Source organism: Gymnodraco acuticeps, unplaced genomic scaffold (assembly GCF_902827175.1).
Source record: "Gymnodraco acuticeps unplaced genomic scaffold, fGymAcu1.1, whole genome shotgun sequence".
Classification (NCBI taxonomy): Eukaryota; Metazoa; Chordata; class Actinopteri; order Perciformes; family Bathydraconidae; genus Gymnodraco; species Gymnodraco acuticeps.
The window spans coordinates 94,239-217,153 of record NW_022991932.1 but is presented as its reverse complement, the minus strand read 5'-3'; the positions used below and the strand labels follow the sequence as shown (position 1 = coordinate 217,153).

General features: G+C 41.5%; 5 protein-coding genes across 9 annotated transcripts in view; 3 read left to right on the top strand and 2 right to left on the bottom strand.

Moving 5' to 3' along the window:
- Positions 1 to 12,919: 12,919 nt before the first annotated feature.
- Positions 12,920 to 17,220, top strand: LOC117535722 (B-cell receptor CD22-like). Of its 3 annotated transcripts, XM_034200246.1 has the most exons (9): positions 12,920 to 13,144; positions 14,106 to 14,453; positions 14,552 to 14,761; positions 15,276 to 15,545; positions 15,900 to 16,160; positions 16,302 to 16,389; positions 16,488 to 16,536; positions 16,772 to 16,866; positions 16,964 to 17,220. In XM_034200246.1, exons 1-8 carry the CDS (start codon positions 13,054 to 13,056, stop codon positions 16,853 to 16,855), a joined length of 1,401 nt encoding a protein of 466 aa, XP_034056137.1. In that variant the 5' UTR covers positions 12,920 to 13,053; the 3' UTR covers positions 16,856 to 16,866; positions 16,964 to 17,220. The 3 variants fall into 3 exon arrangements, with proteins under 3 accessions (XP_034056137.1, XP_034056136.1, XP_034056138.1); XM_034200245.1 differs by having other exon boundaries at positions 16,772 to 17,220; XM_034200247.1 differs by lacking the exon at positions 15,276 to 15,545 and having other exon boundaries at positions 16,772 to 17,220.
- Positions 17,221 to 36,601: 19,381 nt separating this feature from the next.
- mrpl4 (mitochondrial ribosomal protein L4) lies at positions 36,602 to 53,053 on the top strand. Its single transcript, XM_034200256.1, has 9 exons — positions 36,602 to 36,786; positions 38,081 to 38,162; positions 39,802 to 39,973; positions 40,232 to 40,283; positions 40,377 to 40,494; positions 51,197 to 51,303; positions 51,831 to 51,940; positions 52,011 to 52,084; positions 52,808 to 53,053. The coding sequence occupies exons 1-9, from the start codon at positions 36,739 to 36,741 to the stop codon at positions 52,951 to 52,953; spliced, it is 909 nt and encodes a 302-aa protein (XP_034056147.1). The 5' UTR covers positions 36,602 to 36,738; the 3' UTR covers positions 52,954 to 53,053.
- On the bottom strand, positions 52,974 to 65,550 carry si:dkey-23f9.4 (hydrolethalus syndrome protein 1). Its single transcript, XM_034200255.1, has 12 exons — positions 65,415 to 65,550; positions 64,412 to 64,549; positions 64,092 to 64,199; positions 63,481 to 63,554; positions 62,524 to 62,741; positions 62,079 to 62,134; positions 57,638 to 57,798; positions 57,490 to 57,535; positions 57,350 to 57,404; positions 56,767 to 56,848; positions 54,125 to 54,151; positions 52,974 to 53,197 (listed from the first exon to the last, which is right to left on the bottom strand). Exons 2-12 carry the CDS (start codon positions 64,509 to 64,511, stop codon positions 53,066 to 53,068), a joined length of 1,059 nt encoding a protein of 352 aa, XP_034056146.1. The 5' UTR covers positions 64,512 to 64,549; positions 65,415 to 65,550; the 3' UTR covers positions 52,974 to 53,065.
- A 558-nt stretch (positions 65,551 to 66,108) lies between these two features.
- On the top strand, positions 66,109 to 98,866 carry col9a1a (collagen, type IX, alpha 1a). The gene is given in 33 exon segments (XM_034200242.1): positions 66,109 to 66,150; positions 66,153 to 66,185; positions 67,143 to 67,217; positions 68,053 to 68,091; positions 68,254 to 68,316; positions 73,715 to 73,768; positions 73,977 to 74,012; positions 74,495 to 74,518; positions 74,773 to 74,826; positions 75,054 to 75,107; positions 75,820 to 75,852; positions 77,499 to 77,555; positions 77,681 to 77,734; positions 78,182 to 78,235; positions 78,353 to 78,406; positions 79,492 to 79,545; positions 79,623 to 79,676; positions 80,542 to 80,595; positions 80,967 to 81,020; positions 81,171 to 81,224; positions 81,310 to 81,354; positions 81,442 to 81,495; positions 81,905 to 81,958; positions 82,778 to 82,831; positions 85,371 to 85,442; positions 86,740 to 86,775; positions 88,097 to 88,141; positions 88,358 to 88,390; positions 89,154 to 89,300; positions 92,109 to 92,163; positions 93,680 to 93,868; positions 96,722 to 96,799; positions 98,116 to 98,866. Coding segments are annotated over 33 exon segments (2,064 nt in total). The 3' UTR covers positions 98,322 to 98,866.
- A 7,909-nt stretch (positions 98,867 to 106,775) lies between these two features.
- Positions 106,776 to 122,915, bottom strand: part of ptp4a1 (protein tyrosine phosphatase 4A1) — an 18,070-nt gene continuing 1,930 nt past the window's right edge. Inside the window, exons 2-6 of one of the 3 annotated variants that reach the window (XM_034200252.1) lie at positions 120,878 to 121,527; positions 120,501 to 120,593; positions 118,408 to 118,538; positions 114,055 to 114,129; positions 106,776 to 107,920 (exon numbers count right to left, since the gene is read on the bottom strand). In XM_034200252.1, coding sequence (XP_034056143.1) covers positions 107,803 to 107,920; positions 114,055 to 114,129; positions 118,408 to 118,538; positions 120,501 to 120,593; positions 120,878 to 120,982 — 522 coding nt within the window. In that variant the 5' untranslated portion in view covers positions 120,983 to 121,527 and the 3' untranslated portion in view covers positions 106,776 to 107,802. Of the gene's footprint in view, positions 107,921 to 114,054; positions 114,130 to 118,407; positions 118,539 to 119,115; positions 119,295 to 120,500; positions 120,594 to 120,877; positions 121,528 to 122,915 lie in introns of those variants that run through there. The other 2 variants (XM_034200253.1, XR_004567451.1) reach the window with 2 other exon arrangements.

The window sequence follows — 122,915 nt, the reverse complement described above, 5'->3', positions numbered from 1 at the left end:
CGTGCTGGAGAGGGGGCGGGGCTTATCTTCTCCATGTAAATACTGTGGTGGAAACGACTATGTCAAAATTAACTATTTGACCGTGATTTAATAGTAATACACGTTTCAAAATAATAATAATAATAATGCCGAAGTAACAACATACTGAAAACTGTTAGTAAAACCATGTTTTAATGCTTTACAATTTACATACCTAGATGCACGTGTGTTGTGTTTATGCAGTGCAACTCCCACCCAGTGGGTGGCTATGTAGAGTGATAGAACAGAGCAGGCACGCCCCCGAGAGAAGGAAAGCAAGTCACGTCACAAATTAGCATTTCTAAAATGTTAGCGTGGATTAATAAAAGTGCAAAAAGACAGCGGTTGTCGCCGGAAGAAACTTCAAATACAGAGAATGCTGTGCCTGTGTTGGAAATTGTGTCTGATGGGGAGCTTTCTTTGGTTGATCCTCCTGCTCCAAGTTCTAGTGCATTAGCATTAGCACTAGCTCCGCCGCCTCCTCCAGAGCCTCTAAAGTTAGCTGCTGCTGGCGCAACTGCCACCACCAACACCGGGCAAAGCGATGCACCTGACTGCTGGACAACGGACCAGGTGCAATATTTTTGCAAGACCAATGCATGGCTCCTTCTTAAAGATAAGAAGCTAGGATGTCGGATATGCAGAGATGTCAAATCTTTGGGAATACACACTGGACAAGGACTGAAACTGTCAACTGAATGGGGTGAGTGTGCAGTGTCTCATTTCGGTGTTGACAAGGGCAAACAACAAGCTAGCCTGAGAAAAAAAATCAAAGAACATAAAGAATCACAAGCCCATGTAAAAGCTGCTGACATCCTTACATCTGCTTCACGTGAAACTATTCAACATCAAGTGCAGTCTATGCATAAATCTGAATTAGACACCACTATCAGAGTTTTTCGAACGGCATATACAATTGGCAAACATAGCCGGCCATTCACAGACATGCCAATTGATTTGAATGTACAGAAACTGAATGGGCTGAACGTGGGCAGGGTTTTGCACTCCAATAAAACCTGTGGCGAAATCATCGACCACATAGCTCATGAGCTGAAGAAAAAAATGGCAAAAGACATTACAGAAAACCAAAGAAAACTCTGTGTTTTGGTCGATGAATCTACCACTATTAGTGGTAAAACGGTGCTTGTTGTGTGTCTACGCTCAGCATTAGCTGATGCTGAGCCCGAAACGTTTTTTTGGGAGCTGATCGAGTTGGATGGAACAACGGCTGATGACATCACAAAGGCGTTAATGGAGTGTCTTGGAAGAGATTTTAACGAGGACTTTTTAGGTCAGTGTTTCGTTTATTTTGCATGTGATGGGGCTTCAGTCATGCTAGGGAAGAGAACAGGCGTTGCTACCCAGTTGTGTAGTAAATTCCCAAGCCTGTTTGTGTGGCACTGCTCCAATCATCGTCAAGAGCTGGCAGTTGGGGATGTGGTCAAGGAGGTCTCAGGGCTCAATCATTTCCAGATCTTTTTTGACAAACTCTATTCCTTGTTCCATGCCTCCCCCAAAAATCAGAGGCAGTTAGCGCAGTGTGCGCAAGCAGTCGGACAGCGTCTCCTGGTGATAGGGCGTGTTTTGTCCATCCGCTGGGTGGCTTCAAGTGAAAGGAGCGTCAGAGCAGTCTGGGAAAACTACCGAGTGCTTCATGATCACTTCACAAATGCTGCAAACGACACGAGCAGGGATTCCAGAGACAGAGCAAAGTACAAGGGCCTGGATGATGTGCTCACATCTGCAACGTTTGTCAGCAATCTGGGACTGATGTACGATGCGCTCACAGAGCTCAGCGACCTCTCTCGGCAACTCCAAAAAAGAGAGATGACACTGCCTACAGCAGATAGGCTCTTAACTCGAGAAATACGAGTTTTTTAATCCATGGTCACCATGCTTGGCCCACACATGACTACAGTTCATACAGCTCTAGCTGAGAAGTCCTTCAAGGGTGTTGCCCTGCGTGAGAATGGCAGGCTTGTACAGATTCATGCAGGTCAGTTTTTCCGCAGTATGGTAGAGAATCTGAGACACAGAATGACTTCCACAACCTCCTCTCATGTCAGCACAAGAGAAATCCCATTACATGGCCGGGAGGCCCGGGACAATCGGCTAATCCAGGACATGAAAGTTATCCATCCTGGAAGTTGGCCTGAAGAGGAGTTAGACGTACAGTATGGGGACGTAGAGGTGCTACGTTTGTGCGAAGTGCTGAAAGTGGACAGAAGAGAGACTGTTCAGGGCTTTCGCGAATACAAGGAAACCAGGGCATCCCGTACACCTGCTGCCATGGAGCCTCTACTGAAAGCAGTCCGAACCATCGCTGTCTCCACTAGTGAGTGTGAGCGGGCATTCAGCTGCATGAACGATATCCTTACTGCAAAAAGGAATGCTCTCTCTGTCAGCCGACTGTCCAGCCTGGTTTTCATTAAATGTAATGGACCATCACTAGGACAGTTCAATCCGGAACAGTATGTGAGGTCCTGGCTGGCAAAGGGAAGGAGAAGTGCTGATGAAAGAGCCTGTCCAGCTCCAGCCCCTGATACTGATGTCCCCAAGGCCTTCTGGAGCCTTTTCTAACAATGTGAAGTATATTGCAAAGCAGCTCACCCAGTGAGAAGACTTTTGGCATAATGTGCCGATTTGTACAGATCCTGGAGATAGAAGGACTTCAGACCAACTAGGGAGTTATCTGATCAGCTTGGTGTTCAATGTAACTCTTTACCATGGCTCATTTTAGATTGTGCAAATTTTGCATTTGTTTTTACATGTTCTTTGTTCATGCTCTTTATCATTTTTCTGAGTTGGAAAGTTAGATTGCATCATAGTTTACTTTATACATATTTGTATTCTTCAGTGGTGAAGTATATTGCAAAGCAGCTCAGCCATGTGAGAAGACTTTTGGCACTTTTTCGTTTTCTGAGTTGGAAAGTTAGATTGCATTCAAAATGTACAGAAATACTTAATTTTGTTAAAGCTTTTTATAAAAAATGCTTCTGACCAGAGCTTTGTTTCCTTGTCATTAATGTTGAACACCACCAGAGGGGCTCTCATCTGAAAGGTCTCTGCTTCATGTGTCTTCAGCAGAAGATCTAGACTTTGATTGCTATATTTTCAGTTAATATTGACCTTACTGAGCTTTAGCCATATCCGCTGCCTATCATAAAAAATGTTAAGTACAGTGAACCTTTCTAAAATATACAGTAGTAAAGAGACAAACCCACCAGCATTATAGTAGCCAAATTCTTGTTTGTGGGCTGTATATATAAAATTGACTTGAAAAAGTTGCTGATTTTAGAGTACTGGCACCTTTTTCATTCCAATTCAAGCACTGATTACAGCTCCGTGGGATGGCAGTAAGACGATATGGATCCGTTCTTATTGTGCATCCATGGGTAAAGATAAACGCAACTCACATTGGTTTCTCATACAGCATCTCTGTAAACTACGTGTATTCACTGAATTTCACTCTCTGCCTTTAACGGGATCGTTGTAGCTCCAATAGCTTCAGCCCCCACCCTCCCTGTGAGCACAGTGTGCTCTGATTGGTCGGGACACGTAACATGAACGTGCCGAGCGGCGCGGTCCCGTGGGCTAGATGCGAGGGGGACCCAAGTTCCCAACGGCGAAAACACGTGGGTTTGCTGTCCTGGCTCCAGGATGGTGGAATGAGCTCCCCATTGACATCAGGACGGCAGATAGCTTGCACATCTTCCGGCGCAAACTGAAAACTCATCTCTTTCGACTCCACTTCGAGCGATAGAACTATTAACGAAGAACTTTTATACTAATAAAGGACTGGCTTTTCTAAAGCCAGTTAAGTAGCACTTGAAATGTTTTTGCTCTATGAAACCTGATGTACTTTTATGATTCTGTTTTCTTCAAGTTGTATTTTGTTGGACGAACGCACTTATTGTAAGTCGCTTTGGATAAAAGCGTCAGCTAAATGCAATGTAATGTAATGTAATGTAATGCGTGTTCATAATGCAGAGGGAAATAACTCTCAGAATAACGTTATTAGCACATTATTACAACTTGAGGAACGAATGTTTTTAATAAGGGCTATACAAGTGTTCATACTGGGTAGTTTATTTAGTTTAAAAAAAAGTATCCAACGAGTTACAGACCACTCTTTCCCCATGTAAGTCAATGGGAAAAAGTGTTTCCGGGCCTGGCAACCAAACGGAAGTGTAGTACCGCCGTTTGGCCAGCACGAATCTTTTCATCTGAGTCCGGCGCACTTCCTGGGGGCTTGGGCGGATGGCTCCGTTTGCCGTTGTCGGGCACTTACGGGTCCGGTCCATAGAGGTCCACCGCCCTAGGTGATGACCATGGCGGCGGAGCGCAGCTGCTCCCAGCGGGCAGCAGGCTGGGCAGGGAGCTGAAAACAGCTCTGCCACGCTACCGCGTGACAGGGCGACTGCAAATAAACACGGGTGTGTTGGCATCTCGCTCATTGCTGGAGATGCCCCCACCTCATCAGATCAGAGCGATTATTTGTAGCTTGATCGTGGCCGCCGCCGTTGTCTGCCGTGTGATATCCCGGTGAGGGATCACGCCGCATGGCACTTTCCAAAAGGACCGTGCAACATGTTGATCTCTCGGGCCGGGAGCTCCCGTGTTTACGGAAGGGCTCTTTGGATCGATCTCATTGGTTACGTGGGTCAGGAGTAGTCGCAGCGTGGCTGCTTCTCGCTCATCCCCAGAGGAAATAACACTGTCCTACACTCCCCGCCCCTTCTGTAAACTCCAGTGAGACAGCATGGGCGCGTGGAATAAACCGAAGTGCTGTCAAAACACTGCGGGTTCAAGAGAGAGTGATGTGTGTGTGAGAAACGCATTCAGTGAAAACGATTGCATTTATCCCAGAGTAAGAGTCATCTCTCTCCACATTTCCACTTTTCACCATAATGTCCGTTTCAAAGAGACGGCATTAGGACAGAGCCGCGGCCCCACGGGAGCGTGCCGCGGTGCGTCAAGGACCTCAGTAGAAAATCGGCCCTTTTCTGTGTCAGCCCCCATGCCAAAACTCCCTTCTTATGGAAAGGTGTGGCAGCAGAGTAGGCCACCAGAGAATACTACAGCTTCTTAGCTTTGGCTCCACAGCTGCTGGCATGTCCCCTGAACACAGTTTTGTGGGGAATGGAAGCCCCACAAAAGCTGTGTACTGACAGAGTAGAGGGGCAGGACACTGAGACTGGGTTACTCACTCAAGCTTTGCAGCGTCCCTCCTCCATTCAGGGGCAATAGAGAGTCAAATCTATCATCCTGGGAGGAGATAGGTTTCCTTTCAACAGGAAGTCGAAAAGAGGCCCTGTTGCATGAACGGTGGGTTACGTATTGTAACCCTAGTTCTAGAGGTGTGTGTGTGTGAAATGCATTTAGGAAAAACTATGGCATTTATCCCAGAGTAAGAGTCATCTCTCTCCACAATTCCACATTTTCCCATAATGTCTCGTTGAGATCGGCAAGGCCGTTTTCATACGATGTTAATTGGACACCCATTATGAGGCGCGGCCCCCGTGAGAGTGGCCGCGGTGCGTTCAGGGACCTCCACAGAAGAACAGTGGGTTACGTAGTGTAACTCTAGTTCTAGAGCAGGGATGGGCAACTTTGATGGTGGTGGGGGCCACATCATTGATGTACTGGCCACCAGGGGGCCGCAGATTCACTTGGAACACACACACACAAATTCCATGTGTTGTATGTAATTATTAACAAATATACTAAGTCTGACATCTTCATTGACATTTTACAATCAAAGGGAACATCCCCCAAAAAAGGGAACATCCTCTAATAAGCTCACTAAACAAATATCAGTTCACAGAAATGTTATTTCATTTTTACAAGTGACATGTTTGTATTGAACAGGTTATTAAACAGTGGAATAAAACTATTTTAAACTATTGGAAAGCACGGAAAATGTGTGTGTATTGAGATTAACCATTAAGATGACATACACATTAAGTCATGAACACTAACCCAGACATTAGTTGTCTAACTTGAACCTAAAACACTTGTAGCGAGTCTCTGCATTCCCCTTATTCCACAATAAGGGGAATGTCAACACAGACACCTGTCAGCCCGCACTCTGCTGTTCCTCAGCGCCACTCTCCCTCCCTTCCGCTGAAATTATGAATGAAAAGCGTAGTAATCATAGATAACACGGCAGGGTCCGTGACAGTTTGTTTTCATCTGATTTCAAATAAACAAAGTCTTTGTTTTAAGAATATTAAACTTGTTTCGCCAAATTCAGATGATAAAAACAACTTTTAAGCTTGTAAAGGCATAATTACAAGAGGCAACTTAACGTCACAGCAGGCATAACAACAGCCGGTGTTTCTTGTGAGGGTTTCCACGGGAAACAAACACAATACACACAAATGCGTCACAGATTATTTCGCGGTATTTGAAATCATCTACGCAGCTCGCGACGTAACTAGGAGTCTAGTGGACGGTATCAGTACTACAAGTAAACATTTTTTAAAATGTTTTATTAATTAATTACGTTTTTTATAAATTAATCTGAGGGCCGCAAAAAGAGGAGGTCGGGGCCGCATGCGGGCCGCGGGCCGCCATTTGCCCATCCCTGATCTAGAGTGATATGTGTGTGTAAAATGCATTCCACATTTCCCCATAATGTAAACCCCCATAATGTCCGTTTCAAAGAGACGGCATTATGACGACCCCCCCCCCCCCCCCCGAGTGCGCTCCTAGGTGCGTTCATGGACAGAAGAAGATCAGATTAATGCCTCTTTCTCTCTGAGAAAACAGCATTATGGCGGAGCGCGCTCTCACGGTGCTGCCGTGGTGTGTTCAGGGACTTCAGTGAAAAATCGGCCGTTTTGTTCTCTGAGTGGAAACTGCATAATAGACAAACGGCCCTTTCTGTGTCAGCCCCCCATGGGTCAAACTTCCTTTTATGGAGGGTTTGACGGCGGAGTGGGCCACCAGAGAGTGCCACAGCCTCATAGCTGCGGCTCCGCAGCTAATTGCACATCCCCTAACACAATGTTATGGGGAATGGAAAATCAGTGGTGAATTAACAGGGCGGACGGACAGGACACTGACTGGGTTATTCACTCCAGTTTTGCAGCATCCCTCCTCCATTCAGAGGCATGAGAGAGGCAAATCTGTCATCCCAAGAGGAGATAGGTTTCCTCTCGGCATGTGCACTCTCAAGTCAGAGAGAAGGGGCACTATTCCCTGTACTTCCTGGTTCCCAAGAGGAGAATTCAGGCCCATTCTGGACCTTCAAATGCCTGCACCAATACATTGCATGCAAGAAGTTCCATATGTTAACTATGAAACAGTTACTGGGACTGGTACAGCCAGGCGATTGGTTCACAACCATCGACCTGGAGAACGCTTACTTTCATGGCGAAATTGCTCCAAAACACAGAAAGTATTTGCGTTTTGCCTTCCAGGGGGTAGCCTACGAGTACAACAGACTGACGTTCGGCTACTCCCTATCCCCACGCACGCTACGGCGCTGCAACCGCTGCGGGACCATGACATGAGGGTGTTCTTTAATCTGGGCGACCTCATAGTCATGGCCAGGTCCAGGGAATGGGCAATGTTTCACAGCCCAATTGATCCTACACCTAACCAAGTTGGGTTGAAAAAGAGTTGCGGTCAATTGGAAGAAGAGCTCCCCCATACCTCACCAGCAGGTAGAATATCTGGGGGTGATGCTCGATGCAGGCAGACTACGTGCCACCCTGACAGAAAGCAGACAGGCATCCCTGCTGCGGGCAGTCTGCAGGCTGTGTCAGGGGGCGACGGTGACAGCTTTGATCATCATGTAGACTTTGGGTCTCATGACGGCTGCTCACTCCGTAGTGCCACTCGGACTCCTGCATGCACGTCGCATACAGAGGTGGCTTACCGGCCTTCGTTTAGATCTCAAGACACAAACGACGTCTGGTGATCATCCCCCCCTCAGTAGAGAGCAACCTCCGATTCTGTGGGTCCCCAGAGAATCTGCGGAGGGGAGCTCCACTGGGGCAAGTGACCTCCTATATCACAGTCTTTACAGACGCTTCAGTGACGGGATGGGGGGGACGTGCCTAGAGAGAGCTGTAGGTGGTTGCTGGCCTCTGACAGAGGCTCGGCACAGCAACCTCCTGGAGCTGCAAGCAGTGATGCTGGTCCTACAGCACTTCAAACCCTTAATACAGGGCAAACATGTGCTAGTGAGGAGCGACAACCGCACCACAGTGGCGTACATCAACAGGCAAGGCGGAGTCCGCTCAAGGTTCTCTGCCGCGGTCAACAAGCAGAGAACCTGTGGTTGTGGGTTTCACAGATTGTGTTGTCTCTAAGGGCCCTGCACATCCCGGGACGGGAGAACGGGGGGGGCCGACCTCATGTCAAGAGGCGGACCCCTGCCAGACGAGTGGAGGCTTCACCCGGAGGTGGTGAAGCAGTTCTGGACTCAGTTCGGGAGAGCAGAGGTGGACCTGTTCGCCAATCAGCGCAACAGCCACTGTGCCCTGTGGTTCTCCCTGGCCCAGTGGGACAATCCGCCCTTGGGGGCGGACGCATTTGCACACGAGCCATGGCCAAGGAAGCTGCTTTACGCCTTTACACCGCTGCACCTTATCCCCCCCCTTCTGGATAGGGTGAGGCGGGAGCAGCTGTCAGTCATCCTAGTGGCCCGAGATTGCCGCCTGGCGCCGTGGTACGCGGGATAACACAGATGATGGTGGGCCAGCCCTGGGCTATTCCTCAGGTCTGGGGAGCGCTGTCTCAGGAAGCAGGGGCAATAGGGGCGTTACCCACTCTGGGCCAACCTCTCCAGGCTTGGGACAGGCCTGAGACAGGCAGCAGGAGCAGAATCCACCACAGCCTGTTGCAGGCCAAAGTGGGCGGGATTCCGGCGATGGTATGAAGGAAGGAGTATAGAGCCTCTGTCATGCATGCTGGGCTCTATTCTTACCTACTTACAGATACTGGTGGACAGGGGGCTGGCTCATTCCACAATTAAGGTGTATGCAGCAGCCATTTCGTCTTGCCATGAGGGATTTGGAGGCAGGTCAGCCTTCAGTCAGCCGCTTATGTCGCGGTTTTTGCAGGGGGTCAGGAGGCAGCGCCCAGTAGTGCACGCCTCCGCCCCACAGTGGGACCTGCCGTTGGTGCTCGAGGCTCTGGTCACAGAACCATTTGAGCCCCTGGAGCTCTCCTCCCTGAAAGCACTGTCATGGAAGACAGCATTGCTACTTGCCTTGACTTCGGCCAAAAGAGTGTCCGAGCTGACCGCTCTGTCGGTGCACCCAAGCTGCCTTTTGATCCGGGGTGACCGTAGCGGGGCGACACTCAGACCGAACCCCTCCTTTACTCCTAAGAACCTAAGGAGTTCGTTCAGGTCAAGGGCTATTCAGTTAGGTGGCTTTAATCTTCCACCCCATATTGAGGCCAGGGAGGCTAAATTGCACCTCCTCTGCCCAGTAGGGCTGTACCCGAATATTCGACTATTCGAATATTCGTTCGTTGGTCAACTATTCGGGTTTCAATTTCATTATTCGAATATTCGTTTTTTTATTTTTTTTCAAAACATTTTTTTTTTTTTTTCTAAATCTATGCTATCAATAAAGGCGAATTGCCATATTCTTATACTATATTTATACTTTTGAATTGCACTGTTAAAATGCGGAAATATATACAATCTCAGCGTGTGCTCCTGACATCACGTTCACTCAGTTATGAACGCAAACGGCACGCTTCACCTCGCTTCACCTCGCTTCACCTCGTTTCACACACCTGAACACAAAATGCCGAAGACTTCAGCTGTGTGGGACCATTTTAAATTGGACGACGGTAAGAAGAAGGCGGTGTGCCAAATATGCGACAAGAAACTGGCTGGTGGCACAACAACTCTGAAAAGTCACCGGATGCTGTAAGTACTAGCTTAGCTTAGCTGTTGTCAAATTGCCGTGATGAAGCTGCTTTATCCGCCGTTTAAACAGTAACGTTACACATGATAAAATCGTGCTCTTACTTTGCTTGGAAAATAGTTGCAAGCAAGCAACCGAATTGTTTTTTATATTAGTTTTTCAATTTGATCCGAATAGTGAAAATAATAGGAGCAATGTGGGAACATCTGGGGCTAAGGCAATTATTGGCATACAGTTCGTTCATTTATTTTTCGTTCTTCAGTTATTTAAATACTGTTTACTGTATCGGTAACAAGTGTTACCCTGTTAGGCCTACTGTTACGGCTATGTTATTCAAAGTATTGTTGTTATAACAGAAATATGTGTTTTGTATCTTCAGGTTGTAAAACGTTATAGACGGAATTTGGAACCAGATTTGGTCCCCGGGCGCTGCACTGCGGCTGGATTAAATGCAGAGGACACATTTCGTTTTAATGTAGGCTATGCGAGTACTGAGACAATAAATACATATAAATCGTAATAGTATGCTCTTTCTGCGCTTCTGCTTAACATCGTGTTGTCAGGTGTCTCGGAGCGTGTTATGAAACATTTTTGAAAACACATTTTTATTAAAAAAATAAATAAATCTCTCCGCACCGAATATTCGAATATTCGCTGCGGATTACTACCGAATATCCGGAGCCCGAAAAATGGTATTCGGGACAGCCCTACTGCCCAGTGCGTGCGCTAGCATGTTATGTAGAGCGCACGGCTGCCATTAGACGCACTGAACAGCTGTTTTGTGTGCTTTGGGGATGGTGTGGCTAGAAAAGCTCTCTCCAAGAAGCACCTAACAGGATGGCTATGCGGGTGCATTACACATGCCTATGGACGGGCGGGGAGAGCCCTCCCCACTGGGGTCCGTGCGCATTCTACACGGGCTGTGTCAAACAGCTTTATTCAGCAGCGTGAGTGTAGAAGATTATGCACGTCGGCGTCTTGGTCTACGCCAGGCTCCTTCATAAAATGTTATCTCCTGGACATGTCTGGCTCCTTCTCGTCGTCTGTGCTTGCCGAGGCAACGCATGACTGATGAGAGGGGGGGTGGCTGTGGGTCAGCAGGTGTCTGACCCCCCCCCCCCCCCCTGGACATAAAGCACTTGTGTTTTCCCATGCTCTCGAGGGACTCAGGAGACACGGTGCGCAATCAGCCCCATACAGTGCTGGAGGCAGGCTGGGAGAGCCTTCCTCACTATTGTCCATGCCCACTCTTCACGGAGCGTGTGGGGGACGTGGTGCACTTATGTTTTCCCATGCTCCTGAGGGACCTGGGGAACATGGTGCGCGGTAGGCTGCAGACAGAGTCTCCGCACAGATCTTTTCCATGCACACTCTACACGACTGCAAGGAATCTGGGTGTGACCCTAGATAACAACCTGTCCTTCACTGCAAACATCGCTGCTACAACCCGTTGCTGCAGATACACGCTTTACAACATCAGGAAGATACGTCCCCAGCTGACACAGAAAGCGACTCAGGTTCTGGTCCAGGCTCTCGTCATCTCACGCCTAGACTACTGCAACTCCCTCCTGGCTGGTCTACCTGCATGTGCCATCCGACCTCTACAGCTCATCCAGAATGCAGCGGCTCGTCTGGTCTTCAACCTTCCTAAATGTTCCCACACCACTCCGCTCCTCCGCTCCCTTCACTGGCTTCCGGTAACTGCTAGAATCCACTTCAAGACACTGGTACTTGCTTACCATGCTGCGAATGGATCTGGCCCTTCGTACATCCAGGACATGGTTAAACCGTACACCCCAGCGCGTGCACTACGCTCTGCATCAGCCAAACGACTCGCTGCACCCTCGCTGCGAGGGGGAACCAAGTTCCCATCGGCGAAAACACGTGGGTTTGCTGTCCTGGCTCCAGGATGGTGGAATGAGCTCCCCATTGACATCAGGACGGCAGATAGCTTGCACATCTTCCGGCGCAAACTGAAAACTCATCTCTTTCGACTCCACTTCGAGCGATAGAACTATTAACGAAGCACTTTTATACTAATAAAGGACTGGCTTATCTAAAGCCAGTTGAGTAGCACTTGAAATGTTTGGCTCTATGAAACCTGATGTACTTATATGATTCTGTTTTCTTCAAGTTTGTATTTTGTTGGTCGAACGCACTTATTGTAAGTCGCTTTGGATAAAAGCGTCAGCTAAATGCAATGTAATGTAATGTAATGTAACGAGGTAAGCGTGTGTGAGTGTGCCTTATCCAGAGTGCGGCCCCAACTTCTCTACGGTTACAACCGGATGGGAGGAAGTGGGGATGCAATGGATGTTAGCCAAAAGCCGGTCAGGGACGGTGTGGTGGGTCGATGTTGTTGGATGACAGGGCGTGTATCCATCGGGGCTCCGCCCACTGTACCCATAGAGTCCTGTAGAGGGCGGAGCCTGTGTGAAATATAACAGGGGGTTACGTATTGTAACCCTAGTTATATAAGCACAGGCGGAGCCCTCTACCTGGGGGCCCTGTCTTTCCTAGTCCGCTCGCAGAAGAGTGTATAGGATAGTGGGCGGCGGGTGTAGCCGCCTTTATATACTGTGGGCCTGCGCGCGCATTCAGGTAGGCTCGCCCCGATTGGCCGGCTACGTTTACGTAAACTCAGTAGGTGAAAGCACGCACAGCATGATAGAGAGTAGTACCCATAGAGTCCAGTAGAGGGCGGAGCCTGTGTTTATATAACTAGGGTTACAATACGTAACCCCCTGTTCTTTCACTACACCTGCAGACTGTGTGACATCCTCAGTGCTCATAGAGATGAACTATTTTTCTCTTCTTCATTTGAATGCTCTTTTCTGGTGTCAGTGGTATATTGGCAGCCAAACAAGTTAAAGCCATAGTTTATTTTGTTAAGAAAAGTTCAGTTTTTGACAACAAAGAATTACTGTGTAGTGGGTGTTACTGCGGTTTTGCTCATCATGCATATTAATAATCTAAACAGGAAGGAAATCTAGTCTCTTAACAGCCTGATATCCGTATTCTGCTCATTGCTTCAAAGGAAAGTTATCTTTAAACACATCGTTCCTCTTTCACTGTGAGTAGAAACAGTTTATTGATGTAATGATTCTGTAAACCTCCTGTGAACATTATTTAATCTGACATGTTTTATAGTCTCACAGAGATGAGAGGAGCAGCTATGAGTTTAACTGCAGCAGCGAGTGGATTAGTTGTCTTCCTGCTCTCTGTGTCAGGTACTGTACATCTACACTTACATTCATCACATGAACAGAGGGGATTCTGGGAAATGTGGGAATAAGTGGGATGGATTTGTGTAAAAGGCAAACCTAGCAGAAACATTTTAAATGTATTTGTGTGTAGAATTGTAGAAACTTGAGACGTTACTAGTTTTTTTGATGGATTTTCTGAATATCTTGTCGTGCGTTGCTGCTGTCCTTTGCTCCAATCATCTGCATACAATATCAGTTTGCTTATCACTTTTACAAGCGTTAAAATATAGTGTCTGCATAACTGTTCCATCCTCTCTGTGAAAACATTTTGCTTTGTTTTTTCTTAAGATGACTTCAATAATCTCCAGCTCTGTTTTTATTAAGTTTAAGTGATTTAGAGAGATATTCTTATTCTAAGTCATAACATATTGACTCAACTCTTATGTCGCCATACCTCTGCACCAAACCCTTCCAGTTCCTTCTCTCCTCTCTGACCTCAGTGTTATATTCACGCTCTGAGTTAAAAGCAGTCTTCTTCTTTTTCTTATCTGTATATCAGACAGAAGCTGCTCACGCCTCAGTGCTCTGCATGTATTGTTATTGTTCACACTGACCTCAGCAGCAACCTGACCACAGAGCGAACAGAGAGGAAACTGTTCAGAGAGTCTCACACTATTCTAATTAATGTGATCGCTAATCATTCACTGTTCATTTCTATGAAGGCATTTTCCAATCTTGTGTCAAACTGAACCCTTTTTGCGTAGACTTCTGTTCTACCTGCTTTGATTAAGAAACAACAAAGTCAAAGAGTATCATTGGTTTTAAAATGCCTAAGAAGGAATTCACATGTGTTTTTCTGCTCTATCCCAGTGAAGTTTGTAAAATGTTTATTTTTACATTCTTTGTTGAAAGTACTGATCAGGCAATTTCTCAACAATGTATAGATTAACTTTGATGATAGTTTCTGATGTGCTCTGTGTTTCAGTGGTTCAGGGTCAGGATGGCTGGAGAGTGAGTTGCTCTTCTACTGAGATCTGTGCAGTGAAAGGATCAACAGTGGAGATAAGATGCAGCTACACATACCCATCTAGCTGGAATAATCGTGTTAACACATTAGAGAAAACATTGTGGTTAACTAAACAGAAAGGTGGTAAACATGTAGATCTGAACACAGTCTCAGAGTATGCAGGTCGTGTAGAGGATCTCTGTGGAAACAACATCTGCACTCTGAGAATCAGAAACCTGAGAGAGAGCGACTCAGCTGAGTACAGGTTCATGTTCAAAACAAACCAAGCTACATACTGGGCTAATCCAGTCACTTTGTCCGTCACAGGTATCTGAAATATTACTCTTAAAACATTTAACATGTTATTTTAATTTTGATACATGAACATTATTGATCTTTATTTTTATGTTTGTACCTTTATTCAGATCTCCAGGTGCAGGTGAGCAGATCAGGATCGTCTACTCTCCTTCGGTGTCTCAGCAGTTGTTCACCTGGTCAAACTTCCTACATCTGGTTTAAGAACAGAGAGGAAGTGAAGGAAGACACATCTTCTTATGCATACTTCAGATATGAGTCAGCAGACAGTTATTCCTGTGCTTTGAAGGGATATGAGGACTTCCCCTCTCCTTCAGTGTGTGAGTTCACTCAAAGTCTTCCACTAACATAATAACATTAACATGCAGTATAACATATATCATCATTGCACTCATGTATCTATTTACCCACCAGAGGTCGCCAGCAGACATGGCAGAGTCCAAAGACACTGAACCAGGGCTCTAGGTTTTCTGTTTGATTTTAAAATAGGATAAATATACTCTTGCTACGAAGGATGCTACTAGAAAGAAGAATACACAAGAATTATGAAGGAAACTTCTTCCATGACATAAAGATTAACTCTTTCCCTCAAATGTTTAGATTTCTGATAAAGGATGGAATCAAGTGAACCACCACTCTGTGTTTTATTATACTATTATTCATTAAAATATCTTCCACCGTGGAATTAAATGTGAAATGTGTTCATGTTATCTCCTCCAGATGCTTGATGCTTGTGTTTGTGAAAAATGTTTTCTGCTTTGTATCTCTGGACATTTGCAAGTTGCCATTATATCTACCCTTTAATGTTAATAACTTTAAACACTTCTCCTCCAGATGCTCCAAAGCTCCCCTCTGTGTCAGTGAGTCCCTTTGGTGAGATAGAGCAGGGCAGTTCAGTGACTCTGACCTGTAGCAGTGATGCTAACCCAGCAGCTAACTACACCTGGTACAAGAGGAATGGAAGTGCAAACCTTTCTTCTGTCAAAGTAGGACCACGTCTCGTCCTCAGCTCCATCCAGTCCTCTGACTCTGGACAGTATTACTGCAGAACTGAGAATCTGCTTGGGAGGAGAAGATCTGAATCCATCTCTATTGATGTGAAATGTGAGTAAAACCCAGATGATTTAAAAAGCATCATGCAACCAATGACTACTTTGTTCACAGTCTGCTGCTGTAGGTCAATGAGATGGAGAGCAGCTAAAGTAGATGATGAACATGAAGTTTTATCTACTATTGGCTCTCAAATCTGCACGTATGTTCAGGGTATTCAAGCCAGCAGTCATACAGAAAACGATATACTGTATATACAGAACATAATTGTTTTCTTCAGCTCTGTACCTGTGAACAAAACACTTCCATATTTCAGATGCACCCACACAAATAACTACGTCTCATTTCAATACTCAATTCAACATGATGTATTTGTAACCTTTTGTTGATTTATTGTATTTCCTCCAGATGCTCCAAAGCTCCCCTCTGTGTCAGTGAGTCCCTCTGCTGAGATAGAGGAGGGCAGTTCAGTGACTCTGACCTGTAGCAGTGATGCTAACCCAGCAGCTAACTACACCTGGTACAAGAGGAATGAAGACTCTCCAAAAGCTTCAGGACAGATCTTCAACATCACTGACTTCAGAGCTGAACACAGTGGGAGTTATTCCTGTGGAGCTCAGAACAAGTTAGGGCGTAGTAACTCCACCTTTCATCTGATTGTTGTGGCATGTAAGTTCTCTACATTCACCAGACCTGATTCACTTGTCAGTGTTCAGGGAGGAACCTCCATGGTGTCAGAGGTGGATCACACTGACAATGTGATTTATCAATCTATAGTTAGAAGTATCACATATGTGTTCATGTTTCTAGGGAGTTCAACAATGATAGTGAATATCATCAGGACGACTCTGGGGGTCTTGATTCTGATTCTTGCGCTTCTCCTGAGTCTTTGGATGAGGTACAACAATATACATTCATCAGTTTAAACATCCTTCTAACATCTTTTAGTTTACTGCTATGAAATAAAATCTGTCTTTGTTGTTGTCCTTAATCCAGGAAGAAGAAAGCTCTGCGCTCCACCACTGAAGCACCTGAAGAGATAGAGGTGAGAGAGAGCGGACCTATTGACAACATTTCCCCTTCCTCAAAGCTATACTGTGGCTCATACATGCAATGTGAAGAGAACTTGTGATTAAAGACAACTTCCGGAGTTGAAACCAGTTATGAATTTAGCCAAGAAATAATTGGCATCAACTTTAATATAATGAAAAAAAAATAATAAAATCTATAGGCAGGTTTCATGAACGAGGGTCTAATTGTGTCTTCTCTCACTTCATCAGTTGGACTCTGATCCTGAGTATGAGAACAACTCACACACTGCAGCACAGACAGAAGACACAGAGGAGCAGGAAGACATGGTGTGAAGTCCAGTCAGGTTAGAGCCTCCTGCATCAGATCAAACAGGCCCACTCCACATGTAGAGTCACAGTTCCAGCTGTAACTTTACACAAAGTCTCTGTGATTTTCTTCAGACGCTCACCTGATGGAAACAAAGAAGAAGGACGTTGAAATGTCCCTGTGGAGAGCGAGGCTGTGCAGGATGTGTGCAAAGTGGATATATTCACGTTCAACTCTTAAAGCTTTTATTGTCAGTTTTCAGTAGCAGCAGCTTGAAGGTTCAACTATGTGTACATGTTTATTTGTTATATGCAGAGTTGTTGATATTAAAAAAGTCTACTCAAATTGTTTTTTTAAATTCCACATAATAAATAACTTTGAAAAATCCTCATCAGTGTCTTGGTTAAGTGCTTATAGAAAATGTATCTGACATAGAAGGACCTCTTGCTGCTCTTTTTACATCCTTCTATAAAAAGTTAATTTCTATCACAATCTCTTTGATTCTCCTCTTAAACATGAGAACATTTCAAGTACATCCAGAGGGTTTCCTATCTATTATCCTTTAATCTTTTCTGTCATACAGCAGCATGTTGATAAAGCAGGGATATTGTTCCATCATTACCACAGCTGCTGTTCATTTGGCCTTTTCTGTCCTGGGTCCATTCCTCTGTAAATTAAATATCTATAAATGTGAAAATGTGTACCTGAAAGTGTTTTCATCCCTGCAGTGTGTACCTGATCAGCCGGAGCAGCAGGAGGACCTTCAGTATGCCAGCGTTCACTTCTCCAACAACCGGGCAGATCCTCTTTACTCCAACATGAGAGCAGCTCAGCCCCTCAGACACACGGAGCAACAGGAAGTCCCGGAGTACGCTGCCGTCAAGTTCAGCAGTGCTGCCCCGAGGTGAGCAGATCCTCACAGGAACATTGTTCACATATCATTTAATTCCTTTTGCTTTATTATTACCACTAAGAAATACATCATTTATCTCTCAGGACCAGAGGTCAGGACTCTGAAGAGAATCCAGCTGCATTGTACAGCACGGTCAACAAATCCAGATAAACACAGCAGGCGTTGCTTTTGAAGGATGATACTTCTGTTTTTATACAATCACATTCTATTTATAAACAAATGTATAAACAAAAAATGTCTCTTTCATACACTCCGCCCCCTGGTATACCCCCGAACTCCGCCAAATGAAATCAAGGAAACGTCAACTTGAACGCCAACACAAGAAAACCACACTAACAGTCCATCTTCAAATCTACAAAGACTATCTCCAGCAGTACAGTAACGCACTCAAAGCAGCCCGGTCTAATTACTACTCGCAACTCATTCAGTCTGGCTCCAGCAACCCCAAGCGTCTGTTCTCCACCATCAGCAAACTTCTCAAACCCTGTGACAACGCCACCTCGTCCTTCACCACCGAACAGTGCAACTCCTTCCTCTCGTTTTTCCAAACCAAAATCAGCAACATTTACTAGGGGTGCACCGAATGGGAAATTCTTGGCCGAAACCGATACCGAAAATAGGAAACAGTTGGCCGAAAACCGAATGCCGAAAGGCCGAAAATGATTAATAGAAATATATATATATAATGTATACATTTTTTACCAATGTTGTTCAGCTACCTGATTATGGAAATAGACATGATTATGGCAAAACTTAACTTAAATAATAATCACTATTATGGGTCCATAAAACATTTATTCAGCACTTTTGAATGCATACAGTACATTTATATATGTCATGTATTATTGCTAAAAAACATGATATCGCAGTCTTAGTGTCGCCAACTCGTTTCTAATATGCAAAGACAACAAATGCGTCTATGATGTATTTTCGATCAGACGAGATCTCTCTCCCCCGTCTGTGTGCGAGGGGGCGGGGCAGTTTACACACACGCAGCTGCTACATGCAGCGGAGCACACTGCGGAGATGGCGGAGAGAACGCGCTTCGAGGTGTGGTCAGTGCTTGAATTGGAATGAAAAAGGTGCCAGTACTCTAAAATCAGCAACTTTTTCAAGTCAATTTTATATATACAGCCCACAAACAAGAATTTGGCTACTATAATGCTGGTGGGTTTGTCTCTTTACTACTGTATATTTTAGAAAGGTTCACTGTACTTAACATTTTTTATGATAGGCAGCGGATATGGCTAAAGCTCAGTAAGGTCAATATTAACTGAAAATATAGCAATCAAAGTCTAGATCTTCTGCTGAAGACACATGAAGCAGAGACCTTTCAGGTGAGAGCCCCTCTGGTGGTGTTCAACATTAATGACAAGGAAACAAAGCTCTGGTCAGAAGCATTTTTTATAAAAAGCTTTAACAAAATTAAGTATTTCTGTACATTTTGAATGCAATCTAACTTTCCAACTCAGAAAACGAAAAAGTGCCAAAAGTCTTCTCACATGGCTGAGCTGCTTTGCAATATACTTCACCACTGAAGAATACAAATATGTATAAAGTAAACTATGATGCAATCTAACTTTCCAACTCAGAAAAATGATAAAGAGCATGAACAAAGAACATGTAAAAACAAATGCAAAATTTGCACAATCTAAAATGAGAAACTGTAACTGCAAGTAACAAAGTCTGAGCCATGGTAAAGAGTTACATTGAACACCAAGCTGATCAGATAACTCCCTAGTTGGTCTGAAGTCCTTCTATCTCCAGGATCTGTACAAATCGGCACATTATGCCAAAAGTCTTCTCACTGGGTGAGCTGCTTTGCAATATACTTCACATTGTTAGAAAAGGCTCCAGAAGGCCTTGGGGACATCAGTATCAGGGGCTGGAGCTGGACAGGCTCTTTCATCAGCACTTCTCCTTCCCTTTGCCAGCCAGCACCTCACATACTGTTCCGGATTGAACTGTCCTAGTGATGGTCCATTACATTTAATGAAAACCAGGCTGGACAGTCGGCTGACAGAGAGAGCATTCCTTTTTGCAGTAAGGATATCGTTCATGCAGCTGAATGCCCGCTCACACTCACTAGTGGAGACAGCGATGGTTCGGACTGCTTTCAGTAGAGGCTCCATGGCAGCAGGTGTACGGGATGCCCTGGTTTCCTTGTATTCGCGAAAGCCCTGAACAGTCTCTCTTCTGTCCACTTTCAGCACTTCGCACAAACGTAGCACCTCTACGTCCCCATACTGTACGTCTAACTCCTCTTCAGGCCAACTTCCAGGATGGATAACTTTCATGTCCTGGATTAGCTGATTGTCCCGGGCCTCCCGGCCATGTAATGGGATTTCTCTTGTGCTGACATGAGAGGAGGTTGTGGAAGTCATTCTGTGTCTCAGATTCTCTACCATACTGCGGAAAAACTGACCTGCATGAATCTGTACAAGCCTGCCATTCTCACGCAGGGCAACACCCTTGAAGGACTTCTCAGCTAGAGCTGTATGAACTGTAGTCATGTGTGGGCCAGGCATGGTGACCATGGATTCAAAAACTCGTATTTCTCGAGTTAAGAGCCTATCTGCTGTAGGCAGTGTCATCTCTCTTTTTTGGAGTTGCCGAGAGAGGTCGCTGAGCTCTGTGAGCGCATCGTACATCAGTCCCAGATTGCTGACAAACGTTGCAGATGTGAGCACATCATCCAGGCCCTTGTACTTTGCTCTGTCTCTGGAATCCCTGCTCGTGTCGTTTGCAGCATTTGTGAAGTGATCATGAAGCACTCGGTAGTTTTCCCAGACTGCTCTGACGCTCCTTTCACTTGAAGCCACCCAGCGGATGGACAAAACACGCCCTATCACCAGGAGACGCTGTCCGACTGCTTGCGCACACTGCGCTAACTGCCTCTGATTTTTGGGGGAGGCATGGAACAAGGAATAGAGTTTGTCAAAAAAGATCTGGAAATGATTGAGCCCTGAGACCTCCTTGACCACATCCCCAACTGCCAGCTCTTGACGATGATTGGAGCAGTGCCACACAAACAGGCTTGGGAATTTACTACACAACTGGGTAGCAACGCCTGTTCTCTTCCCTAGCATGACTGAAGCCCCATCACATGCAAAAGAAACGAAACACTGACCTAAAAAGTCCTCGTTAAAATCTCTTCCAAGACACTCCATTAACGCCTTTGTGATGTCATCAGCCGTTGTTCCATCCAACTCGATCAGCTCCCAAAAAAACGTTTCGGGCTCAGCATCAGCTAATGCTGAGCGTAGACACACAACAAGCACCGTTTTACCACTAATAGTGGTAGATTCATCGACCAAAACACAGAGTTTTCTTTGGTTTTCTGTAATGTCTTTTGCCATTTTTTTCTTCAGCTCATGAGCTATGTGGTCGATGATTTCGCCACAGGTTTTATTGGAGTGCAAAACCCTGCCCACGTTCAGCCCATTCAGTTTCTGTACATTCAAATCAATTGGCATGTCTGTGAATGGCCGGCTATGTTTGCCAATTGTATATGCCGTTCGAAAAACTCTGATAGTGGTGTCTAATTCAGATTTATGCATAGACTGCACTTGATGTTGAATAGTTTCACGTGAAGCAGATGTAAGGATGTCAGCAGCTTTTACATGGGCTTGTGATTCTTTATGTTCTTTGATTTTTTTTCTCAGGCTAGCTTGTTGTTTGCCCTTGTCAACACCGAAATGAGACACTGCACACTCACCCCATTCAGTTGACAGTTTCAGTCCTTGTCCAGTGTGTATTCCCAAAGATTTGACATCTCTGCATATCCGACATCCTAGCTTCTTATCTTTAAGAAGGAGCCATGCATTGGTCTTGCAAAAATATTGCACCTGGTCCGTTGTCCAGCAGTCAGGTGCATCGCTTTGCCCGGTGTTGGTGGTGGCAGTTGCGCCAGCAGCAGCTAACTTTAGAGGCTCTGGAGGAGGCGGCGGAGCTAGTGCTAATGCTAATGCACTAGAACTTGGAGCAGGAGGATCAACCAAAGAAAGCTCCCCATCAGACACAATTTCCAACACAGGCACAGCATTCTCTGTATTTGAAGTTTCTTCCGGCGACAACCGCTGTCTTTTTGCACTTTTATTAATCCACGCTAACATTTTAGAAATGCTAATTTGTGACGTGACTTGCTTTCCTTCTCTCGGGGGCGTGCCTGCTCTGTTCTATCACTCTACATAGCCACCCACTGGGTGGGAGTTGCACTGCATAAACACAACACACGTGCATCTAGGTATGTAAATTGTAAAGCATTAAAACATGGTTTTACTACAGTTTTCAGTATGTTGTTACTTCGGCATTATTATTATTATTATTTTGAAACGTGTATTACTATTAAATCACGGTCAAATAGGTTAATTTTGACATAGTCGTTTCCACCACAGTATTTACATGGAGAAGATAAGCCCCGCCCCCTCTCCAGCACGTTCTGTTTGAATGACAGGAGTAAACAGCTGACAGCCGCTGTGAAACTCCAGCGGTTAGAGCGATGAGAATGTCCGTTCGGCACCTCATGACGCATCTACTGAGTACCGGGCGGCTGTATATATATATATGGATGTATAATAAGAACGGCGGGAGAGTGTTGAGTACTGGCACGGTGCATGAGTACCGGAGTACCGCCAGCATGCCGGTACTGAGCAAGAAGTGCCGGTACTCCATGGGTCAGAACCAGAAGTGCCGGTACTGCGTACCGGTGAGTACCGGCCCAATTCCAGCACTGGGTGTGGTTAAACTTTACCCGTCTCGATGTGGAGAATACTTGTTACCATAAGTGCAAAAAGAGTTTAGCATGTAAGCACGAGCAATTTGTCTAAACATTTAGCAAAAGTGCACCGCATGCAGACGGAGGAATGTACCGGGCTCGACCGTCTTTCTAGCAGCTCTGTAGCCCCATCCACGAGTAACGTTTCCACGTCAGGTGTTATGTATGCTAGCAGCAACACACGGAGTTAACTCCATGATACAAACATGGGTTAATGATTAGAGGTAACTGAGTTATTTAGTTTGTTAAAATTTCAGCTATTCTGTTTACAGTCTGTCATCAGATTATTTAATACGATTTGTTAAAGGCTCAGGGCAATCTCGATGACAAAGGTCAATCTCCCCCTCCCCTGTGAGCCAGCCGCGAGCATGGTCGCCGCGTCTTTATTACGTCATCACAACAACACGTTAGGTTACCAACGTAAGCCTGTTCTGACATTCGGTGATATTTTTTCGGTGCTAAACCCCTTTCGGCCGAAAGCCGAAAGGGCCTTTTTAACCATTTTCGGCCGATAATTTTCGGTGGCCGAATATTCGGTGCATCCCTAACATTTACAGCAATCTGACACCCTCATCAGCACCCCCCACCTCCCCTCCTGGCTCCCCCCCCTTCACCTCACAGCCCCTGTCCCACTTCTCCCCTGTGACCCCCATGCAACTGTCCGACTTCATGACTGGAATTAACTCCACCTGCACACTTGACCCAATGCCCTCCAAATTTTTTAAAGAGAGCCTCCCTGCCATCTCCCAACTCATCGCCACCATCATTAACTCCTCCCTCAGATCTGGATCAGTTCCCCCCTCTCTCAAACTGGCTGCTGTCACACCCATTCTCAAAAGACCTGGACTCACACCTGACATCATGTCCAACTTCTGGCCCATCTCAAATCTCACCTTTCTGTCAAAAATACTTGAACTTGTCGTTGCCTCACAACTTAAAGCCCACCTCAGCTCCAATGATCTCTTTGAGCCATTTCAATCCAGTTTCCGATCAAAACACAGCACCGAAACAGCTCTTCTCAAAATCACAAACGACCTCCTCCTCTCCTCTGACTCCGGCAACCTTAACATCCTTATCCTCCTCGACCTCACCGCAGCATTCGACACCATCAACCACGCCATCCTGCTGTCCCTCTTCGAATCATCACTCAACATCACCGACACTGCACTCTCCTGGCTGAAATCCTACCTCACCGACAGACATCAGTTTATCAACATCAACAACTGCAACTCCTCCACTGCTCCTCTGTCCCAAGGCGTCCCCCATGGTCCGGTGCTTGGCCCCCTCCTCTTCATCCTCTACATGCTCCCCCTTGGCAAAATAATTAGTCGCCACAACCTTCAATTTCACTGCTACGCTGATGACATCCAACTTTATATCTCAACAAAAACCATCACCCCCACAACACACTCCACTCTCACCAACTGTCTCTCAGAAATAAAAGCATGGATGCAAACAAACTATCTCCAACTGAACAGTGCCAAATCAGACATCATCATCATCGGCCCCCCATCCCGTATCAAAGACATCCAGAATATCAACTTCACCATTGACATCCACACTCTACCGCCCCCCCCCCCCCCCCCTCACATCCGCAACCTCAGAGTTATCTTCGACAGTCAGCTCAAATTCAACCACCACATCAATCACATCGCCAGGACCGCCTTTTTCCACCTCAAAAACATTGCCTGTCTCCGCCCATCACTCTCCTCCTCTGCTGCTGAAACCCTGATTCATGCATTCATCACTTCACAACTCGACTACTGCAATAGCATCCTCTAGGGCAGTGCTTCTCAAACTTTTTTCAGTAATGTACCCCCTTTGAAACATTTTCTCAGCCGAGTACCCCCTGACCGACCCCGAACATCTTTGATAGAAAAAGCCTATATACATAACAAAATGATATATTATGAAAAACTATAAAATACAATACACATATTTGACATGTTTATATGAGGACCCCCTTGGTGGTTCTAGAAATATTTTATATAAAATTGTGTTTTCTATTTCACTTATTGTACTAAAATTATTTTTGTAATCATGCATGGTATTTTTTTTAATTAAACTTTTTTTTTCTTTTTTCTTTTAAATCTCACGTACCCCCTGCAGTACCCCAACGTACCCCTAGGGGTCCGCGTACCCCCATTTGAGAATCACTGCTCTACGGCATACCATCCAACCTCCTCAATAAACTCCAACATATCCAGAACTCTGCTGCCCGCCTCCTCACCCACACCCGCTCCCGAGACCACATCACTCCCGTCCTCCAGAACCTCCACTGGCTCCCCGTCCGTCAAAGAATGGCTGCACAATCTCACATTACAGCAACAAAATCCTGCGGTTTTTGGCAAACCGAGTACCAGAAAATATACATTTAAAAAAAACAAAAAAAAACCGTTTCATTGTTAGGGGGGCCACAGGGGGTCAGAGGTCAGTGTTAGGGGGGCACTGCCCCCCCCTGGCCCCCCCTAGAACCGCCCATGAATTCAAGCACAACCTGAGGAGCTTCTTCAGGAGGTACATGAATGCTTCCACCCCTATAGGAAATATGGCAGTCAGGTGGTTAACTCGTCCCTTGCTTTGAGCAAGCGCATCAACTTCTCTATTTCCCTGATAGTCGAAATCGATCTTATCTGTATGGCTACGAACATGATTCCACTCTAGGTAGATGCCCGCCCTTAACTCTGCAATAAGACTCCATTGATGGGCATGTGTCAGCGCTTCACCTTTCACATTGGTGAACTGCCTTTGTTCCCAATAATTAAGCTCTTCTTTACCTGCTTTGTAACAATAATCACTATCAGTAACAATACGGATGTGTGTTATTTTACCTTTTTTAGCAAAAAGAAGTCCCTCAACTGTGCTGTACCCGGAATCACACATTTTAGTTTGCAAAGTAATTCACCTGAATTCGTTTTCATTATAAAAGCCCAAGTAACTGCTTGGTCACCTTTTCGCAGACTCCCATCTGTAAACAGAGTTATTTTTGGAGCAGCGGTTTTCTGTAAGGGTCTCATTGTTTCCCTTTGTAATAAAAGGATCACTTTTTGAATCTCCCTATTTTCTTAACAACTGGAGCTATGGCTATCTGACAACCACATTGCCTTCTGACAGTTTAATAGTCCTTATCATATTATTGCTCTGCATGTTTTAGCTCCATATTAGCTGGGTTCACTAACATGGTTGGTTGATCCAGTTTAAGATTTTCAATATCTGTCATTATTATTTCCAACATTCCTTTTCCCTGAATATCATGTCTAACAATGTGCTTTCTTCTAGGAGTAGTAGATGGGATACTCATAAGTGGCGTTTGTGAGCTATCATCTCCGTAGGGTGGAGGTAGGGTCTCAGACATTATACCACCTGCTTGTTGCTCTCTGGCTAAACGGTAGTCTAACAGGAACGTATTTAGTTTGCGGTACACCCGTGGGTCTGGGCTAAGCTGACCGGGGGGCAGAAGGTCCGGATCTAGCTTCTGTGTATCCCTCCCAATCTGTTGTTGGCTCTGGTCATGAAACTGCGTTCTAACCTCATCTGCCATTTTTTAAGGGCAGTAATTCTACTAACCTGAATAAATGAATACTTTTACGCGATCTGGGTACAGGGCATATATATATATATATATATATATATATATATATAGTGCTGGAAGCTCTGATTTAAAATAAGCCTTGTAGCGTAGTGCGAGACTACACGTTCACATATTAATAATTGTAAACACTTCCCTTTAGCTAGTAGCTACGAGGCTTCTGGGTTTAGCTACTGGGCTTCTGGGTTTCGGCTGTTAGCTTGGTTGAAAGGTATCCTAGAGCAGTATTTATGTATCTCGAGTATATTACCCCCGCACAAAAAATAAAAGGAAAGAAAGAGTACGTCCCCACAGGTTACCGTGGGATTGATGTTCTTTGTTAGCAGTTGTTGGCTATCTTATTGAGTTATGAGGAACAGAGGTAAATGAGAATGCACCATGCGTGTGTTGAACAAATCACTAACCTAAGACCACCCAAATGTACACATCTTGTCCATTAACAGGGAGCGTTATCAGCAGGTAGAAGAGCATGTAAAGAAAGAACAGCATTATGCTTTGTATGCAGAACGCGTGTCCATTTATCAGGAATCCACTCGCCGTGCCCGCGTGAACCAATGTGTCTGTGAGACAGGATCCAGACTGTTACAGGAGTGCTGAGAAGCTGGGACCCCCTCCCCCAAAGTCCGCTGAATCTGGTAATGTATTGTCACACACACACACACACACACACACACACACACACACACACACACACACACACACACACACACACACACACACACACACACACACACACACACACACACACACACACACACACACACACACACACACACACACACACACCAAGCATAGAACAAAGAAAGCAACTAAAGATCACACTAACCCAAAAACCAAATGACTCACAATTAAAATAATGCCTAGCTATAATCAGCCTCCTCACTTGCTATGTCAACAGTAACTCACTTACACTTCCATTCTAATAGTAATACTAACCAACTGAAATAGTTAATTGTACATTGGAGACCTCTTGTAAGTATCACTACTAGCGTAGCTATCTGCCAATAGGACAGAATCATTCCTGTGCAAATGCAGTTTGAGTAATTCACCTGTTGCAGTCAAGTAGTCTGCTTATAATGTTCACTTTGGGTCCTTTTACACACGCAATCTGTCAAACGCAGGCCGATGAAAGTCAATGTGAAACTCTGTGCTATTATAACAGAGGAGAGAAAGGAGTTTAGAGGTTTGAGCTAAGGTTTTGCTCTTTGAGTGTGAGGTTAAATAATTATGCTTCTTTAATTATGAGTTTGTGGTGTCTTAGCAACTGACATAAAACTACTAGTTGTACAACTGGTAATTCCGTTCTGTGTCGTCCCCAGTGAACACCGCAGACCTGCTGGATCGCAATAGAGAGACGAGCAGGACAGATGGCCGTAGAAGAAGCTGGGAGCTGGGAGCTTGAGCTGGATAAGAGTTGATGACCCTACACGGTTCAAAAGCTATCTGAGGTCCTTACCACCAGCCACTCTTGTATTAATAAGTAGTGCACTTTTCTCTCTGTCCCAAATGTGCACAATGTAGTGACTGCTTTTTGTCTTTCTGTTTACTTAGTTGTGTTCTCTGTATTTTATATGTCTGTGTTATGTGTAATAATGTGTAACGTAGCTGCCTTCTTCTTCCAGGTCAGCATTGTAAATGAGATTGTATCTCAATGCTTATATCAGGTTAAATACAGGTTAAAATCAAATATATAAATATATGTGTGTAGCACTGTTTCCCACCTTTTCCACGTTTGACCTATGTTATGTAAACGTTTACACATTACGGACAGCTGCACGAGAGTCGATGTTGCTGCTTGTACCCACGGGGATGAATAAAGTTCCATCTTATCTTATTTTATGTAATGACCGGAAGAAACGAGAGCCAGGGTCAGTGTTGGGGCATGGGATTTTACACTGTGAGTTATCAAGGGTCTCGAGGTTATGTCAACATGGTGTGTACCCACCTGTCCCATCGCAGAACCTAGGGGCAGCGCCTTAGTTCTTGACTGTATAAATGAGCTCAGGGTTTGTGTGGCACTTCCTCACCGGCAGAGACAAGGAGCTGCTTCTGACTCCAGGAGGACGAGAGACCGCTGCAGCTCATATTAATTAAGGTAAGAGCCATACAATATGTATTATATAATACTGCTGATATTCTCTTTAGATTGTTCTTGTCCTGCTTTGTGAACAGTGGTCGGGTGAAAGATATTAAGGCTGCAACAAACGGCTAATTTGATAATCGATTAATCCATCGCCTAATGACACGACTAGTCGATTAATTAGTTGGCAACTACTTTGGTCATCGATTTCAATCGATGAAGTCGATAAGTTATTGCACCCGTGAATAATAATAATAAGTGTTTTTAACCGGCATTATACAATATGTTTCTTAATGCGGTTCATGTCTTTACTTTTCGTAAACCACCTTGAATTGACGTCTAAACGGTCCAGCGTCTAGCTGTTAAGTAATAACAACTTTAATAACTTTATTTGTATAGCACCTTTCATACAGGGGATTGCAGTTGTGCTTTACATCAGTAAGAAATAAGACAAGCAGCACGAGCAAAGCATAATGTGGGATAAAACAATTAAACATAAAAACATGGGGAATAAAACATAGAGAAATAGTGCAGTATAATAGTGTAAAGTCCGTCAAATGCTTTGGTCAAGAGATAAGTCTAATGTATTACCATGTCGGTGAGTTGCATTTATTACATGCTGTGTTAGATCAAAGCTGATGGCTGTGTCGTTATTAAGCCATGTCTCCACTAAGCAGATGCAATCTAAGTTATTTTCTTTAATCAGATCATTAACTAAAGGTTTTATTATTCAGAGATCTGACATTTAGGAAGGCTAATTCTATTTGTTGGACTTCTATGTCATGAGAGGAGATGATCTTTGGCTGGACTTTGATAACCTTGAGGTTAACGGCACGTGCAGGCCTAATAGATGGTGCATAGCTTGTACCATGCCATTGGCTGGTTAAGATTACCGGTATGTTGGAGATGGCATGGCGTCTGTAATGATATTATTCATATTAACTCTATTGTGTAATTAAAGACGAACGGTCAAATTAAATGCAGTTCCCGTGTCTATTCTCTCTAGATATTCAATCTTTATTTCAGACTCAAGGTCCATATCACACAGAATGACAAGATACACATCAATAAATAAGATTAAAAAGCTAAACACAAAACAACAACAATAAAAAAGATAAAATCAGTCTACAGCTATCCACACATGCTCACTGTCTGTGGAGGCTGTTGCGCCAATGTCTCCAAATAATGGAAGAGAACCGAGTAGATCTCTTCACAGGGTTAATTAAAATCGAGAAAACATGATTGTCAGAGTCTTCTAGGCGACACATGAATTTTAGTTTCTTCTTTCCAATGTTGTAAATAGTTGTCTTTACATTGTGTTATTCTCTCTCTCTCTCTCTCTCTCTCTCTCTCTCTCTCTCTCTCTCTCTCTCTCTCTCTCTCTCTCTCTCTCTCTCTCTCTCTCTCTCTCTCTCTGAACAATGGAGTACTTGATGATGGTTGTGAGATGGACCAATCCTCCGCTGGAGCACATAAACTTCCCCTCAGAGTCCTTGACACACTGGCACCTGGGCAAATGGAAGCTGAAGCACCAGACACGTCCAGATATCACAGTACTCTGTGCACAATGTTGCTGAATGTAGCGCCCGCATGCTAGACACACTGAAACATTTATGGGTGGATGTGGATTCTAATGTTATGCGAAAGGAAGTGCTCAGTAAAATGCTGAGTGTCAAATGTGTTCCCCTACGGGAACCTGTACAGTGTCACACACTCGGACATACAACCAGGACTCAGCTTCTTCGATCATCTAGCGGAGACCGGGAAAGCACTGAGTGTGCGCGGTTGGGAACAGCTCAAGTCTCTTTGTGTTTCAGACCCGAGTACAAGCTTTAAGATACAATGCAAACACGTAAGTCCCTACACCACACCTGGTTTATACCTAAAGCGCGTTTACGCTCTTCCTAATAACCTTCTTCACCTTTCGCCCTTAGGAACCTCACAGCGTGCTGGTGTTACCGCCGGGCTCTAGGTGATGATAACGGTGCGATGTAGCGAGCCGCAGAGAATACACGAGCTGATGAAGAAGTACGGCCTGACGTGCTCCGGTGTTTTCGATTCCACGGTATGCGTGTCAGCCAGGTCTCCTTGTACCGCGCTGAGGGACTACAAGATGACGGTAGTTAACGTAACCATCATACCATCGGACGACCCCTTTTGCGACGAGCCCGATCTGTCAAACTTCTACCACAACATGAAACACGTGCAGATACGCGCACGGCCCCGTGCGATGAGACACAAACCCTACCCTTCCCGGTGGACCGGTGCCGGCTGCGGTTCCGATGGGGCTACGGACACGAATGTACCGGTCGCCCTGTACTACTCTCCACGTACGAGCGACTCGATCAAGGTTATCAAGGACGATGGGCGATTCCTGGATGACGCTAACTGTGACACCCCCGGTCGTGAACGGATTCCGTATCGGTTGGAGGAGTGGGGACCCGTATGCCGGATGATCATCCGTAAGAACCTCATTACATACACATATCGTACCTTCATGCAATTGATGTTTATGTGCAACGGTTTTGTTTGCGAAACCTGTCTACCCAAAATGACAAAAGACGGTGCCGTGAACGGCGGGTTGTGCAGATGTGTATCAACGTCCCAGACCAACATCCACACACCCGGGACCTTCAACGTGGAATGCCGATCCTGCAAAGTGTTCAAGGGATGGCTGGCGGATTGCGGACATCTAACATGTCGTAAATGCAAAAGTACTAGATGCGCTGTCTGTGACGGGTCCATCCTTAACCTTAAAAGGGTATTTTCCTCAGGGCCACAAATGGTCAAGGAGACGCATTTCGAAGCATAAAAGTATGTTATTGTGTTACAACAGAATTCACTCTACCCGCATAACGGTTATCGTGTACATCGTCCATGTGTTACAACAGCATTCACTGTACAATTCACCCTGAGAAAAGAACAACAAAATAAAACCACAAAAATCAACTCTGTCTCACGTGCTGCATTTATTCATCATCGGCCACAATGTAATACGATGTGACCTGTTTCGATAGCATCTAGACTACGCATCCGAAAGCCTCGAACCTCGGGACCTGGACACGCGCCGTGTGGTTCGTGCACGGAACACGTGTTGGGTGTCCAGAACCGCACTTCAGGTAGTATCTACGAAAGGTCGTATGTGTACGAGCTCCCCGAATAGGTAGATAACAGGTAATACAATCTCACGTTACCCTTGTGTTCTATGATAGTGTACAAAGAGCTGTTCTTGTGTTCATCCCGTATACCTCGTGTCCACCCCCTGGAGTCCAACACACAAACATTGCAACCTTGAGGAGCTCGGAGACCCATTTCATCTGTGCGCAATGACAGGTGCTTTGTCTAATCTCATAACATCCGGTGATATCACACTCGCTCGCTTGTAACACACCCTGTAGGGCAGGGGTGCCCAACCTTTTTTGAACCGAGAGCTACTTTTAAAGTTGCCAGTCTGCCGAGATCTACCAGTCCAAATAGAGAGACGTAGCCATTACTGACAGCCTACTACCAGGTAAATACACACTTCTACTTGTATAAAACTGACCTTTGTACGATTAATACTCCATAAAATACTGCCGATCCTTTATCTTACCTCTTTCTAATCTACACACATACAAGTATTTAACTGAAGTTACACAACAGTGTTGTTGATACAGAGTTGGTGTTTATTCACACGTCACTACAGTGGGTCATGTTTTCAAGAAACATTGAACAGTGCTGCCACATATGACACAGGGAAAAAAGAAAAGACTCTGAACCCTTTCTTTGTCATTATATAAAAATAGTGTTGCTACAAAAGTATAAATTAGGCTTACTAATAAGACAACTCAGATCTGAAGCTACTCAGGAATCTGCTGCCAACGTGCAATAAAAAAGACAACATTAATAGAATCAAACCCTTTTTTGTTGCATTTTAGTAGAGAATAAAAATAAATGCCTTTTAAAATAGGATGCAAGCAACGCTAGTTTCTTAACCTAAATTGATAATAGACTATAATAATAATATAATATATAATAATATAATATACAAATTCTCCCACACCACGCCGCTCCTCCGGCTTCCGGTAACTGCTAGAATCCACTTCAAGACAATGGTACTTGCGTACCATGCTGGGAATGGATCTGGCCCTTCCTACATCCAGGACATGGTTAAACCGTACACCCCAGCGCGTGCACTACGCTCTGCATCAGCCAAACAGCTCGCTGCACCCTCGCTGCGAGGGGGACCCAAGTTCCCATCAGCAAAAACACGTGGGTTTGCTATCCTGGCTCCAAAATGGAGGAATGAGCTCCCCATTGACATCAGGACAGCAGAAAGCTTACACACCTTCCGGCGCAGACTGAAAACTCATCTCTTTCGACTCCACTTCGAGCGATAGAACTATTAACAAAGCACTTATATACTAATAAAGGACTGGCTTATCGAAAGCCTGTTGAGTAGCACTTGAAATGTTTGGCTCTATGAAACCTGATGTACTTATATGATTCTGTTTTCTTCAAGTTTCCTATCCACTATTCCTTAACCCCTTGATGTTTCACACAGAAGTCCAGGAATCGTGGTTAGGGGAAAACGAGAGGAGTCACATTTGAACACTTACTAAGTCCGCCTATATTGCCTGAAGAATATAATTAGGATTAAAGGACTAATGTCACAGCAGGATTTGGAAAAACTTGTCCATGCTTTTATCTTCAGTCGACTGGATAATGGTGTCTTTACAGGTCTCACTCACTTTTATATAACTATTCATATCTCACACTGCACTGGAGCTTTTATTCATGTATTTTATACCTGTTATTTTTATTATCTTTGCTTTTTAAATGCCATTTTTGCCATGTGTTTCCGCTGCACTAATTCTTGATGTCTTTTCATTGTTGTAAAGCACATTGAATGGCCTTGTGTTGAAAGGTGCTATATATTAATAAACTTGCCTTGCCTTACAAAGCTTTATATAAACTGTTTGAAAAGATTGAGGAAGAGACTCTGCAAAGGACAAACTCAATTTACAGTGACATTAATATATTTGAGTTTATCATATGCAGGAAGATACACCAAAACAGAAACAAAATGGTGAGCTTGTTGAAGGACTCATAATAACATTTAAATATTGTCTTTGAGCTCGAATAACATGTGTTTTGAGCAAATGGATTATCCAAAAATCTTAAACTGCAACATCAACTACGCGACGACAACAGAGACCGTGGAGACAGCGGACACCAAGGAATAAACGGAGACTTCGAGATTCCCCCGGGGACGCCTCGGCAGACAGACACGCATGAGGCAGTGACGAGAGGAAGAGAACCGAGATCCGAGGGAACAAATATCCGCCATGTTGTTAGCCACCCTGCTAGCATATCAACAGCTAAAGCTACAACGGAGCCTCCCTCCCCCCCACCACCACCACAACAAGTCTAGCAAGGGTAACAACAGCAGAGGTACTCATTAAACTGAGCGCCCTCCAACCTAACAAGGCCACTGGCCACGACAATATCCCCTCCAAATTCCTCAGAGACTCAGCAACCGCCATCTCACCAGTCATAGCTCACATAATTAACCTCTCCATAAAACAGGGAAAAGTACCCAAAGACTTCAAAATTGCAAGAGTAACCCCCCTGCACAAAAAGGGCAGCAAATTGGACCCAGGCAACTACCGCCCTGTTTCTATACTTACCTCCATCTCGAAAGTCATGGAAAAAATAGTATATGAACAGGTCGAAAAGTACCTCGCGGAAAAGAAACTAATCTATGAATTTCAATCTGGCTTTAGAACATCCCACTCCACTGACACATGCCTTCTTTATTTGAGCGACCACATCAAACAAGAGGTGGACGAGGGCAAGTACTGCGGCATGGTGATGCTGGACCTACAAAAGGCTTTCGACACTGTCAATCACCCCATTCTGATTGACAAGCTAAAAGCTATTGGTTTTGATAAACTATCGGTGAGCTGGATGCAATCCTACCTGGAGGGGAGAGAACAGATGGTGGAGGTAAACGGTACTCTGTCCCCTCCCCTCCCAGTGAGCTGTGGTGTTCCACAAGGAAGCATATTAGGTCCGTTACTGTTCCTAATTTATGTAAATGACATGTCATCAGCATGTGACTGCAACTTGTTCCTGTTCGCGGACGACTCAGCCCTGCTGGTCTCTGACAGGAACAGGTTGCAGGTTGGAAAAAACCCTCAGCTTCGAGCTCGGCAGAATCTGCACCTGGCTCGCCGATAATAAATTATCATTACACCTGGGTAAAACAGAGTCCATTCTCTTCGGTTCGAAACATAATCTCAGCAAATCCGACGACTTCTCAGTTGCAGTGGGCGACATTATTGTCACAAGTAAGAAGGAAATTACATACCTAGGATCTATTCTTGAGGCAAACCTCTCCTGTGACAAAATGGCATCCAATGTAATAAAAAAAGTCAATCAAAGAACTAGATTCCTATACCGGATCTCCTCTCTGGTAAACAAAAACACCCTGAAAACTCTGGCAGGAGCACTCATTCAAGGGTACTATGACTATGCTTGCACGTCATGGTACCATAGCACCTCCAAGGCGCTAAAAATAAAACTTCAAACATCGCAAAATAAACTGGTCAGACTACTGCTTGACCTTTCATCTAGAACCCACCTCACCTCTGCCCACTTTGACAACCTAGGATGGCTTAGAGTAGACGACAGAGTACAGCTACTTGCAATGGGCCTGGTCTACAAGATCCACTACACCTCTATGGTACCCATGTACATGTCAAAATTCTTCCCAAAGGTCAAGGAATACCATGATCATAACACCAGAGGGAGCTCCACAAATCATGTGAAACCCAGATTTGGCACAAAAAAGGGGGAATACACGTTTCGCAATTATGCCACATCAAGGTGGAACGCTCTTCCCACAACTGCAAAGGAAAGTAAAACTATACTTACCTTCAAAACCTCTCTTAAAGAGCACCTTCGGGGGAGAGCATTGCAGAACTGGCCCCGGTAATGGTACAAATCTCAACCTGTCGTTCAATGGACAGCTTCCCCCCCCCCCCCCCCCCCCCCCATCTATGTATATACTCACATTTTAGACTCTGTTACTAACTGTATATCTGTAGACTTGGTATGTCTTAAATGTCCGGTTAGGATGTATTAGAACGAAATCTAAAATGAAAATTGTAAACAAGCAATCTGTATGTAAAACAACCACCTGTATGTAAATTGTAAATAAGCCATCTGTATGTCAAATATGTCTTATATGTCTTAAATGATATGATGAATTGGAAATGGGGGACCCTGATGTAAACAAGACGAAAGTCTTTCTCTGGTCTGCATCCCCTTAACAATTGTATGTTTTGAGCTGTACTGTACTGTACCCAATATACAAGCTGTTAATAAACTTTTCAATCAATCAATCAATCAATCAAGCCTGGTAATATTTTTTATTTCAATCTGGAAGTCCTTTAGTTACTTCACAGATGTGGATGAATGATGTGAAATCTAATCAAGTGTTGAATCAGACTTTAGTTCCACCTGGAGTAAATCCACCAGCTACCCTGCAGTATACAAAGTCATTCAAACTAGCTGCTCCTTTACCAGCTTTGAGAACACTTTCATGATCAATCATTATAAAACATATCATAGATATTATTCTGAAATGGACCAATCTGCACAACGACTACTTTTACTGTCGCTACTTTCACTATATTTTGATGATAATACTTTTATACTTTCACTTGAGGAACATTTTGAATGCAGGACTTTTACTGAAACAGAGTATTCCTACACTCTGGTACTTCTACTTTTACTCAAGTACAAGATCTGAGTACTTCTACTTTGACTTGAGTACAAGATCTGAATACTTCTACTTTGACTCATGTACAAGATCTGATTATTTCTACTTTTACTACAAGATCTGAGTACTTCTACTTTTACTCAAGTACAAGATATGAGTACTTCTACTTTTACTCAAGTACATGACCTGAGTACTACTACTTTTACTCAAGTACAAGATCTGAGTACTTCTACTTTTACTCAAGTACAAGATCTGAGTACTTCTACTTTTACTCAAGTACAAGATCTGAGTACTTCTACGTTTACTCAAGTACAAGACCTGGGTACTTTTACTTTTACTCAAGTACAAGATCTGAGTACTTCTACGTTTACTCAAGTACAAGACCTGGGTACTTTTACTTTTACTCAAGTAAGACCTGGGTACTTCTACATTTACTCAAGTACAAGATCGGAGTACTTCTGCTTTTACTCAAGCACAAGACCTGAGTACTTCTACATTTACTCAAGTACAAGATCGGAGTACTTCTCCCGACTCAGCAAAAATAAATGATGTTCAAACGTTCTTGAATAAATACAAAATACAACTCCCCCCTCCAGCCGCTAGGTGTCGCATCTGTGCCTGAGCTACATGGATCTACGTCATCAATAAGCGCCAACACACTCACGGAAAGCACCACGACCTTTCATGCTGCTAACAGCCGGATTCTGTTTATCTAATGTGTATTTAAAATGCTTTAAGAGTAACTAAGGTGTGTTTGTGTGACAGTGAACAACAGAGCGGACATGTTTCGGTGCTCGGTGGTGTTTTGTGGAAGAGGAGCCGCTAAAAGGGTGAGCTTAACATTTAACCTGCAACACTGAGACGGTTTACATCCAGTCTGTGTACATCTGATGCACCTGCACTGCCTTCCAAGCACATGCAATCAGCTTTATATTATTGCTTTTATTCTGTCCTTCAGAAAATAGTTATTTGAACCGAGCTAAACAACAGTATAACTACTATTGCTGTCATCTGCACAGCGCTTCACTTAGAAATATAATACACTGTAGGCTACCAGAGAAGTATTCAGATTTTGTACTTGAGTACTTCTCTGGTACAGTGTATTATATTTTTCATATCTATGAATGTAGTGGAGAAAAGGTACACCATTTACCTCTGAATTGTAGTGGAGTAGAAATACAAAGTAGCAAGAAATAGAAATGAAGTACAGTACTTGTATGTGTACTAAGTTACTTTACACTTCTGCTGTATTTAGTAATATATTGTCATATATTCATTGTCCTAAGTTTGTTAATTTAAAAAAATATATATATATTATATCGGTTTGTTTTACCTTCTCTTACAAGTTATGTTCTTAGTATGTTTATTTTTGCACCACCATAAACAACACATTCCTTTTTTGTGTGTGCTTCTCAAAGTGTGGTCCGCGGACCACTGGTGGTCCGTGAGCGCCCCCTAGTGGTCCGCGAGTATATTGGTAACATTTCACATTTGAAATAAATAAATACATTTGAGTTTTCCGCACTCTCGCGGGAATATCTCCGCAATGGAGCGAGGTTAAGTTTCACTTTCGATGGCATGATATAGCCCAGCGCAACACCTTCATCACACATGTCGCCACTTGTTTGTACCATTTTCAGGCGATTTGTAATCTGTTCTAGAAAAACGATGCGATTTTGGATATTTGTGGAGTTAGGTGGTCCGCGAGTGTTATTTTATTGGTTAAGTGTCCTTGGTATGAAAAAGTTTGAGAAACACTAAACGTACCTGGCCAAACACTTGATTCTGATTCCGATCTATCACTTAACTAAATGGTTGCAGATTTCTTTGTAAACTAACCACTTGATTATTTATATTCAGGTTATTTATAAAGGCATTTATTAAATATGGCATCAGCTTATTAAATGTTCCATTTTATCGTTAATTAAATATTATGTCAAACTTTATCAAATATATTGGTGTCTTAAATACTTATTCAGATGTAAGTGCTGACTGACACGAGGTCTTACCTTTGTTGTGAAACATGTATATAGGAAGGTTACATTACCTGCTAAATGTTAACAGATCAGCCTTTTACGTACGTGTGTTATTAAAGTCACTAACTCTGAGTTTTCTGGTCCTCAGTTCGCCTCGTCGTTCTCCAGTGAGAGCGCTCTGCCTCCCAACCTGCTGCTGCCCACCAACCTGGTGGATCCTGCCAGGCTAAGTAAGTCAGACTTCTGTGAATACAACGAACTACTAAGAATATTTATAGTCAGGGACAGCCCTAACCAATAGACATAGCACATCCATTACTCTCTAAAGCAAGGGTCTCAAACTCAAGGCCCGGGGGCCAAATCCGGCCCGCGACTTCATTTTATGTGGCCCCGCAAGAGCTTGCAAAGAATATAATAAGTTTATTATACCGGTTACATGCCACTTTACAGAAGCAGGTTGCCCATAAACTACATGTCCCACAATGCATCTCGTTTTGTGACATGCGCACTGAAGAGACTTGCAATTATTTGCCCTGGACTTCTGCTTTCAGACGTAGTTAATTACTAAGTTATTATCCTATCCGATAATAATCCAATTCAGAGGCAATAATGTAATATAATACATTATTTTATATATATTATATATTTATATAGTTACAACCGGCCCTTTGAGTGCAACCTTTATGCGAATGTGGTCCGTGATGAAATTGAGTTTGACACCCCAGCTCTAAAGCAAGGACATGTCATTTATATGGCTCATTTGCACACATAAGCCAGTGCTGAGAAGATTCAGATCACACATCGTGCAAAAGGAACACATTACACAACTAAATGCATGTAAAGAAAAGTAGGTGACATGCTTTCCATGTTAAGATCTGACTCAGCAGACCCGTCACAGACGACCTGAGAGATCTGGACGGTTCATCATGGAGCAGAAGACCAGACATGTATTTTGGTCCTGAACCATTCAGTGCTTTATAAACCAGCGGCAGTATTTTAAAGTCAATTCGTTGACAAACAGGAAACCAGTGGAAAGACTTAACAACTGGAGGGATGTGATCTATCACTAGAATAACAGTATAAACAACGGAACAATAATAGACACATTATAGGACAACAACAACAACAAGGAAATGCACACACGTTTCCCTTTCATCTTTAAGCCACAAGCAAACTGCAGGACTCACACACTTAAGTTGAACTCCTTCACAGCACCCTGATGTCTCTGCTTCATCTTGTTATAATAGACTGTCTGTGTGCACGAGCAAACTGCAGGACTCACACACTTGAAAAACTCCTTGACACCACCCTGATTTCTCTGCTCCTAAATCTCATTTTATTATTATTGACTGTCTGCGTCTCGTGTTAAGGCAAGACAAGTTTATTTATACAGCACCTTTCAACACAAGGCAATTCAAAGTGCTTTGCAAAAATGAGACATTAAGGAACATATTATGAAATGACATTTAAAAACACTCATTTAAAAGCAAAGGAACATGAGTAAAAGCCACAGAGCAGTGTGAGATACACACATCTGAAATGTTGAGCTCTGACTCTCAATCAATAGTTTTCTTTGACCTCACTTTCTTTCTACTTTCTTTCTTAACTTCTCCTTTAGTTATTTCAAGTGTTTGATGCTAAACGAACCCCCCTTTGGGAAATTCTAATCTGACCCAGGTACCTTTTAGTCTTCGCCAAAACTATCCCTCTTTCTTAAAATGCACATTAGTTAAGTTTATATTGTCTTTTCTAGGAGGTCTTTATCGCTCTGACTCAATCATCGCTAACTTTTTAGGAGTTTTCTTTGAGCTCACTTTCTTTCTACTTTCTGTTGATGTGTTTCTCTGACGGTGTTGTTTCCTCCTGCAGGGCGCGCCCCCCCCCCCTCAGACTCGCCCCTCCCTCTCCTCAGCAGGTGTGATGCTGTGGTCCCTGCTCACCTGAGGCCCCTGCAGACGTGGGTGGAGACCCTGGAGCGTCTAGACGCCGAGCCGCTGGGTCTCACTGAGCTCCACCCCGACGTCTTCGCCGTGCATCCCAGGTAGAACTCACCTATTATTGCTTTAAAGGCTTTGAAATCCAACGTTTCCTCAGGAGGGAATGTTCAGCTCCTTCCCTTAGTTCCCTGTCAGACATGTGTCCTCATTAGTTTCCTGTGTCAAGTAAAAAGAACTCTGTACGCTTTATTGTAATTAAAAGGCATATTATCACAGTCATTTATCATTACACATTTAGTTATTACTGTCCTCCACAGATTTTCATTATTATACAGACATTGAGTTTGTTTTTCTCTCCTCAGGCTCGATATTCTCTATCAGGTTGAAACATGGCAGAAAAACTTTAAAAGAGTCGTAAGTCACAGATTCACTTGTTTTGATTGTTCATTTTGAATGAGAACAGACCTCACACAGAGCCTCTCACTAACAGCTGTTCTGTTCCCTCAGAGCCACGCACACACTAAGGTGAGGGGGGAGGTCAGAGGCGGAGGAAAGAAGCCGTGGAACCAGAAGGGAAGTGGAAGAGCTCGACATGGAAGCATCCGGTCGCCATTATGGAGAGGAGGTGACCGTCTTGGATTTATTAATCTGCTCTAATATGTAATGTTTTCAAATACTGTGCAAACATCTTCATATCATGTTTAGGTGACATCACTATGTAACACTCGTGCTCCTATTGGCTAGCGCTCCAACACATTGTACATGATAGGCTAAAGGGGCGGGAAATCTCTAAGCGGTTGACCAATCACAACAGAGCCGGCCACCTAACCAATCAGAGCAGACTGGGCTCTGGTTTCAGACAGAGGGTGAAAAGAGTTGCTGCAGCACAGACAGTATGAGAGAAATAAAGAGCTTTTTGAACATTAAAGCATGGAGACATGTCGAGACACTACATACTGATATACACCTGAACATCAGCAGGAGAGGACTCTTTAAAGTAGAGACACTACATACTGATATACACCTGAACACCAGCAGGAGAGGACTCTTTAAAGTAGAGGCACTACATACTGATATACACCTGAACATCAGCAGGAGAGGACTCTTTAAAGTAGAGACACTACATACTGATATACACCTGAATATCAGCAGGAGAGGACTCTTTAAAGTAGAGACACTACATACTGATATACACCTGAACATCCAGCAGGAGAGGACTCTTTAAAGTAGAGACACTACATACTGATATACACCTGAACATCAGCAGGAGAGGACTCTTTAAAGTAGAGACACTACATACTGATATACACCTGAACATCAGCAGGAGAGGACTCTTTAAAGTAGAGACACTACATACTGATATACACCTGAACATCAGCAGGAGAGGACTCTTTAAAGTAGAGAGCACTACATACTGATATACACCTGAACATCAGCAGGAGAGGACTCTTTAAAGTAGAGACACTACATACTGATATACACCTGAACATCAGCAGGAGAGGACTCTTTAAAGTAGAGACACTACATACTGATATACACCTGAACATCAGCAGGAGAGGACTCTTTAAAGTAGAGACACTACATACTGATATACACCTGAACATCAGCAGGAGAGGACTCTTTAAAGTAGAGACACTACATACTGATATACACCTGAACATCAGCAGGAGAGGACTCTTTAAAGTAGAGACACTACATACTGATATACACCTGAACATCAGCAGGAGAGGACTCTTTAAAGTAGAGACACTACATACTGATATACACCTGAACATCAGCAGGAGAGGACTCTTTAAAGTAGAGACACTACATACTGATATACACCTGAACATCAGCAGGAGAGGACTCTTTAAAGTAGAGACACTACATACTGATATACACCTGAACATCAGCAGGAGAGGACTCTTTAAAGTAGAGACACTACATACTGATATACACCTGAACATCCAGCAGGAGAGGACTCTTTAAAGTAGAGACACTACATACTGATATACACCTGAACATCCAGCAGGAGAGGACTCTTTAAAGTAGAGACACTACATACTGATATACACCTGAACATCAGCAGGAGAGGACTCTTTAAAGTAGAGACACTACATACTGATATACACCTGAACATCAGCAGGAGAGGACTCTTTAAAGTAGAGACACTACATACTGATATACACCTGAACATCAGCAGGAGAGGACTCTTTAAAGTAGAGACACTACATACTGATATACACCTGAACATCAGCAGGAGAGGACTCTTTAAAGTAGAGACACTACATACTGATATACACCTGAACATCAGCAGGAGAGGACTCTTTAAAGTAGAGACACTACATACTGATATACACTGAACATCAGCAGGAGAGGACTCTTTAAAGTAGAGACACTACATACTGATATACACCTGAACATCAGCAGGAGAGGACTCTTTAAAGTAGAGACACTACATACTGATATACACCTGAACATCAGCAGGAGAGGACTCTTTAAAGTAGAGACACTACATACTGATATACACCTGAACATCAGCAGGAGAGGACTCTTTAAAGTAGAGACACTACATACTGATATACACCTGAACATCAGCAGGAGAGGACTCTTTAAAGTAGAGACACTACATACTGATATACACCTGAACATCAGCAGGAGAGGACTCTTTAAAGTAGAGACACTACATACTGATATACACCTGAACATCAGCAGGAGAGGACTCTTTAAAGTAGAGACACTACATACTGATATACACCTGAACATCAGCAGGAGAGGACTCTTTAAAGTAGAGACACTACATACTGATATACACCTGAACACAGCAGGAGAGGACTCTTTAAAGTAGAGACACTACATACTGATATACACCTGAACATCAGCAGGAGAGGACTCTTTAAAGTAGAGACACTACATACTGATATACACCTGAACATCAGCAGGAGAGGACTCTTTAAAGTAGAGACACTACATACTGATATACACCTGAACATCAGCAGGAGAGGACTCTTTAAAGTAGAGACACTACATACTGATATACACCTGAACATCCAGCAGGAGAGGACTCTTTAAAGTAGAGACACTACATACTGATATACACCTGAACACCAGCAGGAGAGGACTCTTTAAAGTAGAGACACTACATACTGATATACACCTGAACATCAGCAGGAGAGGACTCTTTAAAGTAGAGACACTACATACTGATATACACCTGAACATCCAGCAGGAGAGGACTCTTTAAAGTAGAGACACTACATACTGATATACACCTGAACATCAGCAGGAGAGGACTCTTTAAAGTAGAGACACTACATACTGATATACACCTGAACATCAGCAGGAGAGGACTCTTTAAAGTAGAGACACTACATACTGATATACACCTGAACACCAGCAGGAGAGGACTCTTTAAAGTAGAGACACTACATACTGATATACACCTGAACATCAGCAGGAGAGGACTCTTTAAAGTAGAGACACTACATACTGATATACACCTGAACATCAGCAGGAGAGGACTCTTTAAAGTAGAGACACTACATACTTGATATACACCTGAACATCAGCAGGAGAGGACTCTTTAAAGTAGAGACACTACATACTGATATACACCTGAACACCAGCAGGAGAGGACTCTTTAAAGTAGAGACACTACATACTGATATACACCTGAACATCAGCAGGAGAGGACTCTTTAAAGTAGAGACACTACATACTGATATACACCTGAACATCAGCAGGAGAGGACTCTTTAAAGTAGAGACACTACATACTGATATACACCTGAACATCAGCAGGAGAGGACTCTTTAAAGTAGAGACACTACATACTGATATACACCTGAACATCAGCAGGAGAGGACTCTTTAAAGTAGAGACACTACATGCTGATATACACCTGAACATCAGCAGGAGAGGACTCTTTAAAGTAGAGACACTACATACTGATATACACCTGAACATCAGCAGGAGAGGACTCTTTAAAGTAGAGACACTACATACTGATATACACCTGAACACCAGCAGGAGAGGACTCTTTAAAGTAGAGACACTACATACTGATATACACCTGAACATCAGCAGGAGAGGACTCTTTAAAGTAGAGACACTACATACTGATATACACCTGAACATCCAGCAGGAGAGGACTCTTTAAAGTAGAGACACTACATACTGATATACACCTGAACATCAGCAGGAGAGGACTCTTTAAAGTAGAGACACTACATACTGATATACACCTGAACATCAGCAGGAGAGGACTCTTTAAAGTAGAGACACTACATACTGATATACACCTGAACACCAGCAGGAGAGGACTCTTTAAAGTAGAGACACTACATACTGATATACACCTGAACACCAGCAGGAGAGGACTCTTTAAAGTAGAGACACTACATACTGATATACACCTGAACATCAGCAGGAGAGGACTCTTTAAAGTAGAGACACTACATACTGATATACACCTGAACACCAGCAGGAGAGGACTCTTTAAAGTAGAGACACTACATACTGATATACACCTGAACATCAGCAGGAGAGGACTCTTTAAAGTAGAGACACTACATACTGATATACACCTGAACATCAGCAGGAGAGGACTCTTTAAAGTAGAGACACTACATACTGATATACACCTGAACACCAGCAGGAGAGGACTCTTTAAAGTAGAGACACTACATACTGATATACACCTGAACATCAGCAGGAGAGGACTCTTTAAAGTAGAGACACTACATACTGATATACACCTGAACATCAGCAGGAGAGGACTCTTTAAAGTAGAGACACTACATACTGATATACACCTGAACATCAGCAGGAGAGGACTCTTTAAAGTAGAGACACTACATACTGATATACACCTGAACATCCAGCAGGAGAGGACTCTTTAAAGTAGAGACACTACATACTGATATACACCTGAACATCAGCAGGAGAGGACTCTTTAAAGTAGAGACACTACATACTGATATACACCTGAACATCAGCAGGAGAGGACTCTTTAAAGTAGAGACACTACATACTGATATACACCTGAACATCAGCAGGAGAGGACTCTTTAAAGTAGAGACACTACATACTGATACATACACCTGAAACATCAGCAGGAGAGGACTCTTTAAAGTAGAGACACTACATACTGATATACACCTGAACATCAGCAGGAGAGGACTCTTAAAGTAGAGGACATTCACATACTGATATACACCTTAACATCAGCAGGAGGAGGACTCTTTAAAGTAGAGACACTACATACTGATATACACCTGAACATCAGCAGGAGAGGACTCTTTAAAGTAGAGACACTACATACTGATATACACCTGAACATCAGCAGGAGAGACTCTTTAAAGTAGAGACACTACATACTGATATACACCTGAACATCAGCAGAGAGGACTCTTTAAAGTAGAGACACTACATACTGATATACCACCTGACATCAGCAGGAGAGGACTCCTTTAAAGTAGAGACACTACATACTGATAATAGCACCTGAACATCAGCAGGAGAGGACTCTTTAAGTAGAGACACTACATACTGATATACACCTGAACATCAGCAGGAGAGGACTCTTTAAAGTAGAGACACTACATACTGATATACACCTGACATCATCAGGAGAAGGACTCTTTAAAGGTTAAGAAGACACTACATACTGATATACACCTGAACATCAGCAGGAGAGGACTCTTTAAAGTAGAGGACACTACATCTGATATACACCTGAACATCAGCAGGAGAGGACTCTTTAAAGTAGAGACACTACATACTGATATACACCTGAACCTCAGCAGGAAGAGGACTCTTTAAAGTAGAGACACTACATACTGATATACACCTGAACATCAGCAGGAGAGGACTCTTTTAAAGTAGAGACACTACATACTGATATACACCTGAACATCAGCAGGAGAGGACTCTTTAAAGTAGAGACACTACATACTGATATACACCTGAACATCAGCAGGAGAGGACTCTTTAAAGTAGAGACACTACATACTGATATACACCTGAACATCAGCAGGAGAGGACTCTTTAAAGTAGAGACACTACATACTGATATACACCTGAACATCAGCAGGAGAGGACTCTTTAAAGTAGAGACACTACATACTGATATACACCTGAACATCAGCAGGAGAGGACTCTTAAAGTAGAGACACTACATACTGATATACACCTGAACATCAGCAGGAGAGGACTCTTTAAAGTAGAGACACTACATACTGATATACACCTGAACATCAGCAGGAGAGGACTCTTTAAAGTAGAGACACTACATACTGATATACACCTGAACATCAGCAGGAGAGGACTCTTTAAAGTAGAGACACTACATACTGATATACACCTGAACATCAGCAGGAGAGGACTCTTTAAAGTAGAGGACACTACATACTGATATACACCTGAACATCAGCAGGAGAGGACTCTTTAAAGTAGAGACACTACATACTGATATACACCTGAACATCAGCAGGAGAGGACTCTTTAAAGTAGAGACACTACATACTGATATACACCTGAACATCAGCAGGAGAGGACTCTTTAAAGTAGAGACACTACATACTGATATACACCTGAACATCCAGCAGGAGAGGACTCTTTAAAGTAGAGACACTACATACTGATATACACCTGAACATCCAGCAGGAGAGGACTCTTTAAAGTAGAGACACTACATACTGATATACACCTGAACATCAGCAGGAGAGGACTCTTTAAAGTAGAGACACTACATACTGATATACACCTGAACATCCAGCAGGAGAGGACTCTTTAAAGTAGAGACACTACATACTGATATACACCTGAACATCAGCAGGAGAGGGACTCTTTAAAGTAGAGACACTACATACTGATATACACCTGAACATCAGCAGGAGAGGACTCTTTAAAGTAGAGACACTACATACTGATATACACCTGAACATCAGCAGGAGAGGACTCTTTAAAGTAGAGACACTACATACTGATATACACCTGAACATCAGCAGGAGAGGACTCTTTAAAGTAGAGACACTACATACTGATATACACCTGAACATCAGCAGGAGAGGACTCTTTAAAGTAGAGACACTACATACTGATATACACCTGAACATCAGCAGGAGAGGACTCTTTAAAGTAGAGACACTACATACTGATATACACCTGAACATCAGCAGGAGAGGACTCTTTAAAGTAGAGACACTACATACTGATATACACCTGAACATCAGCAGGAGAGGACTCTTTAAAGTAGAGACACTACATACTGATATACACCTGAACATCAGCAGGAGAGGACTCTTTAAAGTAGAGACACTACATACTGATATACACCTGAACATCAGCAGGAGAGGACTCTTTAAAGTAGAGACACTACATACTGATATACACCTGAACATCAGCAGGAGAGGACTCTTTAAAGTAGAGACACTACATACTGATATACACCTGAACATCAGCAGGAGAGGACTCTTTAAAGTAGAGACACTACATACTGATATACACCTGAACATCAGCAGGAGAGGACTCTTTAAAGTAGAGACACTACATACTGATATACACCTGAACATCAGCAGGAGAGGACTCTTTAAAGTAGAGACACTACATACTGATATACACCTGAACATCAGCAGGAGAGGACTCTTTAAAGTAGAGACACTACATACTGATATACACCTGAACATCAGCAGGAGAGGACTCTTTTAAAGTAGAGACACTACATACTGATATACACCTGAACATCAGCAGGAGAGGACTCTTTAAAGTAGAGACACTACATACTGATATACACCTGAACATCAGCAGGAGAGGACTCTTTAAAGTAGAGACACTACATACTGATATACACCTGAACATCAGCAGGAGAGGACTCTTTAAAGTAGAGACACTACATACTGATATACACCTGAACATCAGCAGGAGAGGACTCTTTAAAGTAGAGACACTACATACTGATATACACCTGAACATCAGCAGGAGAGGACTCTTTAAAGTAGAGACACTACATACTGATATACACCTGAACATCAGCAGGAGAGGACTCTTTAAAGTAGAGACACTACATACTGATATACACCTGAACATCAGCAGGAGAGGACTCTTTAAAGTAGAGACACTACATACTGATATACACCTGAACATCAGCAGGAGAGGACTCTTTAAAGTAGAGACACTACATACTGATATACACCTGAACATCAGCAGGAGAGGACTCTTTAAAGTAGAGACACTACATACTGATATACACCTGAACATCAGCAGGAGAGGACTCTTTAAAGTAGAGACACTACATACTGATATACACCTGAACATCAGCAGGAGAGGACTCTTTAAAGTAGAGACACTACATACTGATATACACCTGAACATCAGCAGGAGAGGACTCTTTAAAGTAGAGACACTACATACTGATATACACCTGAACATCAGCAGGAGAGGACTCTTTAAAGTAGAGACACTACATACTGATATACACCTGAACATCAGCAGGAGAGGACTCTTTAAAGTAGAGACACTACATACTGATATACACCTGAACATCAGCAGGAGAGGACTCTTTAAAGTAGAGACACTACATACTGATATACACCTGAACACTCAGCAGGAGAGGACTCTTTAAAGTAGAGACACTACATACTGATATACACCTGAACATCAGCTGGAGAGGACTCTTTAAAGTAGAGACACTACATGCTGATATACACCTGAACATCAGCAGGAGAGGACTCTTTAAAGTAGAGACACTACATACTGATATACACCTGAACATCAGCAGGAGAGGACTCTTTAAAGTAGAGACACTACATACTGATATACACCTGAACATCAGCAGGAGAGGACTCTTTAAAGTAGAGACACTACATACTGATATACACCTGAACATCAGCAGGAGAGGACTCTTTAAAGTAGAGACACTACATACTGATATACACCTGAACATCAGCAGGAGAGGACTCTTTAAAGTAGAGACACTACATACTGATATACACCTGAACATCAGCAGGAGAGGACTCTTTAAGTAGAGACACTACATACTGATATACACCTGAACATCAGCAGGAGAGGACTCTTTAAAGTAGAGACACTACATACTGATATACACCTGAACATCAGCAGGAGAGGACTCTTTAAAGTAGAGACACTACATACTGATATACACCTGAACATCAGCAGGAGAGGACTCTTTAAAGTAGAGACACTACATACTGATATACACCTGAACATCAGCAGGAGAGGACTCTTTAAAGTAGAGACACTACATACTGATATACACCTGAACATCAGCAGGAGAGGACTCTTTAAAGTAGAGACACTACATACTGATATACACCTGAACATCAGCAGGAGAGGACTCTTTAAAGTAGAGACACTACATACTGATATACACCTGAACATCAGCAGGAGAGGACTCTTTAAAGTAGAGACACTACATACTGATATACACCTGAACATCAGCAGGAGAGGACTCTTTAAAGTAGAGACACTACATACTGATATACACCTGAACATCAGCAGGAGAGGACTCTTTAAAGTAGAGACACTACATACTGATATACACCTGAACATCAGCAGGAGAGGACTCTTTAAAGTAGAGACACTACATACTGATATACACCTGAACATCAGCAGGAGAGGACTCTTTAAAGTAGAGACACTACATACTGATATACACCTGAACATCAGCAGGAGAGGACTCTTTAAAGTAGAGACACTACATACTGATATACACCTGAACATCAGCAGGAGAGGACTCTTTAAAGTAGAGACACTACATACTGATATACACCTGAACATCAGCAGGAGAGGACTCTTTAAAGTAGAGACACTACATACTGATATACACCTGAACATCAGCAGGAGAGGACTCTTTAAAGTAGAGACACTACATACTGATATACACCTGAACATCAGCAGGAGAGGACTCTTTAAAGTAGAGACACTACATACTGATATACACCTGAACACCAGCAGGAGAGGACTCTTTAAAGTAGAGACACTACATACTGATATACACCTGAACATCAGCAGGAGAGGACTCTTTAAAGTAGAGACACTACATACTGATATACACCTGAACATCAGCAGGAGAGGACTCTTTAAAGTAGAGACACTACATACTGATATACACCTGAACACCAGCAGGAGAGGACTCTTTAAAGTAGAGACACTACATACTGATATACACCTGAACATCAGCAGGAGAGGACTCTTTAAAGTAGAGACACTACATACTGATATACACCTGAACATCAGCAGGAGAGGACTCTTTAAAGTAGAGACACTACATACTGATATACACCTGAACATCAGCAGGAGAGGACTCTTTAAAGTAGAGACACTACATACTGATATACACCTGAACACCAGCAGGAGAGGACTCTTTAAAGTAGAGACACTACATACTGATATACACCTGAACATCAGCAGGAGAGGACTCTTTAAAGTAGAGACACTACATACTGATATACACCTGAACATCAGCAGGAGAGGACTCTTTAAAGTAGAGACACTACATACTGATATACACCTGAACACCAGCAGGAGAGGACTCTTTAAAGTAGAGACACTACATACTGATATACACCTGAACATCAGCAGGAGAGGACTCTTTAAAGTAGAGACACTACATACTGATATACACCTGAACATCAGCAGGAGAGGACTCTTTAAAGTAGAGACACTACATACTGATATACACCTGAACACCAGCAGGAGAGGACTCTTTAAAGTAGAGACACTACATACTGATATACACCTGAACATCAGCAGGAGAGGACTCTTTAAAGTAGAGACACTACATACTGATATACACCTGAACATCAGCAGGAGAGGACTCTTTAAAGTAGAGACACTACATACTGATATACACCTGAACATCAGCAGGAGAGGACTCTTTAAAGTAGAGACACTACATACTGATATACACCTGAACACCAGCAGGAGAGGACTCTTTAAAGTAGAGACACTACATACTGATATACACCTGAACATCAGCAGGAGAGGACTCTTTAAAGTAGAGACACTACATACTGATATACACCTGAACATCAGCAGGAGAGGACTCTTTAAAGTAGAGACACTACATACTGATATACACCTGAACATCAGCAGGAGAGGACTCTTTAAAGTAGAGACACTACATACTGATATACACCTGAACATCAGCAGGAGAGGACTCTTTAAAGTAGAGACACTACATACTGATATACACCTGAACATCAGCAGGAGAGGACTCTCCTGAAACACAGCGCTCTCCTGAAGAACTTTACCTCAGAGAAACAACAGTCTGATCCGTTGCCTTTAGAGATGAACACCTGAGTCTGATGGTTGTGTGTTTCTCTTCAGGCGGCGTGGCTAACGGACCCCGAGGCCCCACCAGTTATTACTACATGCTGCCCATGAAGGTCCGAGTGCAGGGACTCAAAGTGGCTCTGAGCTCCAAGATGGCTCAGGTGAGGAAAATGTGTTCAACAGTATTGTGACATTTATTATTGAATTATAATGGCATACTATGCTGTGAAATGTTCTATACCAACACGTTCTTGTTTTGAATTTGTTTTCTGAATGATTGGTTTTCAACTTTTTGTTCTGTGCATTTCCAATATAATCATTTTCCAAATTACAGATGAACTGAAAGCACAGTAATTACATGCTGATGTTATTTAAAGCACTGTTTTTTAGATTGAATAAACACAAATAATGACTGATGATAAAATGTCAAAAAATATAATTTGTGTTTTTCTGAAAAAATAGTATAGTATGTCAATAAAAACATGTCATTTCCATAGATATGTTTTTTAAAACTACTTTTTATAATAATAATTGTTATCCATCAACCTGCAGATCCTTAAAAATGTAAGTATTGTTTGCAAGAGATGACAAAATACAACAAAACAGATGATTATTGTTTCTAATATTTTCAGCTTTTGTCTTTGCAGCGTTGCCCTCATGTTGAACTTGTGTATATCTATGTTTGCAGGACTACCTGTACGTGGTGGACTCTCTGGACCTCCCCTCCCCCGACCCTCAGTACCTGCTGGACCTCATCAAACACAAACACTGGGGGGAGTCCGTGTTGATCGTAGATGTGTGAGTATCTCCATCTTTAAAACAGTTATTTGAGTGGTCGTGCATCGCTGACCCTCCGGTTCTCTTTCAGAGGTGAAGAGTTCTCCGAGAACATCCTCCAGGCGACAGCTAACCTGAAGACCGTGAACATTATTCCTGCTATGGGTAAGTTATCACGCAGCATTATTAAAAAGGCGATACAACTCACTTTTATAGCCGTCAAGCTTTCTTGCATGGAGCTGAAGTCTGAGAGTAGTTGCTGGACGTTTGATCTGAAGACATATCAGCCAATAGATGCCAGAAAGCATATGGATGTCTGTGTGATGCCCACCGACTGTTGGCTTTGAAAACAAGACTTCAACAAGGAAACATTTGCTTTGAAAGAAGTTCCACTTAAAAGTAAACGGTCATTATAAAAGATTCAAATAAGCTTTCCTACATCTGTGGCATTGGATGTATTCATATGTAATAGTCTCTACTAGTAGTCGAGTAAAAATGATGCTTGTGAGTGTTGGCAGCTCATCCCTTAAAACAGAAGCCTCAGATTATAAGAAGGACAAATATGAAGGGTTTATTTCAAGCTTGTAAATAAGTCATTGGGCTTTTTTCTTATCAACTAAGATAAAAAATGTTTCCAACTTGAATTGACTGACTATATTTGAAAAGTGGGCTCTTATTCACACATGAATACTACTGTGTAATATATTTCTACGATTATATTTAAGAAGTACAATACAAGCACAAGTTTCATTTCCATATTCCATTATACTTTTAGAATTTGCTAAGGGCCGATTCAAAATGGTCCGTCGGCCGCATTTGGTCCCCGGGCCGTAGTTTGGACACCCCTGCTGTAAACAACTAAACCAGCAGGTGTTTTGTGTTCCTCAGGTCTGAACGTGCACAGCATGCTGAAGCACGAAGCCCTCGTCCTGACTCTGAACACCGTCAGGTTCCTGGAGGAGAAGCTGCTCTGGCACGACGAGCGCTTCACGTCCCTGTACCCGTTCGCCCTGCCGTACTCTGACCTCCCATGAGACCCCACATCAACAGATTCATGTTTTCTTCATGTGTTTATTATGTCACACAAAAACAATAAATAATGCCAATTGTAATAAAAAAAGTTGTATTGAAAAAGCATCAGGCGTTTCATCTGTAGCTGAATCTGTGAGGAAGAAGCCCGTTGGCTAAATCGCTTCTGATCTCCCATCGCAGAGCCGAGCGCTTCTTCTCCGTCGGCACCACGTAGGAGTTCGGAACAAAAACCCTCCGAGGTTTAGGCTGCAACACAACAACAAGTTTAGTTTTACATTCATGGGGATCCATTCTGAAATATTCCAGTCCAGGGAAGACAATCGATCTAAACTGATCTATGTATATCTAGTGTATTTGATTTGAGGTTCGATAAAGCTGATCACAGTATATAACACGTATTGCTGTAGTTACATACAGTAGGCTACATTTGAAATGTTTTCATTGCCACATAGCAACATTCAACAACAAATGTCCTACATCACATGTGTCAAACTCGAGGCCCGGGGGCCAAATCAGGCCCGTGGTGGATTTAATTTCGGCCCGCAGGATAATTTCTAATTCCTATTAGATCTGGCCCTCCAGTATATTGCACGCACACTTCCCTCCATCCTGAGGGTCTCCTCAGCTCAGAGCCTGACCCCAAACATTGATGACCTTGCACCCAAGATGAGATGCCAAGTATCTGAACTAGCATCACAGAGCAGCACACTGAGTTTAATGGATGCTTCCTTGTGCACTTTCTCTCTCACGACAACAGGGCAGGTTTGTTTTTCTCTTTGAGGGAAATAGTTTTGTTGAAGCTGTTGTTGGCCTGTGGGAAAATGTACTCGTAAGAAATGACTCTGGAAAAGCTGCAGATAGAGCCATGAGAAATGAATGCGACTGATTATTTAATGTTGTTTTTATAGGCAATCATTTAAGCTTTGTTAGTTCCAGGTTTAATATGTGCAATAAGTTCATTTCAATAAGTTTTGCAATAAACATTGAACCAGTCCGGCCCTCCACTAGTACCCATTTCTTTTAATGTTGGCCCACTGTGTATTTCAGTTAGACCCCCCCCTGACCTACACCATATAGCAGTCAGAGACTACAGGCCAGCCTTTGACAACTCATTTTGGCTCAACTTTGTTTTCCTTGAGCAGCTTTATAGAGAATGTTTGAGGAAATACTCACCACTGGAGGTTGGTATGCAAGTTGCTCCTGAAAGCAAAACATGGGAAAGCTTCGTGAATAAACAAGTGATTTGTAGCAGGAGTGTTCAGTGTCTGGGTATTTCAATCTACAGCCGTGCATCATATTCTACATCATATGTGTGTAGCTTTGTCCTGTGAGAAGCTCTTATGTCTACAAAGTCAACAATGCGATCTCCACCTAGAGAGGGTTTTTCAAAGTGTATTTAGTTAAAGTGTGGGAACACGTTGCCCTTCAGTAAATTAACCTACACTGGAGAGGGATATCATTTTTTAAACCTGAAAAGTAATTTCATCTGTCAGATAAATGTAGTGGAGTATTAGGGCCACACTTAAAAAAGAAGAACAGAGATTTCTATAATAAAGTCGTAATAATACGAGAATAAAGTCATAGTTACGAGAATAAAGTCGTAATGTTACGAGAATAAAGTCGTAATGTTACGAGAATAAAGTCATAGTTACGAGAATAAAGTCGTAATGTTACGAGAATAAAGTCATAATTACGAGATTAAAGTCGTAGTTTCAGAAGTGACTTGAGAAGGAGACAACAGCAGCGCCCTGCAATAAAATGAGGAATGTGGATCTTGTGAAGCAGTAGCCCTACTTTAGTTTAGGTTTCTCAAATAACTAACTACTTAATCTTTGGGCACATCAGCATCAGATTATCATAAGTATTAGAACTTTGAAAAGGTTGTGCAAGAAACTATGTCTATTATTTTGAAGAAAGAACCAAACGGACTTGGAGGAGATTGTCTTCTTTCTGCAGGAGGCTGGTTCTGGCCGACTACAAGGCTATCGTTGGTTACATCTACGAGCTGTTCAAAGGGGATTTGTTGTTTCACTTGTAATCAAGGCTTTGGATCCAGGAGGAGTCGAACGATAGCCTTGTAGTGGAATCGGAATGAGCTCCCCATTGAAATCAGGACAGCAGATAGCTTACACATCTTCCGGCGCAGACTGAAAACTCATCTCTTTCGACTCCACTTCGAGCGATATAATTATTAACAAAGGACTTATATACTAACAAAGGACTTGTATACTAACAAAGGACTTGTATACTAACAAAGCACTTGTATACTAACAAAGCACTTGTATACTAACAAAGCACTTGTATACTAACAAAGCACTTGTATACTAACAAAGCACTTGTATACTAACAAAGCACTTGTATACTAACAAAGCACTTGTATACTAACAAAGCACTTGTATACTAACAAAGCACTTGTATACTAACAAAGCACTTGTATACTAACAAAGCACTTGTATACTAACAAAGCACTTGTATACTAACAAAGCACTTGTATACTAACAAAGCACTTGTATACTAACAAAGCACTTGTATACTAACAAAGCACTTGTATACTAACAAAGCACTTGTATACTAACAAAGGACTTATATACTAACAAAGGACTTATATACTAACAAAGCACTTATATACTAACAAAGCACTTATATACTAACAAAGCACTTATATACTAACAAAGGACTTATATACTAACAAAGCACTTATATACTAACAAAGCACTTATATACTAACAAAGCACTTATATACTAACAAAGGACTTATATACTAACAAAGGACTTATATACTAACAAAGCACTTATATACTAACAAAGCACTTATATACTAACAAAGCACTTATATACTAACAAAGGACTTATATACTAACAAAGGACTTATATACTAACAAAGGACTTATATACTAACAAAGCACTTAATACTAACAAAGCACTTATATACTACAAAGCACTTATATACTAACAAAGGACTTATATACTAACAAGCACTTATATACTAACAAAGCACTTATATACTAACAAAGCACTTATATACTAACAAAGGACTTATATACTAACAAAGGACTTATATACTAACAAAGCACTTATATACTAACAAAGCACTTATATACTAACAAAGCACTTATATACTAACAAAGCACTTATATACTAACAAAGGACTTATATACTAACAAAGCACTTATATACTAACAAAGGACTTATATACTAACAGAGCACTTATATACTAACAAAGGACTGGCTTATCTAAAGCCAGTTGAGTAGCACTTGAAATGTTTGGCTCTATGAAACCTGATGTACTTATATGATTCTGTTTTCTTCAAGTTTGGATCTTCCTGGTCGAACGCACTTATTGTAAGTCGCTGTGGATAAAAGCGTCGGCTAAATGCAATGTAATGTAATGTAGTCGGCCAGAACCAGCCATCTCCTCCAAGTCCGCTTCTCAAGTCACTTGTGAAACTACGACTTTATTCTCGTATTATTACGACTTTATTCTCTTTTCTTCTAAGTGTGGCCCTAATACTCCGCCGTAGAGTATAAAGTACAATATGTATACAATATATGAAGTGGAGTAGAACAAGGATTAAGTTACATACAATGGAAATAATCAAGTACAAGTGGAATTAGTACTATAAAGATATTATTAATAAACTTCACTGTGGCTCCTTGTGTAACAATTACTAGACAGCCAACAGTTCTAACAAATAAAACATGTAAAAACTTGACCAAGAAAAACAGAAAGGAAATATTTGAGTTTGGAAAAGTATGTATTTGTTAAAGGACACTGAAAGTAAATATTTGGTAACTTTCTGAGATATTCTTCATACCTTTATCTCCATGCGGATGGCTCTCCTGTCGCTCTCTCCTGGAAGCTTGAACATTTCCCAGAGCTGCTTATACTGGAAGTACCTGCAGAGGAGAGAGTCAGTGAGTCAACTATGAGACCAACATGAGTCCAACAGCCATAGAGCATGCCTTAGTATCTCGTGGATGAGTTAAGTATCTTGTGTAATCCCTTTAGTATCTCGTGGATGAGTTAAGTATCTTGTGTAATCCCTTTAGTATCTCGTGGATGAGTTAAGTATCTTGTGTAATCCCTTTAGTATCTTGTGTAATCCCTTTAGTATCTTGTGTAATCCCTTTAGTATCTCGTGGATGTGTTAAGTATCTTGTGTAATCCCTTTAGTATCTTGTGTAATCCCTTTAGTATCTCGTGGATGTGTTAAGTATCTTGTGTAATCCCTTTAGTATCTTGTGTAATCCCTTTAGTATCTCGTGGATGTGTTAAGTATTTTGTGTAATCCCTTTAGTATCTTGTGTAATCCATAAACAAAGTAAATTGAGAATATTCTGACCGATATTGCTATTTCCAAACGGATATATGTGTATTTTATCATGTGTAAAACTCACTTGGCTACCGGGTCCGTCTTCTTTATAGTTTGCTGACTCATCACTGGTCTGATGACTGAAACATCCCAACATACGATCAATTATAAAACAGTCATTAAAACATAAATATGAATTGGTACGTTGTGTTTCTGTCGGCTTACAGGATTTGGGTTTGGGTCTGAGGTCACCGTCACTTTTAGCCCGAGTCTGCGCAAAAACAAACCACAATAAAGTCACATTTAGGGACAAATTAAGACGTTTTTACCAGGCCTTGTTTGCCATGTGATTCTGGGAGACTACATTACCCACCATGCCTCTGATGTAGGATTCGAAGGCACTCAGAGAGCCTTCCTCTATGTCTGAGCTCTGAGTTTCGCTCTGACCGTCTTCGTACTCCGTCTCAAAGTCTCTCTGAGCCGACGGTGATAAACGCAGATCGGCCAGACGCTCCTCCAGGAAGCTCGCTGCGTCTGAAAACAAACGGAACATTTGAATATCGTCAGCAGGATTCACTGGCTTTGTTTTGGATGTCCTTTAACCATTACATCGCCAAGGGGACGAAACAAATGTAGTTTTCTTGAGACAGAATATTGAGACAGAAACTGTACCTTCGACATTAGCTAAATGACTTTTCTATGACTTATCCTAAAGGGAAATGAGCTTAATAATTAAACTCGTCTTGATTTTAGTTAGAGTTACTCGCCTGTTAACTTTCTCGTAACATTTTCTGAATCAAACAGACCCGAATCATTAGTTTGAAGTAAGATAATATCATTTGACGGACACATCTTTGTAGACATTGTTATTTTAAGTTAAAAGGGATGTGAAAATGCAAGTCGATTCTTATCCCTTGACGTTAAGGTGTATTTATAATCCCAGAGTTTCCTATTTTATCACTTGATATAAAACAAATCTATTAAAAAAGTCATTGTATAATATTAGTAAAGAAATGAAACGTCACAGTATAGTATGTTTTATAGGAAATTCTATCATAGCAATTATTTAGACTAATAATGCAATTGCTATATTATGTGATATTAAAAAACGTATCATTTTAAAATATTAATTGCATTTGATTTCTACCAAAAATATGATGTTTTCCTAAATCTGTAAAATACGCACTGTAGCAAGACAAAATAAAATTATGAATTGGACTTTGACGATAATCCCCTCCCCATTGATTGTTGTTCAGACTTCAATTTGAACGAAATGATTTTCACAATGTTTCAGATAAGCAGCCAGATTGCATTGATGTGTATTAACAGGTTTCCCTTTACCCCTCGTGTGTCTGAGGTTTCCCTCCCACTCCGCACACATCTCGTCATACGTCATCCGGCTGAAATCCACTTTAGAGTCGATAAACTTGATGTCTTTGTTGCTAGAAGACTCTTCCAGATCATCCGACTCTTCCGTAACGTCCTGCCCTTCCTCTTCTAGCCTTTCACTTTGTTTCTCTGCATCATCATCATCCTCACTTCCATTTCTCATTGTATTCCCATCCAATCGGTCTCCATCTACAGTGTTGTAACGTTGTTCCTCTGATTTTGTCACGTCATTGTCAATCGCCGCATGTCGATAATCTTCATATTTCTGGGCTTCATCTCCGTCTAGTTTCACGTCCACTTCTTTTTGAAAATCGCCATTATTCCCAACGTTAGCTTCTGTCTTGATGTCCGCTAACACACTCGGTGGATGAGTCTTGATGTCTTCTTCGTTGGTGGGTTCGATATCAAACTCTCCGTCCTCTTCCTCGCCTCTCACCTCGGACAGATCTCCCCGACTGTCCTGATCGAACTCTGCGATCGTTTGGTCGTCTCTGAACTCTACTCCCTCCTGATCCTCCGGTCTGTAGGTGCCGTAATCAGAGGTCATGAGACTTGGAGCTGGACTATCAGAGGAACAACTTTCTTCATCCTCATCATCCTCGTCACTTCCACCATAAAAACTCTCCCGATGGACATTGCCTTGATTGTTCAGTTCTGGCTTTTTCCCCTCCGAAGCCACGTGAAGCGAGTCCTCAGCATCGGCAATCTCTACCTTATTATCCCCCGACGCTTCATGGTGAGAGTCTTCTGTATCGTCAACAGGTCTGGAGTCCTTCTTGCCGATCCTTTGGTTTATCTGGTCTTCTTCCTCCTCTGAAGTCTCATGGTAGGAGTTCTCAATATCGCTAAAGGTGTCAGAATCTTCCTCGTCTGAAGTCTCGTGGAAAGAGTCCTCTGCATCCACGACAGCTTTGGACACTTTCTTGCAAATCGGTGGCTTAATCTTCCCTTCTTTCTCCCGGTAAGACTCGACTGCATCGCCACAGGTTTCAGAGTCTTCTTCACTCGTGTCTAACTTTTCTCCCTTCTCAAAAAAATCCTGGAACGATTCCTCCGCATCGCCAACACATTCAGACTCTTCCCTTACGATCACTCGCTTAAATGTATCCTCTTCCTCCTGGTGAGAATCCTCCGCAGTGGCAACGACTTCAGAGTCTTCATCTTCCCACTCGGAGGAATCCTGGTAAGACTCCTCCGGGTGCCTGACAGATTTAGACTCTTGCTTGTCAATCACCCGCTCTATCTTTACCTCCTCTTGCTCCTCTGAGGATTCTTGATAAGAGTCCTCAGTGTCGCTAACACTTTCGTAGTCTTCCTCGCTTATCTCCTCCTCCTCTGAATTCTCCTGGAGAGAATCATCTGTATCGCCAACAAGTTTGGACTCCTTCTCGACACCTCCTTGCTTAATCCCAACACAATCAGAGTCTTCCTCACACTGTTCCTTTTGGACTTCCTCATCCTCCTCTGAGGAATCTTGATAAGAGTCCTCAGCGTCGCCAACACTTTCGTAGTCTTCCTCGCTCATCTCCTCCTCCTCCTCTGAATCACCTGCATCGCCAACAAGTTTAGACTCCTTCTCGACACCTCCTTGCTTAATCCCAACACAATCAGAGTCTTCCTCACGCTTTTGCACTTCCTCATGTTTCTCTGAGGAATCCTGGTAAGAGTCCTCTGCATGCCTGACAGATTTGGACACTTCCTTGCCGCTTGTCACTCTCTTAATCGTGTCCTTTTCCTCCTGGTACGTTTCCTCTGCATCACAAACAGGTTGGAAGTCTTCCTCGTTGTTCACTCTCTCAATCTCTCCCTCCTGGTGGGAGTGTTTTCCAGCAGGTTGGAAGTCTTCCTTGACGATCACTCGTTCCACTTTCTCCTCCTCGTCTTCCTCTCGCTCTCCATCGGACCAAAACGAGGAGTTGAGAGAGTTCTTGTCGTCGCTGCTCTCTTCTTCCCACTGAGTGCCGCACACTTTGTACATGTTTCCCTCCTGGTGAGGAGAGTTGGTGTGTGGAGGCTTAGCAGAGGAGCTAAGAGGATTAAGCTTCTTCTCCCTCAACAGCTCCAACTGCTGGTGGCTGAAGGGATTACACCCTGCGTCTTTTGAGTTTATTCCTTTTATTCGAGTCCATTGGATTGAAGATGACCCAGGATGTAGTATTTACTCACGACATCTTAAATAGTTTGTGTTGCAGTTTGTACTTTAACTACTTGCTGTTGATGTTTGTTTATGTACTTCTCATATGCTTTTATTAGGGCTGTCAGTCGATTAAAATATTTAATCGCGATTAATCGCAAATTAATCGCACATTTTGTATCTGTTCTAAATGTACCTTAGAGGAATATGTTTCAAGTTTTTAATACTCTTATCAACATATGAGTGGACAAATATGTTTTATGCTAATGTTTATTATCATTTGAACATTACAAATATTCGCCTCAATTCAACCTGGAACCTAATACTGTGTGTGTGTGTGTGTGTGTGTGTGTGTGTGTGTGTGTGTGTGTGTGTGTGTGTGTGTGTGTGTGTGTGTGATGGATCGTTGGAGCTATGTGCAACTCAAGGCATATGCTCGAACGGGAGCTGCGTGAACGCTGCAATCATGTTGCGCGCTATCCGTGCTGAGTGTGCTGACTTCTCGTACAATGTCCCACTGTCTGGCTTCCTGCATAAAGTCAAGTGCTCGGCGCAGTTGTGGCGAAATGTCGCTCCTCTGTTTTCATTTAAACAGCTCCTTATATCCGTTAGCGCAGCTAGCTAGCACCAGATGCTAACAACAACAATGCACGTAAGGTCGCTCTCTCGCTCGCTCGCGCCACACATACACACACCCTCCCGGTCCTCCAGATGGCCAGTCGGTGCCTGCCGGTGAGCGTGGAAGTGTGGTCTGCCACAAGCGGGCAGCAGGAGCGGGGCTGTCAGCATCAGCTTGTAGATGGTATTTTAAACTCGATGCGCTCTGAAACTACGGGGCGGCCGAGGACAAAAAATACACATGCGTTAATCGCGTTAAAATAATTAGTGGCGTTAAAAAATTGTTGTTGCGTTAACGCGTTATTAACGCGTTAACTTGACAGCCCTAGCTTTTATAAATGTATTTATCATGGGTTTGTCCTTTATTGCATTTAATACACACGTTTACACCTTATTCTTAATATGTTAGCCTACTTACTTTATCTTTTATCGGCCCCTTCCCTCTGTTGTAAATGTATACGGTGTATTTCACTAGTTAGGGAGGAATTACAAATATTTCTGATTGTTTTATTTTATGTTTTCATGTTGCCATTAAATAATTCCTTCTTGTGGGAAAATAAAGATTTGATTTGAGATTGTTTTGTGAAATATCTACTTCACTCCATGTATAAATAACCTTTAGATTTGAATCAAAATAGATAGCAAATAACATTTTGATTGAAGTCTATTTTACCTGAGTCTTCACTGTAGATCGATTCATCGCAGACGAGCGATTGTCCTTTATGTTTCCTAGAGGTGGAAAAATAATACATTAAACGTATGATTCAAATTCATAACATATGTCACTAAAATGTCCTTATATATTAGAATATACAATTAAAAAGTCATGGTATATAATTAATAAAAAAAATGTTTAAAAAAGTAAATACATGTCATAGTACAGCATGTCATTACAAAGTCGCAGTTTTGCCATGTGCTATTTATATTTGAACATGGTCAGATTTAGCTTAGACTTTTATGACATTTTGTTGGTTCTTCTTTCCAGTCCTTACAAAAATTATATATTTCATTGATCTCTATTTTTTTTATAGATGTAATGACAAACATAATCAATTTGGAAATAACTAAATAATGTCTGAAAACTGTTAAATAAACAAACACATATTAACCCAAATTACCTGAGGACTTTTCTCTTGATGAAGTGTCCCCGGTGGGAGTCGGGGGTGGAGGAGAGGCTGTCAGTGAGTGGGGGGTGGAGGGTCTCGTCAGGATCCTCCTCCTCCTGCAGCCGACCCGGAGCTACTGCGGGCCGCCGGGGGTTCAGAGACACCGAGTGCTGAGCGTAAGAATCACTGCAGCCCTGTCGGGGGTCTCTGTTCTCACAGGTGGTCAGAACCTGGGGGAAATATACATATACAATACAATGTATTTATCACATGTGATTGCCTATACTTTAGGCGGACAGACAGACAAACCTGACGGACAGACAGAAAGACAGACGGACAGATAGACAGACAGACACATAGACACACAGACAGACAAACAGTTAGACAGACACACACATAGACAGACAGATAGACAGACAGATAGACAGACACATAGACAGACAGACAGACGGACAGATAGACAGACAGACACATAGACACACAGACAGACAGACAGACAGACAGACAGACGGACAGATAGACAGACACATAGACACACAGACAGACAGACAGACAGACACATAGACACACAGACAGACACACACATAGACAGACAGACACACAGATAGACAGACACATAGACAGACAGACAGATAGACACACAGATAGACAGACAAACAGATAGACAGACACATAGACACACAGACAGACAAACAGATAGACAGACAGACGGACAGATAGATATACAGACACATAGACAGACAGACACATAGACAGATAGACAGACACATAAACAGACAGATCTAAATGTTACTATTGTCTCCATTTTGATTTTGTCAAAAAAATAAAACAAACCCTCCCATGATATATACTATCATAGTATTCATAGTACTCACAACCTATACACCCACTTATATATATGCACGTACATATTACCCACATTTACACACTGTGGGAATATTACAGAATAAGAGTATTGAAAACACTCACCTGTCTGTCATGTGCTGCTGGTCCAGGATGTAAGAAAAACCCTTCCCTGGAGCCTTTAAAGTGGCAATTACTGACTGTGAAGACAATCAAATCCTTCACCAATTAACATTCATTTTTTGTGGCAAACCTTAATATTTTAGACTTGATTGCTGCCCTTTTTGTTTGTTTAGAGAGCAGGTTTGTAAAAGTACAGATGTTGTGATTATAATTATCCCACAGTGAGACAATAACAATAATTCATTTATTTTATATAGGCGCCTTTCAAGGCTCTCAAGGTCGCCGTACAAACACATCAAAAACAAGATACACAATACATAACACCAGCATAAGAAACATAAACAAGACAATGCAGTATATAACAAATCAAATAAATCAAACAGAGGATGTGTGATGGATAATGATCGGGGTGGATATGCGAGTGGGAAGAGATGTGTTTTGAGACGTGATTTGAAAATGGGGAGAGAGTCAGTGTTGCGGATGTCAGGTGGGAGGGGGTTCCAGAGGCGGGGTGCAGAGCGGCTGAAGGCTCTAGACCCCCATGGTGGTTAAACAGAAGGGGGTGCAGTGAGGTGGAGGGAAGCAGAAGACCTTTAGGAGATAAGAGCTCGGACCTTTCTCTTTGGTGAAGGCAGGAGGACTCGGCTGTGAAGTGGAGGGGTTCATCTGAGGGGAGGGGGCCAGAGTCTTCCATTCTCCATGTCGGACTAGTTCATCAAGATCTGGCATGACACAAAGAAGAATGGAAACCTTAAAACCAGTTAAAACATGGACATCAATAATGTCAAACTCTTTCCTCCAATTTCCTATATCTTTTGTTGAGATGAAGACGTTTTCATGTTAATCAGACGATGGTTTATTGACCAATATTCTACATTCAAAACATTCGATACAACATTATTAAATGCGCTTCATGTATGTTTCAGAGTCTAACCTTGCTTGAATTCACGCAGTCTGTGTTTCGGTATGTTTTTGTATCCCAGGGCCGCCAGCTGTTGTTGGATTTCTTCTTCTGAGAAATCCAGGTGGTCCATGGTGTGATCCGTTTCAAGCCAAGGAGGAAGCACCGAATCTAAAAAGGTAAAAAACAATATTCAAACAATGTAAATGAGATTTGAAGAATTGAAAGAAGAATGAACGTGCTTTGCCATTCTTCAAGAGCTCAATCAATCACAAGGTAAATGAATAGTACTGTCACTAAATTGTATTTCTCGCTAATCCAAATGAATAGTAACTAATAATAATATAGTGTGTTTAACACTTTATCAGCTGCTATCTCAAGTTAATACAGTAAGTTGCAGAGATGGGAAGTAACTAAGGACATTTACTTAAGGTCAATTTTGAGATACTATTACTGTACTTGAGTATTTCCATGTTATGCTACTTTATACTTCTACTCCACTACATCTAAAAGGGGAAATAACACGCATTTTAAAAGGTGTTTCGCCTGTCGTCTTGTCTGTGAAAGCATTAATTCATGGTTTTCACTAACCGGTATCAGTATGTTGTTACTTCGGCATCATTTTGAACGTGTATTACAATTAAATCACAGTTAAATATGTTCATTTTGTTGTAGTTGTAGCCCACTAGCCATCTCGTCTTGTTTGAATGATGCGAGTAAACACAGCTGACAGCCGCGGTGAAACTCGAGCGTTTTTCAGCTGCTATTTCAAAACAATAACATAAGTTGTGACTATTCTGAAAGCCGAATTTACAAGTAGAAGAAAGCATTTTACGTAACCGTACATGTGTGTTTTATAGCTGTAATTGTGTTGTTAATAATGAAGACAACCCTTAAGTGACAGCGTTTCTAAAGAGGATTTGTTTGTATTTCTTCCGGACCGGTAGCTAACTAGGCTAACAGTTAGCATTCATTAATACAGTAAATATTAACACATTTTAAGAAGTAAAACACGTTTGAAAGGTATTTCTATCACCTGCACTGGAGTCGGTTTGCTACTATAGTCCATCCATCACGATAACATCCCTGGAAAGTGTATTAGTAGTTAGTTTCGTGCTATTGTTTACAGGTCGGACCGCAGCTCCAAGACAACAACAGCCGTTAACTTTAAAAACGACGCCTCCTGCACACAACTTCCGGTATCTCTCTTCTTCGGTGTGCTTATTGGTGGTTGGATAAGTTATGGCGCCACTTAGCGGTAATAGAGTGTAGTGCAGCAGGAGCCGTTTTGCCCTTTAATCAGGTGAGGAAAGTATCAGTACCACAAATGTAAATATGCTCAATTTTCATTGAAAATCTTTCATTTAAAATGTACCTTAAGTAAAAATATGAGTTGCTGATGATAGATCAGCTTGCCTACTCTTCCTTGGGTCTGATAAACAATATATAAAACAAACAAATAATAAGACATTAACAAAATAAGGATAACAGTTCAGTGTGTCAAATACCGAGAAGATGTTTTAATCTCCTCTTCCTCTTCTTCTTCTTCCTCCTCCTCCTCCTCCTCCTCCTCCTCCTCCTCCTCCTCCTCAGCTTCTCATGAATAATCAGTATTCCTAGCTCTCCTCCCAGCAGACGGTGGGTGTTTCCAGTCTTTCAGGTGAACCGTGAGCCCTTTTCTAATCTGGGAAAAAGGGAATTTTCTCCTCTCCCTCCGGCCTGGGAAGACCATGTCTCTCTCCAGGACCTACCGAGAGTCTCTGCTGGTGATTTCTACTGGCAAATCGTGCTGATCTGCTCGGCTCAGGTGAGAACAGCTGCTCTCTATATTCCTGAAATACTCCTAAAGGTGCTTGAAGCAAGTCTGTGGTGCTCAGTGGGGCGAATTGTACTTTATTGTGTTTTAAAGATAATTGTATGAAGAAAAAGGTGTTGTAATGACCCTTAAAACGTATATTTGAATTGTTACTGATATTGTTTTGATCTCTTATTGAAGCATATTTTATATTCTTCTGGCACTTTCTGCTTATCTGTTTGGCTCTGTAATGACTAGACTTTAATGTAAACTCATATTTTCATTATATTTGAACATATTTTTGGTATTTTTTATTATATTGATCCATGAAAACGTACTGTGTGTTTTTCTGAAGAGACACACTTATACTTGCATTTTTATCAAATATCTTTGAATCCCTTTCACAATTCTCAGGGACTCAAGAGTTCTGTAAATACTTTATTGTTTTGGTATTGGATTCTCTTTGACAGCGTGTAATGCTATTGTGTGAGACATGTATACAACCCCCTCCCCTTTATCATGATACTCTCTTTTTAAAATATATATCCTGAATCCATGCAAGGACAATATCACTCTTTAGTTCTCATGATATATTCCACTTTATTTGATTTCATGTTGAAAAAGTGAGACTTAAGGTGTTTTGTGAGAAAAATCTTGAAATATATGCAAACAAAAACAGACTTCAACTATTTTCTGATTGTTTTTCTAAAAATGGTCCATACGGTGGTCCATTCGTCCCAGTGCTCCGATCAGCAGTAATCCGAACACATGCAGATACTTACGTGTAATGTGAGAATAATGTGAGCGCAGGTTCAGTTTCGTGACCTTTCCCCTCGCATCACCCGAACAATGAGGCTCTGTTCGGCCGCCCTTCAAACCTCAGCAGCAGAAACATGGATGATATTAAGAGATGGGTTTCAGTCAGAAAAAGTGAAAACTGATTTTTGTCTGTCTGTGTTTGTTTTCCAGAGGGGCCCGGTCGGTCCCCGAGGCTCCCTGGGGCCGCCCGGAGTAGCAGGCGTACCCGGAGTGGACGCCATTGATGTGAGTCAACGGGGAAGCTTTCATGATGTGGGATTACGTTTATTTCTGTTTTAATCAGCTCAGAAAACAACAGGTATTGTTTTGCGCAAAAAGCAGCAGCTTGTGTTAACAATGAGGCCTTTTTGGAAATGAAAAAAGGTCGTCACATGACTTCATCCTGACTGTGTTACACTTTCAACCCCAATTATTAATCTCAAAATGTAGCCAAATGTAGCTCAAACAGAGCAGCTGTTGTTACAGCAAAAATGATTTTTGTTATCCAATTAAAAAACCTCAAATATATTATCATTACATAAAAAAGGACCATAGCCAAATGTCATGGGTTCAAGCTCCCCCATAATGCACCAAGACATTCTTTGATGGTCTTAGTGCTGATTCAAAGCCCTCTTCACCTAACATCCTGAATCCTTTACAAAATCAAGATATGTTGAGTCAAACATGTTGGAATCAGTTTATAAAATAACCTTATTATGTATGATTTTCTTTTTATTCTAGAATTGTACACATACATGTACCAGGTTCGACGACCCCCCATACAATGTTCAATATATGCAAGGATTGTACGATTTTAAAATGTAACTTCTTACTGGCATTGGATATTAGCTTTAGCATTATACATTATGTGTACAGACTGTCAAGGTGCCACTGTTTGGCCTTTATAAATAAAATAAATCAATCAATAAAAAAACGTAATAGTAATACACAAAAAGGACATGACTCCAGTGTCCTCAGTGGTAGCAACGCCCTGTCCCACAACAATACAAACCTCTTAAATATTACAAAAAATCCACTATTTTCTTTACATTTAAATGATATGTTCTTCCTGTGTCTTCAGGGCGACAGAGGAGAAGACAACACAGTGACCGGCGGACCAGTGAGTGGACTTTTGATTCCTCTTTCCTCTTTCCTCTTTCCTCTTTCCTCTTTCCTCCTCTTCCTCTTTCCTCTTTCCTCTTCCTCTTTCCTCATGCAGAGATGTGTGATGGATCAGAAACCCTCAGAGTTAGAGAGGTGAACTTCTAACTTCTGCTTGCAGGGCCCAGACGGAGATAATGGAAAAGACGGAGCTGCAGGAGCTGCAGGACTCCCAGGCGCAGACGTGAGTCAGACATCACGTTAAACACAGAAGAGTTTATTTGGGTTGTGGCTGGTTTAGTATTCACGCACCACACTCATTTCACAGCCACTCTGCAATCCACTAGTTGCTTTTTCCCAGTGATGAGGAAAACAATGCATGAGAGCAATGGTGTAAAGTCCGTTTACTCAAGTACTGTCCTTAAGTACTATTTTGTCATACTTGTACTTGAGTATATCTATTTTATGATGCATACATTTCTAATTTAATCCAATTTTGTTGGCAAATATTGTAGTTTTTACTCCTCTATTTACTTTGTACGTGTAAAAACGCCAATATGTTACAAAGTAAACCTTTAGTAAATTGGCCCCACATTGCAAAATTACAACATTTAAATGCTTGCATGTATTTCTTAGTGATACAAGCAGACGATATACTATTCTTTAATATAATACTATGAAAAGAGCCATTTTGCATACTGGGTATTTTTAAATGAAATACTTTTGTTCATTTTGCACACATTAATTAACATTTCCAATTCAGGATTTGTACCTAAAACAGAGTATACTTAAAGCCCGTAGTCTATCTACTTCTACCTAAATAGTAGTAGTAGTACTTCTTCCCCTCCTGCATGAGTTTCCCTCCGCGCTGCGGGTTGAACTCTCCAACAAGAGGATGTATTGAATCTCTGTAAGATCTGAGCCGGTCAGATCTGCCGCAGTGGGAGCAGTTTGTCTTGGCTTCAAACTGAGTGAAAAGAAAACACGTTGAATAAATCAATCTGGGCTATTTAAGGGTAGTCTCCAGTTGCTTCCTGACAGAAACAGGGGTCTTTTTGTGTGAGACGGAGGGGGATCGGCTGCCCAGAGAGAGAGAGCGTATGCTGGGTGTGTGGAGCAGAAAGGGCTCAGTGTGTCTGAGATGCTGCGGAGGACAGACTGCAGATTCAGAGCTGAGGATTCAAACGGAGAAAAGAAACCAACATGTGGACCAAGATGCACAATCACACTTTGAGGGAAGAGTGGGAGAGAGTGTCTGCACCTCCAGAGGCATAAGAGAGACCAGTATGCAGGGGTTTGGTATAAAAGGAACTTGGCATCTACTCTCATCTGAGGAGGGTCTACTTTGTTGCCATCATTGGCTGAGGTAAAGTTGTAGGCGTCTTCTGGTTCCTTCGTCCAGGTCTAGAGTGTTTGGAGAGTTATTATGCAGCAGGCAGGTGAGAGGCAGAGGTGGGAGAAGTACTCAGATCTTCTAGTACAAGTAGAAGTACTCAGATCTTCTAGTACAAGTAGAAGTACTCAGATCTTGAGTGAAGGAATACTTTAAAAATAGTTTATAAATACAAAAAAAAGGAAACCTCTCGATTAGAAGTTACCAAACTTAAGAGAGACGTTCGGGTCATGCTGACACAATGTTGCATTTACAAAAATAATAAAGGTTTAGTTATCTGATGCCAGACAATCAACTAAAAAAGGAGTCAGGAAACAAATACTATCCAAATAACTCTGGTACTTGAGTAAAAGTAGAAGCACTCAGATCTTGTACTTGAGTAAAAGTAGAAGTACTCAGATCTTGTACTTGAGTAAAAGTAAAAGTACCCAGGTCTTGTACTTGAGTAAAGTAGAGTACTCAGATCTTGTACTTGAGTAAAAGTAGAAGTACTCAGATCTTGTACTTGAGTAAAAGTAGAAGTACTCAGATTGTACTTGAGTAAAAGTAGAAGTACTCAGATCTTGTACTTGAGTAAAAGTAGAAGTACTCAGATCTTGTACTTGAGTAAAAGTAGAAGTACTCAGATCTTGTACTTGAGTAAAAGTAGAAGTACTCAGATCTTGTACTTGAGTAAAAGTAGAAGTACTCAGGTCTTGTACTTGAGTAAAAGTAGAAGTACTCAGATCTTGTACTTGAGTAAAAGTAGAAGTACTCAGATCTTGTACTTGAGTAAAAGTAGAAGTACTCAGTCTTGTACTTGAGTAAAAGTAGAAGTACTCAGATCTTGTACTTGAGTAAAAGTAGAAGTACTCAGATCTTGTACTTGAGTAAAAGTAGAAGTACTCAGATCTTGTACTTGAGTAAAAGTAGAAGTACTCAGATCTTGTACTTGAGTAAAAGTAGAAGTACTCAGATCTTGTACTTGAGTAAAAGTAGAAGTACTCAGATCTTGTACTTGAGTAAAAGTAGAAGTACTCAGATCTTGTACTTGAGTAAAAGAAGTACTCAGATCTTGTACTTGAGTAAAAGTAGAAGTACTCAGATCTTGTATGAGTAAAAGTAGAAGTACTCAGTCTTGTACTTGAGTAAAAGTAGAAGTACTCAGATCTTGTACTTGAGTAAAAGTAGAAGTACTCAGATCTTGTACTTGAGTAAAAGTAGAAGTACTCAGATCTTGTACTTGAGTAAAAGTAGAAGTACTCAGATCTTGTACTTGAGTAAAAGAAGAAGTACTCAGATCTTGTACTTGAGTAAAAGTAGAAGTACTCAGATCTTGTACTTGAGTAAAAGTAGAAGTACTCAGTCTTGTACTTGAGTAAAAGTAGAAGTACTCAGATCTTGTACTTGAGTAAAAGTAGAAGTACTCAGATCTTGTACTTGAGTAAAAGTAGAAGTACTCAGATCTTGTACTTGAGTAAAAGTAGAAGTACTCAGATCTTGTACTTGAGTAAAAGTAGAAGTACTCAGTCTTGTACTTGAGTAAAAGTAGAAGTACTCAGATCTTGTACTTGAGTAAAAGTAGAAGTACTCAGATCTTGTACTTGAGTAAAAGTAGAAGTACTCAGGTCTTGTACTTGAGTAAAAGTAGAAGTACTCAGATATTGTACTTGAGTAAAAGTAGAAGTACTCAGATCTTGTACTTGAGTAAAAGTAGAAGTACTCAGATCTTGTACTTGAGTAAAAGTAGAAGTACTCAGATCTTGTACTTGAGTAAAAGTAGAAGTACTCAGATCTTGTACTTGAGTAAAAGTAGAAGTACTCAGATTGTACTTGAGTAAAAGTAGAAGTACTCAGATCTTGTACTTGAGTAAAAGTAGAAGTACTCAGATCTTGTACTTGAGTAAAAGTAGAAGTACTCAGATCTTGTACTTGAGTAAAAGTAGAAGTACCAGAGTGTAGGAATACTCTGTTACAGTAAAAGTCCTGCATTCAAAATGTTCCTCAAGTGAAAGTATAAAAGTATTCTCATCTAAATATAGTGAAAGTAGCGACAGTGAAAGTAGTCGTTGTGCAGATTGGTCCATTTCAGAATAATATATATGATATGTTTTATAATGATTGATCATGAAAGTGTTCTCAAAGCTGGTAAAGGTGCAGCTAGTTTGAATGACTTTGTATACTGCAGGGTAGCTGGTGGATTTACTCCAGGTGGAACTAAAGTCTGATTTAAGAGTACTTAGTTACTTCCCACCTCTGGTGAAGGGAGGAGCTAAAGAATAGTAGGAACACCACACCTCTCCGTCTCTGGAGAATCAGGGGAAGCAGAAGACACTTTTATACATTTCATAGAAGAGTTATTCTAATCATTCATGTCTTGGTTTATAAGAACATTATAAGAACATCATACATATTTCTCCTCTAGCTTGCAGTGCTATTGAATGGCCTACATTGTTTAGCTGTGAGTTGCTGAGTTTTGGAGATGACTGCCTTCTCTTGAATGTATTGGTCTAAGAAAACACTCAAAGCAGCAGAACGTAGAAACGGTGTGGCTGTCTGATACTTTGTGGATTTATAGGCTGCATTTTTGCAATGGTCCGATAAATCCCTTAACTTAGTAAAGGACCCAAGTACAAAAATAAGACTACATTTGATAAATAGACGTTTTCAAGAAGTTGTTTACATGCTAGTTCAGTTAAACCTGTCCGTGATGTTTGATGTTAACCCTTTCAACGCAGATGTAGTTATGTATTCAACTTCTGCCGGCAGGAATCTGTCAAATACTGTTCATCTCTCTCTTATACAGTAAACATTAACAGTATGTGAAGTTATTAGACACTAAACTTGAATGTCAGATGTCAGGGTCTGCATTTATTTGCACCAAGATCAGCATTGTCAACATTTGTACATTTGGTTCTTTATTCAAACTGATCTTATATCAGTCAAATGTAGAGAGTATTAAGAATACTGTAAGTCTGTCATTAACATATTTCAAGTCATCTCAAGACCAGTAGCCCATTGCATAATATCACTGGTTGCAACTTTCTCAGAAAACGCTTTTTTAAACAACTTCAGTAATAGTGTCTTTTCAGGTGAATGTTAGCCAAGAAAAACTAATGTGACAAACATACAGAGACAGCCTCTATTAAAGCTACACACACGTCTGAGCCAGGAGCGTTAAGCCTTTAGCATTTCTGATTTGTGTTCATTATTATTTAGAAAAATCACATTCTAGTGCTTTTGAATATACATGTAGGGACCAGGAGTGCTAACCAACCCACAAAGTAGGGCTGCTCGATTATGGCAACAATCATAATCTCGATTATTTGGGTCAATAATTCAATCCATCAATCAATGTTTATTTATATAGCCCAATATCACAAATGTTACATTTGTCTCAGTGGACTTCACAGTGTGTACAGAATATCAGTATGACAATACGACACCCTCTGTCCTTAGACCCTCTGTCCTTAGACCCTCTGTCCTTAGACCCTCTGTCCTTAGACCCTCACATCGTACAAGGAAAAACTTGCGAAGAAAACCCACAGTTTAAAGGGAACATGGGAGAAACCTCAGGGAGAGCAACAGAGGAGGGATCCCTCTCCCAGGACGGACAGACGTGCAATAGATGCCGTGTGTAAATTATAATTGTATAATTATAATAATTGATATCACAATTATTAAAAACGATTATCCATTTATTTTGAAAACATCCATTTATTGAAAAAAGGTGTAGTATGTTGTAACAGTTGATTACCCTGAACTTTAAGTGTAATTCAATTGAAAAACCACTAAAACAAATAATGTTTAAAACAAATAAATAATAATAATATATATTTTTTTATTTCGATTATTTTGTTTTCATAATTGTTGCAAGCCAAAATCGTAATTGCGATTAAAATATGATTAATTGAGCAGCCCTACCACAAAGTGTTATATTGTCAGTTTTGGTGGGCTTTTTGTGGGTTGCTTAGAAACGTCCATACTATGAAGGCTCATTACAATGACACTTCACACACAGCTTGTAAACCATCACCACAAAGATGCCCCATATTGGTCTGACGGTCCAATCAGAACTCTTTCATCAGGAGGTCGTGCGTTTGGACAGAGCGTTTCTGACGGATGGTTAATAAAGATTTATTTAGACAGGAATAAGGAGGAAAATAATGTTTTCTTTTGACATTGAAGCATGTAGTGTTCTACCAGAAACCCAACATTAAGGTGTGAACCTGAAGATGTCCTCTTTAAATGCGTTGTGTCTCCTCTGCAGGGACTTGTTGGACCTTCTGGAGATCCGGGAGCACTCGGGCCAAACGGACCAAAAGTACGTTCATCATCAACATATTTGAATTATTTGTTTGATCTTTTCTGTTAAAATGTAAGCACTACATCTAACACCCTGTCTGCAGAGATGCACATCCTTTTGCATGGCCACAGCTCTGTGCATATGTGGTTATAGAAGAACATATTTCTCTTCCTTTTTTAATATTTCTGGTATTACATTTGACATTTCTTTTCTTATTTGTTTTCAGGGAGATGCTGGAGCTCAAGGGCCTCCTGGAGAGCTTGTAAGTACACATATTACCTGAAGTACATTTATGTTTTAATGATATACACATCAGATTATGTACGAAACTGTGAGAGAGTGAATATTAGCTGCTTAGATGTTAGGATACAAAGTCCGGATAACATGTTAAAAGATATGATTTGTGCTTAACTCTATAGCTTACAAACTACTTAATGAAGAACTGACATGATTTGGAGAAAAATGTCATCAGTCTTTGTTTCATATTTCTGTATATTATTGTTATTCTGATGACCTCTTAGTCTAATTTTAAACAGTATATGATCACTAAAATAATAGATATTTAAAGACAGCATATGTTGTTAGCATTGAATGTATTCTAGTCTGCACAGTTAATACATATAAAAAATTGGCTGCATTTAAATCTTTTTTTCGAGGACCAACGACAATTTGCCATCAAGACTACTGTTTATTTATTTCTGTACAAAAGTCTAAGTCTAACAATCACTGATTTCTCTCTCACAGGGTGTAGGACCTGATGGGCTGGATGTGAGTACAAACACAATACAAAATATCACACTCTATACACAACTGTAATATACAGTAAGGGTAAACACATTTATAGTTAAGGTAAGTATTTACTTTTGTATGAACTTTAAGCATTTTCACACTGTATTTTCACTTAAGTAAAATATCTAAAAATGTCTTCCACCTTGTTAAGAGTAGATTAATATTTGTAATTAGATGTATGTACAAACAATGCAGAGTTTCAGAGGCTTCACGTTCTCCTGTTTTGTTTACAGGGTATTCCAGGTACAGATGGGCTTCCAGGTGAATTGGGCAAAGTTGGACCAGGCGTAAGTACACTTATTTGAAATCGTATTATCGCTAATATTTGTCATCTTTACAAATAAGAAATTACAAGCATTAGCAATCTATTTCTAAATGTCCTCAGGATGTTGGAGAAGAACAGAATATATAAATAATATGTATATTTAAGGGTAGCTGCTGCTGATGCTGCATTAAGATTTAAGATTATTGTCCTAATGCTGTATTTATAAAGACCTTTTACCATATTTCACAGGGAGCGAGAGGCAAGAGAGGTCAAGTTGGTCTTTCTGGTGCTGCTGGGCCGCGGGTAAATATCACAGCTTCTGTCTCTATTTCTGTCTCTATCTAATAATACATTTAATTTCTATAGCGCTTTTCTTGAACCCAAAGACGCTTTACATTTGGGAGGGAGGGTAGACAAACAAAACAAAACCAAAAAGAAACAAAACAGAAAAGTAGTCAGGAGGAAGTTGATTGAGAGGGGGGGGGGGGGGGGGGGTTATGGATACAGAGTTGAAGAGGTGGGTTTTGAGGCGGGACTGGAACAGGGTGAGGGACTCAGATTCACGGAGGTATTGGGGGAGGGAGTTCCAGAGCTTCGGGGCTGCCACAGAGAAGGCTCTGTCCCCGAAGCTCCGGAGTTTGGCCTTGGGGATGGAAAGCAAACCGGCTGAGGTGGATCTGAGGGACCGGGGTGGTTGGTAGAGGATGAGGAGGTCAGTGAGGTAGGGGGGGGGGGGGGGGGGCAGATGGTGGAGGGCTTTGAAAGTGAGGACCAGGAGTTTGTAATGGATGCGGTATCTGTGAGGCTGATATAGTTAAGGGTGGTGGGCACGTGTTATATTACATTTTAAAATGGCTGGGCATCTCCTAATGAGAGGGTTTGTTAGATGGATGGGGAGAAGTGTGGGCAACACATTTTTAGGGTAATGTGTTTTTTTGGATAAAGGAACAAAAGGAAACTACATTAGTGATATGAAGTCTCTTTGAGCTCACGACACATTCTGTGTTTGTTCTAGGGTCTTCCAGGCGTGTATAATGGAGAGGACCTGGTAAGTTTGATCCCAAAACAGATCCATTTATCATCATTTCTAAAACACTGCTCTCTGCCTTAAGAAGATACAATTACTTGACTTGAATGATGACTGGACTCGCAAAAATGTTGGTATAAAACACAGACTATAAAGACACACTATTTTACAAAGGGTGCAAGGTGAAAGCATCTTCCATTTTGAATACAAAACCATATATGCTTTAAGGGAGCTTTTATTTGGCCAATATTCCATTATTGCTGGGTTATTATTATACAACTCAAAGCCAGACTGATGTGTTCAAGTGCTCATGGAAAGCTCAGACATCTGAAACTCAACTAGCAACTAACTTAAATCAAGAACATTGCAACTTTAACTAACTTCAAGTCGACAAAAAGATACATTTCATAGCTGATTTCATAGCTCATACCTTTTCCATGATTAAAACAACAATAAAGTAAAAGCAATATGCGGTAAAGATGCATCTTTAGAAACATTCGTTCCCACAGTTAGCTCAGTAAAGTCACAGTTAGCTCAGTAAAGTCACAGTTAGCTCAGTAAAGTCACAGTTAGCTCAGCAAGGTCTCAGTTAGCTCAATAAGGTCACAGTTAGCTCAGTAAAGTCACAGTTAGCTCAGTAAGGTCACAGTTAACTCAGTAAGATCACAGTTAGCTCAGTCAGCTTACAGTTAGCTCAGTAAGGTCACAGTTAGCTCAGCAAAGTCACTGTTAGCTCAGTAAGGTCACAGTTAGCTCAGTAAAGTCACTGTTAGCTCAGTAAAGTCACAGTTAGTTCAGTAAGGTCACAGTTAGCTCAGTAAGGTCACAGTTAGCTCAGTAAGGTCACAGTTAGCTCATTAAGGCCACAGTTAGCAGTTAGCTCAGTAAGGTCACAGTTAGGTCACAGTTAGCTCAGTAAGGTCACGGTTAGCTCAGTAAAGTCACAGTTAACTCAGTAAGATCACAGTTAGCTCAGTTAGGTCACAGTTAGCTCAGTAAGGTCACGGTTAGCTCAGTAAGGTCACAGTTAGCTCATTAAGGCCACAGTTAGCAGTTAGCTCAGTAAGGTCACAGTTAGGTCACAGTTAGCTCAGTAAAGTCACTGTTAGCTCAGTAAAGTCACAGTTAACTCAGTAAGATCACAGTTAGCTCAGTTAGGTCACAGTTAGCTCAGTAAGGTCACGGTTAGCTCAGTAAGGTCACAGTTAGCAGTTAGCTCAGTAAGGTCACGGTTAGCTCAGTAAGGTCACAGTTAGCTCAGTAAGGTCACAGTTAGCTCATTAAGGCCACAGTTAGCTCAGTAAGGTCACAGTTAGCTCAGTAAGGTCACAGTTAGGTCACAGTTAGCTCAGTAAGGTCACAGTTAGCTCAGTAACGTCACGGTTAGCAGAGTAAGGTCACGGTTAGCTCAGTAAGGTCACAGTTAGCTCAGTAAGGTCACAGTTAGCTCAGTAAGGTCACAGTTAGCTCAGTAAGGTCACAGTTAGCTCAGTAAGGTCACAGTTAGGTCACAGTTAGCTCAGTAAGGTCACGGTTAGCTCAGTAAGGTCACTGTTAGCTCAGTAAAGTCACAGTTAGCTCAGTTTGGTCCCTGGGGTCTCGAGACAGTGGAGCCCCCTGGTGGCGGGGCTCTTCCATGACCTCAAATAGGCTCTTGTGTTTTTCAGTGTCCCAACGCCTGCCCTTCTGGACTCCACGGACACTCTGGACTACCCGGCATGAAAGTGAGTGAAATTTCCCTGATGCTGATATTTCCTTCTTTAGATGCTCATTCATTTATTTAATTGTTGTACTGTTTTACTAGCTACATTTTATGGATGAGTTGAATAACTCACCTGTCTGTCTTTAGGGCCACAAAGGAATTAAAGGTGAATCTGGAGAGCCCGGGAGACAAGGACACAAGGTAACATACTGTCCTCGCACACTAAGTTAAAATACGTCTGATAACATATGTATCAAAAATGTTTTCAGCCGAGATAAAGTGTTAGCCTACCAAAAGTGAACTGTTGTTTTTTTCCCCATTGAATATAATTATGTTTAATACCATTTATAAATGCGGCAGGATGAATGAAACACAACCTACTTAGAATACACAACTTCTATGATAATCATACTTTTACATATGTATACTTGTGCATCACATGAGCTAGCTAAACCAATGTGAAGTGTTTATACATGTTGTTAGTAGGGTCTCTGTCCTTAAAAAAAAAAGTTTAGCCAAGGGATCTCTGGCCTGACAGTTTCTTGTCTTTATTTGCAGCTTTTGCAATAATGTTAAAGTAAATGAAAGAGGAAATACGTAATGCATTTCTTGATATCACAGCATGACATTACTCACGTTCTCTTTCAGGGAGAGGAGGGCGAACAAGGAACGTTGGGAGAAGTCGGATCTCAAGGACTACCAGTAAAATATTTCACCATCCTCTCTCCACATGCTTCAAAATAAGATACCACCTCACAGTCAAACATATTAACATGGGACATTTCCATCTCCTCTCCTCTTTCCGCTGAGTAATTTTAGGGTCCCGGTGGAGCAAGAGGCCTCCAAGGAATATTTGGCTCCAAAGGCGACAGGGTAAGACGTCAAACACACAAGATGCAAACATTTCATGGAGAATTAAACAGATAAGGAAATTAAAGTCCATCATGTTGGATCCAAGAGACAGAACGTTTATAAAATCATCTTGTTTTAGCACACAGCCTCCATCAGGTTCTGCTTTTACAGAGGAAATAAAGGCACAGGGTGTTTCTCAATGTCGAGGACGCTTCCTTGGTAGGACATGTCTTCCGAGTCAATTATTCAGAAGCGAGGCAAGAATCCTTCCTCGCCTCGGAAAACGAAGAATGGTGGAACAGGCTAACAGGTGTGCGTCATATGCGAGGCCCCGCCTTAAATGGAGCGCAATTTCCGCCAAAGATTTGAAAATTGGTCCGTGCGCAAAGCATTGTGGGGATTTTAAGACCGCGGAGGATACACATGTGCAGCCTCGAAATGTCTCGCTACGAAGTACGCCGGCCTCGGTAGAATTCCAAGGAGCCTGGACATTGGAAAAGTCCTTCGGCGGGACTCGATGACGTAGCATCCTTGAAATAGTGGCTCTGGAGTATCCTTCCTCGACATTGAGAAACACCCACAGTTTATATACAAACACCACAACATGGCTGACTATCAATCGTCCAATCAGGAGAAAGCACCTGTTGGCTAACCTTTTCCTTCAAAGACATTATAAAATAAAAACTTATAAAGCAGGCAGCTCAATTTATTTCTATTTACTATTATAATCATCACTGTTTTTTTATTTATATATATTTTTGGAATTTCTATTTTTTTGCTTTCTTGTATTGCTTTATAGTAAACATGTTTGATTATAGCTAGAAGAATAACACATGTGAGAATACTGATTATACTTTTTAAATAAATACATGCAATAACAGAATGATGGAAAAATATATTAAAAAGACTTTAACGGTCATTATTATTTTATCTTTTTATCATGTCACTTTCTGCAATTTGGAATAAGAACCATGTGCACGTAGTTTTGACAGGTTTAGCGTGCAAACCTTATGTCACCAGATGCATTGGATGTTTGTGTTGACGTACATTGATGTCTCTCCTATTTAAACTTTGACTGACTACAACATTCCCATCTCTACAAACAGGGTCTTCGTGGAAAATCAGGAGATGGTGGTCCTCAGGGAATCCAGGGAGCCCCAGTGAGTCCCCATATCTGTTTCACAAATGTTGACGCCCTCATTGTTATTTAGAAATAAACACTGATGTCATTTTTCAGGGCGATGTGGGTCAAAGAGGAGTCATCGGTGAGAGCGGGCCAGCAGGAGTTCAGGTAAGATCCAATAAGATCAAAAACAACAACAGAGACACAATTTAGCAGTTGCAAACTTATACTGATGTCTGTACATATGGTTTACTGTCTTACCCTTGTGTTGTCTTCGAAAGCTGTTACCGTTCGCGGGTCAATTTGAATTATATACTGATATACACCTGAACATCAGCAGGAGAGGACTCTTTAAAGTAGAGACACTACATACTGATATCCACCTGAACATCAGCAGGAGAGGACTCTTTAAAGTAGAGGCACTACATACTGATATACACCTGAACATCAGCAGGAGAGGACTCTTTAAAGTAGAGACACTACATACTGATATCCACCTGAACATCAGCAGGAGAGGACTCTTTAAAGTAGAGGCACTACATACTGATATACACCTGAACATCAGCAGGAGAGGACTCTTTAAAGTAGAGACACTACATACTGATATACACCTGAACATCAGCAGGAGAGGACTCTTTAAAGTAGAGACACTACATACTGATGTACACCTGAACATCAGCAGGAGAGGACTCTTTAAAGTAGAGACACTACATGCTGATATACACCTGAACATCAGCAGGAGAGGACTCTTTAAAGTAGAGACACTACATACTGATATACACCTGAACATCAGCAGGAGAGGACTCTTTAAAGTAGAGACACTACATACTGATATCCACCTGAGCATCAGCAGGAGAGGACTCTTTAAAGTAGAGACACTACATACTGATATACACCTGAACCTCAGCAGGAGAGGACTCTTTAAAATCCTGTTTCTTCTTGAATTATATCAACAAACTTCCTAAAACTTAATTAAAATACTCTTTTCAATGTCACTGTTTTTTTTTTCCATGTCTCTTTTTGTTTCTTACAGGGTGAACGTGGTCCATCTGGAATCAGAGGAGTGCCCGGGCTGAAAGGAGAGGCTGTGAGCAGCGCTTCATTTTATCTATCATAAAATAAATGCATTCATAAATGTATCCATCTTCCTACCTTACCACAGTCTTGCTGCTTTCCTATTCATATTACAAACTCGTTCTATCAAACGCAACTACCAACTTTCCCTTTGTTATTACTTTACTTTTTGATATTTCTTTCTTCATGTAATGCAATCAAATGAATGCAATTTATGTACAATATTCTATATTTTAAGCTGTTCTCTAAGGCATTAAGATGCTGGTTGCCAATTCAACTGTGCACCCAATACATCTAATACATCTATTCTAAAAAGATCTGTTATTTAAAGAGACACATTTGTGCAATTAACTTTGTAAACCCTTTTATTTTTACTGTCAACAGGGTCTTGCTGGTCCAGATGGCCGAGAGGGGATTCCTGGTCTTCCAGCAATCAAGGTAAATATTATTTATTTATATTTTTCAGAGGTTTTACTGCAAAACAATCGTTAAAGAAGTGTGTTTTCAGATAAAGCCTAAAGTCTCAATCTTAAGACCTTAAGAGAACTTGTGCATTTTAACAACACCAATTGTTTGTGTTGTTTTTAGGGTATTCCAGGGAAAAATGGGGGTCCAGGTGATGCCGGCCTACAAGGACTTCCTGTAAGTAACTTTTGACCCAAAGCTTCTGATTCCTTATTGAAAGTGTGAGATTTCTTTGATGTTTCATACTGTTTTCTCCATGTAGGGTTTGCCAGGCTCTTATGGCCAAAAAGGAGTCAGTGGTGTAGTGGTATGATCATATTTTTATATTTATATTCTAAGGCCAAATTTAAATTGTATGTTATGTTTTAATGAAATGTCTTTTTTTTGCCACCAGGGTACCGCAGGTGATCCAGGTGTTTTAGGAATGATGGGGTCTCCAGGGAAACAAGTGAGTAAAATAACATTTTATTTTTATTTTAAAGCAAGAGTATTGAAGTAAGTATGTCAAATCATTTTAAATTACCCGAAAAACAGCTAATTGTCTTTGGATTTTATTGGTTTGAGCCATTTATAAAATTGAGGTAATTTCAAACCACAAAAAACAACCAACAGTTTTGAAGTATCTGCTCTTTCACTAAATTGTATTATGCTGCTACTTCTTTTTTACCATGGTTTTGCACTTATTTGATTTTATGATATACACAATATACAATATAATAGCCATGACATATTGTCTATTTGCTGTTGTAACACCATATATTTCCCCACCTTTGGAGGAATAAAGGATTTTGTATCCTGAAAAGCTGTTATGTGTTTAACTTCTTCTCAGTGCTGATAATTATTTGCATTGTTTCCAGGGGGAGCGTGGAGACCAGGGAGGAGTTGGAGCAGTCGGACCCAGAGGAGGACCAGTGAGTCAAATGCATCTATTTCACTTACATCTGTTTTGTGTCTCCATGAGATAGAAAATAGATTGTTAGCGCATCATCCCCTTAACTTCCTTCCCCAACACTAGCTTCTCATTCTGGGCTGGGGTCAAATGATCAAATAAATGAAGTCCTATATCTTTTCATTAACACTTTTCCTTGAGCTCGATGGAATAGATCACAAAGTCAAGGAAAGATGGGATGGAGACTCTAACTGCACTTACACATGGCTATGTAATTATGCAATGGCGAATGACATTGAAGTTGTTCTGCTATGGTGAAACATCGATGTTGAGAAGATGGAATATTAAGAGTGCAGACCTTCTCCCTGTGGGTTTTACCAAGTTTTTTCATGCAGGCTTTATAAACGTGAAGATTATAACTTCCAATATCACTAAGGTTAAAACTAAATAAGGAATATATTCTACCAGCAACAAAAGTTAAATGAAATAGTTGTCACATTAAGAATGCTCACGCTCCTGACCATCCATATTTATAGTCTTGAATCCAAGCGACAAACTCTGGTGCTAAAAAATGAAGCCAACACGGATGTGCCATAAACTGCAGTTCCTTTAATGGCCACTCAAGGCTAAAAGTTAGGAAATGACTATTCCACCTTGCCAAGGCAGATCTGATCATCCATAGTGTTTCTAACCCTAAAGTCCTGCTCTTTGTTTATTGGGCCAACCATCACACACTAACAGGACATTACACAAGCCCCAAATCCCCTTAATTAAACTACAGGCACATTGTTAAAAACGTTTTAGTTTTCTGTCTAATTTTACCTTGTTTTTTCTCTTCCAGGGTGCACGTGGAGTGAGAGGGCATGGAGGGCCTCTAGGAGCAGCAGGAGTGAGGGTAAGACCCAATAAAAAAGGTTTAATATCAGGGTGGAAGTAAACTGTAATAATAACACCACACCACATCTCAAAATGGTTGACGCAGTGTCAGAGAATGTAATCACCCAGAAAATACAACTTTATGGGTAAAAGAGACAGTACCGTTCCATTAAGAGTGGGACAAAGACAAACCTCCAAGAATATCTGGAAACAGAGATGAGTGTGTACGTGCTCATTTTGATTATCTAATTATCTGTAGTGTTTATTTAGCTGTGAACAGGATTAGATAGAGGTCTGACCACAATGGGACGGATAGATAATGTATCTTTCCTCTATCCCAAATATGCAGGGCATTGTTGGGTTTGTATTTGAGAGGTCAAAGTTCAATTCAAACGAAGGCAAGTTTTATTCCTGATTACCTGTGTGCCTTTCATCCACGTGTCAGAAACACATAATAATATAAGCAATAGTTATGGTGGATGGTGAGCATGAGGCAATTACAAAACGATAAGAGGAAGGGCTCTACATGAAAGAAAGCCCTGATTTCAAATGCATTTTAAACCGGGTTAATGTTTATTTTGTTATCAAGTGACAGCGTTATTAAAAACCAACATCTTTTACATTTTAAGATTTTTTGGCTTTTTACCTATTTTGATTAAACTGAACAACCATTTATTAAAACCCCCAAATCTCATCTCTCAACTTCTTCGGTAAAAATAAGTAAGTCATTAAGCATTATTTTCAATATAAATAAGCTAATAGATAAAAATAATTAATCTTTAAGTCCGTTTTTCTTATGCCAGAACACAAAGCATCTCCTTAATCCATTTACCAGAACCAGGACACTAAATATATATATTAAATTATATTTACATGTTGCGTGTGACAGATGGAGAAACAAGGAAAAAGTAATTATCTTGTCCTTTCATCTACTAGAAAATATTAATAGTGAATCTGTAATAGATAAAAGCCACATGTTAGTGGTCGGCATAAAGTAAATAGTGTCATAAAAAGTAAACCATGCATGCTTTTATATTTGCATTTAATTACATCCTTTTGGTTTAAGTATACAACAAATAAACAATGCTTAATTTGATCCAAATCTGGTGCACATCAAAAAACTTCTCAAAAAAGGGTGTGGCCCCAGTAAAGAGCTCTGTGGTACTCCAAACATTAGTTACTGTATAAGACAGGGTTTCCCACACATAGACTTTAACATCCGCCAAAGTATATTTTGCGACCCATTTAGGTTTCATCTTTTTTGATCCGTCCGCGAGCACGACACCATCTGCGATCGATTAACTACCCCTCCTGTACCTGTTCGCTCTGCTATCGTGTGAAGGGTCTGCTTTATGCGCTCCGCAGTAACTCCGCTGCAAGACTCTGGCAAACAGTTCATGAGTGTGCTCCACTAGCACCCCCCCCCGCCCTGTTCTCGGCTACCCACACAAGTATATTTCAGATTTGTGGGAAACACTGTAAGATGTACATATTATTTTAAAACAATACAAGGTTACGGCAATACCATTTAGTAAATACCAAATTGGTAATAAATATATAAACGGCTCATCACACAAATTCATTTTACATTCAGCACTCAAACTATTTGTTACACTTGCAGACATCAATCCTTACATATCATAGTATAAAACGTCTCTGATAAAGTCTAAAGTCTCTATATAAATGTAATAAAAGAGAACTGTTACATGGCAAAAAAAACTGGATCATAGCTACGAGGAAGTTCTTGATTAAGGTGCAATTTTTATCACGTTGTCAAATCCTATCTGTCCACTAAGTTTTAAAGTTCTCACAAATAAAAAAAGCGTTTAAAACGTTCCTTTCTTTGGGAAAACTAATAAAACCTTTGAGGAAAACAATAGGATTATGCTAATATACAAAAAAATTAGAACATGACTGGATCGAGAATCTGAAAAATATATATTTTGATTAACCTGAATTCAAAACACTATAATCTCCTTCATCTCTGTTCAGCTGCTGAATACTTCAAACTAAGAGATCAAGGCCCTGAAATACAAAGCGAGCCATAAACACTATCTCCTATCCTGAACGTATTATTCAACACGAGGATCATTCACCAAGATAAACCTTGTATCAGGGAAATGAATCCTCTTGCCATGCTTTTATTAAACAGCAGCAGGTCTTTATGAACTTCTGTCCCTGCAGTTAAGTCTCTAATCCGTCGGGGAGCGTGCATGAATGGCCTCTTGTTGCAGAAATCTGAGGGCCCAAAGGGGTTTTTCCTGCAGCTCAGGGGGGGATTCGGGCAGGAAAAGAAGCCCTGAAAGAGCTCTCTGTTCCCCAGGAATGCCTAAAACCTGTCGGACCACTGTACGCCACAATCAGTGCCCACACCCACCCAGAAATATGTGGATAATTGGGAGGGGGGGTCCTTCAGATGATGTGAAGCTGGAAATGGTTTTTTCTGTGCATGTGGTCAGGTTAAAGTGGGGGAGGGAGGCGACTTTTCTTAGACAGTCAGACCTTGTGTTGTGATTCTGAGTATGTATTAAACTGTTTATTTCTGTGTGTTTTTACAGGGAGGTAAAGGGGACCCCGGCCTGCCCGGACTTCCTGGTCCTGCTGGGTATCTTGGGCAGAAGGGCGAGAGGGTAAGAGACACAAAAATGATACTTGAAAAAGCAAAGATTAACTTTAAAGGGACAGTTCAACACAAAAACCAAAACACGTTTTCCTTTCACCTGTAGAATTTCACAAGGACCGATACTTGTAACTTAAATGAAGACAGATGTTTGAAGGAGACGTTTTCACGGCAAAAGAAAATAGACATTAGAGAGGGAATTTAAACCTGTGTAACTTCCTAACAAACACCAGTAAGCAAATGCTTTTAAAGGGTGTATATTTCGAAGTATGTGGGATTTATTATGTATGGTTTTTCTCCGGAAGTTTTTCCTTGTACGATGTGAGGGTCTAAGGACAGAGGGTGTCGTTTTTCTCATCTGATATTCTGAACAATCTGTGCTGTTGTATTTGTTGTAAAGTGTCTCTACTGTAGGCTATTTTTATTATATGTACAGCACTTTGGCTCGACCAAAAATCGTTTAAAAATGTGCTATATAAATAAAACTTGATTTGATTTGTTTTTATTCCAAAATCTAATTGAGTACGGAAATTCACAACTACATTTCTGGTATTGTGACATCCCTTACCTGTAATGCTTTTGTGTGAGTTGATGAGTGTTGAATATATCGGCCGAAGAGATGTCTGTAGTCTGGAATATAATAAAACGACATTACACTCTGCTTGTGGTGCTAAAAAAGCAAATGCTATTGGAAACCTCAACAGCAAAGTATCTTTCAAAGAAATCATGACCCGGTTACTCAAGATAATCTACAGACATGTTGTGAGAAGTATCCTTTGGGATTTTCTTTTTAGGATGCGTGCCTCTACTAATCTACACAGAGCTCACCTAATATTAAAGCTTAGACAAAGAGGACTCCTCAATGTTTATGTTTACATCTCCCAATATCACAAGCTTCCTGTCCATACATGCTTTCTGCTGCACACTGATACAGTCGATGGGGGGAGCTTGGTAGAAAGAAAATAGTTCCACAACAATGTACATAGATTATCTTCAGTAACTGGATATGATTTCTGTAAAATGCTGAGAGAAAGAAGACATCTCTGAGGTAGATAACTCCAACACTCATCGACACACATCAACAACTTCTAGACTTAAATAGAATAACAGGTTAAAAAAAGGGGGTTTCTTTTATTTTGAGGTGAACTGTCCGTTTACAGGTGAAGCCATGAGCCATTTTCAATAACTGAAAAGCGTATATATATAAAAGTGTATTTCATACCCCACATGTTGATGTTATATTGTTGTTTTTACTGATGTTGTTGAGAATTCTGTTGATGTCAACATGTTATGTTCTCCTCCCTCAGGGTGCAGTTGGTGTTGATGGTCCACAGGGAGATCAGGTATGTTTCATACGTTTTAACACCTCTAATTCAAACTTAGATTACTGTTAAGCAGGGGCGTCGCCTGGACCTGAAAACATTCGGGGCTTAGCCCACAGTGGCGGCGGCTGCGGCGCTACAGTGGAATTTTCTACTGCAACACTCCCCACACGCACACATACAGTACACCTGAATGAAGGGTGATAATCAGCTCACGGCATATAGGCAGGGGTAAAGTGCTACTTTTTTGAGTGGGGGGCGGACCTCACCTCCTCTAAGGGGGTCCGGGGGGATGCTCCCCCGGGACGATTTTTTTTAAATATTGAAGTTAAAAGCATCAATCTGGTGCACTTTGAGAGCAACATTAAGAGATCTATGGATACATCTCTCAACACCCAGATGAAACAGAACTGTAAACAGATTTTCTTTTTCTTTATGGATATTTTTACAAATCACTCCCATTTTAAACTCTATTCTTGTTTTACTGCCATATAATATTTCATAACTGTTTTTCCTTTATTCTCTTATTTTTTTTATAATGATCATATGAAGGTGTGCCGCGGAAATAATCTTCTGAATAATTTGTGACCAAACCGTTTGAGACCCACTGAGATAACTTAGACTAAAGTTAACCATCTAACACTCTGAGAGTCCTTTAGCTCACCTGAGCCTCTCAGTCTGACAGGAGAGCTCTCCTCCAGCTTGTTGTGGAACAAACAGCTCCTTATGTCCATTAGTGCAGCTAGCTAACCAGATGCTAACAACACGGGCACCGGAGATGATCAAGTATAAAGATAAAAACTCTCATAATGGAGAAATGAGCTCCCCTGTCATAACTAGTCCGTCTCTCCTGTCTCTCCCTGTCTTCCTCCTTCAGTCTCTCTCCGTCTCTCTCTCTCTCTCTCTCCTCTCTCTCTCTCTCTCTCTTCTCTCCCTCTCTCTCTCTCTCTCTCTCTCTCTCTCTTCTCTCTCTCTCTCTCTCTCTCTCTCTCTCTATCACACTAACTGCCTATTTCCACACACATCATGAGCCGAGCTTGAATGACAAGCACACGTTTATTTTCCATGCAACTCTTCATGATTGGTCTGGGTGTTGCCTCTGTTGCCTTCACTGAAACGCGGGAAATTACAGTCCTGCCGTCCTCTCTTGTGTCATGATGAGGTTCACGTAAATCACGGTTAATGTATTATATTATTGGAGGGAGAATTGTCCGGGGCTACAGAAAAAACATTGGGGGCTAAAGCCCCGAATGCCCAGGCCAGGCGACGCCACTGCTGTTCAGTGTTTAATGGCTCTCCATTAAGAGCCAACATTAATCATGTCATGTACTTTTTATTTCAGGGAGCTGCAGGTGCTGAAGGAACTCCAGGAACTGTTGGAGAACTGGTGAGGAATCAGCAAAAGATAACTGACAGACTTTTTCTGCTTTGGTTTTCATGAAGTCTCAATGCATTGTTGTGAGGAATAAAACTTATGTTAAAAAGTGACATAATTAGGATGAAAAAAGTGTATAAACATACGATTTATCTTTCACTCTGCAGCAACACTTCTACAAACTCTCTGCAGACAAAAGTGCTTATCAATGTATCTTTTTCCTTTCAGGGAGAACAAGGAGAAGCAGGAGAGAAAGGATCGGTAAGTTCACATAAACAAAACATCCTAACCAAATCACGACTCTTCAGATATAATTCAGTCACTGGATACGTCGTGATTTTTTGGGAGCATAACCTCGTTGCTGCAGTTTGGAGTTAAGGGAGATGGAACTGTGAAGCAGCTGCAGGACATTTAGGATTTTACATGAACAGCTGATGCTTCTTGATAAATCTATTGTTTGGATTAGGTATTTTTAAACAACAGCAACTCCTGAAGAAAAGCCTTTCCTTCTTATTTATTGATCTTGCCTTTCTTTTGTTATTTGAGAATATGGACACAGGCCAAGGGGCCCAACATGTCTCACAAAGAGAGTACCAACAGATTCAATGACCACAAGTAAACATAACAGGGGAGGCTGTGGCTCAGTGGATAGTGTGCTGGACTTCGAATCAGGGGGTAGCAAGTTTGAGTCCCACTGCAGTCAGCATGTCGTTGTGTCCCTGAGACACAACGACATGTGGGGATTGTCCACAGTATTAAATGTATGTAAGCAAATCTTAGTCTAACAAATGACATGTAATGTAATGTAATAACAAATCTATCAAAAGCAGAAAATCAACTGCAAAGAGACAGAAATCAACTACAAAGACAAACCAAACAACTATGGAGTGATATCAAATTACATTAAAAAAAATAATAAAGAAAATATTGACTTTATATAATATAAAATAATCTGTTTCTCCACCTCTCACATCAGCTAACCCTATAATAATCCTTTGTGTCTACCTGCTGCTGTTGATAACAGACAGGCCAACCAGGAGAAACAGGAAACAAAGGACCAGAGGGCGGCCGAGGACAGCCGGGAAAAGATGGAAAAGAGGGTCAATCCGGACCACGAGGCATGCAGGGAGACATGGGAGTACCGGGACTAACGGGGACTCAGGGACCAGCGGTAGGACGGTTTTCTTAAAGGTCACCTATTATGCAAAATCCACTTCTCCATGTCTCTTCTACATCAACATGTGTCCCCTTTTCTTCATGTCTCTTCTACATCAACATGTGTCCCCTCTTCTTCATGTCTCTTCTACATCAACATGTGTCCCCTCTTCTCCATGTCTCTTCTACATCAACATGTGTCCCCTTTTCTTCATGTCTCTTCTACATCAACATGTGTCCCCTCTTCTTCATGTCTCTTCTACATCAACATGTGTCCCCTTTCTTCATGTCTCTTCTACATCAACATGTGTCCCCTCTTCTTCATCAACATGTGTCCCCTCTTCTTCATGTCTCTTCTACATCAACATGTGTCCCCTCTTCTTCATGTCTCTTCTACATCAACATGTGTCCCCTCTTCTTCATGTCTCTTCTACATCAACATGTGTCCCCTCTTCTTCATGTCTCTTCTACATCAACAGTGTCCCCTCTTCTTCATGTCTCTTCTACATCAACATGTGTCCCCTCTTCTTCATGTCTCTTCTACATCAACATGTGTCCCCTCTTCTTCATGTCTCTTCTACATCAACATGTGTCCCCTCTTCTTCATGTCTCTTCTACATCAACATGTGTCCCCTCTTCTTCATGTCTCTTCTACATCAACATGTGTCCCCTCTTCTTCATGTCTCTTCTACATCAACATGTGTCCCCTCTTCTTCATGTCTCTTCTACATCAACATGTGTCCCCTCTTCTTCATGTCTCTTCTACATCAACATGTGTCCCCTCTTCTTCATGTCTCTTCTACATCAACATGTGTCCCCTCTTCTTCATGTCTCTTCTACATCAACATGTGTCCCCTCTTCTTCATGTCTCTTCTACATCAACATGTGTCCCCTCTTCTTCATGTCTCTTCTACATCAACATGTGTCCCCTCTTCTTCATGTCTCTTCTACATCAACATGTGTCCCCTCTTCTTCATGTCTCTTCTACATCAACATGTGTCCCCTCTTCTTCATGTCTCTTCTACATCAACATGTGTCCCCTCTTCTTCATGTCTCTTCTATATCAACATGTGTCCCCTCTTCTTCATGTCTCTTCTACATCAACATGTGTCCCCTCTTCTTCATGTCTCTTCTACATCAACATGTGTCCCCTCTCCTCATGTCTCTTCTACATCAACATGTGTCCCCTCTTCTTCATGTCTCTTCTACTATCAACATGTGTCCCCTCTTCTTCATGTCTCTTCTACATCAACATGTGTCCCCTCTTCTTCATGTCTCTTCTACATCAACATGTGTCCCCTCTTCTTCATGTCTCTCCTACATCAACATGTGTCCCCTCTTTCTTCATGTCTCTTCTCTACATCACATGTGTCCCCTCTTCTTCATGTCTCTTCTACATCAAACATGTGTCCCCTCTTCTTCATGTCTCTTCTACATCAACATGTGTCCCCTCTTCTTCATGTCTCTTCTACATCAACATGTGTCCCCTCTTCTTCATGTCTCTTCTACATCAACATGTGTCCCCTCTTCTTCATGTCTCTTCTACATCAACATGTTGTCCCCTCTTCTTCATGTCTCTTCTACATCAACATGTGTCCCCTCTTCTTCATGTCTCTTCTACATCAACATGTGTCCCCTCTTCTTCATGTCTCTTCTACATCACATGTGTCCCCTCTCTTCATGTCTCTTCTACATCAACATGTGTCCCCTCTTCTTCATGTCTCTTCTACATCAACATGTGTCCCCTCTTCTTCATTCTCTTCTACATCAACATGTGTCCCCTCTTCTTCATGTCTCTTCTACATCAACATGTGTCCCTCTTCTTCATGTCTCTTCTACATCAACATGTGTCCCCTCTTCTTCATGTCTCTTCTACATCAACATGTGTCCCCTCTTCTTCATGTCTCTTCTACATCAACATGTGTCCCCTCTTCTTCATGTCTCTTCTACATCAACATGTGTCCCCTCTTCTTCATGTCTCTTCTACATCAACATGTGTCCCCTCTTCTTAATGTCTCTTCTACATCAACATGTGTCCCCTCTTCTTCATGTCTCTTCTACATCAACATGTGTCCCCTCTTCTTCATGTCTCTTCTACATCAACATGTGTCCCCTCTTCTTCATGTCTCTTCTACATCAACATGTGTCCCCTCTTCTTCATGTCTCTTCTACATCAACATGTGTCCCCTCTTCTTCATGTCTCTTCTACATCAACATGTGTCCCCTCTTCTTCATGTCTCTTCTACATACTCTTTCTTCCATGTCTCTTCTACATCAACATGTGTCCCCTCTTCTTCATGTCTCTCCTACATCAACATGTGTCCCCTCTTCTTCATGTATCTTCTATATCAACATGTGTCCCCTCTTCTTCATGTATCTTCTACATCAACATGTGTCCCCTCTTCTTCATGTCTCTTCTACATCAACATGTGTCCCCTCTGTGGAAAGAGACTCTGAAAGTTTCAGGAACAAAGATTCTCTCTCTTTTTGATCCATTTCTATAAAAACCTGTCTGAAAATGAGCTGATCAGATTTTGGCCACTTTATGATGTCATAACGATGTTTTGTCTTGTGTAACCATTAGCCAATCAGCAACCAAGGTAACCCCGAAAAATAAGTAAGAAAATAGTATTAAACAGGAAGGTTTGTTTCAATATTTAACATCATTTACAGAATATTTAGAGATGTTTTATATGAAGTATAACTTTTATGGAACTATATATATTTGGTTTGCTAAAGACCTCACGGCCATGTTTGCATGTGATGTGTCCCATTATAATACAGCATGACTTACAGCTGATCACTATCAATGTGTGGTTTTCAGGGGAAAACTCCAACAGATACTCACATCAGACAGGTCTGCATGAGGGTAATGCAAGGTAAGTGTTTTTCACTTTCTGTTTGATTTGTGCCATACTCATCAAGAATTTAAATCACAATCAAAATGTAAGATAGCGTGGCAGGGGGTCCCTCGACAAAAAGGGATTTTCCCATTGAATTTTGGAATATTGTAGAAAATAAGATCTGTGTCAAACAAACGTTTATGTTGCTGACAGGTTTAGTCCAGCAGGATAATCCCCACCAAATAGTTTAAGCATAAAAACAATCTCCAGAAGTGAATAGCTAACATTACGCTACAAAGGAACTACAGCACGGTCACATTAGCTAAGCTAAAGGCGGCTAATGTTCGGCATGAAGACGTTAAATATGGTCTCTACTTTTATTTTATTTTGTAAAGCTTTGAATTGCCGTGTGCTGAAAGGTGTTATATAAATACACTTGCCTTACCTTACCTGTTGGCAACTTCTATTTTTAAGTCACATAGAAGCTTAAAAATTCATCAGTCAGTATTTACTGATTACAAAACCTAAACATCTCTTCAGCTTGTGACATTATTTCAGGCTTCTAACCAAACACTAGTCAAAGAGCCATTGACTTCAAAACAAAGGAACCCAGAGGTGCTAATATGCTAACTCATTTCCAGGTTTAAGGACTCATTCCTACACCACTCTGTGAAAGCTGTGATATTTTAAGTTTCCCTGGACCAGTGTCATCCTCTCCTGAATATTGTTGTGTAATGGAAGCTTCGAATAAAGAACAGAGCGAGTCTAGTCCAAACTGAACGTTTTTTCTTTATATTATTGTAACCGTTTCCAACAAGAACGGTAGAAGACAGAGACAATGCACTCGACATACTCGTATTCACTTCAAGTCAAAACAGGAAAGAGAATGAGCAGGACACATACTTGCACTTCAAAATAAAAGCATTTCCTGTCAAACATTTCACCCGTAACCTTTGTCAAGAAGCAAATGAACATATTATGTTACTGCCTTAAATAAAACAAGTTACAACAAATATAGAATGTCCATCCTGGCAGCTGTGACCACGTATAAACAAATCTACCAAAAGCAGAAAATCACCTGCAAAATGACAAACATGGGAATTTCTCCACCTGTCATTGTGTTCTTGATTCAGCCAAGTGTTGTCTACCTGCTGCTGTTAGACACGTTTCTATTCAACCTCTGCTCCAAGTGTTGTCTACCTGCTGCTGTTAGACACGTTTCTATTCAACCTCTGCTCAATATAAACGTCCGTCCTGTCCTCCTGTGTCACAGAGCAGCTTGAGTTAACCACAGACATTATTTCAGGCAAACAACAAAAAACACATTCAGAAACCATTGACTTAGTAAAAATGAACCCAGAAGGGCTAAAAAGCTAACTCATTCCTGCACCACCCTACACAAGCTATGACTTTTAAAGCTGTCCTGGAAGAATTGAGTTAAGTTGAGTTTATTTGTTTATAGTGTCGTGGACAGTCCCCATTGATCAACTGTCACAAAGAACATCAAGAATGTCATCTTCTTCCACGTCCACCCTGTCCTCCTCTCCCACAGATCAGCTGGCCCAGCTAGCAGCCAGTCTGAGCAGACCTGAGTCAGGAGACTCAGGTCTGCCCGGCCCCCCTGGCCCCCCTGGACCTCAAGGAGTCAGCGGAGAGAACGGTTTCCCCGGACACAGCGGGTCCCGAGGACTGCCCGGTCTGAAGGGTCCAGCTGGACTACTGGGTCGAAAAGGACCCAAAGGTGAGATCAGCGTCAAACCACCAGAGATGGCAAAAGTGCACACATCCTTTACTCAAGTAGAAGTACAGATACTCGTGTTTAAAAATACTCTGGTGAAAGTAGAAGTACTGACTAAACTTCTTTTTTACATTACATTACATTTAGCTGACGCTTTTATCCAAAGCGACTTACAATAAGTGCGTTCGACCAACAAAATACAAACTTGAAGAAAACAGAATCATAAGTACATCAGGTTTCATAGAGCCAAAACATTTCAAGTGCTACTCAACTGGCTTTAGATAAGCCAGCCCTTTATTAGTATATAAGTGCTTTGTTAATAGTTCTATCGCTCGAATTGGAGTCGAAAGAGATGAGTTTTCAGTCTGCGCCGGAAGGTGTGCAAGCTTTCTGCTGTCCTGATGTCAATGGGGAGCTCATTCCACCATCCTGGAGCCAGGACAGCAAACCCACGTGTTTTTGCTGATGGGAACTTGGGTCCCCCTCGCAGCGAGGGTGCAGCGAGCTGTTTGGCTGATTTCTCAAGTCAAAGTAAAGAGGGCTTTGAAATGTACTTCAGTAAAAAGTACCCATAACTAGCAGCTGTTTTAAAGAGTACCTGACCTCCCTTTATATTAATAGAACAATAATGTCATTGTTCGCTAATGAATGTTTCCATGCTGAACAACGGCAACATGACAACGTTTCCATTGGTCCCTCTTCTTTAGAGAAGACCAGGAAATGATGGATACACGGATCGTGTTCAAATCAATAGGCACGCAATGACTCTAAAGAATAATGATCACGCACCAAACACACATTCAGACTAAAGGAACCAGCTGTTTGGAAAATGAGAGAAGTAGAAAGTACAGGTATTTGAGTTCAACATGTAAGAAGTAGAAAGTACAGGTATTTGAGTTCAACATGTAAGAAGTAGAAAGTACAGGTATTTGAGTTCAACATGTAAGAAGTAGAAAGTACAGGTATTTGAGTTCAACATGTAAGAAGTAGAAAGTACAGGTATTTGAGTTCAACATGTAAGAAGTAGAAAGTACAGGTATTTGTGTTCAACATGTGAGAAGTAGAAAGTACAGGTATTTGAGTTCAACATGTAAGAAGTAGAAAGTACAGGTATTTGAGTTCAACATGTATGAAGTAGAAAGTACAGGTATTTGAGTTCAACATGTAAGAAGTAGAAAGTACAGGTATTTGTGTTCACATGTAAGAAGTAGAAAGTACAGGTATTTGAGTTCAACATGTGAGAAGTAGAAAGTACAGGTATTTGGTTCAACATGTAAGAAGTAGAAAGTACAGGTATTTGAGTTCAACATGTATGAAGTAGAAAGTACAGGGTATTTGTGTTCAACATGTGAGAAGTAGAAAGTACAGGTATTTGAGTTCAAACATGTGAGAAGTAGAAAGTACAGGTATTTGTGTTCACATGTAAGAAGTAGAAAGTACAGGTATTTGTGTTCAACATGTAAGAAGTAGAAAGTACAGGTATTTGTGTTCAACATGTAAGAAGTAGAAAGTACAGGTATTTGAGTTCAACATGTAAGAAGTAGAAAGTACAGGTATTTGAGTTCAACATGTAAGAAGTAGAAAGTACAGGTATTTGTGTTCAACATGTAAGAAGTAGAAAGTACAGGTATTTGAGTTCAACATGTAAGAAGTAGAAAGTACAGGTATTTGAGTTCAACATGTAAGAAGTAGAAAGTACAGGTATTTGTGTTCAACATGTAAGAAGTAGAAAGTACAGGTATTTGGGTTCAACATGTAAGAAGTAGAAAGTACAGGTATTTGAGTTCAACATGTAAGAAGTAGAAAGTACAGGTATTTGTGTTCAACATGTAAGAAGTAGAAAGTACAGGTATTTGGGTTCAACATGTAAGAAGTAGAAAGTACAGGTATTTGTGTTCAACATGTAAGAGTAGAAAGTACAGGTATTTGAGTTCAACATGTAAGAAGTAGAAAGTACAGGTATTTGAGTTCAACATGTAAGAAGTAAGAAAAGTACAGGTATTTGAGTTCAACATGTAAGAAGTAGAAAGTACAGGTATTTGTGTTCAACATGTAAGAAGTAGAAAGTACAGGTATTTGTGTTCAACATGTAAGAAGTAGAAAGTACAGGTATTTGTGTTCAACATGTAAGAAGTAGAAAGTACAGGTATTGTGTTCAACATGTAAGAAGTAGAAAGTACAGGTATTTGTGTTCAACATGTAAGAAGTAAGAAAGTACAGGTATTTGTGTTCAACATGTAAGAAGTAGAAAGTACAGGTATTGTGTTCAACATGTAAGAAGTAGAAAGTACAGGTATTTGTGTTCAAAATGTAAGAAGTAGAAAGTACAGGTATTTGTGTTCAACATGTAAGAAGTAGAAAGTACAGGTATTTGTGTTCAACATGTAAGAAGTCAAAGTAAGAAGTCTTCAGAAAAATAAGTAGTGGAGTAAAGTACTGATAACAGAAAGATGTACTTAAGTAATGAAGTATTTGTACTCCACTACTTCCCACCTCTGCAAACCACCCGTATGTGACTGTGAGGTCGTTGGATTAAACCTCCCTACTGTGCCTCTCTAATCAATGAGAATGTACTGTTGATATGAGGTAAAACAATTAGTAGCAACTAACATTTTTAATAAAATAGTAGTAATGATCTTAATTACAATAATGTATTTTGTCAAGGAGCTTCAGATGCATATTTGTATTACCTCATTTTGATATCCTGTCCTGACTGACCCCCTCAGGGAAGAATCAGGTCACGTTGATGTTAATGAAGCAGCAGATGAGGTGTGAAGCCTCAGCTCGAACTCAGCTAAATATGGAAACTTTAATTACGTGTATCCTCGTGGTGATGGTTGTGTTTCCTGTCTTCAGGTGACGTGGGAGACCGAGGGGACAGAGGACCCGTATTGAGAGGACCCAAAGGAGCACCCGGAGCAACCGGTCAACAAGGTAAAAGAAAAGCATGACGAAGAAATCTGATTTTAGAATGAAATGTCCTCAATATTCAAGTATTTTATCGTCATGTGTTCATAGCTACAGTGTAGATATGTCAATGAAAATGTTAGGTCACAGGCTCCTCCAACAGTGCAACACAATAACACAGATACAATAGTTAAAATAGTGCAAGTAAATACAAATAAAATAGAATGGAAATATCCTCAATATCTGATTGTGCTGCATCAACACATCAACACACTCAGCTTTATTCAACAGTCATCAGTTTGTAGTGATTAGTTCAGAAAGGGATCAAATAAAAAAACACAACTTGGAGTGTTTTTGATAATTTCACAGTTTTTAGCGTAATGTTCGTAGTTCTGGTTTCAGACAGAGGGTGAAAAGAGGTGCTGCAGCACAGGCAGTATGAGACAAATGAAGAGCTTTTTGAACATTAAAGCATGGAGACATGTAGAGACACTACATACTGATATACACCTGAACATCAGCAGGAGAGGACTCTTTAAAGTAGAGACACTACATACTGATATACACCTGAACATCAGCAGGAGAGGACTCTTTAAAGTAGAGACAACCACATACTGATATACAACCTGAACATCAGCAGGAGAGGACTCTTTAAAGTAGAGACACTACATACTGATGTACACCTGAACATCAGCAGGAGAGGACTCTTTAAAGTAGAGACACTACATACTGATATACACCTGAACATCAGCAGGAGAGGACTCTTTAAAGTAGAGACACTACATGCTGATATACACCTGAACATCAGCAGGAGAGGACTCTTTAAAGTAGAGACACTACATACTGATATACACCTGAACATCAGCAGGAGAGGACTCTTTAAAGTAGAGACACTACATACTGATGTACACCTGAACAACCTATAAAATGTGCACGTGAAGCCGCCCAAAGTACACCTTATTTTCTCCATGTGTAGAAACTTCATAAGTCCTGTCACCCACTGGACATGAGTGGGAGACGCCTTCCACCTCATAAGTATAAGTCGCCTAGCACAAGCAACAGCGTTTGAATAATGTCTGGAAAGGACAACGTCGTCCGGGACGCCTCCAAAAATTGCAGTAAGAGGAGAATGGGTACATTTTACTCTAAAGATCTTAGAAAATGTATCAAATATAGACGTCCAATAATTATGAAGATTTGGACATATCCAGAAAGTATGAATGAGGGACCCTGTTACTGACGTACATCTGTTGCATGAGGGATCTACCCCTGGATAAATCTTTGCTAGCTATAGGCTAATAGGTGACCTTTACCTTATTATGTTCTCTTTAATCTTCTCTCAGGTAATTCGGGGCGACCGGCGTACGGTAAGGACGGCCGTGAGGGGATGAGAGGACCCCGCGGTGTTCCCGGTATGTTGGGCGTTCCCGGTCCTCCTGGTCCTGCCGGTGTTACCGGATGGTGCGAGTCGTCTCAGTGCATCCTGCCCATGGTGGCAGCGCCTGTTTCTGCAAAGGACTCCAGCATGAAGGGTCCCAATGAAATGTGAGGAGGGGGAACTGAAAGACTGGAGGAAAAACATCCACGGAAGTTCATTTTGTCTTTAATTTGGAAAGTAATTTTGTTCTCTTGAAGCCATCTTTTTGAGTTTGACATGGAGGTGGACACTGAAACATCTGAAACTCCTTTACATAAAAAAAAGTTTCATTTTTACCTCACTCTTTGCCATCTCTGTACTGTACAATTAGCGAAATGAAGAATTCACTGATTCAAACATTCCTATGAAAGCAACGAGACAAACGTTTATCTGTATTTTTATGTAAATGTGTCAATACGCAAATTATACAGCTGGATGACGTCCATTTTGTTTGTGAGTATCTGTGTTGTTATTCCACTTTAACCCCCGCTGTGCCTCTAAATGGAGGATATGTTTGATAATTTCTCTGTCATGGCGACTGTTGTTTTTGTGAATGGAGGGCGGCGATGTGTGGAAACCTCTCTGACAGTTTTATATGACTTCTTATTTATTATATCAAGATTCAAGGTGACATCTACGAGTTGTACAAAGGAGGAAATAAACACATTTTGATAACCTCTTGCATGTTTTGTATGGGCAAAAACAACCAGGACAGAGTAAGAAAGAACATCGAATTAAAAATGAATTTCTTTGATCAACAGCTTTGAGAATTATTCCTATAAAACCTGATGATCCAGCTATGAAGATAATGCCAAGAAAAGTAGATTTTGAATCTTTAAAGGGGACCTATCATGCAAAATGCACTTTTGTACGTCTTTGATACATGAATATGTGTCCCCGGTGTGTCAGGGAACTCGCCAATGTCAGAAAACACAACCCTCTCTCTTTTCCTCCATACCCAAATCTCTTAAAAAGGGGTTGCAACGGATCTGATACAGACTGATCCAGATTTGAACACTTCTCTGATGTCACAGAAGTGGTGCTACGGCTATTGCGCCAACTCCACCAATCAGGAGGAGACAGCCACGGACATTGCCGTTCGAAAGCGCTGGAGACAGCAATATTGGTAAATGATTTAATATCAGATTATAATATTGATATATGCTGTCTCACTGAAACTTGGTTGAGACATGAAGAATATGTCAGCATAAATGAGGCCACTCCACCCAGCCATATCAATACTCATATTGCCCGAGGCACGGGCCGAGGAGGTGGAGTTGCAGCAATCTCTGACTCAAGTTTACTTATCAATACTAAACCAAAATTAAATTATACCTCCTTTGAAAGTCTCGTTTTTAGTCTTACGCATCCGACATGGAAAACTTTGCAGCCAATCTTATTTGTTACAGTGTACCGTGCACCAGGTCCTTATTCAGAATTATTATCAGAATTCTCTGAGTTTTTATCAACTTTGGTTCTTAAAACAGAAGTAATTATCGTAGGTGACTTTAATATTCATGTTGACGACGATAAAAATAGCCTTACTGTTGCATTTAACTCTATATTAGATTCTGTTGGTTTTTGTCAGAGTGTAAATAAACCAACCCACTGCTATAATCACACTCGACCTTGTTCTGACTTATGGTATTGAAATTGAGCAACTATTAGTCGAACCGCATAATCCTGCTTTATCCGACCATTTCTTAGTAACTTTTGAAGTACTGTTACGAGACTACAAAGCATTAGTCAAAAGCTCCTGCAGCAGAAACCTATCTGTTAGTGCTATAGCCAAATTTAAGGAAGAGATTCCACCAATACTTAACTCGATAGCATGTCTGCATGTAAGGGAGGAAACTTATACAAAATGTACACCACCCCAAATTGATCATGTTGTTGATAATGCTACAGATGCGCTGCGAATAAAATTAGACTCTGTTGCTCCTTTGAAAAAGAAGAAAATAAAACAACATAGATTAGCTCCATGGCATAATGCCGAAACCCGCAAAATAAAGCAAAAGTCGAGACAACTTGAAAGGATATGGCGTTCCACTAAACTTGAAGAATCTCGTTTAATGTGGCATATTACTCTCAATGAATATAAGAAAGCACTGCGTAAAGCGAGAGCAGCCTACTACTCTTCATTAATAGATGAGAATAAGAATAATGCAAGATTTCTTTTCAGCACTGTAGCCAGGCTGACAGAGAGCCACAGCTCGATTGAGCCTTCTATTCCCATAGCACTCAGTAGCAATGATTTTATGTGCTTTTTTAACGATAAAATTGTTACTCTTAGAAACAAAATTAATGACCTCTTGCCTTTGACCAGTATAGTGTTATCAACGGCTCCCGGAAACGTAAGTTCTAATATTACACTAGATAGTAAACTAGAATGCTTTTCAGCCATAAACCTTGAACAATTAAATGCAATGATTCTCTCTTCTAAACCATCAACGTGTATGTTAGACCCAATTCCAACTAAGCTGTTGAAGGAAGTTTTTCCATTAATTAGCACTTATTTATTAAACATTAAGAATATGTCTTTATTATCAGGCTATGTTCCACAATCATTCAAAGTAGCAGTGATAAAACCGCTTCTTAAAAAGCACAACCTCGATCCAGAGGTTTTAGCCAACTATAGACCTATTTCTAATCTTCCGTTCCTCTCAAAAATTCTTGAGAAAGCGGTCGCAAAACAGTTGTGTGATTACTTAAAAAACAATGATTTATTTGAAGATTTTCAGTCTGGCTTTAGAACACATCATAGCACAGAGACAGCTCTGGTTAAAGTCACAAATGACATTCTAATAGCCTCTGACAAGGGACGTGTCTCTATTCTTGTTTTGCTCGATTGATTGATTGATTGAAAAGTTTATTAACAGCTTGTATATTGGGTACAGTACAGTACAGCTCAAAACATACAATTGTTAAGGGGATGCAGACCAGAGAAAGACTTTCGTCTTGTTTACATCAGGGTCCCCCATTTCCAATTCATCATGTCATTTAAGACATATAAGACATATAAGACATATTTGACATACAGATGGCTTATTTACAATTTACATACAGGTGGTTTTTTACATACAGATTGCTTATTTACAATTTTCATTTTAGATTTCGTTCTAATACATCCTAACCGGACATTTAAGACATACCAAGTCTACAGATATACAGTTAGTAACAGAGTCTAAAATGCGAGTATATACATAGATGGGGGGGGGGGGGAAGCTGTCCATTGAACGACAGGTTGAGATTTGTACCATTACCGGGGCCAGTTTTGCAATGCTCTCCCCCGAAGGTGCTCTTTAAGAGAGGTTTTGAAGGTAAGTATAGTTTTACTTTCCTTTACAGTTGTGGGAAGAGCGTTCCACCTTGATGTGGTATAATTGCGAAACGTGTATTCCCCCTTTTTTGTGCCAAATCTGGGTTTCACATGATTTGTGGAGCTCCCTCTGGTGTTATGATCATGGTATTCCTTGACCTTTGGGAATAATTTTGACATGTACATGGGTACCATAGAGGTGTAGTGGATCTTGTAGACCAGGCCCATTGCAAGTAGCTGTACTCTGTCGTCTACTCTAAGCCATCCTAGGTTGTCAAAGTGGGCAGAGGTGAGGTGGGTTCTAGATGAAAGGTCAAGCAGTAGTCTGACCAGTTTATTTTGCGATGTTTTGAAGTTTTATTTTTAGCGCCTTGGAGGTGCTTATGGTATCATGGACGTGCAAGCATAGTCATAGTACCCTTGAATGAGTGCTCCTGCCAGAGTTTTCAGGGTGTTTTTGTTTACCAGAGAGGAGATCCGGTATAGGAATCTAGTTCTTTGATTGACTTTTTTTATTACATTGGATGCCATTTTGTCACAGGAGAGGTTTGCCTCAAGAATAGATCCTAGGTATGTAATTTCCTTCTTACTTGTGACAATAATGTCGCCCACTGCAACTGAGAAGTCGTCGGATTTGCTGAGATTATGTTTCGAACCGAAGAGAATGGACTCTGTTTTACCCAGGTGTAATGATAATTTATTATCGGCGAGCCAGGTGCAGATTCTGCCGAGCTCGGAGTTGAGGGTTTTTTCAACCTGCAACCTGTTCCTGCCAGAGACCAGCAGGGCTGAGTCGTCCGCGAACAGGAACAAGTTGAAGTCACATGCTGATGACATGTCATTTACATACATTAGGAACAGTAACGGACCTAATATGCTTCCTTGTGGAACACCACAGCTCACTGGGAGGGGGGGGGGACAGAGTACCCGTTTACCTCCACCATCTGTTCTCTCCCCTCCAGGTAGGATTGCATCCAGCTCACCGATAGTTTATCAAAACCAATTGAAAACCAAGCCATGTTTCTTCAACTTGTGTACCACTGAGCTCATCTGACCAGTCCAGGCTCTCCAGTTCTAGGTTAAAGGCCTCGCTAGTAGTTTTTGAGGTCTCTAGATATGACTGTTTTGTGACAGCCGGCCCTTTGTTTTAGCTTTTTGCGGGTACAGAATATCATATAATGATCACTTAACCCGCATGCTATAACCCCTTTACTGGAGATCCTGGACTTGTCAGAGGTCAGAATGAGATCAATGGTAGTTTGTGTTGTTTCACATACCCGGGTGGGTTGGGTGATTAGCTGGCTGAAGCCGTGCAGATCACAAATCCTACTTAAGGACTTGAAGACGGACGTGTCTTTACGTTGCATATCCGTGTTCCAGTCTCCAATAATAATTGTCTCTACATCCCCCACATCAGCCAAACACCCATCTAATGTATCATGTGGTGGTGGTGGTGGTGGGGGGAGGAGGGAGGAGGGAGGCTCCGTTGTAGCTTTAGCCGTTGATATGCTAGCAGGGTGGCTAACAACATGGCGGATATTTGTTGACTCGGATCTCGGTTCTCTTCCTCTCGTCACTGCCTCATGCGTGTCTGTCTGCCGAGGCGTCCCCGGGGGAATCTCGAAGTCTCCGTTTATTCCTTGGTCTCCGCTGTCTCCACGGTCTCTGTTGTCGTCGCGTAGTTGTTGTTGCAGCGGAAGAGATGCTAGTTCTGATGCTAATTGTGATGCTAGCTCCTCGAGCCTGCAGGACTGGCTTCTTGTCTGCACCGGGCCCGGATTCAGATGGATGTCTCCCGCTAACAATAAGACCAAGACGATCATACTTCTTCGGTCTAGTTTGCCTGACGGGGGTAAGTACTTTCGCGTCGGGTTTGCAGTTAATAATGCATGAATGCTTGCACTTCCAAAAGCAAGGTGTTTCCTTTCCCTGCCGTTGAGAAGGTAAAAGTCATTGTGGTTCATTTTATCCCCGCTTTCATTACTCTCCTTCTCTAAGTGATGTTGCCTCATTGATGAGTTGAGGTAGGAGTCCATAATCCATATTGTCAGGAGGATGAAATATGTAAAAAATCGTGAGGAATAACCGCCAAAGCGGGAGCTCTCGAAAATGCGACCACTCATAGTGAAACCGGATGTTGAATCGATCTCAGTGTTGCCTTTGATACTATCGACCATGATATCTTATTGCAAAGACTAGAGCACTTAGTTGGCATACAGGGAACTGCTTTAGACTGGTTTAGGTCCTATCTATCTGAACGCTCTCAGTTTGTACGTGTCAATGATGAATCTTCCACGCAAACCAAAGTTAGCCATGGAGTGCCACAGGGCTCAGTGCTCGGACCTATTTTGTTCACATTATATATGCTTCCGTTAGGCAATATTATAAGGAATCATTCTGTACATTTTCATTGTTATGCGGATGATACTCAACTATATTTATCAATCAAGCCTGATGAATTTAATCATCTAAATAAAATTCAAGACTGCCTTAAGGACTTAAAAACGTGGATGACCTTAAACTTTTTGATGTTAAACACGACCAAAACTGAAGTTATTGTACTTGGCCCGAAGAATCTACGAAACAAATTATCTAAGGATATACTAACTATGGATGGCATTCATTTGGCCTCCAGTGAGACTGTAAGGAATCTTGGTGTTATATTTGATCAGGATTTATCCTTTAACGCCCACATAAAATCAATTTCAAGGACCGCCTACTTCCATCTACGTAACATTGCAAAAATCAGGCATATCTTGCCTCAAAACGATGCAGAGAAACTAGTCCATGCATTTGTTACTTCAAGGCTGGATTATTGTAACTCTTTATTATCAGGGTGTACCAAGAAGTCAGTCAAGTCGCTTCAGCTGATTCAAAATGCTGCAGCTCGTTGTACTAACCAGAGTTAGGAAAAGGGACCACATTACTCCTGTTCTGGCTGCCTTACACTGGCTCCCTATAGAACACAGGATAGAATTTAAAATTCTTCTTCTCGCCTACAAAGCCCTTAATGGGCAGGCGCCATCTTACCTTAAAGAACTCATTATACCCTACTGTCCTACTAGGGCATTGCGTTCCAAGAATGCAGGGTTGTTGGTTGTTCCTAGAGTCTCTAAAAGTACAATGGGAGCCAGAGCCTTTTCTTATCAAGCTCCACATTTGTGGAATCAGCTTCCAGTTTGTGTTCGGGCGGCAGACACCCTATCCGTTTTTAAGAGTGCGCTTAAGACCTTCCTTTTTGATAAAGCTTATAGTTAGGGCTGATTAGATTCAGCCCCTAGTTTTGCTGATATAGGCTTAGTTTGTCGGGGGACATCTTACTTCTTCCTTCTCTCTGTCTATACCTGTGTACTCTCATGTTCCGATTAACCCAGCTTCCCCAAATGTCTTTCTTTTTGGTGTCTATATACGCCGGGATCCGGAGTCATGGATGATCCTGCGCTCCTCTGTCCTGGATCGCGAGCCCTGGATCTTGAGTCGTGGCTGTGGTCCTGGATCATAGGTCCTGGATGGATATCCTCGTGGATTCATCTGCCTATTATACACACATGCATTTCCAAACATTTGGACTACCTATGTTGCAAATGTATTATCTTTTCAATTTACACACGGCATCTATTGCACGTCTGTCCGTCCTGGGAGAGGGATCCCTCCTCTGTTGCTCTCCCTGAGGTTTCTCCCATTTTTCCCTTTAAACTGTGGGTTTTCTCCGGAAGTTTTTCCTTGTACGATGTGAGGGTCTAAGGACAGAGGGTGTCGTATTGTCATACTGATATTTTGTACAAACTGTAAAGTCCACTGAGACAAATGTAACATTTGTGATATTGGGCTATATAAATAAACATTGATTGATTGATTGATTGGAGACGCTGTAGTACATATGCCAGGCCTGTAGATGGTGCTGTTCTCACAGAATCAGCCCATGAAAAGACAGTGTTAAATTGAGCGAAATGAGGAATGGCTAAAATGCATGATCTGTTTGGTATTTTGAAAAATAAAAAGTATAAATATGTGTTATATAGGTATGGTCCTACACTATATTATTCAAATATAGCATGATAGGTCCACTTTAATTTGTATTTATATTTTAATTAGACAAGTCAAGCATTACATAATCCCTATATAGTTTTATAAAACAAAGCCCTATTTGTTTATCTTGTACATAACACAGCAGCGAAGCCAATTGAATTTGCTGCACAAGATTTGGCGCACCATGTCACTCATTTTCATTAATAAGGAAACAAAGATATGAAAGAAAGAAACATATTTAAGCTGCAATAAATATTCAAATAATTTCGACATTAAATAAAGACACAATGTTGTCAATCTGACAACATGTACCCCTCCCTCATCGACCTAAGCTGCTGGTGTGGCAGCCCAGGTCGATGAGGGAGGGGTAGCCTACATGTTGTTGGAATTTGAATAAAATTCACCAGGAGAGTTTTCTTGACTAGTAGCCTATAACGAATTCCGGTGGTTGGAGCTTCAAAAAAAGTACCTCTCACTAATATACATTTCATGCCGTTTCTGGGGCAGTTGAATGTGTTTCATTGTGCATTACTTTCGACTGAAAAAAAAAAGTGAACGACACCAGATGTGTTAGAATATCTCCAGAAGAAGATATATATTATATTTTAGAAGCAATTATATTTGATCATGACACCATTTTAAATAAATATTTCAGGGGTAGGTAAGTTTGAGAAACCAGCTCGAGTGCGCTAGAATTTGAAAATACACGACCGGAACAAATCTGCCACTTCCTCACAGAGCCCCTCCTCCAACACACACGAACGCGCACATGACCAATGAGGGCACGAGATAAGTTTGTGCCCAGATGGAAGGCTGACAGGCAGGTAGGCCATCCAGTTACTTTAGCCGGGCCGGCTCAGATGATTGGTCGTGCTTTTTACAGCGCCACGGCTTCCACAGATGACATTTCTTTATGGATTCTTTGTCAAAGCACTTCAGATATTCATTGCTATCGAGATGTTAAGAGCATTCCATGGAATATAACAAGTGTATCTCGAGCTGGTTTCTCAAGCTTACCTACCCCACCTTTAAGTGGTCTTTATCTTGACCTTTGAGCTGTTTAAGCTTATGTGCTGAATATAAATATGTTTAATCTGACCCGGAGGCAGATTTTATAACAAATAAGTTAACACATTAATGATAAACTTAGATTTGAGATGCAAAACAATTAAAGCCCTGAAAACATGTTGGATGTGGACCTTGGATGAGTATTGAAAAAACCACCATGAAGTCTTCTCTTGGTTTTTTTCAGTGTATCATTTAATGTACTCTCACAAGTTGGTAAACAGGTACAACTTTGTCGCTCACGGTACTAAATCACACATCCATTGATAGTATAAATAGCCAACCTAATAATAATAGTACACATTTTCAAATACATAAAATCATCAAGTATCCAAGTCTTAAGTTACGGACATCAAATAAAAAGGCATACAAAATATCGCAGACGTTGGAAGTCCAGTTCGAAGCAAAAAAGAAAACCAAAAAAGAAAATTAAAAAAGAATGAAAATCACATTTTGGACATGGCAGTTAATTAGTAAACAGAAGGTTTGATAGAGAACAGAAAAGCTCTAGACTTTCAATTGACAAATATTGCAACAGTTAAGCATTTCATATTAAAAAATAGTTACTGAAAGGGCATAAGTGAGTGTAAGACTTCCTGTACAAGACAAAGGCAACAATTTCTTTTTTTTTGTGTTCCGAGTAGAAAAATGAAACACCTTTTCCAATGCCAGCGGCGGGAAGACTCCACCTCCTTTGCCTTTGCTCCACTTCGATTGTAAGGCATTTATGGATGAAACCATCTGATTTGAAGGAAGGCATACCTCTAACTAGTCAGTCTTTAACCCTTTTAAATTTAAACGGGGTACATCATTTGGTCAATTTTATTAACTTGAGCACATTCGATGTAAACGCACTGGCCAAATCAAAAATCTTTGGGCTGTGTTTGCAGAAAAAATAAACTATTAATCCAACATCGTACAATGATACACGACTCAGCGCTGCCCCTCATAATTCACTTTTTTTTTTCGGGCACATGAGGAGAAAAACATCCCGGTTCACACAACTCCTTTTCACTTTTTATTGACACTTTATGGAAGGGGGGGACAGTTAAATTACCACGCATGGTTTTTTCCCAAGAATAATACTTCAACACAATGACTTAAAAAAATAATAACAAGCCTGCCAGGATATAAGCTAGCGAGGTGGAATTAAAGAGTGGGGGGGGGGGGGGGGGGGGGGGGGGGGGGGGGGGGTTGGCTCTACTGGATGCAGCAGTTATTGCGATGGCCGTTTGAATCTTTGAAGCGCAGGCGCATCTTTGGACGATATTTCTCCAGGTAGAACAGCTGCTTGCTGTTGAACGCTCCCCGACGCTTCCTGGAGGAAAAGACGGAAGATTAGTTTATATTATTTGTGTCTTCAAAAGGTCCCCTATTATACTGTTTTTCATCAATAGGTCTCAGATATATACAGAGCATGTCTCTGATTGGCTGAAACACCAAACAGATCATTGCAGCATTACCCATAATCCCCTCTGTTTCAGCCCTGTTTCCAAAGTGCTGATTCTCTGTCTGTTACTTTAGATGAAAACAAGGAGCCCCTCCCCACGCCCCTCTGAGAGACATTTGGTTACAAAGAACTCAATGGTGCTCTAGGAGGAGATTCAGGTGATAAGGGGGGGGGGGGGGGTAACTTGGTTGCTGATTGGCTAATGGTTACACAAGACAACACATCGTTATGACATCATAAAGTGGCCAAAATCTGATCAGCTCATTTTCAGCCAGGTTTTTATAGAAATGGATCAAAAAGAGAGAGAATCTTTGTTCCTGAAACTTTCAGAGTCTCTTTCCACAGAGGGGACACATGTTGATGTAGAAGAGACATGAAGAAGAGGGGACACATGTTGATGTAGAAGAGACATGAAGAAGAGGGGACACATGTTGATGTAGAAGAGACATGAAGAAGAGGGGACACATGTTGATGTAGAAGAGACATGAAGAAGAGGGAACACATGTTGATGTAGAAGAGACATGAAGAAGACGGGACACATGTTGATGTAGAAGAGACATGAAGAAGAGGGGACACATGTTGATGTAGAAGAGGGGACACATGTTGATGTAGAAGAGGGGACACATGTTGATGTAGAAGAGGGGACACGTGTTGATGTAGAAGAGACATGGAGAAGAGGGGACACATGTTGATGTAGAAGAGACATGAAGAAGAGGGGACACATGTTGATGTAGAAGAGACACGAAGAAGAGGGGACACATGTTGATGTAGAAGAGACATGGAGAAGAGGGGACACATGTTGATGTAGAAAAGACATGAAGAAGAGGGGACACATGTTGATGTAGAAGAGACATGAAGAAGAGGGGACACATGTTGATGTAGAAGAGACATGAAGAAGACGGGACACATGTTGATGTAGAAGAGACATGAAGAAGAGGGACACATGTTGATGTAGAGAGACATTAAGAAGACGGGACACATGTTGATGTAGAAGAGACATGAAGAGAGGGGACACATGTTGATGTAGAAGAGACATGAAGAAGAGGGGACACATGTTGATGTAGAAGAGACATGAGAGAGGGACACGTTAGAAGAGGGGACATACGTGTTGATGTAGAAGAGACATGAAGAAGAGGGGACACATGTGATGTAGAAGAGGGGACACGTGTTGATGTAGAAGAGACATGAAGAAGAGGGGACACATGTTGATGTAGAAGAGGGGACACGTGTTGATGTAGAAGAGGGGACACATGTTGATGTAGAAGAGGGGACACATGTTGATGTAGAAGAGGGGACACGTGTTGATGTAGAAGAGACATGGAGAAGAGGGGACACATGTTGATGTAGAAGAGGGGACACGTGTTGATGTAGAAGAGACATGAAGAAGAGGGGACACATGTTGATGTAGAAGAGGGGACACGTGTTGATGTAGAAGAGGGGACACATGTTGATGTAGAAGAGGGGACACATGTTGATGTAGAAGAGGGGACACATGTTGATGTAGAAGAGGGACACGTGTTGATGTAGAAGAGACATGGAGAAGAGGGGACACATGTTGATGTAGAAGAGACATGAAGAAGAGGGGACACATGTTGATGTAGAAGAGACATGAAGAAGAGGGGACACATGTTGATGTAGAAGAGACATGAAGAAGAGGGGACACATGTTGATGTAGAAGAGACATGAAGAAGAGGGGACACATGTTGATGTAGAAGAGACATGAAGAAGAGGGGACACATGTTGATGTAGAAGAGACATGGAGAAGAGGGGACACATGTTGATGTAGAAAAGACATGAAGAAGAGGGGACACATGTTGATGTAGAAGAGACATGAAGATAGAAGAGACAGGAAGAAGAGGGGACACATGTTGATGTAGAAGGACATGAAGAAGAGGGGACACATGTTGATGTAGAAGAGACATGAAGAAGAGGGGACACATGTTGATGTAGAGGAGACATGAAGAAGAGGGGACACATGTTGATGTAGAGGAGACATGAAGAAGAGGGGGACACATGTTGATGTAGAAGAGAGACATGGAGAAGAGGGGACACATGTTGATGTAGAAAAGACATGAAGAAGAGGGGGACACCATGTTGATGTAGAAAGAGACCATGAAGAAGAGGGGACACATGTTGATGTAGAAGAGACATGAAGAAGAGGGGAACCATGTTGATGTAGAAGAGACATGAGAAGAGGGGACACATGTTGATGTAGAAGAGACAGGAAGAAGAGGGGACACATGTTGATGTAGAAGATACATGAAGAAGAGGGGACACATGTTGATGTAGAAGAGACATGAAGAGAGGGGACACATGTTGATGTAGAAGATCATGAAGAAGAGGGGACACGTGTTGATGTAGAAGAGACATGAAGAAGAGGGGACACGTGTTGATGTAGAAGAGACATGAAGAAGAGGGGACACATGTTGATGTAGAAGAGACATGGAGAAGAGGATGTTGCAAAATAGGTCCCCCCTTTTATTTGACCAGGATAGGTCTCAAGAGAGTCCTGGCCCAAGGTAGGAAACAGCACCGTGAGAGACAACTTAAAACAGTCTCAAACAAAACCCAATCAGTCATAACAAGATCAGACAAAGTGTGTACTGACATGTGTTTCTATGTTGCTTAGTTCACTTGTTTATGTGAAATCTTTGTATATATGTAAGTCACATGTAAAACCTTTTAAGACCCTTTCCATACATTTTAAGACCTCATCGCCACTTTGAGTTTTAACCGGTTACCTTGGCGACACACTTTACCTCACATTGACTATACACAGTATTGATTGTCCTTCCTCCTTATCTTCCAACCATTTGGACGCAGACTTGCATTTCCCCATAACGATGTTGCTTAGCAACCGGCGTAAATGGACCTTCACGCTATCAAGCAGTGAGCGTGCGATGTCCTGTTCAGGGGCCTCATTTATAAAGCGATATACGCTCAAAAAATGGCGTACGCCAGTTTCTACGCAATGTTTGCGATTTATAAAATACTAACTTGATGGGAAAACGTGCGGTCCTCCATGCAAACTCTAACCCATGCGTACGCACTAAGCACAACAACGGGAGAGACGAGAAACTGCGACACCGTTGGCAGAAGGAAGAATGGAGAGAAATATGTGGAAATAATACCATAAATAAAATGTTACCTCTCATTTATCATTTATGAAGAATTCATTTTCAAACATTGATTAAAGCCAATCTTAAAATGATTAAACAAACGCCTGTTTGCGACTCCTCAGTGCACACAAAAACATAACTTGGAGAAATAAATAAATACGTATATGTTATTTAAAACCACCTCGAATATGTTGTGTTAATGTTATGAAATGTTTTCTCATAAATGATGCGGTAAGCAGGAGGACAGAATTACGTCTAAACTGACACCGTGTTGCATTTCTATAGGTTTTATATACTATCACGTTTAATCGTGTTTTATGCCGTTTGCTAAGACTTGATAATACTCTCGTAAAACACAGGAGGTATGGAAACTAAGAACACCATGTGGTAAATTGTACAGCTAATATAACACAACACATTAGTTGTATTTCCTTTAACTGGTGGATATAGGGTTGCTGCGGGGGGGGGGGGGGGGGGGGGGGGGGGGGGGGGTGAGATGCACAGGCTGCAGTGGAGAAGCTGCGCACAGCTGATCGACAGCTGGGACACAAACCACCAAATACAAAAACATAATTCAGATCCAGTCGTCATGACTCCACACCGGGGGATTCCCCGATCACTTCTTACAGTCTCTCATCAAGGGGGGGTCTCCTGTCCCCGGTACAAACACACTGCCTGAGGAAGGCTATGTGTATTGTTTTTGTCATTAACCTTTTTCGGGCCACTTATTTATTTATTTTGGTGACGATCCGACCTCCATGCTGCTACTCTGGTTCAAACTGCATCCACCAAACAATATGTTTTATCTCGACCTCCCCAAAATAACCCACATCTGACACGGTGTGAGATGTCTTTTTTAGCTGTTCTGTCGTCATTTCCTGCGATCTTCTTCATGCAGTCAGTCAGAATGAATGAATGGGCGTTTCTTTGACTATATATAGGCAAATATGGGCGTTACGTGAAGCCCGCAAAAGCTGCACCGCATTTCGAGTCGGTTGTGATTTATAAAGGGAAACCGGCGTAGGAAGTGCTGTACGCACTTTCCTCGCCGGTACGCAATGTTTGGTGAATCGGGAAGTGGCGGAAAATGTATGGACCTATTTTTCGGATTTCTACTACGTAAGCAACCTTCCCACGTGAATCCTACGCACGGCGTTATACATGAGGCCCCAGATGACGTCAAGTCCAACGGGATGCCATAAATAAACTACACAGAATCACACTACACACCTACGCAATGATTACATTCAGGCAGACTGTAGAATACAACCTCTTTGGACAATTCATATACTTATTGAAAACAAGCTACAAAATGTAATACCTTGGAAAATGCCGTTTAATACTTTTTAATAGCCTTACTTTTCGCTAAATTGATTTATCAACTTTTAATACTTTTTAAGACCCCGCGGACCCCCTGTGATTTTAATGCTTTATCAATTTCTTATCAAGAAATACATTTAATATACATTGTGATAACATATATAAACACCTAAATGTCAGCATTTATCCACCTAACATTCTTGTGACTTCCTATGAAAATCCTAATATCACTTCAAAGCAAACATGTGCGACCTATAAATATTCCAGCTCTGACGCATCACATACTTTAAGAGCATGAACCCACTCGTCGTGAATCACTCCTCTCACTTTCTGATGTTCCTGTAATGACTCATCTCTCCCTGCTTCATGAAACCCTCAGTTTCTCTCAGAGATAAATCCCTCAGACAAGCAGGAAATATCAAACTCAGTGGTCAACTGAAACACAGTTTGGGGTCTCCAGTTCAACGTCTGTCCACCAGAGAGCGCTGAGGGTGTCTTTCTTGACATTTCAAAGCTTTTTGCACTTCTGGTTAGAAGAATTGTATTATTTACTGGGGTGCACATCACTTTCTTAGTGAGTTACTCAAATGAGTACCAGGAGACAATGTTTGGTACTCAGGCCTGCCCCTCTGTTTTGCGGGGGGGGGGCGCCAGTGGAGCACGCGTGTGGAACTCGCACGGAAGTTAAATTCCGTTGTGCACACAGACGTTAACAGCAGCCCCGTCTGTGCGTACGGCAGTCGCTGTCGTCCAGTGATCGCAGCGCCTTCTGGAAATGCTTCACAAGTCCGCCGGTACGCAATTGCGCTTAGAGACAAGTGACGGTACGCATTTCAGATGTTTGCCGCGCATGCGTACCAGTTATGTGCACCCCTGGTTATTTAGGAGGCTGTGGGTCACTGGTTCAATCCCCACTGCAGTCAGCATATCGTTGTGTCCTTGAGCAAGGCACTTCACCCCAAACTTCTTCTGTGGGGATTGCCCATGGTATTGAGTGTATGTAAGCTTTGGGTAAAACAAGTGACATGTCTTCTCAAAATGCATTATTAAGTATATTACTAACTAAAGTTGGATTTTATTTAATCTAAAAACAGCACATTTTCAAATTTTTTAGAAGCTTCCTTGACTTTTTATTTGATAAATAATGTGACCATTGATCTGTTGTGGATACATTCTGTCTCAATCACCTACATAATCATAGTTTGGAGGTGATTGAGAGGAAACGTTGTGTACGGCTCAGTATCCATCCTGGTCACAATAACCAATACAACTAAATGTGAGGACATTTCACGAATTGAAAAAACTATATATATTTGGGAAATGACTATGGTTTGATTTCAGGCAAGGACCTGAATACTGCTAAATGCAGGTAACCCTAGACTACAATTAAATATATATACACAACAGGTCAAATAAGAGTCTTTGCAGGTATTACTCCAGCCCCTAAAGTCCAGTTTACTCAGGATTAGCTGAGAGTACTTTGCTGCGAGCATGTACCCAATTTTTGTAAATCAAAAGCTAAACGTGGAGTTCTGTGAAAATGTTTCCATGCGTGTCACTTACTGTCGAATGAACTGGACAGCATCTTCATATTTCATCCCACATTCAATGAGAGCGAGCGCCACCAGAACCGGAGCTCTGCAGGGGAAACACAACGATACATTTCACTGTGTTCAGTTCAATCATATCAAAAACACGTAAATCTGAGAACAAAAACTTACTTAGGGAAGTTTTAAGAAGTTCATATTTTCTCTCAACTATTTAAAGTTTGTATATAAAACACAGATAAGAGAAGTTTATGGAGTCGAGGTTCAGACGATCTGACTCTCAAATCAGTTTAAAGCAGACGTGAGGAAACGGAACGTGTTTGTCTAAAGGTTTGAAGAACAACATGAAAGAGAAGCCACTTCTGCTTCAGATTGCTTTTTGTTTCTATTTCTAACCTCAAGAGAGAGAACACAGTGACGCGTCCTAAAACCCGGAAGTAAGCTCCTTCCGGTTCCTTCGTCAAAAACCAATGCAATCTCTCCATAGGGTTCTGGAAATCAGGTCTGTGGTTGAAACACATTTAAGAGACGGGTCACGTTTTGTTCAGTCGGATAATCTCCACGTCTATCCTACTTTTATAATTATCTAATCATAAATCTAGTCACCAGAAGCTAAATGCTAACGTTATGCTATAAACGAACTACAGCAGGGTCGCTGCTTCAACGTCACGCCAACTTAAGATCCATATTCAAACATACAGATTCTAAATGGTACGAGTTGAAGCTTTTGTTTGAACAGTCTGCAGGAGACAGGGACTTGCTTTCAAGCAGAACAGAAACTAACTTAGAGGAGTGTTTACGTGTTCGGCGTAATGACGTACAACGACCTCCACGACTTCTGTAGTCCTATTCAGCCACTTGGTAACAACCATCGTTTTTCAGACACGTCAACTCTTCAGAAATCACCAGTGGGTGATTGACTGCTGATGGATTTAATGTCGTAGAACAAAACGTGATTCGTCTCTTCAATGTGTTTCAGCCACAGACCTTATTTCCAGATATTTTCCTAAATCCTATGGAGAGATCCCATTGGCTCTGAGACCAGGGAACAGGAAGTGGTGAAATGCTAACTTACTTCCGGGTTTTAGGACGCGTCACTGCGGCACTCTATAGATGAAACAAGATGAAAACATTTATCTGATTCTATGTAAACATGAAACTAAGACAGAATTGGTATTTGTGTGAAAGTGTTTGCTTCTTATATCTGTAGAAAGCTTTGAGTCGAATGCTGAAAACGTTTGTTCCATTAGTAGATCATGTCTATCTATCATCTACTCCAGTGGTTCTCAAATGGGGGTACGCGGACCCCTAGGGGTACGTTGGAGTACTGCAGGGGTACGTGATATTTATTTTATGTTAATGAAAAAAATAGAAAAAAAATATACCAATTTTAGGAAAAGTAAGGAAGTTTGAGCAGTGTGGGTTTTATATGAACAGAGTTTCACATATTTCAAAACGCGAAGTGTAATAACTGCAGTTTGCCTCCCTGTCAGAATGACAAAGATCCTCAGTGAAGCACTAGCCCATTTTTCACTACATTGTAAGTACAACTTATTAAAAAGATCAGTTCAATGTAGTGTTGCACGGTGTACCGATACTTGAAAGGTACCGCGATACCCTGCCGTTAAAAACGTTACGATTCCTCCGTTTCATTAGTATCGGTACTTTAAGAATGACGGGGAAAAGTACTCCGGTGAGAAAGCGCCGTTTTAATAAGAGCCGTGTGTGTTCAGCGCTCTGCTTCCACTCCCTGCACTGCAGCCGTGCCTGCAGTCCCTCCCCTCTCTCATACACACGCTAAGTCCCTCCCCTCTCTCATGCACACGCTAAGTCCCTCCCCTCTCTCATGCACACGCTAAGTCCCTCCCCTCTCTCATGCACACGCTAAGTCCCTCCCCTCTCTCATGCACACGCTAAGTCCCTCCCCTCTCTCGTGCACGCGCTAAGTGCCTCCCCTCTCTCGTGCACGCGCTAAGTCCCTCCCCTTTCTCATGCATGCGCTAAGTGCCTCCCCTCTCTCGTGCATGCGCTAAGTCCCTCCCCTCTCTCATGCACACGCTAAGTCCCTCCCCTCTAAAGCACGCGCTAAGTCCCTCCCCTCTCTCATGCACACGCTAAGTCCCTCCCCTCTCTCATGCACGCGCTAAGTGCCTCCCCTCTCTCGTGCACGCGCTAAGTCCCTCCCCTCTCTCATACACACGCTAAGTCCCTCCCCTCTCAAGCACGCGCTAAGTCCCTCCCCTCTCTCATGCACACGCTAAGTCCCTCCCCTCTCTCATGCACACGCTAAGTCCCTCCCCTCTCTCATGCACACGCTAAGTCCCTCCCCTCTCTCGTGCACGCGCTAGCTGCCAGAGCATGTGAGAAAACGAGAAGCATGGCTGCAAGTGGGAGTGCAACTGCCGCTGCGCCTCGGCTTGTTGACAAAAAAGACGCCAGAAGCGAAAAACTAAAAAGTTGTTTATAGATGATGCTTAATTATATTTAATACAAATTCTAGTCATTTATTTAATTTCTTGTTCTCATTGTTTAAAAGTTTGTGTTATGGTTCTGGTATGAAATAAAGCACAATAATTAAATTTAAGACCGTTTCCCTTTTTTTAAGAAAAGTATCGAAAAAGAATCGGAATCGCAATTCGTATCGAAACCAAAATGTTGGTATCGTGACAACACTAGTTCAATGCAGCCAATGTCGTCTTAGTGTTATTGCATGATGTTAAAATTGGTTTGCCATGAATTTAGTGATGGATTGTAAACATTTGAAATGTAGCATTTAAGTGTTTCTCAGTTACAAGGTTGTTGTTTTAATAAATCAGGCACTGATGGCGCAGCGCTGTGCTGTACCTCTTTATATAGGCATTTTGTCCTTAACAAATAGTTTTTGCGCTGATCAGGGGGGACTTGGCTGAATTTTATTTTCAAAGGGGGTACATTATTGAAAAAAGTTTGTGAACCACTGTTCTACTCTATAAATGCCACATCTGGTTTACGATGACATAAACCACGTGGTAGTTGTCTAGCGTACTCAAATACACCCTACTGTTTATTATTATTCACGTCCCACTATCCATTAGAGCTGCGAATGACTTATCGATTACCCGATTGACAGAGAAGTAATCAGAAACTATTTTGATAACCAACGAGTCTTTGAAATATCTGCTGGGGAATAAATGCTGTTGAGGTTCTGCTTTCTCTGTTTTGTATCATATTTTGGGGTTTTGGACAAAACAAGATATTTGAAAGACATTAACTTAACCTAGAAAATACTGAAAAACGTCTATCGCCGTTTCTCAGATATTTTACCGACCAAAGAATTAAAAATAAATAATCTGCAGATTAAAAAACAGCCCAACTATCAGATGTACAATAGATAATTTATGTTGATATTTTTGTTATGTAAAACAGCATTTATGTGTCACAGTACTTGTAGCCTGTTAAAAGACAAATAAATCTAATATAAAAAGCAGCACATTAGAGACAGAGTATTCTGATTGATAAACGACTTCAAAATCATCTAAGTTGTTGATAAATAACATATAAACCCAACTGTCTCTATACCACAGACTGTACGTGCAGCAGGAAGTGTCACAGTTGATCCGCCACATCCCCCTGACGGTAATCCGCTGTAAAATATGATCCTGCTTGATAAGACCTTAATACTTTAATCCAGGGGGGTCCAACTCAAGGCCCGGGGGCCAAAACCGGCCCGAGACCTCATTTTATGTGGCTCGCAAAGAGTATAACACGTTTATTATACGGTTGAATGCCATAAACTACATGTCCCACAATGCACCTCATTTTGTGACGTGCGCACTGAAGAGACTTGCAATTATTTGCCCTGGACTTCTGCTTTCAGACGTAGTTAATTATGAAGTTACCCTATCCGATAATAATCCAATGCAGAGGCAATAATGTAATATAAAACATTATTCTATATATGTATTTATATATAGTCTTAAAGTTTTGCACTGGCTTTCAATACTAGTTGAACATAACATTTTGATATTTGATAGAAGAGACATGAAGAAGAGGGGACACATGTTGATGTAGAAGAGACATGAAGAAGAGGGGACACATGTTGATGTAGAAGAGACATGAAGAAGAGGGGACACATGTTGATGTAGAAGAGACATGAAGAAGAGGGGACACATGTTGATGTAGAAGAGACATGAAGAAGAGGGGACACATGTTGATGTAGAAGAGACATGAAGAAGAGGGGACACATGTTGATGTAGAAGAGACATGAAGAAGAGGGGACACATGTTGATGTAGAAGAGACATGAAGAAGAGGGGACACATGTTGATGTAGAAGAGACATGAAGAAGAGGATTTTGCACAATAGGTGACCTTTAACCCTTTGCTCTCTCACCTCCCCAGGCCGGCCACGCAGTGCACGGCCACGCAGCAGCCCGCCTCCTCCCTGAACTTCAGCTTCAGAAGGTTCAGCCAATCGTCCACGATCTGGTTGGAGGGCGGGGCTCCGTCGTCAAACGGCCAATCCTGGAAGAGAACAGAGAGAGAAGAGAGAGAGGAGGAAATGATGTCATCTGCACCCAGATTCTTAGAAACCAAAACAAAAGGAGTGAGAGGCTGATCCAGCTGCAGGGGAACTCAGATGTTGTTGTGGGGGGAGGGGCGGTCTCTGTCAGGGTCTTCAGGAGACAGTTTGAGGGGTTTTTGAAGTGGTTACACGAGATGTTGTTGTTTAAATTAGGTTATTGATCAAATCAGCATGTGTACAATACGTTAGAGAAACAAAATGCTTGCTTTTTGAAGCATTAGACGAGACAGCGCTGTGTTGAGGACTGTTTTTAAGGCTAAAGAATGACATTACTTGATCACTCAGGGCTCGACAGTAACGGTTGCCAGGTTGCCATTGGCAACCATTCAGAAAAAATGTCAACCACTTCTTGGCCTTTGGTTGCTATCAGTGGCAACCAGTTTTTAACATAAAGAAATAAGGACAGCAAACAGCTAAAGGTGCACCCCAAAATAGATGTTAAATATGTGTTGTATTAAGAGTGATATTTAATTGTTGTTGTGACCAGTCGGAACCTGATACTTAAGTTGCACGTGCATCGGTGTGATTACGGAGCCAGAAAGCGATGCACGTTTACTCGTGTGCGCGGTGCATGTCACTACCCGATCCGTCCCCCTGCCCGATCGGTACTGCGCATGTGCGAGATGGTCCGCCATATTGGACAACTCCGGACGGCAACCCAGGAAGGACACTTGACACAGTGGCTTTTGGCAAAGCTGAAAAAGAAAACTCGAGACAGATGAGTTATTGTTATTACAACGTGACTTCACTATTATTTAACAACTCTTTTGATTGGGTTCTTTTATTTGGGGTTAAGTACATTGTCAGAATAAGTGAGAAATGGATTTAACTTCTGTTAGACAGCCATATGCCATACATGTTTGCATACATTCACAGTAAATATTTATTCAGTATGATAGCTGTGGAAAAAAATGGCAACCGTATTTTCTGTTGGCAACCAAAAGCTGATGCCTGGTTGCCAGCCTGGCAACCACTTTTAAAAGTTAGCGTTGAGCCCTTTCACTGTTTCTATAATAAAGTCATTTATAAGGCTGTTCTTGAAGAAAGAAATACTCTCCATGCTACGATTTAAACAGTATTAGGGTAGGTTCATGTTAAAGCGCCACTTTAAATATTGTGTTAATCGAAGATGGGCATTAGTTAAAAGATGACAAATGGAATAAAGAAATCAACCGAAGGGGTTAATTAGAGGCAGCAGCCCTAGTGATGTGACCGCAGAGCATGTGAGGCTTGCAGCTTCTGAAGTGTGAGAATCAGCTGCTTCCTTCTATTTTTACATCACTGTGGATTGAATACATTTGGGTTTAAAACTGTTCATGGAACAGAACGTACTCTCTGAATCTGTCAAGTCGGGCTTTTGGAAATCAGGCTGAGGATTTTCCTTTCTTCTTATGGACCAAACATGATTTTCTATCTGTATAGATAAACAAATAAGGATGACACCATACACGTAACCCACTTCTTGATATCTACGTCGCTTCTTATCTTTTAGCAGAGGAAGAGGGTTCTCATGAGGATAGAAAGCACTAAATATAATTAATAATATGTGCACTTAAGTCCTCTGTAATGCTTTATCTCTACTGTTTTCAAATAAAACCATTCACCAGTCCTTTCATGTTGTTTTTGAAGCATCGTTTTTGGCATGGCTTGTCTAAAGATGTATAAATCTGAGGATAACGTCACCATGTCTGCAACAGGAGGAAGCTGTGAGCTAAAAGATATGATTGCATTTAGCCTGTTGTGCATTTTATGGATTAGAAATATGAGGGAAATTGGGTGAAACACAAGGATAAAAGTGACTAGGCAGGATCAGCAAAGTACGCAGAGCTGTGAGAGAAAACTGGCAAAACCCACATTAAGTTTGGTTTAATATATTTACAGATTTACAGGTTTGGACTCACCAGAACTTGGATTCCCTCTTTCACCACCAGAGTGGAATCGTAGGTGGCCTCACACACTCTCACCACGGTGCTCACTCCATATTTCTTCAGCTCCTGGAAAAGTGCATCACAGGATTTATAAGAAAGCTTTCTCTAGTATATGTCACCTATTCTAATCACAATGGGATTTAAAGACTCAAATGTGTCCTAAATGACAGTTGATCTGCTAATGAACAAGCCCTGTAAGTTTTGTAATCTTAGATTTAAAAATATATTTCCAAACACATGTGGACACACTGTTCTAAGTTACTACAAAACAAATGTGTAATCTAATCTTGTGAATGCCTCTTGAATCTGGCTGAGCAAGTTTTAACTCTCAACCAATGACTGAGGCTCACCTCGATGAACTTGTTCAGGGTGACGTTGGTGGGATTGTGGGTAATGAGGAACCTCATGTTTTTGTAGGTGATCTCCACAGGGGCCGGTCTGTTCATTCGAGCCATTGTGACGTGAAACGTAAAACCAAATCTTCCACAGAGTAAAAACACTAATGTAAACACTTAGTTAAACTCGGAGGGAATGTCAAACAAAAAGGTCCAACGAGCTTTCCTAGAAACCCAGAAATCCTCCGGTCTTCTTCCGATGTTGGCAAATAAAAAGGCTTCGAGAGGCGAATTTAGAGAGTTGGCGGCCGAAAAAAAGGGCGTACAATCAGAACTCAAAACCTTCTCAATCGGAGTGAAACAAAAGAAAAGGAAGAAGAAAAAAAACAAGGCTGGTTCCACCTTGATTGGGGCCAGGCGGAGCCGACGAGGGCAGTGTGCAGCGGGTGGAGTTACCCCATCCAGGCCGGTTCTCTCTGGTTCTGGGAGGCGTCCCGGTCCTGCCAAGTTCCTGCCGGGTCCCTCCAGAGGCTCAAGTGCTTCGGATCGATGAAGGCGAGTTCGGCAGTTCACTCGTCTGCATAGGCAGCGTGCTGAGCCTGGCAGTAGTCCCCACTGCCCTTCAGAAACTCCATAAATGTGTGACCCAGAACACCACAGAACTGCTGCAGGACACAGGGGGACACGAGGAGCACGGACACGCTTTAGACACACAGTTATAGAAAGGATAGGAGGCTTCTGTGGAGGCCGGTGAAGCTCTGAAACTAAGGTTACACACATTTAAATCCAGTGACAGAAAAATGATGGCGAACAATTCATGGATAAAGTCAATATTCATGTTTAAAAATGATGTTTGCAGCCTCTCAAATATAGATGTATCTGTTTTCTCTTGTTTTCTATGACACGCTTTAGTTCTCCTGCATGGGAGGGAAAGTCCAAATTGTAATATCATTTTAATAAACTTAATTGCAAGTGAACTACAGTTTGCGGGTATTCCCCCTTCACATGCCGTCTCATATTAAAACTGAACATCTTTTGGTTTTGGACTCACAAAATAAGACATTTGAAGGTGACTTTGTAAAACTGGGATCTACTTTTTTGACATTTTCTGACGGACATTTTATTGTGCAAACAATTGATAAGATTAAACGATAATGAAGATGATTATAAATTCAAACCCTGACTGAAACTAAGAAGCAGCTACTGGGGCTGTACTTTGTCGACAAAATATATCTGCCGACTCATGATTTTCTGTAATTGACTTGCTCAACAAGAAATATTAAAGTGTCTCATTACAGCTTTAGAAATATATATATATCTGTTTGCTTTTCTCAAACAAACAGCTGAATAGTTTGGGGATTTTTCTAACCCTAATCCTTCAGACTTGTTTTTGACATTTCACAGAACAAACAAAGGATTAACTGCAAACAGATTATAATAATAACCACAAATAATCATTAAGCAGCAGCCTCACTTGAACAATAGCCGATTATTTCCAGAGCTGCAACTTAATATTTCACAACAAGCAGAGAAACCAAACACAACAGACTTCAACATCGACTCAATGACTTTAACGCTTCATCACACGGTTTTAAGAGTTTCCTGCTCAACTCACGCTATCGTGCACAGCATCAACAACATTACTAGAACTAAAATGTGTGTGTGGTATCGAACCATCTAATCACAACAGTTGGCAAAACGTTAAGCAAGTCGATATTCCCCATATAGCTGCACGATTAAGAAACAATAACGTATTGCGATTACTATTGCAGTTGCGAAATGATTCACATAATCATAATTATCAGTTTTATTGAACAATATATCAAATGATTGATGGTGAGATTTCTTAAAAGGACATGTACCCAATAAATATGTTTCGTTAAGTCTGTAGAATATATTTTGTAGGAAGGGATACTTCTGAAGCTTGACAATAACTTGTTGAAAATAGTATTGTATCACATATTCAGCCTTTAACAAATATTGTGCTTCTTGCTATTCAAGTATTGAACTTCTCCACATTGCAACTACGTTAAAATGTTGATATATGGTGCAG

Excerpts from the sequence above, each read along its gene's own strand:
- LOC117535722 (XM_034200246.1), top strand. The coding sequence starts at position 13,054 with ATGTTTTATAGTCTCACAGAGATGAGAGGAGCAGCTATGAGTTTAACT. Across the intron at positions 14,454-14,551 it reads AGTCACTTTGTCCGTCACAG|ATCTCCAGGTGCAGGTGAGC; the intron begins GTATCTGAAATA and ends ACCTTTATTCAG. Across the intron at positions 15,546-15,899 it reads CATCTCTATTGATGTGAAAT|ATGCTCCAAAGCTCCCCTCT; the intron begins GTGAGTAAAACC and ends TATTTCCTCCAG.
- mrpl4 (XM_034200256.1), top strand. The coding sequence starts at position 36,739 with ATGTTTCGGTGCTCGGTGGTGTTTTGTGGAAGAGGAGCCGCTAAAAGG. Across the intron at positions 40,495-51,196 it reads GTCGCCATTATGGAGAGGAG|GCGGCGTGGCTAACGGACCC; the intron begins GTGACCGTCTTG and ends GTTTCTCTTCAG. Across the intron at positions 51,304-51,830 it reads TGAGCTCCAAGATGGCTCAG|GACTACCTGTACGTGGTGGA; the intron begins GTGAGGAAAATG and ends CTATGTTTGCAG.
- si:dkey-23f9.4 (XM_034200255.1), bottom strand. The coding sequence starts at position 64,511 with ATGGACCACCTGGATTTCTCAGAAGAAGAAATCCAACAACAGCTGGCG. Across the intron at positions 63,555-64,091 it reads TGCCTTCACCAAAGAGAAAG|TCAGTAATTGCCACTTTAAA; the intron begins GTCCGAGCTCTT and ends TTGTCTTCACAG. Across the intron at positions 62,742-63,480 it reads CAGCAGCACATGACAGACAG|GTTCTGACCACCTGTGAGAA; the intron begins GTGAGTGTTTTC and ends TATTTCCCCCAG.